The sequence below is a fragment of the Stomoxys calcitrans genome, chromosome 1 (genome assembly GCF_963082655.1).
Source record: "Stomoxys calcitrans chromosome 1, idStoCalc2.1, whole genome shotgun sequence".
NCBI lineage: Eukaryota > Metazoa > Arthropoda > Insecta > Diptera > Muscidae > Stomoxys > Stomoxys calcitrans.
The window spans coordinates 15,232,319-15,376,497 of NC_081552.1; the positions used below are offsets into that span (position 1 = coordinate 15,232,319).

Genomic DNA, 144,179 nt, shown 5'->3' on the forward strand with positions numbered 1-144,179 from the left:
GGGTACAAATTTCAGCGAAATCGGGTTATAAATAAAGCTTTTATGGGCTTCAGTCCCCTTACCGGGAGATCGGTCTATATGGTAACTATATCTAAATATAGTCCGATTTAAACCATATTAAAATAAAGTTTTTAAGGGCATTAGACCCTTTATCGGAAAATCGGTCTATATGGCAGCTATATCCAAATATGGTCCGATTTGGTCCGTTTAAGAACTTAACCAGCGTGTATCAAAATGTCGTATCTGTGCAAAATTTCAGCTCAATATCTCAATTTTTGAAGGCTCTAGAGTGATAGCAACAGATGGACGGACAGACACACTGTCATCGTTAAATCGTCTTAGAATTTTACGACGATCGGAAATATGCATACTTTGCAGGGTCGGGAAGTTGATATTTCGATGTGTTGCAACGGAATGACTAAATGAATATACTCCCTATCCTATCAAAATAAAATAATAAAAAATATTGAGCTTAAACTTTGCACAGATTCTTTTTTTGTCTATAAGCAGATTAAGTTCGAAGATGGGCTATACCGGACTATATCTTGATCCGATCCGCCGATTTAGGGTCTTAGGCCCATAAAAGCCACATTTATTATCAGATTTTGATGAAATTTGGTACAATGATTTGTATTATGCCAGTAGTCTTTCTTCTTCAATTTGGCCCAGATTTGGATATAGATGCCATATAAACCGATCTCTCGATTAAAGGTTTTGGGCCCAAAAAGGCGCATTTATTGTACGATGTCGCTGAAATTTTGGGACAGTGAGTTGTGTTCGGCCCATCGACATCTTTCTGCAATATGGCATAGATCGGTCCAGATTTGGATATAGCTGCCATATAAACCGATCTCTCGATTTAAGGTCTTGGGCCCATTAAAGGCGCATTTATTGTCCGATTTCGCCCTTCGTCAGCCCTCTTCAATTTGATCTGACCCAGATCGGTTCAGATTTTGATATATCTGCTATATAAACCGATCTCTCGATTTAAAATCTTGGCCCCATAAAAGCCACATTTATAATCCGATTTCGCTGAAATTTGACACAGTGATTTATGTTAGGCTTCTCGACATCTGTGTCGTATATGGTTCAGATCGGTCTATATTTAGATATGGCTACCAAAAAGACCAATATTTTGTTTTACAAAATTGAACAATGACTTGTACTTAATAGACCACTCAATATCCGTGTCGAATTTGGTCCAAATCGGACCTTATTTTGATAAAGCTGCTATGGGGATATAAATGCATTGCATTTTTCACCGGATTAAGACGAAAGGTGGTTTACTTATGTACCCGAGGTGGTGGGTATCGGGCCGGCCGAACTTAACGCCTTTTTACTTGTTTCTTGATATTTTTTGTCTACCCACGCCACCATGTGTCTGTCTATAATAGAAACTAAACATATATTTGGCTCATTCGCACTCCTTCGCATTACATATGTGTGAAAGAGGACACAACAGAACGCAGAAATATATGCCCACAATTTGTATTGTTAAATAACAATTTAATTCGTACAATTAAAATTATGTTCTACGTATGCCTCCTTTACCAATCACTTGACATGATGGCAATTAACACCTTGTTTGAAAAGTTGTTTTTTTGTGGTTTTCCCCTCCCAGTGCTGGAAACATTTGTGGGGTACTATGCCATGTAAAATAGGCATACGTTGTAAAACTTCTCTCCCAAGAGGTGTCGCACTGCGGCACGCTGTTCGGACTCGGCTATAAAAAGGAGGCCCCTTATCATTGAGCTTAAAACTTGAATCGGAATAGAGATCGTATCATATGCGGACGATTGTACGATCATGCCATCAGGCCCCCCACCCATTGTTGATATCTGCGATAAGTTGAACGTCTACGTCAACGAACTTGTCTCATATTTCGCTGCAAGCAATCTGAAGATATCTGCCACCAAATCTTCAGCCACATTGTTCACTACAAATACGCGTGAAGTGAATACTGAGCTGACTGTGGTAGTTGATGGAGAAATGATTCCGACCATCAAGTGTCCCAAAATACAATACTTGGCGTCACATTTGACGGCTCTTACACATTCTACCCACATGCCACAGCAATTTGCGATAAAGTCAAAAGTAGAAACAAGGTCCTCAAGTCACTTGCTGTCAGCACTTGGGGTGCAGACAAAGAAACTTTGTTGACCACGTACAAAGCAATTGGCCGGTCTGTGGTAAGTTATGCAGGGCCAGTGTGGTCTCGTCAACTTTGTGACACACAGTGGAATAATATTCGGATTTATCAGAATGTCGCCCTCCGGGCTATCTCCTCAGTTTTCATGTGGACCACCTCCATCAGGAGACAAAGATCCTACCAGTGCGAAGACAGAACTACATGCTGTCTAAGCAATACCTTTTGGGCTGTTATCGCCGAGACCATCCAAATCATCATCTTGTGGATAGATATCCACCGCCCAGAAGGCTTAAGGTAGATCCACATGATCTAAAGCGTAAGGTTCAGCGCTACAAGAGAGAACCTCTAGATCAAGCAGGTCTAGACAACATTCATGCAGACACGGAAGCAGATGCGGTAAATGGCCACCGGGTGAATGGAGAACGTCCGCCTCCCATTGCACCTGAGAAAATTGACCTCCCCCGGCAAACCCGAGAAGTTCTGCCTCAATTACGTTCCGACAGATGCAACCGCCTCAACTCCTACAGAGCAAGGATTGATGCCGACGTGCAAGATGTATGTCCCGATTGTAACCGGAGACCGCCAGACCCACTCGGCTCAGACCCAATCCCTGTGGACGCACCCGATCTTAGTCACAGAGTTCCTGGGACTTGACACTCAACAGAATCAAGCAGACGAAAGATAGAACACAATAAACTGCTACAACAACTGACTTTTACCTTTCCTTACAGGTTTTCAAAATAATTCATGAATAAACTGCATTTTTAGCAAAATTCATGGCGGTGTTTACCCAAGATTCAGCCGGACCAAACTATATTGTGTTATTTACCAAATTAATACAACACTATTTTAATATTTAAAATAATTACGTGTTCTTTTTATTTATTTTTTTTTATAATATTTGCTTATTGTTGTGTTTTTTTAACTAATAATTATAATGCTTTGTTCACTTAGTAATTACATCAGTTTCTAGATTTTTACTTTTTTTTTTGTTTTATTTTATAAAAAATTGGGAAAATGTATAATTAAAGTTTATGAATGTAGTGTTTTGCTGTTTACTTGTTGTTTTTTTTTTTCTAAGAAAAGGGGGAAAGTATGGGGGAAGTCGGGGTCTCAGATATAATAAACATTTTTTTTATTTCTAATATGTTTTTGAGATTTTACAATTTTTTTTTAATATTTTCTTTTTACATTTTTTGTTTATGTGTTTTTATTAGAGTTATAAAACTATTGCATGGTTTAAAAATGGTTCACTTATTGACAACTCTCAAAATTTCAATTATGCAAAAATGTATAAATATTGTTGTTGTGTGTAAATATTGATTGGGGTGAAGGGGAGTTATCGATTTAACTTTTGTTCTTATTCTCCTGGCATTGACAAAACTCTTCCACACTTGTTGGTTTGGTTAGTTATTTTGTAGTTGTTGTGTTTTTTTGTAAAAGAATTTGTTCTTTTATTTTTCCTCTTCCATCCGCGGCTTATTTTGTATTAATTGCAAAAATATTTTGCGTTTTCTCCTCAATTATGAATCACGTCGCATTGGTGTTTTCGCCATTACTTTCGTGGAAATTAGCGCCATTGACTATGAACGAGGTTCCCAAACCATACAAATGTCCACAGTATTTGGCATTGTCAATATTATCCTCAAAGAACATCTGTGAAAAGAAATTATTAAACATTTTAAACACTATAGAAAATTTTTACAATTTTTATTTAAAATTTTTAAGGCCAAATTTTTTTAAAGGAATAAAGCATCAACTTTTTTTTCTAAAGAATATTTTGCCAAAATTGTTATTTCTATAAAAAAAAATATAGACCGCTTGGTCTATACCCCACTAATAGAACACGCCCCTCAAGCACATTGCCTGATCTATTTCTTTTTAATAACCTGAATAACGTTCTTCTTTATGAAAAGGTTTCTGCTACTTGCTTCTCCCAGCATGATTTGATATTCTTGGTTTACGATTTCAACCTGCATATAGATGAAGGAACGTATTCCATTCGGGATTTCCGAAGTTTAAATTGACAAATTTGGACGAATCGATTGGGGTGAATTATATTCATTAGTCTCTGTGGTTCGGCAACTTGATTTCCTACACAGTAATAAAAGATTTTTGTACAATGTGAGGAAATGCGCCGACATTGCGAATCTATTAGGAATGCCTTAAGAGATAGGGACAAGGCGTATTCCAGTTGAAGGAGGTTCAAAACTCTGGCGCTACAAGATGAATATTATTCCAATAAATTTAGTTCAGCCTTAGACTCCAGAGGTAAATGGAGAATTATTAAGGAAATTGGAATTGGGAAGACTAATGAGATTGGTATTTGTCACCAAGACCTTGAGAAACTGAACTAATGACATACTTGGCGAAGATAGTTTTGAGTTTCGGTGTGTCTCGTGTAAGGAGGTTTTGGAATGTTTTGCGGCAGTCAAATCTAACGCTATAGGTCCCGATGGAGGCAACCTTAGGTTTATACGCATTCTCGTTCCTCGTCTAATTCCATGATATCCTCACTTCTAGCATTTATCCATTTAATTGGAAGCTTGCAAAAATTATCCCAGTTCCCAAAACGGATAAAGGACATGGGTCAATTGCCATTCTATGCTATCTTTCGAAAATTTTTGAGAAAATCATTCAGAAACAAACCAGAGGGTATCTCAGCTTGGGACTTCTACTAAATGATGTGCAGTCTGGTTTTACTGTACCTAACCACAGTTGCTTAACAGCTATGTTAGCAGTTTCTGAATCTATTAGAGCGGATATTGACGACAACGTCAATATCCGCACTCGAAAGCATTCGATACCGTTAACCATCGGATTTTTTTTGTCAAACTTCGCCATTTTTTTCTTTTTCTCCAGTACGTCAGCTAGACTTCTAACCTCACTAATAGATCACAATCGATGTACGGTGTACAACGATATCGCAACCATTTGCAGTAGCAAAATGGAGTACCCCAAGGATCGAACATCCGAATGATATGAATCAGTCCATCGTGAACCTCAATAGTGATCTTCGCAATGTGTGTTGATGTGCCCGGGCGAATGGTCTCCTTCGGATAGTCCCCACTGCGAAGAATTTGGGGGTAATATTTACTTAAGGCTCTATTACACGGCACGCAGTTGTCTTATGACATGTGAAATTTAGCACATGTTGAGTTGTACATATCGTGTGATACAAACGAACCTAACATATGAAAATCACTTTTCAAAATAGCACATGAAAATTTTTTCGATTAGAGCGTGCTCTAATCCTTTTGAAAAAAAAAAACAAAAAAAATTAGCTGTTTTTGTTGTCAGTCAGAATGAAAGTAAACCCAAATTATAGGCGCTATTACACGGCATGTATATGTCTTATGACGACATGTCACGTTTTGTATTCACATGTAATTGAAAATGTTTGTCAAAATTATCAATTTACATATGATTGATCATTTTTGCTTTTTTGCTATCACACCTGTATGTTATTTTCGATATAACTTAAAAATATGAGCAAAAGCTGATTCACATGTAATGTATAATACCCTAAACCTACACTATAAGTGCAATGTAGGACCTATATCCAATTCTGAACCAATTTTGTTGGACCTCGGCGAGCAAATATGTTCAAACTGTAAAAACGACGGTTGACAAATGACAACATTTTGGAGAATTACCCCAAATCTGACGAACATATATATGAGAGCTTTACCTAAATCTGAACTGATTTCGAGCAAACTCCTCAGATATTGTGGCAGTCGTCGAGGAAAGCGTTTTGCAAAATTTTGGCAAGATGGGTCAATAAATGCGCTGGCTGTGACTCTAAAAGTTAAAATCGGGCGATATATATGTATGACAACTATATCTAAATCTGAACCGATTTCCATTAAATTTTCCAGTAATATTGAGAGTCAAGAGAAAATCCCTCCTGCCAAATTTCGAGAGAATCTGTTAACAAACGACCATTTTATTGCAATATTACTGAAAATTGAAAATCGGAATAGGGGAGCTATATCTAAATCTGAACCGATTTTGACCAAACTCTATGTATATTGCGGTAGTCGTCGAGGAAAGCGTTGTGCAATATTTTGGCAAGATTGGTCTATAAATATGCTTGCTGCGGCTCTAGGAGTGAAAAATGGGCGATATATGTATATATATATATGAGATCTATATGTAAATCTGAACCGATTTCCATGAAATTCCCCAGTAATGTCGAAAGTCGTAAAAAAATCCTTCCTGTAAAATTTCGAGAGAATCGGTTAACCAATGACCATTTTATTGCATTATTACTGACAATCGGACGAACATATATATGGGAGCTATATCCAGATCTGAACGGAATTTTTCCTATTTCAATAGGCTTCGTCTCTAGGCCGAAAACATACCGATCGAATCAGAAAGTGATTTTGAGTCGATCGGTATACTTATCAATGGGTCTATCTCTCTTCCTTTTGGGTGTTAAAAACAAATTCACTAAGTTATAATACCCTGTACCACAGTAGTGGTGTAGGGTATAAAAATCACAATAATATTTACGAAAAATGTACATTTAATTGATGTATTACATGTGCTAAGAAGTGGTGGTCTTTGTTCTCTTCTTCAGTTTGGTCTATAACTTAGTCATGAATCGTCTTACAAACGAACAACGCTTGCAAATTATTGAATTTTATTATCAAAATGCGTTCATCGCACCCTTCTCGTTTTCATTCTCTCATTCTCATTTTTCCCTCAACGGGTACGTAAATAAGCAGAATTGTCGATTTTGGAGTGAAGATCACCCAGAAGCATTGCAAAAGCTACCAATGCATCCAGAAAAAGTCACAGTTTGTAGCGGTTTATGGGCTGGTGGCATCATTGGAAGGCACTTCTTCAAAGATGATGGGAATGGTAACTGTGAATAGTGGTTTGGTGGACTGCTATGGAGAAAAAGTGCAACATAAGGACCATACAACAGGTACAGAGAACATGTTGTCTTGGCATAGGCAGAACGATGAGGACCACGGCCACTAGGGCACTGGAGACTATTTTAGATATCCGGCCCATTGACATACAGATTAAGTGTGAGGCAGCCACCACGTCGGCTATTAGACTTAAGCCGATGGGAGAATGGATTGAGGATGGGTGCAGCTCATACCATCGCAGTATAATCGAGGCGACGATAGGAAACCTGGAAGGAAGGGAAGAGGTTTCCGATCGGATACCAGAGATGAACCTTGAAGTCGACTACAAGGCACTGCTGCCATCGGCACAGTCTTGGATTGACTGAACCCTAGTATTGCCCTCTGGAAGATCATGTTGCATGGATGGATCAAAGCTAAAGGACAGAGTGGGCCTGGGGGTTTACATTGAGTATCCAGGGACTGAGATCCGTTTAAGACTGTCTGACCATAATACGGTCCCGCAGGCGGAGATCCGGGCGATCACGGAATGCGTGAAGTGGTGTGGTGCTAACGCGAGGACATCGAGTTTGAACATCTTTACCGACAGTAAAATTGCCAAAGGGCAATAACAACTAGGACGGTAAGGTCACGAACAGTTTTGCAGTGTAAGAAGGAGATTAACGCCTTCTCTGAGGATGGTAAAATCCGCATCGTTATGGGACATATAGGACTACGAGTTCACCTATGTAAAATCGGTGCGGCAAGTGATAGCATGTGTAGGGCATGCGGGGAAGATGATGAGATGTTGGAGCATTTCCTTTGTCATTGCCCGGCTTTCGCCTCTAACAGATACCGGCACTTAGGTGGAGACACAATACCTGACATGAACCAACTTAGGGCAGTAGTATTGAAAACAACTAAGGATTTTGTAAGTAGCACGGAATTCCTAAATTAAAATTTTCTTTTTCATAGTGGCATAGGACAGATTAATATATGCACCCTCTTTTCGACCTAACCTAACCTAACTGTGAATGGTGAGATGATATCCAAAATTTGTTTGCCCAAAATGCAAGAGCTTGACCGGCATGACATGTGGTTTCAACAAGACGGTGTCACATGCCACACCCCACGCGGAATAATGGATTCTTATTGAGAGGCGAGTTTGGTGAACATTTTATTTCACGTTCGGGGCCGGTCAATTGGCCGCCTAGATCGTGCAGTTTAACGTCTTCAGATTATTATTTGTGGGGCTATGTTAAAGCTCATGTCTATACAGACAAGCTCGCTTCAATTCACGCATTGGAGGACTATATTGAAACATTTATTCGTGAGAGACCGGCCGAAATGTTGGAAAGAGTATGACAAAATGTGAAAATAATGACAATGACGAAATTAAAAACTCGACTTTCCTCCAAAACTAACCACTTTAACAAAAAACATCACTTGCTGATTTGGACCGTTCTTGGCAAAGATGTTGGAAGTCATACCAAAACACTACAAGTGAAATTTCAGACAAATAGGACAAAACTTGTGGCTTCTAAGGGCTCAAGAAGTCAAATCGGGCGATCGGTTTATATGGAAGCTATTTCTGGTTATATACCGATTTGGACCGTACTTGTTAAAAGTCATAACGGAACAACACGTGCAAAAGTTCAGCCAAATTGCACAAAAATTGCGGCTTCCAGGGGCTCAAGAAGTAAAATCGGGAGATAGGTTTATATGGGAGCTATACCAGGTTATAGGACGATTCGGAACGTAATTGGCACAGTTGTTGGAAGTCATAACGGAACACTATGCCAAATCGGACGCAATTTGTGGCTTCCAGGGGCTCAAGAAGTCAAATCGGGAGATCGGTTTATATGGGAGCTATATCCAAATCTGAACCGATATGGCCCAGTTGCAATCCCCGACGACCTACATTAATATAAAGTATCTGTGTAAAATTTCAAGCGGCTAGCTTGAAATTTCGACAGACGGACGAACGGAGATGGCTAGTTCGACTTAGAATGTCGAGACGATCAATAATATATATACTTTATGGTGTTATATGTATATACTTTCGAGGTATTACAAACTGAATGACTAGATTAGTATACCCTCATCCAATTGTGGTGGGTATCTCTAACCATGTCCGTCCGTCCGCCCGTCTGTCTGTCGAAAGGAGTAAAGCTAGGCGCTTGATATTTTGCACAAATACTTCTTATTAGTGTAGGTCGGTTGGGATTGTAAATGAGCTATATCGGTCCATGTTTTGATATAGCTGCCATATAAACCGATCTTGGATCTTGACTTCTTCAGCCTCTAGAGGGAGCAATTCTAATCCGATTTGGCAGAAGCTTTGTACAACGATATGATCTGAATCGATCTGTAGTTCGAAACAGCTCCCATATAAACCGATCTCCCATATAAACCGATCTTCCGATTTTGATTCTTGAGTCCCTACAAGGCGCAATTCTTATCCGAATGAACTGAAATATTACACAATGACTAATTGTTCAGCATTCAATTCATTTATGGTACGAATCGGCCTATAACTTGATATAGCTCCAATACCATAACAGTTTTTATTAATTATTCTTTGTTTGCCTAAAAAGAGATACCGCACAATGAACTCGACAAATGCTATCAATGGTGGAGGGTATAAAAGATTCGGCCCGGCCGAACTTAGCACGCTCTTAATTGTTATATATTTTTATCTATGGCAAAGATTGGCTTTTAAATTACCTAAAAACCTATTACTGGCTATTTTCAATTGGATCAACTGATCCATCTAGTAGCCAGTAGATTACGCTAAGTTAAATGTTAGTGCTACTTGCTTGGAGTGGCTTAACGCCTATAACATTGATCATCATGTGGTAGTTGTCTCTAAATGACTATATGACTTCCTATTAAATGGTCACTACTTAGTCTTTTTATACCCACAACCGAAGGATGGGGGTATATTCATTTTGTCATTTTGTTTGCAACACATCGAAATATCCATTTCCGACCCTATAAAGTATATATATTCTTGATCAGTGTAAAAATTTAAGACGATCTAGACATGTCCGTCTGAAATTTTGCACAGATTCTTTTTTTGTCCATAAGCAGGTTAAGTTCGAAGATGGGCTATATCAGACTATATCTTCATATAGCTCCCATATAGACCGATCGGCCGATTTAGGGTCTTAGGCCCATAAAAGCCACATTTATTATCCGATTTTGCTGAAATTTGAGACAGTGAGTTGTGTTAAGCCTTCCAACATCCTCCGTCAATTTGGCTTGGATCGGTCCAGATTTGGATATAGCTGCCATATAGACCGATCCTCCGATTTAGGGTCTTGGGCCCATAAAAGCCACATTTATTATCCGATTTTGCTGAAATTTTGGACAGTGAGTTGCGTTGAGCCCTTCGACATCCTTCGTCTATTTGGCCGAGATCGGTCCAAATTTGGATGTAGCTGCCATATAGACCGATCCTCCGATTTAGGGTCTTGGGCCCATAAAAGCCACATTTATTATCCGATTTTGCTGAAATTTGGGACAGTGAGTTGCCTTAGGCCCTTTGACACCTTTCATCTATTTGGCCCTGATCGGTTCAGATTTGGATATAGCTGCCATATGGACCGAACTCTCGATTTAAGGTTTTGGGCCCATAAAAAGCGCATTTATTGTCCGATGTCGCCGAAATTTGGGACAGTGAGTTGTGTTGGGCCCTTCGATATTTTTCTTCAGTTTGCCTCAGATCGGTCCAGATTTGGATATAGCTGCCATATAGACCGATCTCTCGGTTGAACAATGACTTGTACTTATAAGCATTTGGTCTAAATCGAATGTTATGTCTATATAGCTGTTATGGGGCATAAGGTATGCATTTTTCAATGGATTTTGACGAAAGGTGGTTCGCATATATACCCGAGGTGGTGGGTATCCAAAGTTCGGCCCGGCCGAACTTAACGCCTTTTTACTTGTTTATACTGACTATGCACCGCATTTAGGACATATGTTGTCAGTGTTCTTATTATTACCCTGCGAGAAATGGGAGAGTTCCCAAACTTGTCACGGAATAGGTCCTCTGGCTATAGGGACCGGTCCCAGTTCTCGTCCCCTTACATGGAAAAAACCTATCACTTTTATAAGGGTTTGGCGCTCGAGATGATGAATTGCCACCATTCTAACACCGTAGGATAGATTCTGGGACAGTTCGAAAAGGATGAGTATATTTTGCAAGTATTTTTAAGAGATATACCATTAGTAAACAAATCTATTTAGTGGATACGCAATTTTTAACAATAATTAAGCGACTTTCATTTCCTGTATGATATGTCCTGTGACAGGCAACTAATTCTCCAGTTTAGGACCGATATATTTGGGGCAATTGACTACACATTTCCCGTAGGGCAGGTATTGATGCGAATTGTGTGCTCCATTCGTAATCGGTAGAAGTTTTTATTTTTCTCTTATCAATTTTTTTTAGGATATACTGCAACCTGACTGTGAGTTCATTTCGCTGGAGTACTTTACTTTAATTGGCTATAACAGAACATTTGTTCCATTAGCTGAACGTAAATAGAATAGCGCTCCATTCGCCTCGATATCCAGCGCTCATTTCATAATCTCTGACACCAAGTTCTGACATTCTGACAACATGACCGAACCATGTAACTATGCCATCGTCGTCATACAGCTCGTGGTTAATACGAACGACGCCTATATTGTCCATTAACGCTAACTGGTTCATATATTTTACGAAGAATCTTTCTCTCAAACACTCCAAGCACTGCCTCGTCTGCTTTCACAAGTACTCAGAACCATATAACAACAACCAGTGTTTTTTATTGTGTAATCTTCGTCTATCGAGAGGTGGCCTTGTTTCTAAACTGCTTGCCAGTATTATTCTCGCTTTATCTCAAAACTGGTGTCATAGGTTTCCGTTAAGGCGGTGCCGAGGAAGATAAAGTTGCTGACTATTTCAAAGTTGTGGTTCCCAACTTTCTCCATTTTCTTTATCTGATCGGTTGTACAGGGCGTTTTGGGACTTGATACCATCCATATCGTTTTATCTTCATTTACTGTCAGACCTAGACTCAAAAGATGCAGTTAGTACTTCCGGTGACCGACCTATGATGTCGATGTCGTCGGTATAGGCGACTAGCATGTGTTCTCTAGTGATTAGTGTGCCATTTCTATTCACATCTGCATCTCGTATAATCTTCTCCAGCAGGATATTAAAGAGATCACGCGCTAAACTGTCTCTTTGTCTGAAAACTCGTTTGGTATTGAATGGTCCGGAGAGATTCTTTCCTATTCTTACTGAAGAACGTGTATCAGCAAATGTCATCCTGCAGAATCGTATTAATTTTGTAGGATTACCAAACTCATACATGGCTTGAAAAACTTTTGAACTTATAGGGCTGTCGAAAGCGGCTTTGTAGTCAACAAAGAGATGGTAGGTGTTGATTTATCCTTTTCGGGTCTTTTCCAGGATTTGGCGCAGTGTGAATATCTATGGAGGATTTACCGTCTTAAATAGTTCAGCGGGCAACCCATCGGCTCCTGCTGCCTTGTTGTTCTTCAGTCGGGTCACAGCTACTTGGATCTCATTCTGACATTCTATGCCATCATCAGGGATTGGTTCTGTGGTATCCTCTTCGCTACCATCGTCCGACACTAGCAGCTTGGCAAAATATTCTTTCCACACTATCTGTATCATTTAACAGATTTCCTTCTTTGTTTCTGCAGGAGGATGTGCCTGTAAAAAGCCATCGGTTTGCTGTAGTGGTAATGCTTAAAGTTGCTCAAGTGTTGTTTGCGAAGGTGATCTAATAGGTGCGTTTGTGATGAAGACTTTCAATGATGGTGTCTACAAATAGTGGTGCGTTGCAGGCATATTTAGCGGCAGCATCTGCAAACAAATTGCCAGGGATCCATTTTACTTTTATTGCATATTAGTAGATCTATTTTTTTATTAATGCCTGTCCAGTTAAGATTGCACTTCATTGTCGATTGTCTATCATTTATATAAGGATTTCCCCTTTATTTTCTTAACAACGCATATCGCTTCCAATATGCCTGCAGAAGTTGCCAGTGAAAATAGAGGAATAGTTTAATTAAAATTGATGCTAACAACCTTCCAGGGTTATCGACGAAGCTATTCTTCAATATATCCGTAAAAAGAATTGTTCAATTGGTATGTTGGGCAACATAATGAAAGAGAGAGTAGATGTGTTATCCTTTATAAAGTTGGATAAAGATATATCGCAGCAACTCTCCGAATACATCGAAACGGGATAGTTTGGAACAAAATTAGTTATTTTGACCGTAAAATTTAGAATATTTTTACGTACACACTCGCAAATCAGTGAAGACACTGTAGGTATTCTTTTTGATGTGGTTATTTTTTTAACCCTTCATCTATTATAGACGAGTTTATGGACAACATTTTGGGTAGTAATCTGTTTTTAATCTCTGAATATCCTTCCTCTATCGGTGGCAATTGCGATTAAATAAAAAGCATTATTAACCCTCTCATGCACGAATTAATTTCTTTTGAGTTGACATATGATATAGAGTTAAATTCAATATCAACTGAAAAAAGTTGCAGGTGCCTAGGTGCCCTTGTTCAAGAGCTGCAGGATGTTGCGTATATGCAACATTGGGCACCGTTGCCCAATTTAAATAAAGAAGATTTTTTTTCAATTGCCCATTATTTATTTAATTATTTCAATTTATGTGTGGTAGGATACAAAACAATTTTTTGAGTATTGGAGCACAAGTGCATATTGCATTTGCAGCTTGGAAATTCAGTGTTGCATACCACATCTGCCCCTTTTTCCCTATTTCTGTCAAAGATTATTACCTTAAAGTCGCACGGATTTTGCAGGCTCTTCACCAGTACACTATGGGAGGCCACCGTAGCACAGAGGTTAGCATGTCCGCCTATTACGCTGAACGCCTGGGCTCGAATCACGCATACGTTATCGAGCGAGTTTTTGTTCGAAGATTAATTCCGTTCCGTAAGTACAAATTGGATCATGGCTTTCGATCGTAATTTGTTAAAAAGTTATCGATTTCGGAGAATAAAAAAAAAATTTTACTGTTTTTACACGATAAATTGTGGTTTTATGCGAACGAGGACTAACAAGTAAAAAGGCGTTAAGTTCGGCCGGACCGAACTTTGGATACCCACCACCTCGGGTATATATGTAAACCACCTTTCGCCAAAATTCGTTGAAAAATGCATACCTTATGCCCCATGGAAGCTATATCGATATGCGTTCCGATTTGAAATACTAGGAAGTACAAATCATTGTTCAATAAACCGATCTGAACCATATACGACACGGATGTCGAAAAGCATAACATAACAAGTCACAGTGTAAAATTTCAGTGAAATCGGATTATAAATGCGCCTTTTATGTGGCCAAGACTTTATGGCAGCTAAATCCAAATCTGCACCGCTTCGGGCCAAGTTGCAAAAAAAAACTCGAAGAGCCTAACACAACTCACCGTCCCAAATTTCGATGAAATCGGATTATAAATGCGCCTTTTTTGGCCCCAAAACCTTGAATCAAGAGATTGATCTATATGACAGCTATATCCAAGTCTGGACCGATCTAAGCCAAATTGAAGAAGAACGTCGAAAGGCCCAACACAACTCTCTGTCCGAAATTTTGGCGACATCGGACAATCAATGCGCCTTTTATTGAACCAAAACCTTAAATCTAGAGATCGGTCTATATGGCAGCTATATCCAAATCTGAACTGATCTGGGCAAAATTGAAGAAGGATGTCGAAGGGTTTAACACAATTCACTGTCTCAAATTTCAGCAAAATCAGATAATAAATGTGATTTTTATTGGCCTAAGACCCTAAATCGGTCGATCGGTCTTATGGGGGCTATATCAAGATATAGTCCGATATAGCCCATCTTCGAACTTAACTTGCTTATGGAGAAAAAAAGATTCTGTGCAAAGTTTCAGCTCAATTTCTCAATTTTTGAAGACTGTAGCGTGATTTCAACAGACCGACGGACAGACGGACGGACATGTTTAGATCGTCTTAGATTTTTACGCTGATCAATAATATATATACTTTATAGGGTCGGAAATGGATATTTCGATGTGTTGCAAACGGAATGACAAAATGAATATACCCCCATCCTTCGGTGGAGGGTATAAAAATATGTGGATTACGTAGCCTCTGGCACAGCCAATGGTGCTTGTTTGATGTTTCTTTTTTTCGAGCAGGCGTAAGGAGAACAACAACCAGTACAATTGGATAAAGTCAGAACACTTTCCTTGAAAAAATATCCTGCCGCCTTAAATTAAGTGGTTAAACTTTTGGTTTGGTCTTGTTTATAGATAATTTTCTTTGCCGAAATTGGCTTATGCACGAAGTTAATTTTTGACCAATTTAAAGGCATGTACTATATTCGCTTTTCGCGATATTTTTCGCCGATTACCTTTTTTTTTCATAAAAGATTTTAATTCTTGATTGTTTCTCTTTCGAGACGAGCTCAATGATCGGAGATGCAAATGGAAAAAGAAAGCCAAAGATAGCAACACACAACAACCACTATGGGACGCGTTTCGTATTTGGTTAGAAGACTTTTCAATCATATTAGGTGTGATGGCATCAAGGGTCGTGCGTTGGTATGTTGTATTTGAATCGTATTAATGGCCATCAATACAACGTCCAACAGATGCACAAAATCATGTGTAGTACGGAAGAAGTGTAATTTGTCAGAGAAAGAATGTCTGTCATTACACAAAAATACATGCATTGGGAAAAGTACAACTAATAGATAGGGTTGTCGAGCATTGTTAATGTGGTAATTGTATCAAAGATGCGTTTTCGTTATTAATACGATTCAAATACAACATACCAACGCACGACCCTTGAAGCCATCACACCTAATATGATTGAAAAGTCTTCTAACGAAACGCATCCCATAGTGGTTGGTGTGTGTTGCTATCTTTGCCTTTCTTTTTCCATTTGCATCTCCGCCCTAACTGGCAAAAAACTTGAAAAATTTAATAGATTTTAAAGCAAAAAAATTATCTGATTTTATTCAGGACATTCTCCCATTATTTATGGTACCTTTTAATAACATTTTTATTTTATCATTGTTATTTGTGCAGTGTTTCAAAAAAGTAATCGCGAAAAAATTGGCCTTCCAACGGTGAAAAACGAACATAGTACCACCCATAAGGGATCAAAAATGTGAAAATATTACAAATATTGTTTAATTTGATGAAATTAATACTACGATGTCCTAATTTAATTAGTTTTAGATTCATTGCTGCGGCAAAAACCCGCACATTTCTTTTCAAAGTTTCGAATGAATCGAATCGATATCGGATGCCATAATAAGTCGCTTGCGGATACGAGAATTAGGCCCCAGAAAACAAGTAAAAGCAAGTTAAGTTCGGCCGGGCGAATCCTATATATCCTCCACCTCGGATCACATTTGACATTCTTCGAATCAATTTTCACAATATAGAGGAGATATATCTAATGCATTTTTAATAAAACTTAGAATGAACTTTAATCAAATATATAATTGCCATTTTGTTCGATAACCTTTTGCCATCTTCCTGGCAAATTTAGTATTCCACGCTCATAGAACTTCTGGCCTTTATCTGCAAAAAACTGAATCAAGTGCGATTTTATAGCCTCATCATTGCCGAAAGTTTTACCATTTAAGGAGTTCTGCAAAGATCGAAATAAATGGTAGTCTGATGATGCAAGGTCAGGGCTATATGGTGGATGCTTCAAAAGTTCCCAGCCAAGCTCACTCAGTTTTTGGCGAGTGACCAAAGATGTGTGCGGTCTAGCGTTGTCCTGGTGGAATATGACACCTTTACGATTGACCAATTCTGGTCGCTTCTCCTTGATGGCTGTATTCAATTTGTCCAATTGTTGACAGTAAACACCCGAATTAATCGTTTGGTTCCTTGGAAGCTGCTCAAAATATACCACACCCCTCCAATCCCACCAAACAGACAGCATAACGTTCATTTGGTGCAGCCTTTGAAGTGGTGGTTTGAGCTGGTTCACCATGCTTGGACCATGATCGTTTTCGACTAACGTTGTTGTAAACAATCCATTTTTCATCTCCAGTTATGATTCGTTTTAAAACCCGATCGAATTCTTTGCGTTAAAGGTGCATATCACAAGCGTTGATTCGGTTTGTTAAATGAATTTCTTTCAATACATGTGGTACCCAAATATCAAGCTTTTTCACCAGACTTTTTATGTGATAATGAACGGTTGATTTTGGTATATTTAACTTCTCTCCTATCTTACGCTCAGTTACATGACGATCCAATTCGATTAACGCTTTGATTTGGTCATCATCAACTTCATTTGGCCGACCTGAACGTGGCTCATCTTTAAGTGAAAAATCTCCAGAACGGAATTTGCGAAACCAATGTTGACACTGTCTTCCTTTTAAGGCTTTATCACCATACACATCTCGTAACTTTTTAGCAACCTGCTCTGCGTTTTTTCCTTTACGGAAATAATAAAGTAAAATATGAGAAAATGCTCCTTTGTGGGATCCATATTAAAATTGACGCCAAACAAACAAATGTAAACAAAATTTCGCGCACTTTTTTTCTAAAGCAAGCTAAAAGTAACAGCTGATAACTGACAGAAGAAAGAATGCAATTACAGAGTCACAAGCCGTTGAAAAAATTTGTCAACGCCGACTATATGAAAAATCCGCAATTACTTTTTGGGCAACCTAGTACCCGATGTTTGGAAGATGGACAGTCCGATCCCGCTACTGAAACCTGAAAAGGACACGAGCACGGGTGAGTCGTACAGACCGATCACCCTTCTATCATCAGTAGCCAAGACGCATGAGAGACTACTTCTCCCGCTCTTCTCGTTGGACAATTTCCATTCGCCGAGGATCAGCATGCATTCCGAAGGCTGCATAGGACTACAACTGCTTTACATGCCATCACCGTATACAAAAGTACACTTGTTGTGCTAACAAAGATACCTTGGACTAACCATCTAATGCTTTTGGATATTGTGGCTAGAAAAATTGCTACGACCACTGATGGGAGGCTAAGGAGCTTCTATTTCATTGAAGATATCTGTATCCGTTCACAATTGTTAGACTAATTTGCACTACTTTTTTTCAAATCCCACTGTGCGTCACTTGTTTAACTGCCCAGAGCCAGACCCACTGAATCCCATGGCAGCCTTTTCCCTCCTTAACAAATTCAAAGGAACAGTGTTGCTTTCATCGTAGCTCTCCGATGAGGATGTTTGCATCAAAATACTTAAGAAACCGATATATGCTCTTTTCTTGGTGTCTGGAAGGATACAATGTTTTAATTTTTCAAGATTTTCAAAATAATTCCACAATTTTTGCACTTACCTTCTAATGTAGAACAACCGACTTGAGGTAAAATTTGTCGAGTTTTCTTCTTCTGGACACTAGCTGCTGCCATGAATCTTCATTAAAAGTAAATAAAAATAAAACAAATTTAATAATTACTAATAAACAATATTTATATTTTTTACTTACCTCTGCCTTTTTGATCCATTTTGGCGTTAGCTTTTGAATTTTCATGTAATGGCTGCTTTTCATAAAACAGCTGACCTTTGCAAAAAATCTGTTCAAAGTTGCAAAATACTGCTGGCAGAAAAAATCCCAGTAGAAATTTGCAGGTTCTCTATTTTCTTACTGTCAAAATTTGCTCTCTCGCGCTCTCTTCTGCTGGCAAATAAAGTACGTGAACGGCTTCCAGTAAAAATGTGTGCAAATTTGCACAAATTTTTGAGTTTGAACAGATGTTTTGTAAAGGTCAGCTGTTTTATGAAAGCAGCCGTTACATGAAAAAAAAGATAACGGCAAAATGTATCAAAAAGTCTGAGGTAATTAAAAAATAAAAATATTGTTTATTGGTAATTATTAAATATGTTTCATTTTTATTTACTTTTAATGAAGATTCATGGCAGCAGCTAGTGTTCAGGCACAGAAAACTCGACAAATGAAGTTGTAATTTTAGTCCATGTCGGTTGTTCTACATTAGAAGGTAAGAGAAAAATGTATCCTTCTAGACACCAAGAAAAGAGCAATTATCGGTTTTTTAAGTGTTTTGATGGAATCATCCTCATGGGAGAGCTGCGATGAAACTAACACTGTTCCTTTGAATTTGTTAGGGAGGGACGATGCTGCCATGGGATTGAGTTGGGCTAGTTGGGCAGTTAAACAAATGACGCACAGTGGGATTAGAAAAAATTAGTGCAAATAAGTCAGCCAATTGTGAACGGATTCCACCACATGACCAAATAGAAAGCTCCCTAGGTGGTTAGTCCAAGGTTTCTTTGTCAACACACCAAGTGCTGTCGACAAGGGACTTGAGAACGTTGTTTCTACTTGAAAATCAGTTGTGGTCCTATACAGCCTTCGAAATGCATGCTGATGCTCGGCGAATGGAAAATGTCCAACGGGAAGATCGGGAGAAGTAGTTCATCATGCGTCTTGGCTACTGATGAGAGAAGTAAGATCGGTCTGTCGTCGGGCTTCCCCTTGATCGTGTCTGTTCCAGGTTTCAGTGGCGGGATCATACTGCCCATCTTCCAAACATCGGGTACTATTGGGTTGCCCAAAAAGTAATTGCGGATTTTTTAAAAGAAAGTAAATGCATTTTTAATAAAACTTAGAATGAACTTTAATCAAATATACTTTTTTTACACTTTTTTTTAAAGCAAGCTAAAAGTAACAGCTGATAACTGACAGAAGAAAAAATGCAATTACAGAGTCACAAGCTGTGAAAATTTGTCAACGCCGACTATATGAAAAATCCGCAATTACTTTTTAGGCAACCCAATATAATAGTGTTCAGATAGACTGAGGACAGTTGTAAGGTAATCGACTACAGGTAGATCCAGATTCTTCAGCATCAGTGTAGGGAGTCTGTCTGGAACCAGCGCTTTGCTCGACTTGGCCCCACGGATGACATTTGTAGCTTTGTGCTTTGTGGTTGTTGTTGTAGTACACGGAAATACTTCATCGGACCAATGCGGTACGTACAACCGGCTGCCATATGATTGCACGGTAATTTGTGTCAGCTGTCCAGCGGCACGGAGATCGCGGATATACAGCGGTCAAAAAAAGTATTCATCATTAGCAAAATTGATAATAAATTCACTTATTTTGGGTAATTGAAGAAAATTTAAAGTAAACAAATAATGCAGTTTTATGCAATAGTTTATTTTTCGTAATATGTTTTAAAATAAATTCAAAAAATAAATTTAATTAGCGCAAAAAATGCAATTTTATATAATAACACCAAAAACAGAACAAAAAAAGTATTCATCATTGATGTGCTATCATCAAAGTCAAATTCAAATATTATTTGGGAATCCCCCTTTTCTGTTTTATTTAGTAAAGGAGGCTTTGCCCTTGACAGCAAATATTTAATTTCATTGAAAATATAGTTTTTGTCAAAATGGGTCGTAAGCAAAACGAGGTTTCTGATGAGGTAAAAGTTTTGATAATAAAACACCACAGGAATGGTTTAACTCAAAAAACTATCAGTGAAATATTAAATAGACCACGATCTACTATACAATCCATCATCAGAAAGTGGACAGAAACGAAAACTGTTGACAATAAACCAAGATCTGGTCGACCAAAAGCACTTTCAGTTGGAGATGTGCGTTGGCTAGTGCGGCAAGTTCAGAAAACTCCGAAGACAAATGCGACCATTCTTCGTAAAAACACTATGGAATATTTAGGGAAGGAAGTTACTACACAAACAATTCGAAATACACTCAAAAGGCATAGTTACAGAGGAAGAACTGCACGTAAGAAGCCCTTTATAAATAAAATAAACCGAGTGAAAAGGCTAAACTTCGCAAAAATGTATGTAAAACAGCCCGAATCATTTTGGAAAACAGTCATTTTTGCAGACGAGAGCAAGTTTAATCTTTTTGGGTGCGATGGAAAGGTCATAGTGTACAGAAAACCAAATACAGAGCTTGAAGAACGAAACACAGTTGCTACTGTAAAACATGGTGGAGGTGGTTTAATGGTTTGGGGGTGTATGGCGGCTTCAGGAGCGGGAAATCTTGAAATTATTAATGGAGTAATGGATCATAAGTATTACATTGACATTTTAAAGAGGAATTTAAAAGATAGTGCTGTAAAACTTGGGCTTGGTAATAACTTTCAATATTATCAAGATAATGACCCCAAACATTCTGCTTTAAATACCAAGATGTGGATGCTGTATAACTGCCCCAAAGTCATTAAAACTCCTCCTCAAAGTCCCGACTTGAACCCAATTGAACATCTTTGGGAACATCTCGAACGCAAATTGAGAACGCGCAATTTTTCGAGCAAGAGTCAAATGCAACAGGTGATAATGGAGGAATGGACTAATATAGACCAAAATATAACCGCTAAATTAGTCCAATCGATGTCAAACCGTTTAAAAGAAGTTATAAGACGCGGTGGTCGAATAACAAAGTATTAATTTTTTTAAATTATGTTATTTATTTTTTTGTTTTTTTGCAATGATGAATACTTTTTTTGTTTAATTTTTTGTGTTCAGCTGTAAAATGGCCCTTTTTGTTCCAATAAATACTATTTTTTTCTTTAAAAATAATGAAATTGTGTACATATACAGGGTGGCTGATGAAAGCCGCTACCAAAAAAAAATGTAATAACTTTTTTTCTATTTAATAATAATAATTTAATAATTAATTTAATTAATTAATTAATTAATTTAATTAATAATAATTTAATAATTAATTTAATAATTTAATTTAACATGAATAAAAGAAAAATGTATTCCATACACCGAAAAAAAAATGTAGCAATATTCATCATTGTAGCAATATTCATCAGCCACCCTGTATATCACACAAGCACTACTGCATCATTAGTTTAATATGTTTTTATTCCAATTGTCTTTTGTAGACTTATTAAAAAAAAAACATTGAATGATGAATACTTTTTTTGACCGCTGTACAAATGGCTCCCCTTCTTGCCTTTTCACTCTCGGGTCAACAAATTGACGTTTATATAAGGAAAATACCTCACAAGTATCGCCAGCTTTTTTATTTAAAAAATTGTTTTCCCAGCAAGCAAATAAAAAACCAACCCAGAAAAATTCAGCTGTTTTTCTGCAAATTTTCACTGGAAGTCGTTCGCGTACTTTTGTGTGCAAATTTTTTAAAGAGAGTAAAATGGCTCTTACTCTTTAGCAAATTTTTACTGGAAAAGTACGCGAACAGACCTATTATAGGCATTCAGTATTTGTGCAATAGCCGGTGCCGCCGGCCTCTCACTGAGACTCTCCGCTCGATGCCGCTGATTATCCGCGACTGTTGTTGCAGCCACTATCCACAATCTGTGGTAGCTCGCTGCTACGCTTCTCGTGATAGCAATTAACAACACACAGATCGGACCTCAATGTTCTAGCCTGTGTGGTGCTCACAGCTATCCCGTGCCGGACATAGTCAATTTTGCTTTACTCAACCGTTTCAACTACATATAAAGGGTGATTTTTTTGAGGTTAGGATTTTCATGCATTAGTATTTGACAGATCACGTGGGATTTCAGACATGGTGTCAAAGAGAAAGATGCTCAGTATGCTTTGACATTTCATCATGAATAGACTTACTAACGAGCAACGCTTGCAAATCATTGAATTTTATTACCAAAATCAGTGTTCGGTTCGAAATGTGTTCATTCACCGTAACGTTACGTCCAACAGCATCTTTGAAAAAATACGGTCCAATGATTCCACCAGCGTACAAACCATACCAAACAGTGCATTTTTCGGGATGCATGGGCAGTTCTTGAACGGCTTCTGGTTGCTCTTCACTCCAAATGCGGCAATTTTGCTTATTTACGTAGCCATTCAACCAGAAATGAGCCTCATCGCTGAACGGTGAATGAACACATTTCGAACCGAACACTGATTTTGGTAATAAAATTCAATGATTTGCAAGCGTTGCTCGTTAGTAAGTCTATTCATGATGAAATGTCAAAGCATACTGAGCATCTTTCTCTTTGACACCATGTCTGAAATCCCACGTGATCTGTCAAATACTAATGCATGAAAATCCTAACCTCAAAAAAATCACCCTTTATGAGCATGTTGGAGGCCATCGTAGCGCATGTCCGCCTATGACGCTGAACGCCTGGGTTCGAATCCTGGCGAAAACATCAGAAACATCTTTCAGCGGTGGTTATACCCTTTTAAAGCTGCCGACATTTGTGAGGTACAATGCTACGTAAAAACTTCTCCTTAAAAGAGGTGTGGCACTGCGGCACGCCGTTCGAACTCGGCTATAAAAAGGAGGCCCCTTTTCATTGAACTTAACTTCGATCGGACTGCACTCATTGATATGTGAGAAGTTTGTCCGTGTTTTTTAATGGAATGTTCATGGGCAAAATTTGCAATTTGACATGAGCATGTTAAATGGTGGGTCTAACATTTTCTTCAGTTTAAGTAAATGGTTTTCCATCGGCAACCTTTGTCAAGTACATGCTACTTGGTTTGGAGTAATTAGTTTTTTGGCCTTTAAGAACTATGCGAACCAAACGTTCCAATTTGGATAAGTAGGGCAATAATGATATAGGTGTATATCCAGAAAATTTGTTTTTACTTCTATTGGGTTGCCCAAAAAGTAATTGCGGATTTTTTAAAAGAAAGTAAATGCATTTTTAATAAAACTTAGAATGAACTTTAATCAAATATACTTTTTTACACTTTTTTTCTAAAGCAAGCTAAAAGTAACAGCTGATAACTGACAGAAGAAAGAATGCAATTACAGAGTCACAAGCTGTGAAAAAATTTGTCAACGCCAACTATATGAAAAATCCGCAATTACTTTTTGGGCAACCCAATATTAGGTTTGGGTATTGCGACGACTATAACGGTATGACTCCTGAGTCGAAAATAAGGTTGCACAAGGTAAGAAGATTATTTTTACTGCCACTGGAAAGGTTTTGTACCATCTGTGAATGTTATTTTGTCTAATCGGCACGATTAAAGAAATTTTTGGGTTACTTATATTTTGTTGTGCAAAATTCTGGTAAAATGTTGTCATCTGCTGATTCAGTAGACCATTGTTGACCAAAAAAATTAGCAATATCGATGGGATCAGTCACTATGCAATTATTGGTCTCAATAGCTGTACATTTGTGCGAAGTGTTATGGTTGGTCATTCTGTTTACCTTATACCATATGCTGGACAGAGGGGAATCTTTGCTGATTGTGGTGGTAAACTGTATAAAACCGATAAGTTTTGACTTCTTACATTCATACCTAAACTTTGCATTAGTTTTTTTGTAAAGGATTAAGCTGTCTATTGTTGGAGTTTTACGGAAAGAACGATACCTACTAATTTTATGTTTCCGGAACGCATTCAAGTTGGGGTTCCACCATGGAACATAGTGTTTATTGTTACATATGTTCTTTGGTATGCTGCTTAATCTGTGTTCTACTATTAAGTCACTCTCGCATCCCGGTAGAAGGGATGATAGGATCTCTGTCACTTTTGGCGACGTAACTGTGACTGGTCCTAAGAGATGCGCCAGGTAGTTCAATCATCAATTTAATATATATCCCGAGAATGACAAGGCATCCCGAGAATGACATTTGTCGTATCCGTGATCACCGAGCCGATGCACAGCCCTCACAATTTATCGTGGACAAAATTACGAATGTCATCCGTCGAACCAAGTCATCCAAGGCGTTGGGCACCGACAGAATCTCTACACTGATGCTGAAGAATCTAGATCCATCTGGAGTCGAGTATCTTACAACTGTCCCCAACCTGTCTTTTACCACTATCATAGTACCCCATGCCTGGAAGGTGAGCAGACTGATCCTGGTATTGAAGCCTGGAAAGGACCCGAGTTTAGGGGAGTCGTACAGACCGATCTGCCTTCTCTCACTTGAGGAACCACTCCTCCCGGTCCTCGTTGAAGAATTTTTATTCGACGAGCATCAGCATGGATTTCGAAGACTGCATAGCACAACAACTGCTTTGCATTACATCACCGCACACTTTCTCCGTGGCTTCAATCCGCCCAGGCCAGGCATTCGACACAGTCAGCCATGCCAAACTATTTAGGAACATCGCCAATACGTCCCTCCAGCCAGGTCTGAAACGCTGGATCGCGAATTATCTGTGTGGTCGCCAGTCATTTGTGGAATTTAGGAATAAGAAGTCGAAAAACCGTAGAGTGAAACAGGGTTTTTCCCAAGGCGGGGGTGATATCCCCCACACTGTTTAACCTCTACCAATCCTTCATTGTGCCCCCTCCAGACAATATAGAGATAATATCATATGCGGACGGATTGTACGATCATGGCATCAGGCCGCCAACCCATTGATGCCATCTGCTATAGGTAAAACGTCTACCTCAACTAACTAGGGATAAATAATGAGCTGAATGTGATAGTCGATGGAGGAACGATTCCGGCCATCAAGTGTACCAAAATACTTGGTGTCCATATGACAGCTCTTACACATTCTCCCCACATGCTACAGCAATTTGCCATAAAGTAAAAGAAGAAGAATCGAGAAGATTTATTAGTTTGACAATATAAATTCTCACTATCAACTTTTCGATCTTTGTCGCGGCTCTGGCCCACAGTGCATTGGGCAGGTTTAAATAGTTGAAAGGCAAATATTTTGATGAACATTGATGGTTTAGCCCAATACAAGGGGAATCAAGTCTTCATAGAAAACATCTATTTGAAGAGTGTCGCCAGCAATGGTGAGATGCTTATTACCAGGATTGGAACGTATGTGCCATGGTCATTTAAGTGAAAACACAGTGACACAGAGGAGTCAAAAAGTAGCCCAAAAATCTAAAATGTACGGTATTTAGTGGCGCATTAAAAAAGTGGTACAGTAGTATCATCGTCGAAAAAATATTGTATTTGGTGATAAAGTAGCACAACGGTAACGCTGTCACTGAATATTACACGATCCACAATATTTGGGTACCCGGCCTTACTCCGATAATAAGGGGGAATGAAAGAGGAGATGATTTGGCCATGAAGGCCAGAGGAGTGCCACCAGTAAACTTGGTTATTCCGAAGGCTTTCGAGGCGACGCAGTCCGAGTTGAGTGTGTGGGAGACGAACGCACTGTGGAACAGTGAAACGATCGGTAGGACGACGAAAATCTTATTGGGAGATCCGGATCGTGAGAAGACGAGTCTATTCCTCAAAGGAAGTAAGAAGGAGATCGATATAGCTTGCGGTATCAAAACAGGACATGTAGGACAGCGAGCGCACTTATGCAGAATAGGTCAGAGAACTGCATGAGACCCCATATTTGCCACTCAATCGCCACTTATGCTAAAGCAAGTGTGTGTGACATGCCACCAAAATGTAACGAGGCTAAAAACACATGCTTATAAGACAATAGTATGAGGGTTGCCCGATCGTTTTGTTCAATCGTTTAGTCTTCGTGTCTTACGATTTGGTCTCCGGCTATCGTGTGTTGCACTACTCAGCTGGCAAACCACCTCTGCTAGCTTAAAGTTCTATTACGCGGCATGCAGTTGTCTTATGACGTGCCACTTTTTGTATTCACATCTAATTTAAAATGTTTGTCAAAATTGTCAATTTACATACGATTCATCACACCGGTAGTTATTTTCGTATGACATAACCTAAGAATGAGAGCAAATCAATTTTTTTTCTCTTTAAAAATTTATAAAGCCTGGAGAAAGGTGGTTAAAACATAAATTTGTGAAAACAATTTTGGGTTGCTTTCATTCGACTGACAACAAAAAAAAAACAACTGATTTCTTTTTGTTTTTGTCAGAAGGAATAGAGCACGCTCTGATTCTATGTTCAGACCAAAGCTGTTTTGAACAAACGACTTGTTTTCCCTTTATAATTAATGCTCTGAAAACGACTCGTTTTTCCTTTACAATATATAAGTGCAAAACGACTCGTTTGCAACAAAAACGAGTCATTCGAAGCGTTTGAGCCCTAATAAATGCCTAAACACAGCCCTGAATAATGTAAAAAAATACAAATTAAATTTTTCCAAAATATATGGTTTGAACAAAATTTTACAGTGAAACCAAGAAAAAATAAATCTTACAAATACTGCACCGTAACATTAATGTTAGAGTGTGGAAAAATGCAATTTCCAAAACATCTCAACTGGTGTGAACTGTTGAGATGTTTTTCAAAACGACATAGGCAACACGATTCAGTGTAGACATAGCAAAAACCAAAAATTTTATTGTTTCACACGACATTTACAATATCCTGATGATTTTTATACCCTCCACCATAGGATGGAGGTATATTACTACTTCGTTTTTATTAACAATAAAGTGAAGGTAGCTCTTTTGAAATCATCTTTGGAAGACCCATTGACGACTTTTGATGATTCTCAGATTTTAAGAAAACAAGAAAAAGTGTGCTAAATTCAGCCGAGCCGAATCTTATATACCCTTCATCATGGATCGGATTTGTTGAGTTATTTTCCCGGTATCTCTTTTTAGGCAAACAAAGGATAAAAAAAGAATTGCTATGCTATTGGAGCTATATCAAAATATGGAGACCATAGTAGAAGTCATTGTGTAAAATTTAAGCCAAATTGACTAGAATTGCGCACTTTGGGGCTCAAGAAGTAAGCTAGGTAGATTGGTTTATAGGAGAGCTGTATCAGGCTAAAGTATTTGTGCAAAATTTCAAGCGGTGAGCTTTACTCCTTCGGAAGTTAGCCTGCTTTCGACAGACAGACGGACGAACATGGCTAGATCGACTTAAAATGTCATTACGATCAAGAATATATATACTTTATAGGGTCTTAGACGAATATTTCGAGGAGTTACAAACAGAATGACGACATTAGTATAACCCATCCTATGGTGGAGGGTAAAATAAGTGAGGAGCTAAAGGTTACGTAATTTTTATGATTGTGGTTGGAAACTAATAAACTCTCATAAATTTATGCTGAATTGTCCTTTGGGTTTGTTTACATTCAATTTATTGATATGTGTTTTTCCGTTGTCTACCTGTTAGGGTTGATTTTGTTACAGAAATCACATACAGCGGTCAAAAAAAGTATTCATCATTAGCAAAATTGATAATAAATTCACTTATTTTGGGTAATTGAAGAAAATTTAAAGTAAACAAATAATGCAGTTTTATGCAATAGTTTATTTTTCGTAATATGTTTTAAAATAAATTCAAAAAATAAATTTAATTAGCGCAAAAAATGCAATTTTATATAATAACACCAAAAACAGAACAAAAAAAGTATTCATCATTGATGTGCTATCATCAAAGTCAAATTCAAATATTATTTGGGAATCCCCCTTTAATGTTTTATTTAGTAAAGGAGGCTTTGCCCTTGACAGCAAATATTTAATTTCATTGAAAATATAGTTTTTGTCAAAATGGGTCGTAAGCAAAACGAGGTTTCTGATGAGGTAAAAGTTTTGATAATAAAACACCACAGGAATGGTTTAACTCCAAAAACTATCAGTGAAATATTAAATAGACCACGATCTACTATACAATCCATCATCAGAAAGTGGACAGAAACGAAAACTGTTGACAATAAACCAAGATCTGGTCGACCAAAAGCACTTTCAGTTGGAGATGTGCGTTGGCTAGTGCGGCAAGTTCAGAAAACTCCGAAGACAAATGCGACCATTCTTCGTAAAAACACTATGGAATATTTAGGGAAGGAAGTTACTACGCAAACAATTCGAAATACACTCAAAAGGCATAGTTACAGAGGAAGAACTGCACGTAAGAAGCCCTTTATAAATAAAATAAACCGAGTGAAAAGGCTAAACTTCGCAAAAATGTATGTAAAACAGCCCGAATCATTTTGGAAAACAGTCATTTTTGCAGACGAGAGCAAGTTTAATCTTTTTGGGTGCGATGGAAAGGTCATAGTGTACAGAAAACCAAATACAGAGCTTGAAGAACGAAACACAGTTGCTACTGTAAAACATGGTGGAGGTGGTTTAATGGTTTGGGGGTGTATGGCGGCTTCAGGAGCGGGAAATCTTGAAATTATTAATGGAGTAATGGATCATAAGTATTACATTGACATTTTAAAGAGGAATTTAAAAGATAGTGCTGTAAAACTTGGGCTTGGTAATAACTTTTAATATTATCAAGATAATGACCCCAAACATTCTGCTTTAAATACCAAGATGTGGATGCTGTATAACTGCCCCAAAGTCATTAAAACTCCTCCTCAAAGTCCCGACTTGAACCCAATTGAACATCTTTGGGAACATCTCGAACGCAAATTGAGAACGCGCAATTTTTCGAGCAAGAGTCAAATGCAACAGGTGATAATGGAGGAATGGACTAATATAGACCAAAATATAACCGCTAAATTAGTCCAATCGATGTCAAACCGTTTAAAAGAAGTTATAAGACGCGGTGGTCGAATAACAAAGTATTAATTTTTTTAAATTATGTTATTTATTTTTTTGTTTTTTTGCAATGATGAATACTTTTTTTGTTTAATTTTTTGTGTTCAGCTGTAAAATGGCCCTTTTTGTTCCAATAAATACTATTTTTTTCTTTAAAAACAATGAAATTGTGTACATATATATCACACAAGCACTACTGCATCATTAGTTTAATATGTTTTTATTCCAATTGTCTTTTGTAGACTTATTAAAAAAAAAAACATTGAATGATGAATACTTTTTTTGACCGCTGTATATGAAGGATCATTAATTTGGAAGTTTTGAAAAATGTACAGCGTACACGTGCTAACTTAGGTTTATAGCCACCGTTAAATCTGATGCGCCAATTCATAAATACCTTTTAGAAAAGACATAGTATAAATAGGTGTTCATTGGTCGATTAGTGTCATTCAACAAGTTCAGACAAATGGCAAGACATTTTCCATTCAAGTTATTGAATACGATACAACATGTCGTTCAAGGAGAGCTCTTTTAACACGGAAGGCAATCTTGACATAGAATCTAGCCCAGTTTCAAGCAACTTGGCAATTGTTGATGGACCAAAAAGTGAACGAAGTCGCATCTCCTGAAAAACCACGTCATCGGACGCATCAAATTTCTTCAGTTCACTACCAAGGAACGGTTTAATTGCCATAGAGCTTAAGTCCCTATGGAGCAAAACATTGAAGTTCTGGCATATATCTGATCAAGCCTCTTGTGCAAAGCTAACAAAAATTTTGAAAGACAACGAGCGTTGCTGAAAAAGCAAAATTTTGATTTATTGAAATTTTGATTTATCTTGACATGACCAAGTTAAAAGGCAAATGGATGTGCAAGAAAGATGAGGACCTCTACAAACTACAAGTTGAGAGCAAAGGCTATTACAGCGGCAAGCATGCTGGTCCCAATAACATTCATCCATCCAGCATCCAGCGAAAGAGGGCAATGGAAGCGAATTTTTCCACACTTACCAACTCAGCGATAGTTCATTGTTCCACAAGTAGCACAGACTCATTCGACAACAGTACAGATAGTCCAAGGGAGGGTTACAATGCAAAAATCAACGAGAAAAAGGAAGCATAACCCAGCAGGAATTGGAAAATGCGAACGGTCCTTTGAACCGGAATGAGCTTCCTCACCTACAGGAGCTTGACAAGGATCGCCACCTCCACATGAAAATGTGGCTACAACAACAACAACAAAACTAGTCCCCCGGCACGGGATGACTATTAACACCACACCGGTTGGAATTCTCAGTTCCGATATGTGTGCTAATCATCGTCATTGCGAGAAAGTCAGCTAAGATCTACAGGTTGCAGATAGTGGGCTGCTCCATAAACGGAGTAGCTGCAACTACAGTCGCGGACAATCAGCGGCATCGAGTGGAGTCTCAGTGAAAGCCCGGGCGGAACCGGCTCTTGCTTAAATACTGAGTGACGGTAAATCTAGATATGACAAGACGAGTTATTAGCGCCTTTAAAGAACCCATTGCCCTATGGACCGGAACAAGCTTGCTCACCTATGGAGCTTGACGAGTATCGCTGCCTCCACACATGAGGTCTGTTCGCGTACTTTTCCAGTCAAAATTTGCTGGAGAGTAAGAGCAGTCGTTACTCTATTTTGTTATTTATTTGGATTAAACAGCTGGTTTTGCAGCATTAAACAGTTGTTCAATGCTGCAAATTTCTGCTGGGAAAAAAAGTCCAGTAGAAATTTGCAAGCCCTCAATTATCAAACTCTCAAAATTTTGCTCGCTCTCACACACTCTCCCGCTCTCTTCTGCTGGCAAATAAAGTACGCGAACGACTTACAGTAACAATTTGTGCAAATTTGCACAACTTTTTGAGTACACGAACAAACTTATAGTTATGTCCTTCAACATTTAAAATATAGGATTTTTTTCAAACTTCTTTATAAGTAAATTGGCGAACGAATAGAATAAGAATATGTTAACGAATTTAACGTTGAAACGTAAAAGACTTCATTCACTATGTCGTTACGAGGCAAAAGTCTAAACAAAGAAGAAGTAAAGTAAACAAGTAAAAGCGAGTTCGGCCAGGCCGAATGTTATATGCCCTCCACCATAGATCGCATTTGTCAAGTTCTTTGCCTAGTCTCTCTTTTTAGGCAAGCAAATGATAATGGATAAGAATTGCTATGCTATTGGAGCTTAATCAAGTTATCGCCCGATTGAATTGAATGTTGGAGACCATAGTAGAAGTCACTGTGTAAAATTTCAGCGGATATAAATTGCTCTGTTTAGGGGCTCAAGAAGTGAAATCGAGAGAACGGTGTATATGGGAGCTTTATCATGCTATAGACCGATTCAGCCCATATTTGGCACGTATGTTGAAGGTCATGGGAGAAGCCGCATAATAAAATTACACCCAAATCGCATAAGAGTGGCATCCTCTAGAGGCTCAAGAAGTCAAAATCTCCGATCGATTTATATGGCAGCTATAACGTGTTATAGATCGATTTGATCTACAACACGTTATAGCTATAACACGTTATAGCTGCAAAATTTCAGCCAAATTTCAAGAAGTCAAGATCCAAGTAAATGGTAGCTATTTCAAACCATGGATTGATATGGCCCATTTACAATCCCAACCGACTTTAAGAAGTATGTTTACAATATTTCAAGCGCCTAGCTTTGTTTCTTCGAAAGTTTGCGTGCTTTCGACAGACCGACGGACGAACAGACCAGGTCTTAGACGAATATTTCGAGGTGTTACAAACAGAATGACGATATTAGTATACCCCCATCCTATGGTGGAGGCTATAAAAAGGGTTAGAAGAGGGTATTGATTAAAAAGGGTCAAGGCTTCAAAAAAGGGCTCAAAATGACCCAACAGTAACGCTGTGTATATCCCGTGTGGTTTGGGCGGATAAATCTCACACCCTCTTTTCAATCTTACATAACCTACATATTTTGACATACTTTTATGCTGATAAGGAAGAAGATATTAAAATTGAGCATTATTATGAACAAAATGTAAATCCATTTCGTGACACAAAGTAGTGTCAAATTGTTAGTTTTCATTCAGTAAAGTCAAAATAAATCTTAAATGCTTACTGTGTCACCGTGCAATACTATGGCAAACTTAAAATTTCACTTTGGATATGTCAAAATGTAATGAAACTTTTAAACTATTTTTTTTTTTTAAATAAAGCTTTAGAAAATAAAATTGTTTTTGCCCGGTTTTCCCCAAAAACTCGTTATTTTTTCAAAAAAGAAAAATATGGATTTTGAATGGAAGTACTCTGTAAAGTAAAAACCTTCAGACTTGCCACAGTAGTGCTTGAGCTTTTTTTCATTCTTTGGCTAAACAAACAAAAAGAAAGAACCGCCTCAGCAATAAGTTGAAAACCTAGAAATGTGTTTCAGTGCCCTGTAGAACACATTTCAAATATTTTTTTAATATGAACTTGTTCATTAATGCCAAGAAATGAATTAAAAAAAATAAATGATCATATTAAATACCAAAAAAATTTAAGAAAGTTTTAACAAATGTACAAAAAGATAACTAAAACAGAATTTGTTAATGAAGTTTCATTGGCTTTTGGACATGAACAAGTTCATATTAAAAAATTTGGAAAAAAGGGAAAAAAAAATTTCGAAAAAAGATTTTGAAATAAAAATACCAATGAAGATAGTTTTTTTGTTTTAACAAAAACATTCTTTTAATTAACAAATTCGTAGTTAACAACAAATTTATAAAACGAAAAATTAAAATCAAAACTATAAAATAACTTCATTAACAATTCATGAAATAACAATTAAAAGTTTCTGTTTTCAATTTTTATATAAAAAAAAAATTAATGGTGTGGCAAGAAAAAAGTATTTCAAAATTCAAAAATGTTAAAAATCCTCCTAATGGAGGTTATTGTTAATGCTAAGTTTGGGGAGATCAATATCAATTTAGAGATTCTACTAGAAATAGGTTATAAACTTCTTTTAAAATTTAAACCCAAGTCTTGCAAGAATTGGAACAAAAAACTAGTTCGAGAATATGTAAGAAAGGAATTTGATTGAAAAATAAAACTTAAATATAATTCAAGAAATAAAATTAAAAAAAAAAAAAAATAACTCAGGGATATTAAACCAAAAACTTTTCCCAAAAGTCAACATTTCATAAGGCCAAGTTCTGTTGAAGGAATTTTTACAAAGCTTAGCACCACTAAGGTGATAAGCACTAAAAGCTTGACTGTGCAGCTCAAACCAATGACATTCCCTTTGTGATTTCAAATCTAGATTTTTTGAGATACAGAACCCGTACCCTAAAATACTATTTCGTATCGAAATTCATAGTGAAAATGATTTAAGCAGTTTTCAAAGAAAACAATATTTGCCTTGAAATTTCAAGGATAAACTTAAAAATATTAGAAACAACAAATTTAGAAATATATGAAAAAATGAGCAGTGGGCCATAGAAAGTCTATCGCTATCTTAAAACTTTGTTAAATTCTAAGACTGATGACAAGAGGTGATGACTTTCGGCTGATGACAAATTAATGCATGAATATGATATGCAACTAAAAACCTAAATATTGTTGTTATTACATTCCAAAGCATAATCTAAAAATGTTGATGTGGGCTCTATTGGAAAGTTATTATTTTCATTATATACCTCACGCATTTTAAAGAATGCCATTCCCGTGAGCAGAGCATCGGAACCGGCCTGATGTTGTGGTCCCACACGACGTAATTCCAGTTGATCGGCCACCTCTTGGAGGCCACCTTTGAGATTTTTACATGATTTCATCAAATACTTAATGTCATAGATGTTGGGAAAGTAAATGTGTAGCAAATCGAAAAATTCACTTTCATCTGCGGGTAGATTTTGATCTGTTAACAATTTCAGTAAATAGCCAAAATCATAGCCCGAATGGAAACATAGCCATTTGATGTTGTCAACCAAAACTATGCCCGAAGACATTAAGAGTTCGGCGAAATCCAAAGGATCGATGCCATCCTCCTCATGCTTTTTAAATTGTATGCCCGAATTTTGCAATAGATCTATGGAATCCTGGGCATACATATCCTCGCTGAAATAGAAATGAAATTAGGCGTAAATATATCTACATATATGAATTGCATATTAGGGTGGTTCAATTCTTTGGCGGTTGTCATAATCATAATCTACGACAAACTGGGCAAAGGAGTTTTGCCCAAAAACTATGGGTATCAAAATCAAAACGGCTGTCGCGTTTTTTAGAGATTTGCTTTAAAAAATACCCAAGAATAGAGCTGTCTTAGAAAAATTCTAGCTCGGGTTACTAATTAAAAAAAAAAATGCTCGTCATATAAAGTCATGTTTTGTGGGAAAATTGGCTTGTCGGCATTTTTTTTTTTGTATTCTGGAAACCGTTTTAGTGTCTTGTTGAATTTGGTGGTTTGATAAGCCTACTAATTTTGACAGCAGGTGCGATTTTATGTCAAAGTCAATAAACTCCTCTTTATAAAATATTAAGAAAAGGATTTTTGTTGTTGTAAAAATATGGTGGCTCTGGAAATACAACGGTTTCGGTTTTTTAGTTCGGGAAAAACACAAGTAGTTTTGATGGTTTTCAATTTATATCCAATATTTTGGCTGACTCCGTTTAACCGTTTACGAGGCTGATTGTTGAAAAATTACAAAGAGAAAAAAAACTCAATATTATTTACACTTAATTGATGGGTTACACTGAAAGGAGGCGGTCTTCGCTTCACTTTCTGCTGTCAACTGTTAGTACGTTTCTATACTTATTGACAATATGGCGTTATACTTAAGCCCAATTGTCTAGGTGTCTTTTGTAGTTAATTCTCTCATTAGAAGGGATATTAATGAAGTGCAGCATCTCGAGCGTAAATCTGCGTCTGTAGTGGTTTTCTTGTGTGAGAATCTGCATGTTGTTGCAGTTAGGCTTAGACCAGTCAATGCAGTGGGCAGCAATTGTTGTTTTTTGTTCAAGTGGTTTGTTCGTAGCTTACTGGTCTGACATATGCAAGGAAAGATGAGTTTTTAATTTCGTCATCGTAGTGTTGGTCTTGTCACCACATTTGATTTGTCTTCCTTCTTAGATTTGGTTCTACTGAACAAGACATTAACCGTCCTATTTGTCTTCATGGTCAGCTGGTACTTTTCCTTGTTGTATATATATTCGACTGGTCCAACCCTTCCGAAAAACCTTCTATACACGTTACGGTTTTGTAGATTTTTGTACCGCTGTTCCCAATTCTGTCAGAGTTGTTGGCAGTTTTTGTTTGCCTTTGTGTATTAGTCTATTAATGGTGTGCGAAGGAAAATCGTTGTTGTGTAAAATGGTTTTGATTCTTGCTTCATTGTGCGCGTGGAAATCTGGGTCACTAATATTTAAGAATCTTTTGATGAATTTTGTTGTGGTATTTATTATAATCCGTTTATGGTGTTTTGAAAAAACAAAATTGATTAAACGTCCCGAGGCAGTAGATTTCTTATACCAACCCGTTTTCAATACATTTTCACAACTGTGAATCATACTGTCAAGATATAACAATTTTCCTTCTTGTTGTTGTTGGTGTAGCAGTTTGTTGTGTTCTATCTTTCGTCTGCTTGATTCTGTTGAGTGTCAAGACTCAGGAACTCTGCGACTAAGATGGGGTGCGTCCACAGGGATATGTGTCTGAGTCGAGTGGGTGTGGCCGGGCAGTTAAACAGGTGACGTGTATCGTGCGGTCCCTGGTTACAATCGGGACATACATCTTGCACGTCGGCATTAATCCTTGCTCTGTATGAGTTGAGGCGGCTGCATCTGCCGGAACGTAATTGAGCCAGAACTACTTTGGTTTGCGGCGGAGGTCAATTTCTTCAGGTGCAATGGGAGGCGGTCGTTCTCCAAGGACTACATTCACCCGGTAGCCATTTACCGCATCTGCTACCGTGTCTCATGAATGTTATCTAGACCTGCTTGATATGCCGCTTGATCTAGAGGTTCTCTCTTGGAGCGCTGAACCTCACGCTCTATATCATGTAGATCTACCTTAAGGCTTCTGGACGGTGGATATCTATCCACAAGATGATGGTTTGGATGGTCTCAAAGGTATTGCTTAGACAGCATGTAGTTCGCTTCGCACTGGTAGTATCTTTGTCTCCTGATGGAGGTGGTCCACATAAGAACTGAGGAGACAGTCCGTCGCAGTTCGATTCCACTGCGTGTCATAAAGTTGGCGCTACATAACTTACCACGGACCGGCCAATTGCTTTGTACGTGGTCAACAAAGTTTCTTTGTCTGCACCCCCAAGTGCTGACAGCAAGTGATTTGAGGACCTTGTTTCTACTTTTGACTTTATCGCAAGTTACTGTGGCATGTGGGGAGAATGTGTAAGAGCTGTCAAATGTGACGCCAAGTATTTTGGGACACTTGATGGTCGGATTCATTTCTCTATCGACTATCACAGTCAGCTCAGTATTCACCTCACGCGTATTTGTAGTGAACAATGTGGCTGAAGATTTGGTGGCATATATCTTCAGATTTCTTGCAGCGAAAATGAGGCAAGTTCGTTGAGGTAGACGTTCAACCTATCGCAGAGGTCAACAATGGGTGGGAGGTCTGATGCCATGATGTCCTCAGTGTCGAATGGCTTCGATAGGTCCAGTGCCACGAGAATCGTCCTATCACATGGCCTGGCAAATGTGTGCGATGATGACATGCAAAGCTGTTGTTGTGCTATGCAGTCTTCAAAATTCATGTTGATGTTCGGCGAATGGAAATTCTCCTACGAGGCTCGGAAGGAGTGATGACTCAAGCATCTTTGCTACTAGTGAGAGAAGCCCTTTCCAGGCTTCAGTAGCGGAATCACTCTGCCCATTTGCCAGACAATCCCATGGTAGCCGGTTATACGTACCGGATTGACCCGATGGAGTTCTTCATCGGCAAGGGCTGCCGCCTCAGTGCCACAACAACAACATCGGGAACTATAAAAGTGTTCAAAGGCAGGTTGAGGACAGTAGTAAGGTACTCAACTCCAGGTGAATCCAGATTCTTCAACATCAATGTAGAGATTCCGTCGGGGCCCAACGCCTTAGATGATTTGGCGCCACGGATGACATTCATAACTTCGCCCACGGTAAATTGTGATGGCTGTTCATCGGCTCGGAGACCACGAATACGGCGAATGGCTCTCCTCCTTGCCCTGTCACTCTCGGATGCACAATAAATTGACGGTTGAACAACCTGGCGCATCCCTTCGGATCAGTCACGGTTATTTTGCCAAAAGTGTCTGAGGTCCTGTCATACCGTCTACCGGGGTTCGAAAGCGACTTAACATTAGACCACAGCTTGCCTAAACCGATGCCTAAGTTACATTGCTCCAAGTGTTCGTGCCACAAATTCCGTTTATGTGCGTTGACTACCCTGTTTATTTGCAGATTCAGCTCGCTGATTCTGGGGTTAGTGGGGTTGATAACACGAATCCAACCCGCTCGTCTGCGAGTACCACTACCTGCGCCGAGAAATTGAGCCGCACTTTGGGTATTCGACCGGCTGAAATAAAGCGAGCGGCTGCTGCGTTAATGATGTCTCGAATTTCCTCTCAGCCACTAGCACATTTGAGGGGGGTGGCAGTTCACTGAAGCGGCGATTGGTATACTCTCTGAAGCCAGCCCAATCGGCCTTCTTCTGATTGATAAATGTCCGGCGCTCAGAGGTTATGAAGTCGGGTGGTCGCTCGATGGTAAGAATTTATGGGGGAGGTGGTCTGACCCCAAAGAGATGACGGCTTGCCAGAATTCGTCACTTAGGAGATCAGGGGATGCAATGAAAATGTCTGACCTCCTCGTAATCCTAGTGGGGCATCCTCATTCACCTTGCAGAACGTGGAGCTTCAATCTGTTCTGCCAAAGCTATGCCACGCAGGTCGTTACCTAGGAGAGAATGCCATGAAGTGTGATGCGCATTAAAGTCCCCTAGAACCAGACGATTATGGCCAGATAGTAATCCACTTTTGTCGGGGTTAAAAGCTTGGCCATTAATCGGGACACAGCTACCAACCGGCGGTATGTACACGTTGTTTAGCTCCATCTCGGCAGTACCGTATCTGCATGTTCTTCTTCCTTTGTGAACTGTATCTGGGGATTGTAGGAGTGTAAAGCTTGTAGAGTTCTGTTCACTTCCGTTCTTCTTATGATAGCGAAGAAAGTGTAGGCTACAAATATGCTTACATTGAAAACCTACACTTATGGTAATCAACGATTGCTTAGAGTAGCAGTTGGGCAAGCGTGTTTGTTTGTAATAGTTGGATGTCTTCATTTGGTAGAAACATATGAAGTAGAGTATTTTTCTTTCTTGCTGCGCTACAAATGAAAATACTCTTAAGAGCATAGTTTTAACCTAGAAGACATATCTTTTTGACAAATCCTACCGACGTGGTTCCAAACGAAATCGCGATCTAGGAAACTAGTCAAACGCTATTACAAAGCAAAAAACGGGTTTTTGTGTTCTATTTATAATAGAAACAGATTACCTACCCTATGGTCTGCAGCCGGACAATATCCGATTGTATGAATTATATCAAAACCAAATAAATTTAGTGCAGAACTTGTTTCTAATTTTTGCTTTAAAATCTAAGGCGTCTTTCACATTGTACTTAGGGACCATAGTTATATGTTTTACAAAATTTATTATGTACTTGCATAAGTTATAAGATGGCGAATTAATTGATAAGCAAATTGGTTTTAATGGTGTACCCTCTTTATGGATTTTTGTTAGTCCATAGATCCTAGGGGCCAACGCAGCTCTGCTCGTCAATTTGCTTTTCTCCTGAATATTAATCAGACAAGTTTATTATTTTTCGTTTGAAATCTTGAGAAAGCATCTATTTTTAATCGTATAGAATTCCCTTCAACTTTGTATCGTCATCGTTTTGTTCATGGCGACCGTTTTGCCCCCTTTATCTGCACTTTGAATAAGTAAGCCTTAAATATGTTTCGTCTGTACCACTGTGTCCGCTACATATTTGTCTTTGCTGCTCATTCGAGTCTTTCGCCAATGATCGTCTATTAGTGTTGTCAGCTTCGTTCGCGCCATCTCTTGATCTTCTCTGCTATCGGTTAGACGGAGTTAACCGAAATATTGAAAATAAATTGAATAAAACCATCAAAATTACTTCTGTTTTTCCTGACCTAAAAAAGCCGAAACTACCTAAAAAGCCATATAAAAAAGTCAACTATAACCTCAACAAATCGAAAATTAAAATAAAAATCGAAATAAGAGCGTGCTTAAATCGGCCGGGCCGAATCCTTTATACCCTCCACCATGGATAGCATGTGTCGAGTTCTTTGCGCGGTATCTCTTTTTAGGCAAACAAAGAATAATGAGTAAGGAATGTTATGCTATTGGAGCTAAATCAAGTTGTAGTCCGATTCAGACCATAAATAAATTGAATGCTAAACATTGTAGAAGTCATTGTGTAATATTTCAGTCCATTCGGGTAAGAATTGCATTTTGTAGGGGCTCAAGAAGCAAAATAGGAAGATCGGTTTATATGGGACCTGTATCGAGCTGTAGATCGATTCAGACCATATTTCACATGTATGTTTAAGTTCATGGGAGATAATAACTGCGCCTTCTAGAGGCTGAAGAAGTCAAGATCCCAGATCGGTTAATATGGCAGCTATATTAGGTTATGAAGCGATTTGAACCATACATAGCACAGTTGTTGGTTGTGGTGACTACATCTCCACAATATTTGTACTGTATTTTACTTTGTTAGTTTTTAAAATAATATAGTCTAAGGAGCCTTTGGATTTATTGTAAAAAATACTTTTTATGTATTGAAATAAAATTTCCAGTTTTGTTTGAATTGTTAAGATTGAAACACGAAGTTCGGAGAATATTCTTTTAATTTGAATTGTGGCAGTCCTACAAAGTGATATCAAAACATTTCGTGGAAAATTTCAGTCAAATCGGACGAGAATTGCGCTTTCTTGAGGCTCAAGAAGCTAAGACCCAAGATCGGCTCTTATGGCAGCTATAGCAAAACATGGAGCGATTTGGCCCATTTACAATCCCAACCGAGCTACTCTAATAAAAAGTATTTGTGCAAAATCTCAAGCGCCGAGCTTTACTTCTTCGAATGTTAGCGTGCTTTCGACAGACAGACGGACGGCCATTACAAGATCGACTTATAATGTCATTAAGATCAAGAATATATATACTTTATGGGGTATATATATTCTTCGAGGTGTTACAAACAGAATGACGAAATTAGTATAACCCCATCCTATGGTGGAGGGCATAAAAAAAAAATTGTTAAACAAATTTGAGAAAATACTACGCCAACAGAAATACTCTAAATAATGAATATATGAAATTTCGTCAAAATCGGACATTTGGGAATCGAGGGTCAGACGTTAATGGGTTAAAAACAGAAAGTTTAATTTTAGAGTTATGATAACTTAAGAAATTTTTTTAGAATTTGTCATACAAGACGATTTACCAACCGCTTTGTTCTTGACCCACCCTATTGTATATATTTACCTCAAATTAAATTTGAAATTAAATTGCCATGTACTATAGCCAGGTGGTGTTTTGCCCTCATCATCCATAAATGTCAATCCCAATTGTATGATGCGCAGCAAATCAACATTACAGCGCAATAATTGATAGTGGTAGTCTGAGGTTGAACGAAATTCACCCACTGGACGTGCTACCACACCGGGAAATTCCGTGTCCATGGCAACATAGTGATACTTTTGCACCACTTTGCGTATGGTACGAAATTCCTCCTCTAGATTATGTTTCCAAACATCCCGTATGCCGCATTCCTCGTTGCTGGGTATATTGGAATTATGACCACCCGACCCATGTCCACCGGCACCACCTACAGCAGAAGGCATCGCCTGTGAAAATAAAAAAAAAAAAAAATGTATAAACTTTGTTTTAAAAAATTAATTAAAACAAATAATTTGATTAAGAAAATAAGTTTACTTTCAGTATAAAAATGTATGAAGGCCAATGGAGTAAATTTTGTATAAAAACTAATGTGATTAAAAATACAAAATGATGCAACTGATGCATTTGCGCATCAAGAATACAAAATTGCCTATTGTGATTTAGGCAGTAGCAAGTCTTACAAGCAAAAACATATGTATAACACTATTCTAAAAACCACGTTAACTGTTATACATAATTATTTTGATCAATGCAATTTTGTCTTGGATACAAGGGTAAGTTCTAATGGTTGTGATTGTAGTTATTATAGTCGCTAATAAGTGGGGGGAGCAGTTCTAGGTCGGGAATGTTGCTTAGTCGATCCCTGTGTATTTTAGCTGAACTTGGGAATTTGTACATCAAATAATTTTTAAGTTAAAGATAGTGAACAGGCGTGAGTAGACAAGCGCGATAGTCATTTTATAATAATGAAAGCAAATGCAAATGCAAATTTTGCCCATGAGCATTCCACTAATGAACAGTGGAATGTTTTGACCCTACTTTTTCGTAAAAGTAGGGTCAAAACAAATTGGCGTTGAATCAATATTCTAAAATAAAACATGTAAAGGAAAGCTGAAAGTCGGACGGTGCCGAGTATATAATACCCAATACTTACCCTATCAATGGAAATTGGGAGCAATATCTAATTTTGAACCGAAATTTCACCTAATTTCCACCGAAGTCGGAAGCTTTCAGATTGGTTATAAAACAAACCGTATGAAATTTCGAGGAAATGTGTTTAAAATTGTAATGACTACGGCTTTATATGTGCAAATAGGGCGATGTATGTATGTATATGGAAACTAAATATAAGTTTGAACCGATTTTGATAAAATTTAATAAAAATATCAACAGTAATTCCGTATGAAGTATTCCATAATCCGCAAACTGTGGACGCGCCCGGTAGCTCCCAGCTAAACTTCACGTAATAACGAAGAACACCACACAGATTGTAGCTCAAAGTTCTAGCCTGTGTGATGCTCATACTTATCCCGTGATCGGGAACCAAACGCAGTCACATGTTATAGTAGCGGGGTAGTAGTCAAGTCCGGAACTACCGAGATAGAGCTTTATAACGTGTATATACTGCAGCTTGATAGTTGTGCCCCATGTTATATGACTACAAAAGTCGCCCGTAGTCCAGCTACAATCGCTTAGTACTAGGAGACATTAATATTGTTGTTGTAGCCACACTTTTATGTGGAGGTAGCGATCCTCCTCAATAGTTGAGCAAGCTCGTTCTTGCCTTACCGTATTGAGTATCATTGGCATTCCGTATTTACTGCTACTTGACGAGCTTGATGAAGATTGCTACATCCACATGAAAATGTGGCTACAACAACAACAACTGCTACCCCGTCTGGAGCTTTCCACCATCTGCAACCTGTGGTAGCGCCAAACTGCTCTCAGCTAAGCTCTCGTATTAACGAGTAACCATAACAAAGATCAGAGCTTAAGGTGGGTACTTGTGAAAGCAGATGAGACAGTGCATGGAGTATTTGAGAGAAAGATTCTTCGTAAAATATATGGACCAGTTTGCGTTAACGGAGAATATAGGCGAATGGATGAAGAAGCTCCAGCAAAGAAGTCTTTTGAAGGCAAACACGGTGGTACACGCAAACCGGGAAGACCAAAAGCCCGATGGAAAGATCAAGTTGTGGGAGACACCTCGAAACTTGGTGCCAGAGATTTTAGAATGAGCGCAGAAGATCGAGGCGCTTGGAACGCTATTCTACGTTCGGCTAGTGGAACAAATATTCTGTCATAGCCAATTAAAGTAAAGTAAGTAAGTATTACTGAATGGAAGTAAGAAAGAGGTCAGTATAGCTTTCGATATCAAAACGGGACACATAGGACTACGATCTCACTTATGCAAGTGCGGCAAGTGATAGCATGTGGAGGGCAAGCGGGGAAGATGATGAGATGTTGGAGCATTTCCTATGTCATTGTCCGGCTTTCGCGGCTTACATACACTGGCACTTAGGTGGGGACACAATACCAAACATCAACTTAGGGGCGTGGTAGCGAAAACAGTTAGGGATTTTTTAAGCAGCACGGAATTCCGGGGCGGATTAATATCCTCACCCGCTTTTCAACCTTACCTAATTTAACGAGTCTTAACCTTACATAACGCTTTTGCATCAAAATTGTCATCAAAATCAAAATTCTCGATATCTCCGTCCGGCATGGGATAGGTATGAGCTCCAGGCTGTGTGGTGTTCTTCGTTATCGCGAGAGGCTTAGCTGGGAGCTACCGGGCGTGTCCACAGGTTGCGGATAGTGGAATGCTCTATACGGAGCAGCTGCAACTGCAGTCGCGGACAATCAGCGGCACCGAGTGGAGAGTCTAAATGAGTGGCTATTCGGGTGGAACCGGCTCTTGTTTAAATACTAAGTGTCTATGATGTTAGATACGACAAGGCGATTCAAATACTATCTGGCTGCAGCAGCAGCCGCATCAGTTTCAATTAGGCAGATTTTATTGACAAAGTATAAGATGTGCGTGTCCCCGCTAAACAGGGACCACATAAAAGGCAACACTGAAGAGGTGTCAAAGTCGAGATTATATTAGAGCTGGCAAACTATCGATATTTTCCATATTTTTTATAATGTCGATAAATATCGATGCTATCGTTAATTTCAGTAACTTTAAAGCAAAAAAAAAAAACATAAATTTTAGTCTCAAGTTCCTAGTTTCTGCTAAATAAAAAAGGAAGAAAATAAAAAGAGTTCGAATAAATATAGACAAGTTGACCGAACCATCAAGCAAGCGTCTTAGGAAAAGTTAAAAGTGGCCTGTCTGCCTGAAGGAACTTAGAGGCACAAGTTCAAACATACTGCTTCCAAGCAGTGATTTTTGCGGTAACTTCTATCCCCAGAAAGTTAACCTAAAGTACCACATAACATCGGCCCAAAAGAGGATCAATGAATTAGCTTGCAATGAGTGTCCAAAACCCTTGCCCTCAAGGAAAATCTTCGGTTACATGCAAGTCCAAGCGAGTACACGAGTCCGCAATAGTATTTTAATGCCTTTTGCAATTGCAGTTGAACCAGCACATAATGAGTAATCATCAGGACGCCTCCAAGCAGTTCAAATGTGAAAAATGTTCGTCGCGTTTTTGTGAAATATGCAGAGAGTTGTACATATGAGTTTGCATACTAGCGAAATGCAATTCCAGTGCTAGGTTAGAAAAGCGAAATTATAAAACATTCTTTCAGGGACTAAGTACGAGTATATTCCCCTTTTTTCTTTTCACATTTGTTGCCAGGCACTTGCTTACCAGAGTGTTTATTGCTGTTCAAAGATGAGCATTTGGCTCATCTAAAGACGCCTTGGATTATTCCGGAATGTTGGGTGAGACCTTTTTAGATGGTCATACAGATTTGATGTATTGCCCCTAGTTTTATATATATCTTTGAACACATACGGCAATTAGCGCTTTTTCCATCCTTGGTTTTTAGAAAAAAAGACCAAACTCCTGATGGCTTCTTTCTTGCCCTTACACTTTTGTTGGGAGTCATAACAAAACACTTCATACACAATTTCAGCCAAATCGGATAAGAATTACGCCTTCTAGTGAATCGGACTGCACTCATTGATATGTGAGAAGTTTGCCCCTGTTCCTAAGTGGAATGTGCATGGGCATAATTTGCATTTGAAGACGTAAAGATGACCACAACTCACTGCTACAACAACAACGCTAGAAGCACCTGTTGGTCTTTGTATCCCACGTGGTTTTGTTATTAGTAGTTGATGAGTAGAAAAATCACTAAATTCATAACAATTAATGTTAATTTGGTATGGACACAAAGCTAATAATGTATTGAATATCTGAATATATTTTCAAAAAGACATTTTAAGGAGTAGCGAAGCGCACCTCGCCAGATAGTATGAAATATGAACACTTGCATATTTCCAAAAAATTCTCTGTTAGAATTTCAATTTTCAATTAAAATTTTTTTTTTTTTTAAAGTCTTTTAATTGAAATTAATTTAATTTTGCAAATGACGGAACTTTGTCAAAATCCCGAAAAAAAATAACAATCTAAATATCGAAAAAAAAAAAAAAATTAAATATCGATAGTACCATCGATATTTTGCCAGCTCTAAATAATGTGTCCGTGTCGGACCTACATATGCACCATATCTATAACTAAATCTGACCCCATTTCTATGAAATTCACCAGTAATACTAAGAGTCATAGAAAAAACCTTCCTGCCAAATTTCGAGAGCATCGGTTAGCAAATGAGCACTTTTTGCAATATTTCTCAAAATCGGATGAACATATATATAGAAGCTTTATCTAAATCTGAACCGATTTCGAAAAAAACTTCTTAGATATTTTTGTAGTCGGTCGAGGTCGTCGAGGAAAGTGTTGTATAAAGTAATGTCGAGAGTCAAGAGAAAGTCATATCTGCCAAATTTCGATAGAATCGGTTAAGATATGACCACATTATTGCAATATTAGTCCAAATTTAACGAACATATACAGTGTCGTGTAAAACAAAAGCAACGCGTTTTCATATTGGTAAAAACAGTCATAAAATTCTATTAATGCATTATGCGAATGCAAAGTTTCATAACTATTTTACTTGACCTACTATAAGCGTTAAAAGCCCTATATTTAATCGGGGTTTAAGACCTATATTTTTATATAAATGAAGGTTTGTTCAATAATGGTCAATTTTCAGGTGTGCAAAACAAAAGCAACTAATTGAGTTGCACCATTTTGACTATTGTAATACATCTAAGATACATAGATTGTATTAAGAGGATAATTACTGACACAGACTTATCATTTCCGTTCGGTTTTATCGCTTTAAAAACTATTTATGTTAGAGCAATTCAGATTTAAAGTATTTCTCTTAAAAAAAAAAAAAAAAGATTAGCAAAAACTGCAGTAAAAAAAATCTAATTTTAAAAAATTTCAATATGACATCGATCTTATGCTTTGTGTAAATTGACTTGCTTTTGCTTATGTCGCTTTAAGAACATCTCAACAGTTAACACTAGTTGAGATTTTTTGGTAATTGGAATTTTTCATACTCCAACACAAATGTTATGTTGTTGTTGTTCTTGTAACTACATTTTCATGTGGAGGTGGCGATCTTCGTCATGTTCGTGTACGTGAGCACCGAACCGAACACTGATTTTGGTAATAAAATTCAATGATTTGCAAGCGTTGCTCGTTAGTAAGTCTATTCATGATAAAATGTCAAAGCATACTGAGCATCTTTCTCTTTGACACCATGTCTGAAATCCCACGTGATCTGTCAAATACTAATGCATGAAAATCCTAACCTCAAAAAAATCACCCTTTAGTACAATATTGTTAAGTTTTATTTTTTCTTGCTTTCGGTACAAAAATTTTTTACTTTATAAATTTTTTTGAAAAAAATTTGATTCTATGACCCATCAAAAAAAATTTTAAAAATGTTTTTTTTTTTTTGCTTTGCTAAAATATTCTTATACTTATGTTGTAAAAATTAAATAAATGGGGGTTTAATCACATTAAAGGTCGCGTTTCGCAAAAACCGCCGAAGTCGGTTCTAAACAAACGTCCAATTGGTGTCAGATTAAAAATTCAGGTTTCTAGGTTATTTAGTATACTCGGCTAAGACTTCGTTAGGATGGCATATTTAATACCATTTCCCTGTTTTTTTATTTGAAAAAATATACCAAAATGTCATTTTGTATTAGAATAAACATTTTATTGAAGTAAAATCGGATTATGGTTTGCTTGGCTGAGTTTTATAAAACTTCCATCAAGGATTGGATTTGTTATATTCTTTGTACTAATATATTTTAAACTGAAATTTAAAGCTCATTGGATGTTCTCAGCAAGTCAAATCTAGGCATCTAGTTTTTTAAGTTGGAAGTCATAACAGAAGCCTTTGTATAGTTAAATCGGATATGATATTAAGCTTAGCTAAATCGGGTAAGATATGCGCCTTCTAGGTGCTGAAGAAGTCTAATGGGCAAATCTTTTCGGATTTGACTCATTTGCAATTCCAACAGACCCACTCCAATAAGAAGTATTTGAGAAAAATTTGAAGCTGCTAGTTTTACTCGATAGAAAGTTTATGTGATTTTAACAGGCACACGGAAACTAAAAATGTGAAGACGATCGAGAATTCATTTCAAAAGTGGAGGGTCCACTTGCTCCAATTTTCAAAAAACCAGATCTCGGAGATTGGTGCACTGAGTTAAGCGAAACTTCAAATATAAGTAGTGTACAAATGTGGCATACATTAATGCCAATTAAAAGTAGAGTAAGAATCTTACATAAACATTTATTCCTTGGTGTCTTAAGGGGCCCCTTCCCCTAAAACCCCTCAGCAGGGCATATTTACCAATTGGAGCAAAATGGGCATCAAATGAAAGCTATTTAAAAGTACAGTAAGAATCTGACATAAAAATTTTTGCCTTGGTGTCTGAGGGGCCTACCCACCTCCCAAAACCCCTCAACAGCACATATTTACCGATTGGAACAATATGGGTATTGAATGAAAGGTATTTGGTTGAGTACACATCTGTTAAAATTCCCAAAACGGACATGAATGTCCAATCTCACAAAATGGGTACCAAATGAAAGTTCTTTGGGGGTTGACTACGAATCTGGTATACAGTGTCTGGAACCGGCCCATCCACTAAATATCCTTCAATTAGACGTGTAGTTCGATCGGGATAATACGGAAATTAAAAGAAAGGTCTTAGACAGTAGAGTTCGAATCTAATGGTGATATATCTGGGTCACGTCCTGCCGTTCAGTAGGACATATATATCGCGACAATAAAGGACTCAAATAAAAGGTATTTTAGGTCTTAGCGTCGAGGGACCAAAACTGTCATGTAGGACGACTGAGAACATATTGTACACAAATTAAAGCAATTATCAGAGGGAAATCCCCCTCCCCCATACTACCAAAAACAAAAAGGAATTACAAGTAATATATGAAGGCCGATCAGGATAGAATAGCACAGCAATAAAAGGTCTTTGGTAGTACCCTTACCCCAAAACACCCCCCAAACTGGACTTATTTACTGAACATGGGAATATGGGGCTTAAATAAAATGTATTTTAGTGTAGAATTCGAATATGATTTCCAAATATGGGTCCAAGTGTTGAGGGGGCTGCCTCTCCCCAAAAACATCCCCCAAAGGGGCCAAATTTACGACCATAGCAATATGGGGCTCAAATTAAAGGTATTTGGGAGTAAAGCACGAATCCGATATCAATATTCCGGAAAAGTGTCTATAGGGCCACCCCACCCCCACAACACCACCCAAATAGGAAGTATTTGCTGACTATTGCTATATGAGGTTCAAATAGGAGGATTTTTAGAGTAGAACACGAATCCGATATATATTTTCAAGGCCAACTCAGAGTGGCCGCCCATCCCCCAAAACACCCCAAAACCGGCCATGTTTGCCGACTATGGAAACATGGGGCTCAAAGCAAAACAACACCCAATAGGACGTATTTGCACACCAAGACAATTTGGGTCTTAAAGAGAGTGGAACTAAATATTTATAGTTTTTAGGGCCAATACCCCAAACCAAACATATATGCTGACTTTTGCGACAAGGAGTTTAAATGCGATTAGAAAAAGAATTTTATATCCAATTTTAAGGCCAATGGCCAATTGAACCCCATATTGATATCAGATTCGTGCTTTACTCCCAAAGACCTTTAATTTGAGCCCCATATTGCTATGGTCGTAAATTTGTCCGACTAACACTTGGTTCGGCAATTGGATATCAGACAAGTTTTCTAATCTTAATTACCTTTTATTTGAGTCCGACATTGTCGTGATTGGTCTAAATATATGTTTGGTAGGTTTTAGGGTGGGGTAGCCCCCTAGGTACACCGTCCGAAATTTGGATACCAAATTTTAATTTTTAGGGTACTATATGAGAGCACACAAAATTTCGCTTAAATCGCACCACCCATCTCCGAGATCTGGTGTTTCTGAAAATTAGGGTAAGGGGGAGGGTCGGCCCATACAATACGGCTTTCCATCTCAAAATTAACGAAAAAGGGATACCAGGTGCACTTCGATAAAAATGAAGCATTTGTAATGGACGGTAATAATGAAGTTTGCAGAGCAACTCGTGAGGAGAATCTTTACTTTATAAACTCGATTGACTCAGTAAATTCGGCCGAAGAGAAATTAAGGTCATCTTGATGAGCATGATTTGAAATTGCTTGCCGACACCAAGGGCGCACACGGAATTGAAATTAAGAAGGGCCAACGTTTATCAACATGTACAGCATGCTTAAGCGAGAAACAGACACGAAAAAGTATCAGCAGTCGAAGTGATAATCGTTCCAGTGAATTATTGGAGGTGGTTCGTAGTGATGTCTGTGGCCCCATGAGAGTTTATTCACACTCGAACGCACTTTCATCGACGACTATTCTCGATACTGCGAAGTTTATTTCTTGGAGCAGATATCTGATGACCTGAGTGCTTTTTAGAAATTTGAGAGTTTATCGGAACTATTAACTGGCAAGAAAATTAAATTTCTACAATCGGACAACGGCACCGTTCTTTTATATAAAGAATTCAATGATTACCTGAAAAAAAATGGCATAAGACGGAGGTTGTCGGCACCTCAACAAAATGGCGTGTCGGAGAGGAAAAACCGAACGTTACTAGAAATGGGTAGGTGCATGTTGACATAGGCAGGAGTACCTCAATACCGCCAATTACTTAAGAAATCAATGCTTCACTGGATCATTAAATGGAAAATTGCTAATAAAACTTTGAACAGGTAAACCTCCATTGATTAAACACTTGAAAACATTTGGCATCCGGGCATACGTTTTGACCAAGGATAAGACAAATGAAAAATTGGATTCACGCTCTGATGAATGTATTTTGGTGGGTTACTCTCAAGAGTAGGAGGCATATCATTTATGGCCGCCAACGAAACGTCATATAATCGTTAGCCGTGACGTGCAGACTACTTTTATGGATAGGCATTTGAGCCGATGGTCAGAGAAGACTTGGAACCACAATACGAGTGTGAAATGCCAATAGGAGAACAAGAGATCACCCAAAACGAGATTGATACACTTCATGGGCGATTTTGAGGATTGCGAATTTATTAATGCGGTTTTTACCGATGAACCTACAACTTATTACGAAGCGATGAATTCCCCAGATGGTGTCAAATGGCGACCAGCAATTGAAGACGAATTTTTAGCGCAGATATTAAATGGTACCAGATGACAAGAAAGTGATTGCCAATAGATTCGTTTTTCGCATTACAATGGACAACAGGAAGAAAGCTCGGCTTGTCGTAAAGGGTGCTCCCAACGGCCAGGGGAGGATTTTCGGACACCTACTCACCCGTCGTTCGATCGTCAACCATTCGACTGATGTCGGCTTTATCAATCGAGCATGACCTAGAAATCCATCAAATGGATTTTGTGACAGTATACCTAAATGGAGATCCAAATCCGCATCGTTTCGGTGCCAGGCCATAATGGAATAAGGGGAAATTAAAGGGCAGACGATTTGGCGGTGAGGGCCAGAGGACTGCCGTCAATAAACTTGGTTAACTCGAAGCCTTTCGGATGGACGCAGTCCGAGTTAAGGGAGTGGGCGACGAATGCGCATGCAACATTGTGGAACAGTGAAACGGTCGGTAGGACGGCGAAAATCCTATGGGGGGATCCAGATCGTGAAAAGACAAGGCTAGAGGTTGTTCTTTTTAGAGGATACTTTATAGTTTTTAGAGCGTACAACAAGCCGATTACTGGCTTAGGTGTATGTCCATAGAGGCATGGGGCGGATTAATATCTGCATCCTCTTCTCAACCTAACCTATCACATTGTACTCAAATTCAAATTTACCAGTCTGCCTGGAATAAACCACAAGTAAATTAACAACACAATGTATTTTAATTTTTTTAAATTAGTCATAGAAGACAATACCAAAAACAATTTTAGAATGAGTATTTTAAAGTATACAGAGTATCTCAATAATTATCTAATTATACTTTTGCAAAAGTTCATTAACTCCTACTGTACCTAAAAATGAATTCAACAAATGTATTGAAAACAAGTATGACATATGTGTACGCGTATATTTGGTATGGGCAGACACTTTATATTGCTTCAAATATTGGCAAGTATGGCATATGTGTACGCGTATATTTGGTATGGGCAGACACTTTATATTGCTTCAAATATTGGCGATACGTTAAAACACACATTCTGGCACGTTGCTAAAAACGGGTGGGTGAGTTAAAAACGAAATAAAATAAAACAAGTAAAAACGTGCTAAGTTCGGCCGGGCCGAATCTTGAGTACCCACCACCATGGATACCGTTAAAAATTTGCCTTTATTAACTCAGTTCGTATTTGAGTTATTTACAAGTTCTGTTCCAAATTTCAGCCATATCGGATGAAAAATGAGGTCTCTAGGGGCTCAAGAAGTCAAAACTGGAGATAGGTTTACATGGGGGCTACATTCAAATCTGAACCGATATGGCCCATTTGCAATCCCCAAACACTTACATCGCTAAGAACTATCTGCAAAATATCAAGCGTTCGAACGCTATCGTATTCGTGTTTTCGACAGACGGAGGGACATGGATAGATTGGCTCAGACAATCAACAATATATATACTTTATAGGGTCTCAGGTCAATATTTCGAGGTGTTACTATGGTGGTGGGTATGAAGGAAATTGGCGCCAATACAAATGTAAAGCATTTTTGGTTTGTTTTGCAATAAGAATACCAATGCAACAGCAATAAGAACGAAATAAAAAATGTGTTCGATTTCCTTGACCGCAGGAAAATCAAACAAAAAGAAGATTCTGTTCTACTTACATCAATTGGTGTAGATAACTTTGTTGCTGTGTCAGCCACGATTTGTTTTCAGGGAATTCTTGAGACAATTTACTTGTGGATTGCAGAGTCAGTTAGTTTTGAAAATGGATATTGTGGATATTCTTACAATCTTCGATTCAACATAAAAAACATTGGCCTTGATTAAAGAAGTACCGCGTTCTTCAACTCCACCACCACAAAAATTAAATTAATAATATTTACAATTTGAATTTGAATTGAATCCCCTCTTTTCATATGACGATTGCTAAATTTTTTAAAAAAAGTTGTTATAATATATTCGTTTACACTGAACCATTAGATTGTTGCAATGCGGTATAAAAAATGCCTGTAAGATATACAAATAGAATGGGAAAAAGAGTAAAGAGATTATAAAAAAGAGCATGAGTTGCAAGAGATTTTTCTAAGATTTCAACAGTGCAATGAATAATTATTGACAATAAAAGATTTTGTTATTTATATAAATGTGAGTTTTCAACATGTAATGTGATGTTTTGATAGAATTGACGAACACGCGTCTCGCATACTTTATTGCTAGACGTTCCAAATTTAGATGTTTTATTTTAGGATTTGTTGAGATCCAGATTTATTTGCGCCATTGGTTATACAAGCGTAAAAGAAGAAAGCAAGGAGTAAAAAAAAGAAACAATGGATTCGAAGGAAGTGCCAATCTGAAGTACGCGGTTATGAATTAGTTGGTTAGCAATATACCCCCCTAGTAAGTGGTTTTTAGATGTTGGTGCTGCAAAAGGAGCATAAATCATATAAAATTTTACATTGAAAATGAAATATTAATTCGGGAGGGGATATCAATGACTGATAGTCCAATACTTTTAGATTTGAGGTTATTTCACTCGACTCAGACCCAGATTCCTCTGGACGCACCCCATCTTAGTCGCAGATTTCCTGAATCTGGACACTCAACAGAATCAAGCAGACGAAAGATATAACACAACAAACTGCTACAACAACAATCAAAAAAGTTACCCTTTCTCGTATACAAGGCAGGTAGGTGCAAACATTTTCTATCGCGCAAGTCACTAAATTGGCACACAAGTAAGTTAAAAACGATATCGGTTTCTAGTCTAGTGTCCCCGTACAGGAGAAAATGTGCCTTTTGGGGATATAGTCCCGCGATATACTACCACGGTGAATGAGAAGCTTGCCACAATCTATATTTGAGAAGCTAGCCACATATGTGCCCAAGCCTCGACGGAAGAGAAGGACATGCAGGCCAACGAAAATTCTAAGAGCGTCTAGAGAGAGAATACGACCTCTGCCCCGCCCATTATATTAAAATCGTTCTGGAAGATTTTAATGCGAATATAGGGAAGGAAAATATCTTTGGTCCAACAGCCTGATATAACGTCCGGTGATGGATTGAAGCTAATAGATTTCCCCGCGGCAAAAACATAGTAGTTAGCAGTACTAGATTTCAACATAAACAAATTGCAAAGGCCGGGCCGAAATTATAGTGGTGGATATCTATATATTAAAAATCTTTCGTCATAATACAGTGCATAATTTATGAACCCATAGCAGCTATATTTAAATATAGTCCGATCTACACCATATACAAGTGGGCTATGTATGGATCTATCTAACACAACTCATTGTACGACATTCATCGGTTAAAAAATGTACCTTTTATGGGTCTAAGAGCTTAAATCGGGACATCGGTATATGTATATGACAGCTATATCAAAATATAGACCGATCAGAACCATATTGACCACGAATGTCGAGAAGCCTAACACAGCCCAATGTGTCAAATTTGTCCAATGAACTTAAAACGGGATAACGGTATAGCAGCTATATCCAAATATAGCCCGATCTTGACCATACTCGATACGAATGTCGAGGGGATTAACGCAACGCATTGTACCTAATTTCAGCAAAATCGGTTATAAATTCACCTTTTATAGGTCTAAAACCTAATATTTGGAGATTGGTATATATGTATGGGCCGTATTGAACAGAAATGTCCAGGAGCCTAACACAACTCGCTATACCAAATTTCTGCGAAATCGGACAATAAATGCGCCTATTATGGGTCCAAGACCTTAAATCGAGAGATCGATAAATATGACAGCTATATCCAAACCTGGACCGATCTGGGCCAAATTAAATAGGAAGGCGAGAGGCCTAACACAACTCACTCACCTAAATCTCAGCGAAATTGGATAATAAATGTAGCTTTAATGGGTCTAAGACCTTAAATCGGCAGACCGGTCTACATGGGGGCTATATCAAGATATAGTCCGACATAGCCCATCTTCGAAGTTAACCTGCCTATGAACAAAAAATATTTGCAAAATTCAGCTCAATTTTTTTTTAAGACTGTAGCGTGATTTCAAAAGCAGACGGACGGATATGGCTAGATCGGCTTATATTTTTCGACGATTCCGATGTGTTGCACACGAAATGACCCCTAACCTTCTGAAGTGGCTATAAACACATTAGCACGAATGGGGACCTGGACTTTGAAATTTGAGAACTCAAAAGAACAAACTTCAACTAGACAATGAAGTTTACGAATTGATGAGCAATGGCAAAGAAGGGGTATAAGAGGGATATGCAATATGTGTTATGTGGGCACCACTCGTCCACAAATGAAGATACGAATGGCAGAACACGAAGCAGACATCTAGAAAGGCAGAGAAAGCACACCATAATCACAACACATTAAAGAGACGGGACACAACATTGACTTTAATGCTGCTAGAATTCTTGACAGAGAGAGAAATGAAAATAAGAGGTATACTCTTAATAGTTTACGTTTACAACAGAGGACGTCGATGAACACGAAAGAGTACAAAGAAAATACAAAGCTACAGTATTGCGTTGCAATAGTTTAGAGAGTTCTGTGATATTAGCTTTTAATTTTTCGCTGCATTATTTTACATTTTATTTATTATAAATGTGTCGTGATGTCCAAAACAGAAAAAAATTCACTTTTTTCACATTTTTGTAAAATTTGTCACAAATCCAAATCAAGCTTAAAAATGGAAATCGAACCACAAATGCCTTCATAAATTGCACGTCTCGGTTAATATTGTACAAAAAAAAGTCGAATATCCTTGAAACTAGTGGATATATAGTAGACTTCAAGTGGTACCCCCAATATATTGTCGAAATACCGAGGCGACCAACGTTTGGGGCCTGCCAAAAGGCACCTAGCTTGAGATTTTGCACACGATCTCGCTAACACCTCAAAACATTTCAAATTTCAAAGAGATACCCGTTCTCACACGGCATATTTTTTACTAGCATTTTCGATTTTCTTCCACGGTACGATGGCGCATTCACATCTTCTTGCAGAGACAAAGAACATAATCTGGTAACTGATACAGATAATGTGCTTGGAATATGGAAATAATTTTTTCTCAGCTGCCAGCGTCCGACAATGGCGCCAAAGACGAAACCGCAGTACCAAACCCTGACTAGAAGGTAAACATACATTGTATGTTAGGTTCAAGTAGCAGTGACCCGAATGAAGAACAACAAGGCAGCAGGAGTCGATCGGTTGCCGTTAAACTATTTAAAACCGACATTAACTTGACTGCGCGATCTAGCTAGAAGAATGAATACCCGAAAGTGGATCCAAAGCATACTATGTCCCGTACACAAGAAAGGAGACAAGACGGAATGTGCCAATTGCAAATTTGCCCATGGAAATTCCACTAAGGCACAGGGCAAACTTTTTCATCATATCAATGAGAGCTGTCCGATTCCTCAATTAATCTCAATGTTAAGGGGCCTCCTTTTTATAGCCGAGTACGAACGGCGTGATGCAGTGCGACACCTCTTTGAGGAGTAGTTTTAACATGGCTGCCATACCAAATGGTACAGTACCTCACAAATGTCGCCAGTATTAGGATGGTATAACCACCGCCGAACATTTTTCCGATGTTCTCGCCAGGATTCGAACCCAGGCGTTGAGTCATAGGCGGACGCGCTAACCTCTGCGCTACGGTGGCCTCCAGGAATGTGCTAACTACAGAAGAATAAGTCTCGTCCCCATCGCATACATTATACTCTCGAGTGTACTGTGTAAAAATCAAAAGTCAATGAGATAATTGGGACCTATCAATGCGGCTTTAGGACTGGTAAATTGACCATATTCCAATAAATAATGACACTACACATACTACGTCAAATCCTGGAAACATATCATTATACAACGGTTGCATTAGCTAGGTCATGTTATGAGAATGAATGCAAAAGCTCCAGCGAAGAAGTCTTTTAAAGGCAAATACTGTGGTATACATAAGTGGTGAAAGACATCTCGAAACTAGGTGTCAGAGATGGGAAAATTAACGCAGACAATTTAAGCTAATGGGACAAATTTTCTGTCACAACCAATTAAAGTCAAAGATCTTTATAAGTCATTCATGTGATTAAGTTTTTTCGCCATTTGCAAATGCAAATGCCACCGTGTCGCAGAGGTTAGCATGTCCGCCTATGACGCTGAACGCCTGGGTTCAAATCCTAGCGTGAACATCGGAAGAATTTTCAGTGGTGGTTATCCCCTCACTATTGCTGGCTACATTTATGAGGTATCCTGTCATATTAAAACTTCTTTTTTAAGAGTTGCCGCTATGCGGCACACCGTTCGGACTTGGCATAATAAAGGAGGCCCCTTACCATTGAGCATAAACTTTAACCCATTAGTGCATAAAGCTCCCAGCACAGTCTATTCAAAAAATTTATTTTTTTTTAATTAAATGGTGACCAATAAGCGCTTTAAAATTTTTTTATTTTTTATATAGAAGCGAACTTAATTTTTAGATAGCTTCCCCTATAAAGAAAATATGAGGGGTGTGCGCCTAATATACATAAGTCAATCTGCTTTATTTTCACCAATTTGAAAGCGCATATTGTTAGGATTTGTCTCCACAAACTGTGAAAGTAAAAATATTGATCCCGTTAAAGTACCATTAATTTTAAGTTAGTTTTCCTTGCTTTTATTTACCTGCCGCACTTCCTTTTTTAGACGTTTGTTAAATTTTTCCATTTTTGTTAGTTGTTGATATTAATGTAGCAGTGTGTTGTTGTTGTTGTAGTCACATGTCTATATGGGGAGGTGGCTATCCTCATCTTGCTCATATACGTGAGCAAGCTCGTTCCTGTCCAAAGGACCGATCGCCGCACGAACATTATGGCCATTGGTTACTTAAAGGCGCCGACTATTCGCCTTGTCATTTCAAGCATTATAGGCACTCACTGTTTATGCAAGAGCCGGCGCCACGCGGACTCTCACTAAGACTCTCCGCTCCATACCGCTGATTGTCCTCGACTGCAATTGCAGCTACTCCGTATTGCAACGCTAAGAAGTTAGCTCGATAAATGTACCGATCGGATTAGATTCACTTCTTGAATCGATTTTGCTATGTCCGTCTGTCTGTCCATGTATTCTTGTAATCAAGGTACAGGTCGCATTATATATATATCTTTCAACCGATATGGCCGTAGTTGCTACAATTTTGGTCTGAGCTTGACAAAATTTTACGTGACATGTTTTATTTGACATCCCAATGCGTGTGCAAAATTTTATAAAAATCGGTTCAGATTTAGATATTGCTCCCATGTTTCTACGACCACTGAAAATTGTTGTACATGCCACCATAGGATGGGGGTATACTAATCAAGTAATTTCGTTTGTAATACCTCGAAATATTGATTTGCGACCCTATAAAGTATAGATATTTTGAATCGTTTGACATTCTGTGTCAATCTAGCCCTATCCGTCTTTTCGTTTGTCCGTCTGTAAAAATCACGATAGCATTCGAACGTTTGAAGGATATCCACCTGAAATTTGGCGCCGATACTACTTATTGATGTAGGTCGTCGGCCATTGCAAATAGGCCATATAGAAACTGTAATTTATATCTTAATTGGCTCGAATTTTGCACGCATTGTTATTTTACCACATTCAACAACCGTGCCAAGTACGTTCTAAATCGATCTATAACCTGATATAACTACCATATCATACCCTTACAAGCCCCAATTTTTGTCCAATTTAGCTGAAATTTTGCACATAGTATTCTCTTATGACTTCTAACATCCGAGAAAAGTATAATCTAAATCGGTCTGTAGCCTGATATAGCTCCTATATACATCGATAGCCCGATAAGTCTTCTACGGCCCAAAGAAGATTAAATTTTTGGCTGAATTAGCAGAAAATTTGTACATAATGTACACATGGGTTCTTCAAACCTATGGTGGTGGTTTCCCAAGATTCGGCCCTGCTGTTTTTCTTTATTGTTTACTAGCATACCCCCGGTCCGCATCGATACCCCATCCACTTTTAGTAGTACCTCCGTTTCAGTGTAGAATTTCAAAAAATCCCATAAATACTGTCAAGCTGTATATGTATCCCAATATTGAGAGAAAGAGGGTACCTTTTGTACGATTAAGTACCTAAATGCACATTTTTCAAAAAATCTTTTAGTCGCCCGATAAATATTGTCAAGGTGTACCTGTATCCCAATTTTGAAAGCGTTAACTTAATCCGTAATGAAGGTACTATTTTGTACGTTTAAGTGCCTAAATGAATGAATTTCAAAAAAATCTTTTTATCGCCCAATATACTGTGAAGGTTTGCCTGTATCCCAAATTTCGGAGTTTCAGCTAAATCCGCAAAGACTGTACCAAATGCGGTACTAAACGTACGTTTTCTGCCATCTCGAGAGCTATTTTCCAGAATTTCTTCCTACCTCCACTTTACGCAATATCATGTTTTAAGCAAAACTTAAAAATTCTAGCTTGGTAAATTTTTGGTACCTTAATGTACAAGTTTCCCAAAACTCATATAGTCATAAAAAATCTAGTTTGCCATAATGTACCTAAGTACCAAAATTCAGAGCTCTACCTCTATACGTAAAGGAGGTACCAAATAGTACCAATTGGGGCACTAATCGTACTATTTCTCCCACTTCCGGAACTATTTTGGAAAAAAAATTTCAACAAATCTTATTTTTTCAAGACACGATTATTTTTAGTTATTTGGGTAATTTTTTCAAGTTTTTGCCTAAAATTCGATAGTTAGACAATTATTTGGAAAATGTGGGCATATGTATAAGAAACTAGGCTTCCCTAGCTGTCGTTTGATGCCGGTCTCATCGCCTTACTATTTTCCATTTTCACACAGTGGTTCACGCAAGTTTTTGCCTTAAATTCGATAGTTAGACGATTATTTGGAAAATGTGGGCATATGTATAAAAAACTAGGCTTCCCTAGATGTCGTTTGAGACCGGTCTCATCGCCTTACTATTTTCCATTTTTGCACAGTGGATCAATCAATTTTACAATCTTCTTTATCTTGTTAGTACACCTTGTGGTTATTGAGGGAACTAAATTTTAATGTTGGATCAACTTATTATTTTCTAGAACTTTTTGGTTTTTTTGTATTGTTTGCAATTAACTTTTTGTGAACAAATACTTTTTTTTGAAATTTATTAATTGCCTACAAAGTTCCTAAACAGTGTTCTGCTAATGCCAGTAACAGAGGACTGTTAAGTCAGTGGTTTGTGTCTCCACTAGTTAAATTCGGAATTTATCTTCACTCACATAGAATGGAGCCCCGAGGAACTCCGATTCTTACTGGTAAAATATTCGACCGATCCCCATGGAGCAAAAAAATTTACAGGCATCTAGACCGAGCCCAAAAAACCGTTGAAGTTTTTTGACCAAGAAAAAATGGTCAACGCGATCGAAAACCTTTTCCAAATTCAACGATAGCGGAAGGCATATTTTATCTTGAGAAAAATGACATGGTAAATCCAAACTGGACCAGATATTCACACTGCGCCAAATCCTGGAAAAGTCCCAAGAAAAAAATCAACACTTGCCATCTTTTTGTTGACTACAAAGCCGCTTTCGATATCCCTTTACGTTTAAAGGTACTTGAACCCAAAATTTCCTCAGTAAGAATAGGAAGGAATCTCTTTGGACCATTTAATACCAAACGAGGTTTCAGACAAGGAGATAGCCTATCGTGTGATCTCTTTAATATCCTGCTGGAGAAGATTATATGATATACAGATGTGAATAGATATGGCACACTAATCACAAGAGAACACATGCTATTCGCCCATGCCGACGACATCGACATCATAGGTCGGTTACCGGAAGTAGTAACTGCAGCCTTTGAAAGAATCGAAAGAGAGTCAGTGTTAATGGGTCTGGCAGTAAATGGAGATAAGACGAAATGGATGGTTTCAACTCCCAAAACGCCTTGTACCGAGCAGATGAAGAAAATGGAGAAAGTTGGGAACCACAACTTTGAGATAGTCAGTAATTTTATCTACCTCGGCACCGCCGTTACCGAAACGAATTACGCTAGTTTTGAGATAAAGCAAAGAATAATACTGGCAAACAGATGCTACTTTGAACTAAGTAAGCAGTTTAGAAACAAGGCCACCTCTCGGCTGACGAATATTACACTATACAAGACACTGATACTACCCGTGTTGGTATATGGTTCTGAAAGATGGGTACTTGTGAAAGCAGATGATGCTGTGCTTGGAGTGTTTGAGAGAAAGATTCTTCATAAAATATATGGAGCAGAAAATATAGGCGACGTTTGAACCACGAGCTGTATGACGATAATAGCATAGTTAAACTTTACACGCATCAAAATACCACGGCTTCGTTGGCTAGGTCATGTTGTCAGAATGGATGAAGAAACTCCAACAAAGAAGTCTTTTGAAGGCAAACATGGTGGTACACGCAAACCGGGAAGACCAAAAGCCCGATGGAAAGATCAAGTGGTGGGAGACGCTTCAAAACTTGGTGTCAGAGATTTAAGAATGAGCGCAAAAAGTCGAGGCGCTTGGAACGCTATTCTACGGTCGGCTAGTGAAACAAATGTTCTGTCATAGCCAATTAAAGTAAAGTAAGTAAAAGCGTTCTCTAATGGAGTCGTTAATCCTAACAGTAGCATAGATGTGCTCCTCTGACTCCTGAAACCACATTGAGTCAGAAAGCAATCTGCAACGATCCAGGTAATCAACGAGCTGTTTCTTTGAACATTTCAACCACCTTGGACAAAATAGGAAGAAGGGCAATATCTATATTCGTCGTGATTCGACTTTTTCTTTATATGATTAATCCTTGCAGTTTTCCACTCCTTGGGGAAGCTGAATGTCTTAATGAGAGTGAGAAAGTGCTCGGAAATGAAGGGTAATACAATCCCGTAGAATTTAAGAGGAAAACCATCGTTTCCAGGGGCATTTGATTTTATGAACGAAAATGCAGAAAATTGGTACTCAATGGTTATACAAGTAAAGGAAACCCCTTCATTCGCCGGTAACGAAGAAAGAAAAGAACTCATGTCACCTATAACATCCAGTTGGTTATTTATAAATCTGTCATTTCATTCATCAACACTACTGACAGAAGTTATGTCAATATTAAACAAGCTATTGGGTTGCCCAAAAAGTAATTGCGGATTTTTTAAAAGAAAGTAAATGCATTTTTAATAAAACTTAGAATGAACTTTAATCAAATATACTTTTTTACACTTTTTTTCTAAAGCAAACTAAAAGTAACAGCTGATAACTGACAGAAGAAAGAATGCAATTACAGAGTCACAAGCTGTGAAAAAATTTGTCAACGCCGACTATATGAAAAATCCGCAATTACTTTTTGGGCAACCCAATACTTCTAATAATTCCGTTGTTTCTAACAATATTCCAAGGGCCTTTGGATTCTCACATTTTTCAAACATAGCAGAGGGGCATATACCGACCAATTCTGTTGACTCTTGTCACAAAGATAAGCTTTATAGGCTATATCAGCTAATGACTGATGATAACGAACAGCTGATAACTGACAGAAGAAAGAATGCAATTACAGAGTCACAAGCCGTTGAAAAAATTTGTCAACGCCGACTATATTACTACTATATTACCGACAATTACTTTTTGGGCAACCCAATACTTCTCTTAAAAATGCATGTCCTACGTGTTGAAATTCGACATTTACAATGCTAACATCTATTCTAGACATTGTTAAAATTTTGACGGAGGCGGAAGAGACCCATAGACTTATACATACAAATATATCTTTAATTCAGACTTCAATCAAAATACTCGAAGGGTTGTAGTTCATCGTCTCTTTGTTTTATATTGCATTCCATTTCAAAACTTAAAAAATGTGTGCACCTGATTCAGAAGATTTTCCAGAAATATCAAAATTAAAACTGAGAATCACTGACAATGTAAATGATATATGGGAAAATAACTTCAGCATCTGGCACAATGCAGCCTTATTTTTTATCCTCCCGCTGCACGCATCCAGCAAGAAAAACAAAGACAAAGAATACGCACGATAAAAAAAAACAATCCGTAAGACTATATAACGTAGTTAAAGTTGTTGAGTTGTTTGACACAAAAATCAGAAGCGCTAAAAGTGTAGACGAAGACGATTTGATAAATATCTTTTTGATAAACTGTAATTTTTTATATCCGCAGGCAACGAGTTGTACAAACGTGAAAGTCTTACAAAATTAGTTCTGGTAGAATGACAAAAAAATATAACTCATTAACAAGAAAAATAGGAGACCGACATTTCAATAACTTAAAAAGAAACAACAGCGATAATTAACATTCGACGGAAAAAAACAACCGAGAAAACTACACACATAGGGCGTTATATGAACACGACGATCTACAACGTAAACAAAACGAATCATATTATGGAAAGCGACCTGAAGACGATGCATTCTCCCTTGCGACGCACTGGAGTACACCTCCAGACAATATAAAATGGCCGGCAAAAGTAATGCATAAGCCAAACGCTTCCTCACAAAGAGCGGTAAATATAAACTCGCGGCTTCTTAAAGAAAAGTTAACCTTAGACACTACGGAACTAACGTTAGATGAACTCGAAAATTATTGTATGGAAAGAATAGTTTTAAACGACAATTTTAATGCAATTGAGCGGTGAAAACACAAAAATACCCCAGTTTCTCCAAGCTACCCTTGTCCATTCTGTCAATACCTAGAAGCAGGACGAATATAATTTCCGAAAAAATAAATAGATTGGGCCCCCAAATTGTCGACATAAACTTTAAACTTTAAGCCGTGTGGTGCTGCCGTGTCGGTTTGAATCAATTAATTGGTTCTCATCATATGAAGTCTTCCTGCTCGAGAGATGTTGACATCATAATTTTATTTTTAGCACCACGAGCCAAAGTTAGAGCAACTCTACCGTTAATTTTATAAATCTTTAAATTGGTGGTCCGGGCTCGAAAAGGGGTCCACTCTTTGTAAAATCTAAGTCTGAATTGACAGCTTGAAAATTGGCTGAAATTTGGAGCGTAGAGTACACTAATAGAAATAAAAAATAAAAATAGTCCCCATGTATAGTTCTTAAAATTTGGTACGTACAACACACGAGTAGATAGACCCATTAGTAGAAAAAGCTATGGCGGTGAGTTACCTAGATTTGGCCTGACCGAACTAAGTGCGATTTGGAACGTAGAGTACACTAATGTTCTGAAACAACCACATCAAGCTCCGTACAGATATGGCTCTCTAAAAAATAAAAAATAGTCGCCATATATACTTCCGATATGTCCGATTTGGAGCGTAGAGTACACTAATGTTCTGAAACAACCACATCAAGCTCCGTACAGATATGGCTCCATAAAAATAAAAAATAGTCGCCATATATACTTCTTAAAATTTGGTACGTACAACACACGAGTAGATAGACCCATTAGTAGAAAAAGCTATGGCGGTGAGTTACCTAGATTTGGCCTGACCGAACTAAGTGCGATTTTACTTTTTTCTTAGTTATTCATAGGGTAAGTGTATCAGTAGTCAGCAGTTTAAGGAATTTACATTTTTCAATCCACCGTAGCGCAGAGGTTAGCATGTCCGCCTATGACGCTGATCGCCTGGGTTCGAACCCTGGCAAGACCATCAGAAAATATATATTCAGCGGTGTTTTTCCCCTCCTAATGCTGGCAACTTTTGTGAGGTACTATGCCATGTAAAACTTCTCTCCAAAGGGGTGTCGCACTGCTGCACGCCGTTCGGATTCGACTATAAAAAGGAGGCCCCTTATCATTGAGTTTAAACTTGAGTCGGACTGCACTGATTGTTATGTGAGAAGTTTGCCCCTGTTCTTTAGAGCATTTGCATTTTTCAATCCATTCTCCTTCCTAGTTCAAATGTTCACTTCACTTCACTTCCCCAGTAGTCGGCACCATTTTCCAATACTCGGCATGACATGTCCCTATAGTATGCATAAAGTATCTTAGTAAAGAAAATAATAATTATAGAAGAAAATTATTGATGTAATTATTTTAAAACACAATTTTTACATTATTAACCTACATAGTAAAAAGTTCAATCGAGAGATTCATCTATATAGAAGGTATATCTAAATATGACCAGATATGTATCATATTCGATGTGAATGTAGCTGATACCATACCCTCTCTCGCCTTCCCTCTCTCTCTACAACGCATTGATTAAAGTTTCAGTGAAATTGGGTAAAAAAAATTGGACTTTTATAAGCTCAAAATCTTAAATCCGGAGATACGTGTATATGGAAGCTTTATCCCAATATGATCCAATCTGGACCTTTTTCCATCGGAGGAAGGGGATATAAGACATAGTTGCAAATATCGCACAAATTGGTTAAAAATATTCGGTTTAAGAGCTGAAAACGGTAAATCGGGTGATCTGTTATACAGAGGCTATATATAGATGTAGTTTGAAAATGGTCCTATTTTAACGAACTAAACCTCACTATGGATGGGAATGTAATCTGTACCAAGTTTCTGCTAAATTTCTTAATTTTAAAGGATTAGAATCCTGGCGTTGAGAAACATAGGAGAACAAATTAACTTCTGAGCCAAGGAGGCCTCCAACGTATTACAGACTTTTTTTTATCTATAGACAGGTTAATTTGGAAAATAGGATATACCGGACAATATTTTGATATATCTTCCTTATAAACCGATTTGCAAATTCGATTTCTGAAGAGCGCAGAAGAATCATTTTCCACCCGGTACTCAAATGCGGGCTACTGGAAAATCCAATTTTTTATGGTCCCTAAAGACGGCATCAAATAAAAAAATATGAAGAAATATTTCTTTTAATAATTTTTATGACTAAAGTGTTCTTTTGATTGCCCTTTGCATTAAAAATTATTTTTGATTCAAAACTTTAAATTTTTTACGCTTCCTTAACTTAAAAAGTCGATACCTCCACTAATTCTTAAATTTGTTTACGCTTTCTTAACTTAAAAAGTCGATACCTCCGCTAATTTTTTTCTTAAGAACAGGCACTTTTGTCCTTTTTGATGGTCACGCTCTCACTAAAATCGAAATTTTGACGTAATCTGTAACTGAGCTCAAAAAATTTTGCTACAAGGAGAGCCGAGAATATTATTTACGTTTATTGATAATTTTTTTTTTAATATAAAGTTGTATATATTCGTAGTATTTAAAAAGCAAAAGTTCCGACTACTGGTACATGCCGAACTAAGGAGCACTTACCCTATAGTCTTATGCTCGTAGAATGGAGAAATGTCATCTTAATATGGTGTTAAACAAGGGTAAAGCCAATTATGACTTTTTCAAATTTAAAATTAGTTTATTAGAGGAAAATAGGCTTTCATGTGTTTGTAAATACAAAAGAGTACATTTTACCTATTTTCGGTTTATAGAGCTCTTTTAAATGTTTTTGAATAAGGCTGTAAGTTTTTACGAAATTTTTTCCAAGCACGACAATTTATTTAAAATGTTTGCCTTCTAAAGTCGGATAATTTGCCGGCTTGTAAAATTTGTTATTCAATAGTTTTGATCGGCCCTTCAAAGGTCTATTCCTCAAGACCCAGGTCCGTTCCCGGGAATTTTCTATATCGTGGGAATTTGCAATCTAAACTGTACAAAATATGTTGAAAGAAACTGAATGCGGCGAGGCCAAAGCATTCGAAATCCCTCAGTTAAGAATCACAAAATTTGGTTTGGAATGAGATCTTTACACGAGGTTCCAACAGCTTCCTAACTTCTGAAAAATCAGATTAAAGTATCATAGCAAAGCAAATCTGACGAAATTTGCGTGTATATTGGAAATTAATCTTCAGAAAATATACCGTGTTGTTTCTCTACATATTAGATCATTGAATATAATTGCTAAATTGAATCGTGCGGTACTTGTTAAATGTAAACGAAATGCCCGGCAAGGGATAACTATGACCACACACGCTGGAACTTTGAGCTTCAATCTGTGTGGTGTTTTTTGTTATCACGAAAAGCTTAGCTTGAATCTACCGGGCACGTCCACCGGCTGTGGATAGTGGAATGTTCCAGTCGCGGAAAATTAGCGGTAGAGTCTCAGTGGAGGAGAGAGTCTACGTGGCACCGGCTCTTGCTTAAATATTAAGAGCCTATGATGCTCGATATGACAAGGCGAGTTATTTGCGTCTTTACATAATCAATGGTCATCAGGCTGCTGTGGCGATCGGTCGTTTAGAACGGAACAAGCATGCTCACCAATAGGAGCTTGACGAAGATCGCCACCTCCACATGCAAATGTGGCTTGAACAACCTTAACAAAAATTTTTCTGCGAAACTCTTCTTTGTCGGGAAACTACACGGAAAATGTGGATATTTGTACAATATAATGTTTATGTTGCATATGTTGCCGATACAATAGCTAATGGCTAAAGAAAAAAATAGATGTATGCCTGAATTTGTTCTGCAAAACCTACATTAAAGTACAAATTGTTGATGTAATTCTTACATAAATACTTTTCTGTTAAATTGCAAGCAGGACTAAGAAGATTATACAGCTCCTTCTTGTTTCCTATTATCTTCCTAAGAATTTCGCACTGATACCATACGAATTTTTAATCTCCAGTATACGGTAAATGAAGTGCAAAAGCAGTATTACAATACTTAATGGTTGGTGTATGTACGTGCCTAATTTAGGCGACATTGAACATGTTTATATTTAACTTGGAAATGGAATTAATAAACAAATGAGAAGAAGGCCAAATATTAGAAATACATTGACTAGGTTTATATCTACGTTAAGTCATCCGATTTGGTGGCCATGATCTTTTATTTGTTTACAATGAAGGGATATTTGTTTAACTCTTCCAAGAAGGGTGCACACACTTACCCATTTCATATTTCGTTGTTGTATTTGCAATTGTTACCGCGCGTATGTGGTTATTGCGAGCACTAGTTATTGTGGTGTGTAGCACTTTGATGCCGCTTTTTTGCTTCGATCGATGACTTTATAATGAATTATTGTGGTTTTCTATGCTTGCTTTATTTTTATGTACTTTGTTCTCCACTAAAATAAACACCAACCAATGGAGCTGTGGTATAAAATAAAGACAGAAAGGAGAATTATTTCGCTTTTCTTAATGCTTATACTGCAGCTCGAAGTTTCTTTACCGATTTTGTTGGTTGCCTTTCTATGCAATATCTATGAATTTGTGGCTTCGCTTGAGTAGTTTTGGATAGTGGAATATACATTTGATGTTAAACATATAGACGGGAAATTGGAGTTTTTTCTTTAACAAATAATCTAAAAAAAGTTACAAATTCAATAATGCCAATCACAATTTGTGGTAGTATTTGATATATTTGGGTACTTGATATCTCTGAATTGAGTATTTGGTATTTATGTTGTCGAAACTAAAAGACGGAGAGAGAGAGGAAAATCTCTGCTGTTGTCTCTGTTCATCGATGACAGTTGTCAACGAAAGTGAAAGAGCAAAAAGTAACGGCTTCGAATATAATGCGAACGGCTTTGACTAAGAACTGTACTGGAATTCTGTAACTTATAACCAAGATATATTCATTTACAGGTAGTGCCTGTTGCCCAACAACATAACATTGAGTGCACTATCTGTCAAAATCAGTGATTAATAAGGAAGGATTTAATAAAAATGATACAAAACAATTTAAAAAGACACAAATTCAGCATTTATTTATAACAACAATGAGATTTTGCAGTATATTCACTGTTATAAGTTAAACAACCGCAACTTTCCAAAAGCCTTTGTCAGTATCTTCCATTTTTATCCAAGTATTGTTGTTGTGATTGCAGAGCAAAAGAACAACACATTCTTTCACAAATCTTTTTATTTCGTGCAGATTGGTTGTGTACCGTAAACAGGTGAGTAAAATTTTATCTTGAAAAAAACCCAAAAAAATCAAATGTGGTAACCTTGTCAAACCACTGAAAGAACGATTTTCAGAAAAATTTCCACAAAAAAGAACGTAGTACCAGCCTTTATACGGATAAATTGGTATTGATTGCACTTTTTCTAAATAATTGTGTACATTTTATTTTGATATGTGATGTTTTTAAATAAATAAAAGAATAATTTCGGGCTATGAGAAGAATTATCTATTGTTTTTGTCGATTCCTCTATGCGTTTTGTTTTTTTTTTTTTTGGTAGAGTTGCCAGAGAAATAACGATAACGATTTCTGTTCACGTGGAATTAGAAAATAACATAATCGTTAGTGCAAACGTTTTTTTTTTGTCGTTATATTTAAATATACGATGTTTGTTACAAGTTACAGAATTGCGGTGCAGACGAACAAACAACAATCGCTCGAAATCGAATCTTTTTCGGTTTGTTTATGACGAATTCGCCTGCACATACGCAAGGCGGATGTAAAAAGGTGGTCTCACGCAAGCAGCTGTTAACAGCCGGCCAGGTTTGACGGTATTAAGATGCCTGATTTGTGTTTGCATTCTCTTCGTCGTTATCTTCTTTCTCGCATATTCTCTGCTCATGTACGCACACGTATACACACACGTACACAAATTTCTTTGTGTGTGTCGGCAAAACGTCGATCAGCTTGATGGCAAGATGGCGATTGCACCATATGATTTGTAGTTTTTGTACAATACAAACGAGGCCATATTTAATTGTTTCGCCATGCTAAAGACTAAAAAAACAGCGGCAGCGTTTTTCTTGAAAATTTGGATAGTTTTCATACGCCATTCAAAATGTAATTAACTTGTAAACTCGTCAAACGTTGCTGACTATCTCAAAATTTCCACCTATGGTTAATCTCCATTTACTGGCAGATCCACTTTTTTTCTGTATACGTGTGTAAATTATATAAAAATTACATTTTCTTATTTCAGAACATGTTTCCATGTTTCATCCAATTCGAATGAAATGAGTGCTGCGATTGAAACCCGTATCGCGAACAGCATACAGCACAGGCACACAAACTTGCTTGCGCGTGTTGGCAAAACGTCGATCAGCTTGATGACAATATGGCGGATTGCACCATATGATTTGTGGTTGTTGAACTAATGAGATCACCTACAATTGTTTCGCCATGTCACATACGTAAGAAAATGTTTTCATTTTCACATGCTTACGAAATTGGAATTTTTCGATTTCTCCTGATCTACTAGCAATATGTATATACGACTGTGCAACTTTATTGTGATTTTTTTATATCAATCGCATACATAAGCTTAAAATAATCTGCGTGAAGTTACCGACTTCGGTAACTTTGGATAATTTTCGATAGCTGACACACGTTCTTGTGACGTTCTGGAATACAAAAATTGCTAGTAGGGCAGGATGCACCTCTAGCGGTATTTTCGTTACTATAAGAAATGCATTGACATATCCTAAACAAAATTTTCGTTACTGGTACCGTTACTGAAAATTGAATTGAAAATCGCTTGCAGGAACGCAGCTCAAGTAGTAGTAAATGCTTTATTGAGTCTTATTTTTTCATTTTACATCACATTATAAATGCTTAAGGCTCTAAAACACTACATGTTCTTGTTTTATGGCATGCCACTTTTTATGTATCATTGGTATTTCATTGTGTGTGTCAAAATTGTTATTTTATATACGATTCAACATTTTTGCTATTATACGAGTATGTTATTTATGTATGACATAACCTAAAAATGTGAGCAAAAACCGATTGTTTATGGCTAAAAATTGTTAAAGTTGTGAACACAATTTAATTTAGGGTTGCTTTCATTCAACTTACAACAAAAATAGCAAATTTTTTTATATTTTTGTCAGAAGGAATAGAGCACCGCTCGAAAAAATAACGGTGCTATTTTGAAAAGTCGTTCAAAAAAGCGCGTGTGCCAAATTAAAAGGGAGATCAACACCTTAGAAACTTGAGGGCAAGACAAATGCGGTTTGTGGTAACATTCAAGATATATTCATATATTCAATAAATGCCCTTATTATGGGCCCAAGACCTTATATCGAGAGATCGGTCTGACAGCTATATCAAAATATGGGCAACATTAAATAGGGATGTCGAAAGGCCAAAGATACTGTCCCAAAGTTCAGCGAAATCGTACAATAAATATACCAAAATTCTAAATAGAGAGATCGGTCCATGTGGCAGCTATATCTAAATCTGGACCCATCTGGGCCGCATTGAATAAGGATAACGAGAGGGTTACACAACTCACTGTTCCAAATTTAAGCGAAATCGGATAATAAATGTAGCTTTAATGGCCCTAAGACCTTAAATCGGCCGATCGGTCTATATGGGGGATATATCAAGATATAGTTCGATATAGACCATCTTCGAACTTAACCTGCTTATGGACAAAAAAAGAATCTGTGCAAACTTTCAGCTCAATATCTCTATTTTTAAAGACTGTAGCGTGATTTCAACAGACAGACGGACGGACAACGGGCTAGAGCGTCTTATATTTTTACGACGATCAAAATATTTTTTTCACGTAACCGACACACAGGGGATGTCCCCTATATATGCAGTGCATTGCGTTGGCAATTAGGAATGTAAGGGTTGGATGGAGGAAAGAGGGAGTATTGTTTATTGATATTCGTCTTAAATTTCTGAACATCAATGTCGGTGGGAAAGACATTAGTCGGATGTCGATTCCACATACGAATTGTTCGGGCGAAAAATGAATTTTATCGGTATAGTTCATGCATGGTTCGGTCGACTGGCCAATCAATTACAAACGAGTGTGAGTTCTGGCAAGTCTTGTATTCCTGGTGAACATCCTAACGTCAGGGATAAGAAGACGAATATCCCATATATGAGAGTTATATTCAATCCTCGGCCTGATGTAGGTAGTATAGATATTGAGAAGATCAGAAGAGGTGAAATATTTCTTGCACCGCTTAAGAAAGTCCAAACACTTGAATGCTTCCTTCGACATTTCGAATACGTGTTTTGACCAACGGACATCACATTGTATCTTCATGCCCAGAACATCAAGAGCATCTGACTGTTCAATATCTATACCCTTGATAGATATCGACGATTGTAGTGGGTCAGTGAATCGCTTGTGAGACAAGAAACAGCATTGCGTCTTCTGTGCGTTAAAGTCTACTCTGTTCATTCTACCTCACTCGGAAATGGCCAACAAATCGTGGGAGAGCGTCCCATCCATAATGCGCCTCCTGTCCACAATTTCTTGAGGACTGCGCCTATGATCGAATGAATATGAATGACACAGACTACTGTCGTCGGCAAATGAGTAGACTGGATTCGAAGTCTGACCCAATAGATCGTCAATGAAAATAAGAAAAAGGGAAGGGGAAAGGACAGAGCCTTGTGGCACACCTGCGGTCAATGTATACTCATCTGATGAGAACCCATCTACAACAACTCGTATAGTGCGATCTCTGAGAAAGCTCGATATAAATCGAACTAAGTTATTACCGACTCCAAAAGCGACAAGCTTTGATAAAAGAGCACCGTGCCAGACCCTATCAAATGCCTTGGAGATATCGAGAGCCACGACCTTACTCTCACCAAACTGGTGGAAAGAGCGACTCCATCGTTCCGATAAAAATGCCATTAGGTCTCCCGTAGAGCGATTTCTGCGGAACCCATACTGTCTGTCGCTAAGAAGGCCATTGGACTCTATGTATCTGACAAAATGATGGTTAACCATACTCTCCCTAACCTTGGAGAGCGCGGAGCATATCGAAATTGGCCGGTAATTCGCAGGGTTATTTGCCCCACTTTTTTTTTGTTATTTGCCCCACTTTTTTTTGGGGATGGGCTGAACGTTCGCAACCTTCCAACGCGCCCGCAAAATTCCCGCACGGTAAGCAAGGTTTAAAAGGTTGCGTAGTGGACGAGCAAGCGTCGAAGAACACTTACAAAGGACAAGTGGTGATATACCGTACGGGCCCGGAGATTTATTAACGTCGAGATCCGCATGGACGCTTTTAACTCCAAGTGTTCGAAAGAATATCTGAAGCATCGAACTAGGTACACTATCAATCACGGGGAGTGGTTGATTGCTAAACGGCAAGGACAGCTTCGGGGCTGGGGAAGAGGTGGCGCGGAAAGCAGAATACGAAAAGGACGCAGAAATGGTGCAGTGATCGGAATTACCAAGAGGCGCAAGGACATTAACTTCATACTTCTCAGGGTGCGAAGTTAAGAATAGGTCAAGAGCGTTAGGTTGGTGCTCTTCGACACATGAAATGTGTGTCGGTTCATTTACCAGTTGCATCAGGCCATTCTGCGTGGCGAATAGCTCTGCGTATTGAACCTCCGGAGTCGTATGTCTCAAATGGGAAAGCCAAGGGAAGTTGTGGATATATAAATCGCCATCAACAACGCTTTCACTGTCCGGAAAATCCTCTAAGATTGGAAGGAACCCTCCCTTTCCGAGTTTGGGCTTCTATATATAAACCCGAAGTAAAGTATGTGTGTTCCAATCCTAAATTTATCCCAAATGGAATTAAATTCTGGATCTTGTGAAATCAAGTGTTGCTGCCTATGGAACACTATATCATTACGTACATATAGCACAAGGCCTCTGTGGGGGATGAGAAGAGGTAGAGTGTAATACCCTGGAATATGAAAATCCTGTGGATCAGAATTCTCACCCAACTGGGTTTCACATATAGGGTCGGAAATGGATATTTCGATGTGTTGCAAACGGAATGACAAAATGAAAATACCCCCATCCTTCGGTGGTAGGTATAACAAGTTTGCTATGTTCGGCCGGGCCGAATCATGGGTACCCACCACCATTGATTCCGCAAAAAATTTATTTTTATTTACTGAGCTTGTGTTTGAATTTTTTTGGCCTCAAGAAGTCATATCGGGATATCGGTTCTTAGCCGAGCCTATATCTCCATATTGATCGATTCGGATAAAACTTAGCACTGATGTTGTAAGTCACAAGATAAGGTTTTGGGCAAAATTTCAGCCGAATCAGGTGAAAATTTAGGCTTCTAAGGGCTGAAGAAGTCAGATCTGGGGATCGGTTTCTTTGGAGCTTTATCTGTTTAAAGGCCGATTCGGATCATACTTGCCATGGATGTTGGAAGTCCTAATTCAAGTCTTTGTTCCAAATCAGTGGATCGGTTTATATGGGGGCTATATCCAACTCTTAACCGATATGACCCATTTGCAACCTCCAACGACATACATCAATAAGAAATATCTGTGCAAAATTTAAAGCGGCCAGCCTGACGCATTAGACCACCATTGTGATTTCGACATACGTACGGATGGATGGGCATGGCTAGTTCGACTCAGAATGTCGAGACGATCTAGAATATATACACTTCATTGGGTCGCAAACCAATTTTTCGAGGTGTTACAAACGGAATGACTAGATTAGTATACCCCCATCCTATGGTGATAGGTATAGAAAGCATAGTTAAAAAATTCTCTAAACTCCGTTTACACTGTTCTTTAATTCCGGATTCAATGACTCGATCATCTGTTTTTCCTTCATAAAATCAGCTGACGAGAGCCTTAACGCCGAATTTAATGAGCAGTGTAAACGGGGTTTAACTTTGATGCTTAAAACACTACTTCACGTAAGGCAACCAGTGCTGCTAGTCAAGAAAATTATTTCCTACCAAATTCGACCAAATGTTCTACAAGCCAAAAATTGGGTATATGTTTATATACCCACCACCGAAGAGTTGGCCATTTGGCAATCTATTTGGAACACATCAAATTATACATTTTCAAGCCTACAAAGTACTAGATCGTCGTTATTCATATAGGATCCAGACGTGTCCGTTTCTCTGTTGGTTGAAATCACTCTAAAGTCTATATCTTGATATAGCACCCTTTATACCGATCTCCCGATAAGAAAAATTTAGTTTTTTGCACCGAAATCAATGAACACCCGTGCCGAAAAGCGATCTACCGATTTAAGTGTTTGAGCCCAGAAATGCGCTTTAACTTCCCATTTTCGCCGTTAAGCCTATTACTGACTTCATTCACAGCGAAAATGACGATTTAATTATTGGGAAATCCGTCGGACTATTTTCTTTGACAGAACGCAAACAAAAGTTAAACAACAACACATAACAAAGACAACAGTATTGAAGCAGAGTTGATTCGGCCCATTTCCTGAGCATTTAATTACATTTAAAAATGAAAATTGTGCAAAATGTATCCACTATATGCGCCACTATTTTGCCTCATAGAACTCAGTGCAACTTGTATGGAATGTGTTCGCATTATATTCTTCACCATTTCTTTATAGTGCGTTTTGACAGTTGTACGCATGAAAGGTCGAACTCAGTATTAGACTTTACAGCGAGATGCATGTACACAACATCCAGATATATTCATTTACAGGTAGTGGAAGTTGCCCAACAACAAAATATTGAGTGCACTAACTGTAAAAATCTGTGATTAGTGCAACTCTGGTTTTGAGTATGTTACTAGTTCGCTCAATTTTTCGTTGTTTTGGTGCTTAACTAAAATACACACACACACAACTAAAACTCGTTGACAGATAGTGAACTTCGCGAGAAAAATTGTACTCAGCTGTTTACGGTACACTACCTGGTAATTATATCATGCCCAAGATATCATGACATAATTAACAGGTAGTGTACCATAAACAGCTGAGTAACATTTTTTCTCGCGAGTTTATTTGTGTGTGTGTGTATAATAGTTAAGAACCTTAACACACAAACAACAAAAAATGGCGCGAACTAGTAACATACACACAATCAGAGCTGCACTAATCACTGATTTTGACAGATAGTGCACCCAACATTTTGTTGTTGGGCAATTGCCACTACCTGCAAATGAATATATCTTGCAAGATATATTCATGTCAACATGTTTTCGACAAATAAGTTGTGCACATCGTCTTCACAGGTGGACAACCTATTTAAATTGCTTTCTACGACTAAGTTTGACATCACTTTGTGGATTGGTTGTTGTCTAGGGTATATAACAATATTGCCAGATAAAATTGAAATTAGCGGAAATAATTGGATCCGTTGAATTTGAAATCATGTAAGCAAAATAAATTCTAACAGCCGCATTCACAAAATGAAGCATTGAAGTGCACTACTAATGTGCAATTACTAGTGAAGCATTAAAGTTCACAATAGTTATTAAACGATTGTTGCACAATAAGCATTTTGTGTTCAAAAACCTACAATAGCAGCGCAATTACTAAAATATGATTCTTTATTTGCTCTATTTTATGTGCTTTGGCAACCCTATGCCATTTTAGTGCCAGTGCGCAAAAACAGATATATCATACCTAATTGTTTCACAATTACTAAAAAAATTAAGCAAATCAGTAAGAACAAATGCCGATCTCCGGGATTTACTTCTTTATTAGTGGCTTTACAAGTGGCAATTTTTGTCCGATTTGGCTGAAATTTTGCATGTAGTTGTTGTTGTAGCAGTTTGTTGTGCTCTATCTTTCGTCTGTTTGTTTCTGTTGAGTGTCCAGATCCAGGAACCAGGATATAGAGAGATCTGGGTTTGGGTCGAGTGGTTCTGGCTGGACAGTTAAACAGGTGACGTGTACCGTGTGGTCCCTGGTCACAATCGGGACATACATCTTGCACGTCGGCATCAATCCTCTCTCTGTGGGACTTGAGGCGGCTGCATCTGCCGGAACGTAATTGAGCCAGAACCACTCTGGTTTCAATTTCTTCTGGTGCACTGGGAGGCGGTCGTTCACCAAGGACTACATTCACCCGGCAGCTGTTCACCGCATCTGCATGAATGTTGTCTAGACCCGCTTGATATGCCGCATGATCTAGAGATTCTCTCTTGTAGCGTAGAACCTCACGCTCTAGATCATGAAGGTTTACCTTAAGGCTTCTGGGCGGTGGATATCTATCCACAAGATGGTGAATTGGATGGTCTCTGAGATAACAGCCCAAAAGGTATTGCCAAGGCAGCATGTAGTTATGTTTTCGCACTGGTAGGATCTTTGTCTCCTGATGGAGGTGGTCCACTTGAGAACTGAAGAGATAGCCCGTTGCAGATCGGAGGGCGGCATTCTGACAGATCTGAATATAATTCCATTGCGTGTCACAGAGCTGACGAGACCACGTTGGCGCCGCATAGCTTACCACAGACCGGCTAGTTACTTTGTAGGTGGTCAACAAGGTTTCTTTGTCTGCACCCCAAGTGCTGCCGGCAAGTGACTTGATGATCTTGTTTCTATTTTTGGCCTTATCGCAAATTGCTGTGACATGTGGGGGAGAATGTGTATGAGCTGTCAAATGTGACGCCAAGTATTTTGGGACAGTTTGGCATGGCTGATCGTGTCGAATGCCTTCGATAGGTCCAGTGCCACGAGGACCGTCCTATCACATGGCCTGGGCTGATTGAAGCCACGGCAAATGTGTGCGGTGATGGCATGCAAAGCAGCTGTTGTGCAATGTCTTCCAAATCCATGTTAATGTTCGGCGAATGGAAATTCTCCAACGAGGCTCGGGAGGAGTGGTTCCACAAGTGAGAGAAGTGAGATGGGTCTGTACATTGGGCCGCACTTGGGGTGTTCGACCGGCTGGTATAAAGCGAGCGGCTGCTGCGTTAATGATGTCTCGGAATTTCCTTTTGGCCATTAGCACATCCGAGGGGGGGTAGTAGTTCACTGAAGCGGCGATTGGTTTTCTCTCTGATTGATAAACGTTGGGTGGTCCATGATGAGAATTATGGGGAGGTGGTCTGACCCCAAAGAGATGACGGCTTGCCAGGATACGTCACTCAGGAGATCAGGGGATGAAATGGAAATGTCGTGCATCCTCATTCACCGTGCAAAACGTGGAGCCTTCAATCTACTCTGCCAAAACTATGCCCCGCTGGTCGTTACCCAGGGGAGAATGCTATGAAATGTGATGCGCATTAAAGTCCCCTAGAACCAGACGATAATGGCCACATAGTAACCCACTTATGTCGGGTTTGTAAGCTTGGCCATTAATTGGGACACAGTACCAACCGGCGGTATGTACTTGTTGTATAGCTCTATATCGGCAATACCGGATCTGACTGCTATCCCCATGCATTCCATGCTTTGACTTTAATACAACTACAAAAATCATATGATTAACGAACTCCTCTTAAGATTTATTAAAAATTTATTTAATAATTAAATCATTTGTTTAATGACTTATACAAGAAGGTACTTCTTAATGACTATTGAGTATTATTTATTAATACATGTAATATTTGGGATAATTCAGGAATAAATATTAAACAACTTTGGTAATTTTGTTATAATAAACAAAGGAAAAAATATATTGAAATTAAAAAAAAAAAATTATCAGGGTATATACAACATGTGAAATTTTATTTTTGTATTATATTTTATTTTATTAATTGAACTTCGATTTTTTTTTTTAATTTTTGTATAATTATAACTATGCAGAGATATGTTTTGTTTGTTTATTATTTTGGTTTTTGCTTTAAATTTATTTGTGTCTTGTTAATAATAATTATAATAACCATTATTATTATTGTTTATCAATTTATAAATATGTCCTAATTTATAAAAAATGTTATTTAATACCTAATATCACAAGGAGATCAATAAAACAATTTTATTTTTATTTTTAAACACAACTTAAGTTAATTTACTTAATATGCTTAACATGCATCTTTTTGCAAATAATTCATATAAACTAAAACGAAACTTGTATTAATTTCAAACGAAGAAAGGCACTTTGTTTTGTGGAAAATAAATTATAAAAAATTTGTTTTTGGTTTTAATTTTTTCAAATTATTAAAATTTAAAAATATTTAAAATTAGTAATTTATAATCTCATTTATATAAAAATGATTAAAAAAAATGTTAAAACTATATTGGCACCAAGAATTCACACTTGATAAAGAAATTTAAACACCTTATAAAAGAAAATTTACAATTTCAAATTTAATGTCATTTGTTTTATATTAAAAAAATAAAAAAATAACAGGGTGGCAGCATTGGTTTTGGTTTTTTGTTTTGGATGAAGACAAGACCAAGACAATTTAGTTTTTCCCGAAGGGAAGAAATTCAGGTTTAGGAGAGAAAATCATTGTATAGTTAAGTCCGCGAGAGATTTTTTTGCTCTAAACACTAAATGGAGAAAAATATGTGAAATATGACCATGACATGTAAGATTAGATTTTAAGTTATATCTAAATTTTGCAAAATGTCACGATGAGAGAGCAAAAATTCTAAAATAAATCAGAAAAAAGTTGGTGAGAATTAGTTTTTCTAGAGTGGCATTATTAGAGGGAAATGTCTCAGAGAAGGTTGCATGAGAAAGCTGGGTGGAAAGAGAGAAAAGGGGAAAGAATGGGACAGGGAGAGTGAAGGTGTGGGAGGGAGGCAGGGAGACGGGAGAGAGATAACGAGAAATAAAGAAAGGGAGCGGGAGAGAGAATATGTCTGTTGATTAGAGCTGGCAAATTATCTATATTCGCAATATTCGATATTTGTAATGATAAATATCGATACTATCGTTTGTTTCCCACCACCTATATTTAAAACAAAAATGAGAAGTAAAGATTAGGATAGCGGTTTATATAGAAGCAATATCAATGCATGGACGGATTAAAACCAAAACAAGTAAAAAGGCATTAAGTTCGGCCCGGCCCACCACCCACCCACCTCGGGTTTCGTTACAATCCGACAAAAATTTTATAACTTATGCACCCAAATTCGGCACGGACATTGAGTGGTCTTATAAATATAAGTCACTGTTTAATGCTGTATTTAAAATTTCAACAAAATCGGGTAATAAATAAAGCTTTTATGAGCTTCAGACCCTTAACCGGCATATCGGTCTATATGACAGATATATCTAAACACAGTCCAATTTTTACCATATTTGGGTCGGATGGCGGGTGGCCTAAAGCTAATCACCTTTTTAATTTTCAGCGAAATCGGATAAAAAATAAAACTTTTATGGGCTTCAGATCCTTTATCGGCAGATCGGTCTATATGGCAGCTATATCTAAATATAGCCCGATCTGAACCATATTTGGGTCAAATGTTGGTAGGCCTAAAACTACTCTCTGTTTTAAATTTCAGATAAAATCGGCAAAAAAATAAAACTTTTAAGGGCTTCAGATCCTTTATCGGCAGATCGGTCTATATGGCAGCTATATCTAAATATAGTCCGATCTGAACCATATATGGGTCCTATATTGGTAGGCCCAAAGCTACTCACCGTTTTAAATTTTAGCAAAATCGGTTAAAAAATAAAGCTTTTTTTGGGCTTCAGACCCTTTATCGGGAGAATGGTGTATATGGCAGCTATATCTAAATATAGTCCGATCTGAACCATATATGGGTCCTATATTGGTAGGCCCAAAGCTACTCACCGTTTTAAATTTTAGCAAAATCGGTTAAAAAATAAAGCTTTTTTTGGGCTTCAGATCCTTTATCGGGAGATCGGTCTATATAGCAGCTATATCTAAATATAGTCCGATCTGAACCATACTTGGGTCAGATGTCGGGAGGCTTAAAATAGACCAAAAATAAAATATCGATAGTGCCATGGATATTTTGCCAACTCTACTGTAGATATGTATGTGAGCACTATACAAAGTTTTAGGTTGTGCATAATGCTTTAAATATGTTCTAAAGATAGCGAACAATTATTGAGAGAAAACTCATTCGTAAGAACTGCGAAAGGACTTCCCTCACATAAAACCTTCGCATGGCAAAGGAACATGGAAGACTGGGTCAAAATGGTTCTGAAAAAGTTCTAACCATGTTACAATTCGAGATGGGGACATAGGCCTGGAACAAGGGGTTGGATGACCTTCGCCGAATAATTGATGGGGTACCGCTACAAAGCTGATCTCCAGCGCAATGAGAAGAAGGGTGTAACGTTAAAAATCCTGAAGATGATTAATTTGTCCAAGTAACGGTTGCCCGAACGAACTTACTCGATATACATACGTAAACTGTTAGGCTGCGTTAGGGCTATGATGTCGGGCGAGAAATCCAAGACGATTTCTGGTTGGGAGATGCAAAGAAAATTTTCTAATCATGAAAAAGGCTGTCAGGCTTTGCTAGGACCGGCCCAACAAGAAATTGGCGGGGATGAAGTAGCTGACGAGCTTAGTTTGGGACTTAGGAAGCATGTTGATAGTACGTCTTTGGGCCATATCAATTCAGATTTAGATCTAGCTCCCATATCTCCCGATTTGATTTCTTGAGCCCCTGGAAGCCGCATTTTTGGTCGGATTTGGCTGAAATTTCGCACGTAGTATTCTGTTATGACTTTTAACAACTGTGCCCAGTACGGTCCAAATCGGTCTAAAACCTGAAATAGCCCCCATATAAACCGATCTCCCGATTTGACTTTTTAAGTCCTTACAAGCCGCAATTTTCGTCCGATTTGGCAGAAATTTTGCATGCAGTGTTCTGTTACGAATTCCAATAACTGTGCCATATAAGTCTATATCCTGATATATCTCCCATATAAACCGATCTGCCGATTTGAATTCTTCAGCCCCTGGAAGCCGCAGGTTTTGTCTAATTTGGTTGAAATTTTGCATGTAGTGTTCTGTTATGACTTTTATCAACTGTGCCAAGTACAGTCTAAATCGGTCTATAACCTGATATAGTCCCCGATCTCTCGATTTGACTTATTGAGTCCTTGCAAGCCGCACTTTTTGTCCGATTTGGCCGAAATTTTGCATGCAGTGTTCTGTTACGAATTCCAATAACTGTGGAAAATTCGGTTGTTTTAACAACTGATATAGCTCCCACATAAACCGATCTCCCAATTTGACTTCTTGAGTCTTTACAAGCAATTTTTGTCCGATTTGGCTGCAGTGTTCTATTCCGGTCCAAATCAGTCTATGACCTGATATTGCTTCCATGTAAACCAGTCTCTCGATCAACCTTGTTCTGTTCTTAGAAGCTTTTATTTTTGCTGGTTTGACAGAAGTTTGGTATGCAGAAAAAAATTATGCCCTTCAAGGCTCTAAGAAGGTTTTTGAGATAAAAAGATATTGAAAAGAGGTGTATAGGACTAAGAGGATGATGCCAAGGGGAATAACTGAATTGTCTTTAGTTTTCTCATTCATCCAAAAAGCTTTGCTACCTTCTTCTCCACTCTGTGGGGGTTAAGAAACCCTCAATTTTTTAAATAGTTCCCTCTAGCGAACATTTTTTACGAAACCATTTTTAGTTTCCCAACTTTTCATCACAATTTTCTAAGACTATGTTATCAAATATTTTCTCAGTGTAACACAAAGTGCCACACAAATTAGCATGATATTTGAACTCATAGTCCCAAAACTAAAAGCAGAATTTTCAATACTTGGATCCAACATAGTGGACATTGTCAAGCCAGAGAGTATCAAATTTGTGGTGATTTTATGTGATTGTGCTGTTATTAGAGCGGATAGTTTCTCCGCTTCTCGGATGCAAGCTTCAATTTGCATGCGTGTGGGTGTTGAGGCTCTAGGCACTATGGCCACAAATATACCCACCTCCATGGTGAGGAAACCAGTTAGCTGGCATTCGGTTACTTGTATCAAGCTATCCAATTCATGCAAGACACTGTGTAGAGTTAACAAATCCTTATGTTGACCCCTTAGGGCATAGAGAGCTCGATCAATTTGTTTGCGTGAGTACATTATGCGAAAGGCTGAGGCACATAGGGGACAACAGGCTCCGGGTGGAGTTATGGCCTGACAATAGGGCGAAGGAAGGTCAGGACATTTTACAGAACGGCAACGTTTGCGTTCAAGGTCGTGACTTAAAAGGCCCACCTCACGACAACGACCCTTGTAATCCACCAAGATATAGTTCGACCAGGCAGCACACTCATGAGGATAGTTGACTCCATTAATGCCACAGACAGGACCTTTCCAAGAGCAGCCACGATTACAGGAACCCCAATGGGAGAAACTGGATTTTGTATTCAGGAGATCACAGGCTGAATTAAAGGTATGGCCTTTGGTATCGCAAACGGCATGCTCTGAACCTTCACAAGGCAGTGTTTGGTTAACTAAAAAGAAAAGGTTGAAGTCGTGAATGTGAGCTGAAAATGTGTAGAAAAAAAAAATATTTAAGGGGAGGAAGGATGTCGGCACTCCCACACTAAGTTGTCAAAATCGACAACAGGTATTTTTACTTAAACATTTTGAGCATATTTCGTATACGGCCTGCTAACATCATTATGATACTGTACGAAAGTGTTCTTGAGATGAAAATATGAAGGGATATTTACACTGAGCTAACAAGAAATTATGAACGCGTGGTGTCGAAATCGACAATAGTTGTGTTTTCAAAATATTATGAAAATACATTAACAATTTGAGCACATTTCGTTAATGGCCGTATAACATGTTTGATTAATTTGGGTTTTTCTGAAGCTTAAGTCGTGAATGAGTGGTGAAAATGTGTTGCGAGATTAACAAAGAGCTTACAAGAAATTGTGAACGTGTGGTGTCGAAACCGACAACAGTTGTGTTTTCAAAATATTATGAAAATACGTTAACAATGTGAACATATTTCGTGGACGGCATGTTTGATTTTGTAACTCTTATTTGGGTTTTTCTTAAGTCTATACTTACCACATTTGTACTGTAAACAGGGCCTATGCATAGATGATAGGCATATTTGTCTATGCTCCAAACATTGCATGCCCGCCGGGCAATGGAAAGCTCCTGGAGCGCAAGGATTCCATACTGAACATGCACCATATTCCAAATCACTATCCTGAAGGCCCAAACAACGTGCGATGCATAAAGAGGGATAGGTACGACCATTGCTGCCACAGACCGGCACATAATGAGTGGGGCAATTACAAGGCAGACTGGTATAGGAGACGTCGGTGTAACCTAATAACAAAAAAAAAAAAAAAAAAAAATTAAAGAAAAGTCTTGATGTTTTATTTCAGATATTACCTGGCATTTTGCATTGCTTCTTGGTGCAGGTGATCTCCTCGGCATAGCAAGTGCAGAGATTACACTCCAAATAGAAGGAGGAGCCATGTTTTATTTTCCTGCCCCCAGGAAGCACACAATTCTCATATGAAACACTGGGTAAGGGCTGACAGTGTTCTATGCGTCCTTGTATACCACAGCGGCATACCTTGAAACCTCCTCTACTGGCTGTCAACTGCACCGGTATACGAACATAGGCCCCAAAGGGCACCAAATAATTGGAAGTCTCTCCCAGAGCACAACCTGGTATGCATTCATACGAAGAGGAGCCATTACGTGCGGCCAAGCATACTTCACTGGCATTACAGGGATGACCTTTGCAAGGGGAAGTTATTCGGTGATGTCCACCCGTGTCCTTGGGTGCATCACTTTCTTCCAGATAAGGCCTTAGGGAAATGCAGGGCACACCCTCTCCCTCGGGATGTAGCCGAGCACATATGGCATCTGCATTCAGAGAAGTATTCATGCGAGTCCAGTCCATGCATTCACTTAAAATTTCATAGCAATTCTCGCGACATATGTGGTTGTAATGACCCTGCCTGGAACAAGGCTTAGTTTGTAGGACACAGGCTATGGCTTTCCATTTTTCTGGCGAACAACGAGTCATATTCTTAATGGGCAAATTTACCCCAGGCAGGCTGACGTAACCCCTCTGCTGCCACATTAACAAATCCGATTTGGCAGCCATATCAGCCTCCACGGTGCAACTGCGAAAAAGTTCAGTGGGTCGATTATTGAAGTTGGTGCAAAAACTAAGACCATCACAGCCCAGTTCACAGGGTTCGTCTACTTCATCAATGCACTGGCGCAGTTCCAATTCATTGGGTTGCATTAAACAGGCTGATTCAAAATTGTTCATGGTATTGGTCCAGTCCGTGGTGTAGGTCTGCAAACACAAACGACGACATTTGGCTGTCAGTGATTTCTCACAGCAATGCAATTTGGCGCCATCTATACCCAAGCGATTGATTTGTGATACCTCCGTCTCGTGATTAGTGCTGATGACAGCGGGTACAAACATTTTGCGCTCTGCAGTAAAAAAGCATTGCCACAAAGGCAGATGAGGCAAGACGGTGCCACATCCTCCCGTCTCCAGCTCTCCTATAATGATGTCGGTGCTTTCGGTGGTATTCAAAACCGTGCGGCAGGTAATGCGACAATTTTCACTATCGGAAAAATCGCAACAGGGTAAATCTGTAAAGGGGAAATGTCCGGAGTATAGAAATCTATATTTGAAGTATTTTGACCTTTGCTACTTACATTTGTGAGAATTGGTTACGGGTGACATATCGGTCACATTCTTGACACATTGCAAAACATCCGCGTTCTTCTCACCACACATTTCATGTAGATGTCTGCGATTATTGCGTTTGTGCGTTGGATGAGGCTCGAAAATTTCACGGCAGGCCTGCAAGAAAGTGAAACAGAATTTTAGAAGTGTTTGGTCACTGGGAAAAGGATAGGTGAGATTATAGTAAAATATAGAGGGTAAGCCTTCGGTAGCTGCTTAAGACGAAGAAGGTGATGTGTCTCTAGAAACTTCTGAAATTTTGCCACTAAAATGATTAATGATACTTCTATGACGAGCTCCTATAATCAAGAACTGACAGTAAGAATCTAATGTTGTTGTTGTAGCAGTGCGTTGTACACTGAGGCGACAGCTCTTGCCGATGAAGGACTTCATCGGGTCAATCCGGTACGTACAACCGACTGCCATGGAATTGTAAGAATCTAATGTCAAGATATTCTCAAAATGCCAAATAATTTCCAGAATAAGCTGTCTTGATAAGAGAGAGAATAAGACGTATGACCATGTCCACCCATTCAAGTTTAACCAAAACATGAGGCTTGAGAAGCATTTTAAGTTATTGAATTGATTTTTGGTGTCGGGAAAGATAACCTGAGACTGATTTTGAAGCAAACACAATGCACCTATGTTAAGGTCTCCAAGTGAAGTAGGCTAGTTATCGTGGTTGCTAGACGCATGTCCTTCAACATAACATTTACCTAACCTTGAAATATGACATACGTTATACCACGAAAAGATGACATACGTTAGACTAATTAATCTAAGAAGAAAAGATAACTTCACCGTTTCTGTCATGAGAGCTAATTGTTTGATTGGAAAACAGTATGTTGCATGCACCGCTTTCCGCAGAAACTTTGAGAACGTTGAGGAAGAGGACGATGTAGAAGATCGTCTGTGTGCAGTTGTCGTATAAGCAATCCAAAGGAGTTTCTCATTCTATGAAGAACCGGCTGAATTAACGAATGTGAAGATTCTCTTTTTAAAGTGATGCTATGATTGGTTCAACGGTAGGGAGCGAAGAAGGAAATGCGGCTGCCCCCTTTAACCTAATCGAACCTATCCATCCCATGTCCTTAGCCATACATCAAGGCTCTGCCGCCCTTTGTGCGCTCCCTGTTTCCTCTTTCTCTCCTCTTGTTATTGATAACATATCCTTCAATCGTTTCTAATACACCTTGGATAAGCGAAGGGGCGAAGGAAAGGAATTTACCTCTCAAGTCTTCGTATAAGTAACCTGATTGATGTGATCGAAGTTGAAAAGGTTTCTATTGGCAACAAAGTACTTTGGGGAAAAAGTGCCGACCGCAGGCACCATCTACTTGAGAATCGTGGCGAATTGGCATATCTATCTATGTATGTAAAAATGAATTTGTGTTTGTTTTTATGTTTCTATGTTTGTTTGTTCCGTATAGACTCAAGAACCGCTGAACCGATTTCTTTAAAATTTTCACAGATTGTGGGGAGTGGTCCGGAAGGAGCAATAGGCTATATAATTTTTTGATATCTCAAGGGGGCGAACCCTCCCTCTTACCCCAAAAGTACCACCCAAAAATAAAACTGGACCTTTCGGGGCAATATGAGACTCAAATGAAAGGTCTTCGGGAGTAGTTGATAGACAAATTTGATATCAAAATTTGGGTCTAAGAAACTAGGGGGCTGCCCCGACCCCAACACCCCTTCAAATAGGCATATTGGACGATAATGACAACATGGTGCCCATCGTTATCACGGGAAGCTTCGCTGAAAGCTATCGGGCGCGTCCACAGGTTGCGGATGGTGGAAAGCTCCGTTTCTATGCGGAGTAGTTGCAAATGCGGCCGCGTGCAATCCCACAAAACCCATGCGGTTGGGGCGCTGGGCCAGTAACCCACCACCAGAAAACTGAGAACTACTATGAGAAACAAAGGAATAGTAAAAACGGACCCCCAACGTTGACGACCCACGCAAACGAAAAAGGGATCACGATTTGCGGATCTGCACCTGGAATGTCCGCACTCTTTAGAGATAAGGTGCAGTACACGCACTGGCGGATGTATTAGAGAAGTACAAGGTAGATATTACCGCCTTACAGGAAGTGCGATGGACTGGGAATGACGTCACTACAACACCAAACGGTGACGAACTATACTATAGCTGCCATAACACGAGGCATGAATTTGGCTGTGGATTTGTGGTTACTCTGAGACTGAAACACCTCTTCTCCAGCTTTACCCCGTGGATGAGAGGCCAGCCACAATCCGCATAAAAGCCAAATTCTTCAACATCAGCCTTATTTGTTCCCATGCCCCGACGGAAGACAAAGACGAGCAGACCAAGGATATTTTCTACGAGCGCCTAGAGAGAGAATATGAATAGCCGTTCAGCGTGATAATAGGAGTTGCAAATCTTAACGTTAAGGTTGCAACCATTTTTAGCTCATCGATGGACAAGACCAAACGACGTGTTGCTGGGCAACACTTCTTTGTTAAAAAGATTTACATGGTTTAATAGTAAGAACTATCGCCACCGCACCAAATATATAGACTGGCAAATTAGTTCTTTACCACAGAAAATCGTTTAATATGGCAATTTGATTTGATTAAAAAGAAGGCCAAATGATGACTATTTAATAGGTAGTCATATGGTATGGTGGTTGTCTATGAATGACTATTCATAAACAACCACCACATGAGGGTCCCCTCTAAGGAAATAGCACTAACATTTGCATTAGCGCCATCTGGCTCTCTTCAATTAGATTTATTTGATCCAATTAGATTTAGTTGATCTAATTGAAAACAACCAGTAGATGGCAATAATTTGCAGAAGCCAAAATGAACCGAGAGAGGGCAGAGTGGTAAAAATTAATCATCCAGCATGTATCAACCAATCGGTCCTTTGAATAAAGAAAAATAAAATATAGGAATTTCGTTGCGGTATTTTTTAACTTTTCCACCCAAAACGGTGTATAAGGTAGCTTAATTGCCAATCTTTGTCATGGAAAAAATCGATATAAATACAAAAAATTTCTATAAAAAAAAAATTGCAGACAAATCTTATTAGTTAAAATGTTGTCAAAATTTTAGAGTAAGAATAAGAAACATATTTTTCGCGTGGTGAAAATGAAATTACAGCGATGTGGGCCGGGCTCAGCCATTTATATATATATTTATAAGTGAGCTTTTGTTTGTTTGTCGATTTCTTTGTTTGTGTGTTCCATATAGGCTCAAAAACGTCTGAACAGATTTTCATGAAATTTTTACAAAAGGTGCATTATGGACCCGTGGTTAAAATATGGTACTTCATTTTGTGATATGTGACGATGCAGGTACACTCCCCCTTACGTGAAAGGGCGATTTAAGCTAAATTTTGTTGGCACTCCAACAGCGACCTAAAAATAAAAAAATTGGTATCAAAATCGGGGTTGGGGTGCCTAGGAGCGCCGCCCACCCCCAAACCCCGGCAAACAGATTAATAGACCAATCACTACAACATGGGACTCAAATGAAAGATATTTGAGAGTAGAAAACGAAACTGATATCCAATTGTGGAACTAAGTGTTTCGTCGGTCACCCCACCCTCATAAAACCCCCTAAATAGAACATATTTATGGGCCATGGCAATATGTATTTTAAATGGAAGGTCTTTGGGAATCACCCGGCTCGCTCTGCTGCGCCCGATTATGCTATGTTGGCGAGGAGTAATCTAAATTTAAACATTCCACCACACCCCAAAAAAGACTTTTACTGACCATTGCAATGTGAGATTTAAATAAGAGGTACTTGAGTGTAGAAAAATCCATAGGAAAATTGGAATACTTTTTCAACTACAATTACGCAGAAATGTTTAAATTTAGAGTACTCCTCGCCATCATACAATAGCATAATCGGGCGCAGCAGAGCGGGCCGGGCTCAGCTAGTATTTACATAACTTTGTGAATGCTAACAAGTAAAAAGGCGTTAAGTCCGGCCGGGCCGAACTTTGGATACCCACCACCTCGGGTATATATGTAAACCACCTTTCATCAAAATTCGGTGAAAATTTCATACCTTATGTCCCATATCAGTTATATCAAAATATGTTCCGATTTGGACCAAATACTAATAAGTACACTAGCTATATCTAAAAATAAACCGATCTGAACTATACACGACACGGATGTCGAAAAGCCTATCATAAGTCACTGTCCCAAATTTCGGCGAAATCGGACAATAAATGCCTCTTTTATGGGCCGTAAACCTTAAATCCAGAGATCGGTCTATATGGCAGCTATATTCAAATCTGGACCGATCTGGGCAAAATTGAAGAAGGACGTCGAAGAGCCTAACCAAACTCACTGTCTCAAATTTCAAAGAGATCGGACAATAAATGCGTCTTTTATGGCCCCAAAACCTAAAACCTAGATATCGGTCTATATGGCAGCTATATCCAAATCTGGACCGATCTGCGCGATATTGCAGAAGTATGTCAAGGGGCTTAACTTAACTCACTGTTCCAAATTTCGGCGACATCGGGCAATAAATGAGCATTTTATGGGCCCAAAACCATAAATCAAGAAGTCGGTCTATATGGCAGCTATATCCAAATTTGAACCGATCTGGACCAAATTGAAGAAATATGTCAAGGGACCTAACACAACTCACTGTCCCAAATTTCAGTAAAATCGGATAATGAATGTGGCTATTATGGGTCTTACACCATAAATCGGAGGATCGATCTATATGGCAGCTATATCCAAATCTTGACTGATCTGAGCCAAATTAACGAGGGATGTCGACGGGCCTTACACAATTCACTGTCCCGAATTTCATCAAAATCGGATAATAAATGTGGCTTTTATGGGCCTAAGACCCTAAATCGGCGGATCGGTCTATATGGGGGCTATATCAAGATATAGTCCGATATAGCCCATCTTCGAACTTAACCTGCTTATGGACAAAAAAAGAATCTGTGCAAAATTTCAGCTCAATATCTCTATTTTTAAAGACTGTAGCGTGATTTCAACAGACAGACGGACAGACGGACGGACATGGCTAGATCGTCTTAGATTTTTACGCTGACCAAGAATATATATACTTTATAGGGTCGGAAATGGATATTTCGATGTGTTGCAAACGGAATGACAAAATGAATATACCCCCATCCTTCGGTGGTGGGTATAAAAAGAGTAATTGATAAGGATGTTATAATTCATATGGCGTAAAAGGAAACGCAGCGAAGCGGGCCGGGTTCAGCTAGTCTATATCTTATATATAAAAATCAATTTGTGTTTGTTTGTAGATTTGTTTGTATGTTTGTGTGTTCCTTATAGACTCAGAAACGGCTGAACCGATTTTCTTGAAATTTTCACAGATGGTGCATAATGACCCCGTGGTGAAAATAGGGTACTACATTTTTTGATATCTGAAGGGGGGCGGACCCTCCCCCTTACCCTAATTTTCAGAAACGTCAGATCTCGAATATAGGTGGTGCGATTTAAGCGAAATTTTGTGTGCTCTCATAAAAATAAAAATAAAAATTTAGTATCCAAATTTCGGATGGGGTATCTGGGGGCTGCCACACACTAAAACCTACCAAACATATATTTAGTCCAATCACGACAATATGGGACACAAATGAAAGGTATTTAGGATAAGAAAACGTATCTGATATCAAATTATCGGACCAAGTGTTAGGGGAACCACCCCAACCCCCTAAATCGGACATATTTACCGACCATAGCAATATGGGACTCAAATGAAAGGTATTTGCGAGTAGAATACGAATTTGATATACAAATGTGGGACCAAGTTTCTGGGGGGCCGTCTCTCACCAAAAACATTTCCCAAAGGGGACGAATTTACCACCATAGTAATATGGGGCTCAAATGAATGGTCTTCGGGAGTAAAGCACGAATTTGACATCAATATTCGGGAAAAGTGTCAATGGGACTCCCACAACACCACCCAAATGGGAAGTATTTGCTGACTATTGGAATATGAGGTTCAAATAAGAGGGTTTTTAAAGTGGAACACAAATCCGATATATTTTTTCAAAGCTCACTGAGTGACCGCTCATCCCTCAAAACACTCTCAAGCCGGTCATGTTTGCCGACTATGGAAATATGGGGCTCAAATTAAAGGTATGTGGGAGTAGACCACGTATCTGATATCAACCTTAGGGACCAACTGTTTCGCGGACGTCCCACCACCATAACAACCCCCAATAGGACCTATTTGCACACCAAGACAATTTGGGTCATAAAGAGAGTGGAACTAAATATTCATAGCTTTTAGGGCCAATACCCCAAACCGAACATATTTGCTGACTTTTGCAATAAATGAAATTTGAAGAAGAATTTGATATCCAATTTTGAGGCCAATGGCAATATGGGGCTCAAAAAATCATATATAGATATATGAGAATAGAGCACGTTGCTGATAACACCCCTAAATGGGGCATATTTACCGACCATGTCAATGTGGAGCTTAAATGAAAGGAATTGGCGGGTAGAGCAAGAATTGATACCCATTTTCGGGACCAATTTTCTGGGGGTCTACCCCTTTCCCAAAATACCACACAAACAGCAATTTTTTAGTGACCATCGCAATATGGGGCTAAAATAAAGGTTTTTGGGAGTATAATACGTATTTGATATCCAAATTTATGACCATGCATTAAGGGCATCACTCCTTTTCCAAAACATCCCCAAAGGAAAAAAATTTTCTACCATGGCAATATGTGGCTCAAATGAAAGGTATTTAAGGTTAGAAAACGAATTTGAGAAGCTATTTTGGGGCCATGTGTTTTTTGGGGACGCCTTATCCTGTAAACTCATCTTAAGCCAATGGCAATATCGAATTTTTTCAGGACCAAGTATCTAGGGGACCACCTTTCCCCCGAAAACACCACTAAATCAGACATCATGAGAATATCGGGCTGAAATGAAGTATTTTAAGAATGGAGTACGCCTTACATCCTAACTAAAATTCATAGACCAATAAAGATCATGTGGGATTCAGATAAAGGCACTTATATTGTTAAACTGTTAGACCAGCGATATACTATTTTCGTAGCATGGTATTTCAATAAAAGCTCTTTAATTGTCGAAAATACATATTCCAAAGAAACTTTTGTTCCATATAAAGTGAAAGAAGGCGCAGCGGAGCGGGCTTGGGTCAGCTAGTCATTTTATATAAAAATGAATTTGTGTTTGTTTGTTTGTATGTATGTACATACATACATTTGATTGTTTATTTGTTTGTTTGTTTGTGTGTTTGTAAATTTGTTTATTCCGTATAGACACCAAAACGGCTGAACCAATTCCTTTCAATGATTCGGAAGGAGCAATAGGCAATATAATTTATTGATATCGGTAGGGGGGCGGACCCTCCCCCTTATCCTAAAAGAACGACCCCAAAATAAAAGTGAACCGATTGGGACAATATGGGATTCAAATGAAAGGTATTCAGGAGAATACTACGAATTTCATATTAATAATGGGATACAAGTAACTGGGGAGCCGCCACGACCACAAAACCCCCTAAAATAGGTTTATTAGACGATAATGACAATATGGGACTCGAATGAAAGGTATTCGGGAGTAGATTACGAAAATGGTCAGGAAAGAGGAAAAGGCTTTTTAGTTTGTCGATATTGCAAGGGGGCGGACTCTCCCCCGTTACTCCAAAAACACCACTTAAAACAAGTGGACCGATAGGGACAATTTGGGTACCAAATGAAATGTATTGGGGAGTACAATACGAATATGGTATTAAAAATTCGGATCAAGTATGCGAGGAGCCGTCCATCCCCAAAAACTCCGCCAAACAAACATATTGGACGTAAATATCAATATGGGACTCAAATGAAATGTATTCGGGACTAGACTACGAATGTAACAAAAAAATGAGGTCCATGAAATTGGGGATCGCTCCACCTCCAAATGAGAATATAATTCGATCATAGCTAGTTGACCCTCGAATTAAATGTATTTGATAGCAGGTGACGAATATGACGAATATTAAACTTTTTGTCCAAGAATCTAGGTGGTGCTTTACTTCCTAAAGTAGCCTCTAATAGTTTATTTGACTTATTAAAACAATGGGGCATCAAGTGATAGATATTTTTAAGTGGAGTGCCAATATGACCCATACACTAATAGGAAGTATTTGTGCAAAATTTCATGCGCCTAGCTTTATCCCTTCGAAAGTTAGCATGCTTTTGACAGATGGACGGACCGACATGGCTAAATCCACTTAGAATGTCAAGACGATCAAAAATATACGTATATACTTTTTTGGGTCTCAGATGAATATTTCGATGGTTTACAAAAAAAAACTAATTTTGTGGTTTAGGCCGTCAGTTTTTGTACTGAATTCTTAAATGGATAATGATTATTGTCGCAGCTATTAGTGAAGAAAATGCTCAAATTTTTTTCTGATATTTTTGGCAAGGGTAAGTCTACGATGCTTACCCTTGCGCAACGGTAACAATATATAGGCCGACAAAAGTGGAAATTCGATTGAATTCAAAAATAGACAAAATGATGGCAATGTGATGGGAATCAACAGTGAGCATCACCAACAACAAATTCAGCGCCATCTATTGGGAGACAGAAATTATTTGAATAGCCACCCAAACCGGACAAAGAAAAAGAGAGCGAGAGGTACAGGAGAGTGTGTTCAAAGTTGATCATATTTTTTTCACTACTGTTTTGACATGTTGTATGTCCTTCAAATAAATAAAATATAGGAACTAACCTTTGACGGTTTTCGGTATTATTTTTTAACCTTCCTACCCTGGGACAAGCTTCCACAATAGTCTAAAAATTCTATAAAACATGGCCGCCAAAATATAAACGTAACTTAGCGAATGCAAAGACGAAGCGGGCCGGGTTCAGCTAGTATATAAAAATTAATTTGTTTTTGTTGTTGTAATTTATTGATATCGGAAGGGAGGCGGACCCTCCCGCTTACCCTAAAATTACTACCCAAAAATTAAAGTGAACCGATCGGAACAATATGGGATTCAAATGAAAGATATTCAGGAGTAGAATACAAATTTCATATTGAAAATTGAATTTGGGCCGCCACGACCCCAAAACCCCCTAAAATGGGTTTATTGGACGATAATGACAATATGGGACTCGAACGAAAGGTATTCGGGAGTTGACAAAGAAAATGGTCAGGAAGAAGGAACAGGCTTTTTAGTTAGTTGATATTGGAAGGGGGCGGACCCACCTCCGTTATCCCAAAAACACCACTTAAAATAAAGAATGGACCGATAGGGAAAATATGGGTATCAAATGAAAGGTATTGGGGAGTAGAATACCAATATGGTATTAGAAATTGGAATCAAGTATGCGAGAGGTCTTCCATCCCCAAAAACTCCCCCAAACAAACATATTGGACGTAAATATCAATATGGGACTCAAATGAAATGTATTCGGGACTAGACTACGGATATGACATGGTTAGGTTGAAAAGAGGGTGCAGATATTAATCCGCCCCATGCCACTATGGGTAAACACCTAAGCCAGTAACCGGCTTGTTGTGCGCTCTAAAAACTATAAAGTAACCTCTAAAAAGAAAATTTTAAGTTAGGGATTCCGTGGATTCCGTGCTACTTACAAAATCCTTAATTGTTTTCAATGCCACTCCCCTAAGTTGGTTCATGTCTGGTACTGTGTCTCCACCTAAGTACCGGTATCTGTTGGAAAGCCGGGCAATGACAAAGGAAATGCTCCGCCTGCAGGACTGTATTATGGTCAGGCAGTCTAAAACTGGTGTCAGTCCCTGGGTTTTCAATGTAAACCTCCAGGCCCACTCTGTCCTCTAGCTTTGATCCATCCGTGTAACATGATCTTCCAGATGGCAATACTAGGGTTCCGTCAATCCAAGACTGTGCCGATGGCAGCCGTGCGTCGCACTCGACTTCAAGGTTCATCTCAGGTATCCGATGGGGAACCTCTCCACTTCCTTCCAGATTTCCTATCGTCGCCTCGATTATACCGCGATGGTAGGATCTGCTCCCATCCTCAATCCATTCTCCCATCGCCTTAAGTCTCATAGCCGCTGTGGCTGCCTCACACTTAATCTGTATGTCAATCTAGAATAGTCTCCAGTATCCTAGTGGGCGTGGTCCTAATCTCTCCGCCAATTCCAAGACAACATTTTCTCTGAACCTGTTGTATGGTCATTGTGTTGCACTTTTTCTCCATAGCACTCCACCAAACTACTGAGGCGTAAATAAGCCTTCTCAGTACGCTCCTGAATGTGACACTTCCAATTCAGTTTCCTGTCCAAGATCACACCAAGTATTTGACCTTGTCAGATATCGAAATCGTCTTATTGTTCGAAACGTGGTGCGTTAAATTCGCCCACATTCATCTTCCTCGTGAACAGGCATATTTCAGTCTTCTATGGGTAAACATTGAGACATCTGGGTCTAGCCCAGTCATATGCCATATGCAAGACCCTTTCGGCCCTTCTGCATAGCTCGTTCGGATACTTACCTTCCCTTGACATAGACATGCTGTTTGTATTTGAGCAGTTCGCTTCCTTGCCACGGAAGCACAACAGAGATGAACTAAGAGGGCGGCTCCTTATCATTCTCAGCGACCATTTTCCCCTTCCGTGATGGCTGTGGCCTTTTGGAAGTCACAGTCCTCCATGAAGACTCAGGGGCCGTGCGCGCTTCCTTCGTTCCTGTTCCAACTTTGTCCACCTCCGCAGGATACAGTCTGGAGTCTCCATTGCGGATTGCTTTCTCGGTCTGCTTGTGAGCTTAGCAAAGCCATCGCTCACTTCTGCTGTCATCCCGATGCCCTCATCTCTCGATTCGGCTGCGATGACTGTTTCATTGACACAGTCGCTGTCTGAATCCGAGTCAGAAACTCCACCTTTACTTAAAGGCTGGGGACGAACTGTGCATCCCTCTGGTTTATTCGTCTCTTCCTCATTTATTAGTCTGACGACTAGTTGTGCGATTGAAGCATTACTCACGACTACAGGTGCCAAGGCATCCACACCTATAGGAGGGGAGGACAACATGCTGCGGTCTGACGCCACCACCGCAGATGTTGAGTCTTTGGAATCCATTTCTAGCCTACTCCAAAAAGCTTTACAATTTTTTTCGTAATAGGTAGTACCTATTCCGAGATACGAATATATATATTTTTTTTTCTTTGAGGAGCGAAATAAAAACACGTCCGCTTCACTCAACGACTACAATACATACCGAATACGAATATGACATAAAACATGTGGTCCAAGTAATTGGGAGTCGCCCCACCCCCAAATGGGAATATAATTCGAGCCTAGCTAGATGAGCCTCAAATGAAAGGTATTCGGGAGTAGATTACGAATATGGTCAGGTAGTAGGAATAGGGTTTATAATTTATTGATAATGGAAGGGGGTTTGGAGTAACGGTGGAAGGTCCACCGTTACTCCAAAAACACCACCCAAAATCAAAAGTTGACCGATAAGGACAATATGGGTATCAAATGAAAAGTATGCGGGAGTAGATCTGGCAAACAAATTCATGTCGAAGTATAGAGGGTCACCCAACTCCACAAAAGCGCTCAAAATGGGCACATTAGCCAATCACGGATATATGGGACTCGGTTTGTTTATTCCGTATAGACTGAAAAACAGCGGAACTGATTTTCTTGAAATTTTCGCATATTGTGTAGGTTGGTCTGGAAGGAAACATAGGCTATTTAATTTTTCGATATCGGTAAGGGGACGGGCCAAAAACACAACCCAAAATCGAAAGTGGACCGATCGGGACAAAATTTGAGCCTAAGTACCCATCGGCGACCCAACCCCAAAACTCCCCGAAACAGACATATTAGACGTTCACTTCAATATGGGGCTCAAATGAAAGGTATTCGAGAGTAGATTTCGAATCTGGCATACAAAATCAGATCGAAGTATAGGGGGTCACGCCATCCCTCAAAAACGCCATTAGACCCATTATGACTATATGATACTTGGCTGAACCGATTTTCTTAAAATTTTCGTCGATTGTGTACGTTTGTCTGGAAGGAAACATAGGTTATATAATTTTTAGATATCGGGTGGAGGCGGACCCCCCCTTCCAAACCCCAAAAACAGCACCCAAAATCAAAAGTTGGTCGATAGAGACTAGAAAAAGAATATCATACTACAATTTTGGGCCCAAGTTCCCAGTGGGCCGCCCCAACCCACAAAGTCATCTAAATATGGCATAAAACATTAGGTCCAAGTAATGGGAGGTCGCCCACCCCCAAATACTCCAAAATGGGCATATTAACCGACCATGGCTATATGGGACTCAAATGAAAGGTATTTGGGATTATATTACGAATATGACATTAAAATTTGCGTTCAAGTCTAGGTGGCGCTTTTTCTCCTATAGATACGTCAAATCCCTCCGGTTCATATTTACCGGGGGGATCTGGAAGTGCAGCACGAATTTGATATCCATATTTGAGTCGAAATGTCGGAGGTACCATCCCTCCCCTAAGAAGCACTTCTCATTAACCTAATTTTTAAAAACACCAGGAACCGAGCATCAATGATTGCTTTCCGATTCAAGTTTAAACTCAATTATAAAGGACCTTTTTGCGATGGACCGGGAATGGCAACACAACAACACAAAACGGGGTCGAACTATACTATAGCTGCCATGACACAAGGCATGAACTTGGCTGTGGATTTGTTGTAAGTCAAAGACTGAAACACCTTGTCTCCAGCTTTGCTCCGGTGGATGAGAGGCTAGCCATAATCCGCATAAAAGGCAATTTTTTCAACATCAGCCTTATTTGTACCCATGCCCCGACCAAGGATATTTTCTAGGAGTGCCTAGAGAGAGAATACGACCGTTGCCCCGCCCCTGATATTAAAATAGTTCTGTGAGATTTTAATGCGAAGATAATGAAGGAAAATATCTTTGGTCCAACAGTCGGAAAAGTTAATTTCCACGAGATTACGTCCGATAATGGGTTGAGGCTAATAGATTTCGTCGCGGCAAAAAACATGGTAGTTAGTAGCACCAGATATCAACATAAAACAAGTAAAAAGACGTAAAGTTCGGTCGGGCCGAACCGTGGATACCCACCTGCTCGGGTATATATGTAAACCATCTTTCGTAATAATCCGGTGAAAGATGCATAATTTATGTTCCCATAACAGCTATATCGAAATAGGGTCCGATTTGGACCAAATTCGGCACGGACATTGAGCAGACAATTTTTAATTTTGCAGAACAAAATATTGGTCTTTTTGGTAGCTATATCCAAATATAGACCGATTTGAAGCATATACGACACGGATGTCGAAAAGCCTAACATAAGTCATTGTGTCAAATGTCTTTTATGGGACCAAAACTCAAAATTGAGAGATCGGTCTGTATGGCAGCTATATCCAATTCTGAACCGATCGGAGCAAAATTTAAGAAGGATGTCGAGTGGCCTAACTCAGCTCACTGTACCAAATGTAAGCAAAATCTGATAATAAATGTGGCTTTTATGGGACTAAGACCTTAAATCGGCGGATCGGTCTATATGGGGTCTATTTTAAGATATAGTCCGATATAGCCCATTTTCGAACTTAACCCGCCTATGGAAAAAAAAGAATCTGTGCAAAGTTTCAGCTCAATATCTCTATTTTTAAAGACGGTAGCGTGATTCCAACAGACGGACATGGCAAGATCTTTATGGGGTCGGAAATGGATATTTCGATGTGTTGCAAACGGAATGACAAAATGTACCCCCATCCTTCGGTGGTGGGTATAACAAGTAAAAGTATGCTAATTTCCGCCAGAATGAATCTGGAGGGTATACATGGTGGAGGGTATACACCATGGATCGCTTTTGTCAAGTTCTTTGACTGTATTTCTTTATAGGCAAACAGAGGATAATATTGGGTTGCCCAAAAAGTAATTGCGGATTTTTCATATAGTCGGCGTTGACAAATTTTTTCACAGCTTGTGACTCTGTAATTGCATTCTTTCTTCCGTCGGTTATCAGCTGTTACTTTTAGCTTGCTTTAGAAAAAAAGTGTAAAAAAGTATATTTGATTAAAGTTCATTCTAAGTCTTATTAAAAATGCATTTACTTTCTTTTAAAAAATCCGCAATTACTTTTTGGGCAACCCAATAGATTCAAATTGCTATGCTTTTGGAGCTATATCAGGTTATGGACCGATTCGGACCATACTTGGTTTTGATGTTGTACCCAATAGTAGAAGTCATTGTGCAAAATTTCAGGCCAATCGAATAAAAATTCAGACCATATATGGGGTCATAAGATTAGTCGTTGTACGAAATTTTAGCCAAATCTTTGCCTAAAGAGATACCGGGAACAAAATCGACAAACGTGATCCATGGTGCAGGGTTCGGCCTTGCCGAACTTAACGGGCTTTTACTTCTTTTCTTTTTATACCCTTTGCCATAGGATGGTGGTATACTAACTTCGGGACTAACGGGGTCTACTATTGTCTTTAACATCCAATCCAAGTATGGCCCGAATTGGTTTATAAAACGACAAAGCTCCAATGGCATAGCAATTATTATCCATTATCTTTTGTTTGCCTATTAAGAGATACCGGGCAAAGAATTTGGCAAACGCGATCCATGGTGGATGGTATATATGATTCGGCCCGGCTGAACTTAGCACGCTTTAACTTGTTGTCACTCGATTCGTTAGCCAGTTCAATGAAAACAGCTGTTTTTCCGTTATAAAATCAGCTGTTTTCAATGAATTGGCGAACGAATTGAGTGACAACAAGTAAAACCGTGTTTAATTCGGCCGGGCCAAACCTTGGAACCCACCAACCATGGAATCTGCTAAAATATGGGAGCTATATCTGGTTATAGAACGAATTGGACCGTACTTGGCACAGTTCTTGAGACTCATAACAGAACACTATGTGCAAAATTTCAGCCAAATCGAGCGGTTTATATGGGAGCCCTTGTAAGGGCGGTTTATATGGGAGCTATGCCAGGTTATCGATCGATTTGAACTGTAATTTTCTGCTGCTAATTTTCAGCCAAATCAGACAAACATTGAGGCTTCCAGTGGCTCAAGACGGCAAATCGGGAGATCAGTTTATATGGCAGCTATTTCCAAATCTGAACCGATACGGCCCATTTGCAATACCCAACGACCTACATCAATATTAAGTATATCTGCAAAATTTCAAGCGAAGAATAATACTGACAAACAGATGCTACTTTGGATTTGGAAGCAGGCAGATGAGGAGCAAAGCCACCTCTCTACAGACGAAGATTGCACAATACAAGACACAACCCGTGTTGCTATATGGTTCCGAGGCATGGGTACTTGCGAAAGCAGACCAGGCAGTGCTTGGAGTGTTTGGGAGAAAGATTCTTCGTAAATTTAAGTTTGCATTGATGGAGAGTATCCACGTCGACGAACTGTATGAGTTGTATGAGCTGTATGACGACGTTGGCATAGTTAAACATACCAAAATGCAAGGGTTGCGTTGACTAGATCATGTTTTCAGAATGAATGAAGAAGCTCCAGCGAAGTAGTGTTTTGAAGGCGATCACGGTAGTACACGCAAACCGGAACGACCAAAAGGCTGATGAAAAGATCAAGCGGTGAATGACATCTCGAAACTTGGTGACAGAGATTTTGGAAGAAGCACAGAAGATCGAGGCGTATGAATCGCTATTCTAAGTTCGTCTAATGGAACAGATGTTCTGTTATAGCCGGTTAAAGTAATGTAAAATGTATAGATAAGGATCCAAGAGGCTTCTCACATTTCATTTCACTTAGAAGTAGATCTTAGATTAGTCTAAAAAAAACGTTTTCTACACCATCTATAGTTTGCGCGTCTTTTCATTGCTGTTAAAAATTTTAATGTTTGCCTTTAATACACATTTAAAGCAACACAATTTTTTACTCACCTGCAAACATTCAGAGGTTCGTGCATTTCCACAACACCGATCGCCAGATTCTTGACGTTCGAAACATGCGAACATATGCTGCTCATCACTTTGGCGACATGCGTTTATTAGTTCACCCGTCGAGGACATGGTGGCACACGCATTACTGCAGCGTGGGGAAACTCCTAAGGCACAGCAGCGACGTCCAGACCATTGAGAACCGCGTGCAATTGCTACACATATCGAAAGAAAAAATCGGAGAAAGAGAAGAAAGTATGGTAATTAAAATGTCTTTTAGTTGTCAGAACATTATGAGAAGGGAAAAGTAGAAAAATTGAGAAGGGAGAATATCTATTAGTTTTGCTAACTTTAACACCAGCATTTTTATTGTAATTGATGAGTGACAATTTAATTATCCATCACATGTTGAACAAGGATGCCAATTAACCAATAAATTCAGAGCCTAAAAAATGCAAACTAAACTTCCACAAAAGTTGCTAAAAATACCATTTTGGGGGAATTCTATATAAGTAAAATATATACAAAATTCTGAGTATATATTTTATATATATAGATTAATTGACAAAATGTTCTAAAAAAAATACCCTTAGGACAATAAGTGCTCTAAAAATATAATTTTAACATTACTTAGCACTTGTCTCTCTATCAATAAAAATTTCGGTCATGCATAAGTTCATTGAATGTGCTAAAACCTATAGTTTAACCTATATATAGTTAAACTTTCAATTTGAAGCGTGTAATCTTTCTGTAAGCGTAACAAGAAAAATAATAACTTACTTTCAGCATTCCCTATCCATATAGCCAATGAATGCTAATCAAGGGCACACAATGTCAATTTCTTTTTTGGCGATTAACAATCGCTGGTGAAGTAGTTTTATTTGTATGTGTGTTGTAGCATAATCACCGAACCATTTCATGCGTTATGAGTTTTTTGCTCTCACTTAACATATTCTCGCTTTGGTGATAACACAAGAAAAAGAGAAGCAAACATTTCTTCTAGTTCCTACCCCTGGAATAAGCGAAGCGCTGCGTTATAATATGCAGAGAAGTATTCAAAGGAATGATAACCTAAAATAGAATTCCCTCTGCTTGCTGGTGCTGGAAAAGCACACAGCTTGCATGTCGCTAGAGGCATACTCACTATGCTGGTTGCTCAGAAATGTTTAACGTGGTTTCTAGTATTTCAAGCTCGTTTATGATTGAAACTACAATTTGAACAAAAACGAAATTTTGACAAAAAAAAAAAATTATAAAAAAAATCAATTTTTTGGAATAAAAAAATGATGAAAAAACAAAACAAAAAATTTTGCTTTAATGTTTAAAAAAAATCTACAAAAGTCGTTTTTTGACAAGGCATTTAAAAATTAGATTTAAAAAATTTTTTCGACTAAACAAATATTTAAATTTTTTTCTATAGAAATAAAATGTAGACAAATTTTCGATAGAATAAAATTTTTCTAACAAAATTTTCCAAAGAAAAAATTTTGACAAAATTCAATTCTGACAATATTTTCTATAGGAACAAAATTTTGACACATTATAAAAAAAAATTAAAAAATATATAAAGAAAAAAAAACCTTGCAGGATTTTCTAAAACAAGTAAAAGCGTGCTAAGTTAGGCCGGTCCGAATCTTGGGAACCTTACATGGATTCTGCTAAAAATTTATATAAATTAAATTTAGTTTAAGGGGATAATTTTATTCTACATACCAAACTTCTGTCAAACCAGCAAAAATTAAAGCTTCTACGAACCGAATAAGGATGATCGAGAGACCGGTTTACATGGGAGTTATATCAGGTTATAGACTGATATGGACCATATGCAAACATATGACAGCCAAATCGGACAAAAATTGATGGTTAAACCACACTTGACAACCATGGAAGTAGTGTAATTGAAGCAGACAAAAAATCTGTCACTGCACGAAAACACATGTATTGGGAAAAGTACTGCTAATAGACAGGGTTGTCGAGCTTGGTTAATGTGGTATTTGTATCATAGAGGTATTTGCGCAATAAATACGATTCAAATACAACATACCAACGTTCGGCCCTTGAAGCCATCACACCTAATATGGTTGAAAAGTCTTCTAACCAATGACGAAACGCGTTCCATAGTGGTTGGTGTGTGTTGCTATCTCTGGCTTTCCTTTCCATTTGCAAGGGAAAAAAATCTCCGATCATTGAGCTCGTCTCGAAAGAGAAACAAACAAAAATTTTAGTCTAATTTGTTTAAATTTTGACTAAAAACAAGAAAAAAGGCAAATTTTTAGTAAGTTTTATCCATCTGTTATAGTGGCAAATAGTTCACTAACTTGGGTTTGGGAATTCAGTTTACTTAACCCAGTTTCTTCTCAACAGCTTAATTAATCCTATAGCAAACGTTTTTATTTACCCAATATAAACATGTTGTTGTGTTGAGTTCAACGCTTCTATATTCTTCAATTTGAATAAATATTCGTACAAAATAGTTTACGAATTTCTTAAACTTAAGTATAGTTGAATAAATTTTATTCAATTACATGTTTTAACTTAAAATTTTGTTTCAAATAAACTCAGATCGATAGATTTTGTAACAGAGATGATTAAATCCATTCTTCTCAGTTATACCAAACATAGCTATAATGCAATTATAAAGGTGCTTTTGAAACACATTGTTTGTGAGTCATACAATAATCACATGATTAGAAACTTAGAATATCATAATACGAGAACGTTCGATTTGTTACTTCACTTTGTATAGGATAAAAAGATCCATCTTAGAAACTCTAAATAAAATGTCCTTAGAAAAAGGATATTCCGCATTTTACATATTCCTCTATTTACCTGAGGGTAACAGCTAAAAATCATGCAAACCATTCCCGTGACACACATGAGCCGCCGACAAAAAGGCATCCGCAACACATTGCCAAGGTAAACTTGGTGAGTCACGATGTCGACATTTCTATCTGTTCAAATAATATTTTCCATTCTTGTCTCAGAATATAACAGCAATGGAATATTTTAACGCACGTACAAATATTGTACGGACGTACAACTGATGGTAAATATTAGAATGAAAATAAAACTACGTATCTATACTCAACACTTTCATTTCTTTTTTAACAGTCTATAAAATTTTTTGTATATGGCGTAACGGAATTTTTGGGAAAATATGGTGCTTACTACTATGCGACTTATTTGGACATTTTTCCAAGGCCATTAAATATGTGAACGTGTTTATTTGAAGCTACATATATATATATATATATATATATATATATATATATATATGTATATATATATATATATATATATATGTATATATATATATATATATATATATATATATATATATATATATATATATATATATATATATATATATATATATATATATATATAAGTGAATTTGTGTTTGTTTGTTCCGTATAGACTCAAAAACGGCTGAACCGATTACCTTGAAATTTTCACAGATTGTGTAGGTTGGTCTACAAGGAAACCTAGGCTATATAATTTTTTGATACCGGAAGGGGACGGACACCCTCCCCCAAAAGTACTACCCAAAAATATAAGTGTACCGATTGGGACAATATAGGACTCAAATTAAAGTTATTCAGGAGGAGAGTTCGAATTTCATATTAAAAATTGGGTCAAAGTAACTAAGGGGCCGCCCCAACCCCAAAACACCCTAAAATAGGTTTTTTGAACGATCAGCGAATATAGTGTTAAAAATTCGTTCCAAGTACCCAGGAAGTCGCCCTTACCCCAAAACTCCAACTGGGGCTCCAACTAAAGGGATTTGGGAGTGAAGCACGAATTTAATATCGATATTTGAGTCGAAATGTCAGAGGTACCATCACTCCCCTAAAAAGCATTTCGCATTACCCTAATTTTCAAAAAAAAAAAGATATCATGGATTTGTAATGCGATTCGTTCGAAATTTTTTTTTGCACTCTTACAGTGACTTAAAACAAAACATGGTTTCTATTGTTTGGGGTCAGTGCCTCGGGGGCCACCCAACACCCGGTACATCGATATACAGACCAATTACCACAATATACGGCTCAAACGAAAGGTGCTTGAGAGAAAAACGAATTTGATATCCAATTGAAGAGCCATGTGTTTGGGGGTCGCCCCACCCTAAAATACCTATTTACTATTTATTGATTTATGTGATTTATATAAAAGCTATTTGGGAGTATAGTACGAAATTGATATCCACTTCACCCTTTTTTTCAGAGTCATAGGCGGATATGGGCTACAGGGGCACGAATTCAATATTCACGTTAAAGTTAAAGAGTTAGTAGTTAATATATACGAAATTTATATTCGCAATGTATAAATTTGAAATATATTAATAAAATAAAACAAAGGATTAATATGAGAGTAAATACAACATCTACAATTAAATGAATTATTTCATGCGCATTGGTTAAATCTGAACGAAATAGAAGCCCAGATTTTGCCAAAATTTTGTTCAGATGTATAAACACACAGTAAATATTTTGGGTTTTTTTTTATTCTATCAATTGTGTTGATTTCAGTTCAAAATATCTTTCACGATTGGTCATCATATGCACTGAGCTAAGAATAATTTAGTTCCATTTATTAAACGTTGAACCATAACGAAGTAATTATATTTTAGATCAACATTAACTAAAAACGAATAAAAATGTATTTAGCGCTATATGAAGTTCAACTTTATTCGAAATTAGTTTATTCTAACTGAACCATTGGGTCACGTTTTTTTGAGTATTTCTTATAGATTTAAAAACAGCTGAACCGATTTTATTGAAATTGTTATAGATGGTGCATAATGATCACGTGGTGCGATTTAAGCGAAATTTTGTGTACTCTCTTAAAGTATCAAAATTTGGGTGAGCTTGGCCTCCTCACCCCCAAAACCTAAATATATATAAAGAAAAGTCACGACAATATGGAACTCAAATCAAAGGTATTTAAGAGTAGAAAACGTATCTGATATCCAATTGTGGGACCAAGAGTTTGGTGGACCACCCTAACCCCAAAACAACTCTAAATCGGACATATTTACCCACCATGATAGGTATTTACGAGTAGATTAGGAATTTTATATACAAATGTAGGGAAAACACCTCACAAACAGGGCTTATTTACAGATCATGGCAATATAGGGTTCAAATAAAGAGAATTTGAGTGTACAATACGGATCTGATATCCAAATGTGGCACCAAATGTTTGAGGGGCCGTTCTTTCCCAAAAACACCCCCAAAGAGGACAAATTTGCTATCATAGATATATGGGGCTTAAATGAAAAGTCATTGGGAGTAAAGCACGAATCTGATATCAATATTCGAGACAAAGTGTCTATGGGGCCACCCCACCCCCATAACACTACCTAAATAGGACGTATTTGCTGACCATTGCAATATGAGGCTCAAAAAATAGGTATTTTAGAGAAGAACACGAATCTGATATATACAATATTTTCAGGGCCAAGTCACTGAGTTTCCGCCCCATTCACCAAAACACCCCCCAAACCGGACATGTTGGTGACGTTGGAGATATGGGACTCAAATGATTTGAGCGTAGACCACGAATGTGATATTAACAATCGGGACCAACTGTCCAAGAGACGTCCCACTCCTATAGCAACCCCCAAATAGGACGTAGTTGCTCACCATGACAATTTAGGTCTTCAAGACAGCTCGATAGTGATAGTTTTTAGGGCCCATATCCCAAACCGGACATATTTGCAGACTTTTGCAATAAGGGGTTTAGATGAAAGGCATTTCAGATTAGCAAACGTATTTCATATCCAATTTTGAGGCCAATGACAGTATGGGGTTGAAATAAATGATATTTGTGAGTAGAGCAAGATGCTGATGTGCTTCAGTGTTTTCGAAGTGTTTGGGCGACCATCTCACTCCCCAAAACAACCCTAAATTGGACATATTTACTGACCATGTCAATGTGAGGCTCAAATGAAAGGTAATGGGGAGTGGAGCACTAAATTGATACCCACTTTCGGGACCAATTTTCTGAGGGTCTACCCCTTCCCCAAAACAACCCCCACACATGGTAACTATTTACTGACTGACTGGTATTTGAGAGTAGAGCATGACAAAAATAAATCTTATATATAAAAATTAATTTGTGTGTGTTTTGTTTGTTGTCGGTTAGTTTGTTTGTTCAAATTTTCACAGATGGTGCATAATGATCCCGTGGTGAAAAAAGGGTACTACGTTTTTTGATATCTGGGGGGTCCCTCCCCCTTTCCCTAATTTTCAGAAACGCCAGATCTCGGAGATGGGTGGTGCGAAATTTTGTGTGCTCTCTTATGGTAACCTAAAAACAAAAATTTGCTATCCAAATTTTGGTTGGGGTACCTAGGGGGGGCCGCCCCACCCCCAAAACCTACCAAATATATATATGTACCAATCACGACAATATGGGACTCAAATGAAAGGTGTTTAACATAAGAAAACGCATCTGATATCCAATTGTCCGACCAAGTGTTTAGGGGAACACCCCAATCCCGAAAACACCCCAAAATCGGACATATATACCGACCATGGCAATATAAGGCTCAAATGAAAGGTATTTGCGAGTAGAATACGAATCTGATATTTTAATGTTGATCCAAGTGTATGGGGGACTTATTTGCTGAACATGGCAATATGGGGCTCAAATAAAAGGTACTTGAGAGTAGAATACGCATCTGATATCCAAATGTGATACCAAGTGTTTGGGGGTCCGCCCCTCCCCAAATGCTGAATGGCCGCCAAATCCCCAAACCGAACATGTTTGCCGTTTATTGAAATATAGGGCTCATATGAAAGGTATTTCGGAGTAGACTACGAATGTGATTTCAACATTCGGGACCAACTGTCTATGGGACGTCCCATCCCCATAACAATCCCAAAATAGTACGCATTTGCTCACCATAGTTTTTAGGGGCCATATCCCAAACCGAACATATTTGAAGACTTTTCCAACAAGGGATTTAAATGAAAGGTATTTGAGATTAGAAAACGAATTTAATATCCGATTTTGAGGCCAATGGTAATATGGGGTTCAAATAGTTCATATTTGAAATTAGAGCACTAGGCTGATTTATTTTCAGGGCTAAGTGTTCGGTGAATCACACCGCTCCCTAAATCTTACATATTTACCTACCATGTCAATGTGGCGATTAAATAAAAGCTATTAGGGAGTAGAACACAAAATTAATACTCACTTTCGTGACCAATTTTCTGGGGGTCTACCCCTTTTCCAAAACAGCCACAAACAGCAGTTATTTACTATGGGGCTCAAACAAATGTATTTGGGAGTAGAATACGGATCTGATATCCAAATGTGGGACCATAAATTTGGGGCACCGCCTCTTCCCCAAAACACCCCCCAAAAAGTACAAATTTGGCGACCATGACCATATGTGGCTCAAATGAAAGGTACTAGAGATTCGAAAACGAATAAAATAACCAAATTTTCAAGTGTTTGGGGACTCCTCATCACATAAAATTTCCTTAATCCAATGGGGACCACCTCACTCCCGAAAACAATGCTAAATCGGACATTAATCGGATTTTAAAAATTGAGTACATCTAACATCCAAACTAAAACATATGGGATTAGATAAAGTCATTTATAATGTTCTACTGTTATTTAAGCGATATACATTTACTATTTTCGTAGCATGATTTCACTAAAAGCTCTTGAATTGTCGAAAGTAAATATTCAAAGGATAATTTTGTTCCATAATTTTGCTGGTTTGACAAAAGTTTGTTATGTAGAATAAAATTATACCCAACTAAATTTGTTTTGTATAAATTTGTAGCAGAATCCATGGCGGTGGGTTCCCAAGATTCGGCCCGGCCGAACTTAGCACGTTTTTATTTATTGCAATATTCCATGACAACATTTCCAGAAGGAAAAATTTTAATTTTTTTTTTTCAGAAATAAAATTTTGAAATTTTCTATAGAAATAAAATTTTGATTTTTCGAAAATATTTTAGTTCGAGATCATTTAAATTCTATGCTCTCTGTTAAAAGAATAGCATAGAAAAAGGCTTATAAAAGTTTAGCTAGTGTGTGCTGTTGTTTAAACATCATGAACATCTTTGTCAAATTGATTAAGGTGCTCTACATACCCAACGACCATTGAGTACGGTGGAGAGTTCGTTTTTGTTCTGAAACAGGGTTCAATACGCTCCCTTTTTCATTCCGAAGTGCAGTTGTTCTAAGCATTGATTTTTAGTTTATGTTGGAATAGCGGAAAATAAGTCTTTGTGCTCTCTTACTACGCTTGCTAGGGTACTCATTGAGCACTGTTTCAGAACAAAAGCGAGCTCTACACCATGCTCGATAGTCGTTGGGCAACTTAATCAATTTGAACAAGTAAAAGCGTGCTAAGTTCGGCCGGGCCGGATCTTACATACCCTCCACCATGGATCGCATTTGTCGAGTTCTTTTCCCGGCATCTCTTCTTAGGCAAAAAAAAGTAAAAGCGTGCTAAGTTCGGCCGGGCCGAATCTTATATACCCTCCACCATGGATCGCATTTGTCGAGTTCTTTTCCCGGCATCTCTTCATAGGCAAAAAAGGATATAAGAAAAGAGTTGCTCTGCTATTAAAACGACATCAAGATATGGTCCGGTTCGGATCACAATTAAATTATATGTTGGAGACCTGTGTAAAATTTCAGCCAATTCGTATAAGAATTGCGCCCATTGGGGCTCACGAAATAAAATAGAGAGAACGATTTATATGGGATCTGTATCGGGCTATAGACCGATTCAGACCATAATAAACACGTTTGTTGATGGTCATGAGAGGATCCGTCGTAAAAAAATTCAGGCATATCGGATAATAATTGCGACTTCTAGGGGTCAAGAAGTCATGATCCCAGATCGGTTTATATGGCAGCTATATCAGGTTATGAACCGATTTGAACCTTATTTGACACAGTTGTTGAAAGTAAAAATAAAATACGTCATGCAAAATTTCAGCCAAATCGGATAGGAATTGCGCCCTCTAGAAGCTCAAGAAGTCCATCCCCAGATCTGTTTATATGACGGCTATATTAGGTTATGGACCGATTTAAACCATACTTGGCACATTTGTTGGGTATCATAACAAAACACGTCGTGCGAAATTCCATTCCATTCGGATAAGAATTGCGCCCTCTAGAGGCTCAAGAAGTCAAGACCCAAGATCGGTTTGTATGGCAGCTATGTCAGGTTATGGACCGATTTAAACCATACTTGGCACAGTTGTTGGGTATCATAACAAAACACGTCGTGCGAATTTCCATTCCATTCGGATAAGAATTGCGCCCTCTAGAGGCTCAAGAAGTCAAGACCCAAGATCGGTTTGTATGGCAGCTATATCAAAACATGGACCGATTTAAACTATACTTGGCACAGTTGTTGGATATCATAACAAAACACGTCATGCAAAATTTCATTCCAATCAGATAAGAATTGCGCACTCTAGAGGCTCAAGAAGTCACGACCCAAGATCGGTTTATATGGCAGCTATATCAAAACATGGACCGATATGGCCCATTTACAATACCAACCGACCTACACTAATAGGAAGTATTTGTGCAAAATTTCAAGCGGCTAGCTTTACTCCTTCGGATGTAAGCGTGCTTTCGACAGACAGACGGACAGACGGACGGACAGACGGACGGACATGGCTAGATCGACATAAAATTTCACGACGATCAATAATATATATACTTTATGGGGTCTCAGACGAATATTTCGAGTAGTTACAATCAGAATGACGAAATTAGTATACCCCCCATCTTATGGTGGAGGGTATAATTAGTGAAGGGTACAATTTTATTCTACATATCAAACTTCTGTCAAACCAGCAAAAATTAAAGCTTCTAGGAACCGAACAAGAATGATCGAGAGTCAGGTTTACATGGGAGCTATATCAGGTTATAGACTGATTTGGATCGTATTTGATACAGTTGTTGGACGTCACAGAATACCACATGGACGTAACAGAACACCACATGCAAAATTTCAGCCAAATCGGACAAAATTGCGGCTTGTAAGGACCCAAGAAGTAAAATCGGGAGATCGATTTATATGGGAGCTATATCAGGTTACACACCGATTCGGACCGTACTTAGAATAGCTGTTTGAAGTCTTAGCGGAACACCACCAATTTCAGCCAAATTGGACAAAAATCGCGGCTTGTAAGGGCTCAAGAAGTCAAATCTGGAAATACATTTATATGGGAGCTATAACTAAATCTGAACCGGTACAGTCCATTTGCAATTCCCAACGACCTACATCAGTATTAAGTCTCAGTGTACAACATCAAGCGGCTGGCTCTACGCGTTCGAGCGCGTAGAAACGGATCGGCTAGATCGATTCAGAACGTCGAGACGATCAAGAATATATATACTTTATGGGGTCTTAGACGAATATTTCGAGGTGTTATAAACGGAATGACTAGATTAGTATACCCCCATCCTATGGTGGTGAGTGTAAAAACCAAAGGATCTTCAAGGTCAAAATAAAAGAACACATAAAAAAGACGAAATAAAACTAACAAAATTTTCAATTGAAAATATTCTAATGGAAAAAAATTTTTTTTTTTGAATTCTTCTTAGAAAAATTTTTTTATAAAAACTTAATTTTGAAACTTTTCGATAAAAAATTAATAATTAAAATTTTCTCGAAACATCTTTTTTTTAAATTTTCTTGTTTTTAAATACATTTAATATTTTGACTAGCAGTTGAATACAAAATCTTTGATTAAAATATTTTTTTAATTTCTGATAAGTACTGAGAATTTCCCATAGTTTTCATGCTTGCCCACAACATTCAATAATATTTGATTATATGGCAACCCTTCTCAATATCTTAATAATTGATTCAATATTATAGGGTTAGTTTATTATTATTACCATTTGCTACCTTTTAATTACTAAGTGCTACATCGCACGCGCGATATTACAAATAAATCACATATGCAATTAAATTTGCATCGATTTTATTCAAATCCGTTAAGGGGATATGGAACAACACTCGGCTAAAGGCTAACAAGTGTAGCAAAGTGGGCGTATTTTTCGCTCTTTCAGTATTGTCGCATTAGTTTGGGAAGACTACCATGTGTGATTGGATAATGGCAAATATCTATGATTGGCCTATGGGGTTAAAAAGCTAGAGAAGAAGATGAATAAGAGGAAGAAGAAGAAGACTTATTTTATATGGTTATAATTTTAAAGGGGATATTAAATTAATTATTTGCAACAATAATCGTAAATACCCTAGGAACTAGTTTAGCGCTCATGATAAAAAGAGAATTTTTAATGAACTAGAATGTAAATTAAGCTTAATACTTTGTTTAGTTTAACTAAGAATTCAACTTCCTGAAACCTTTAATATCAACACGAAAAAAGAGACGTGATATCTGGTTCGGTTCGAAATGTGTTCGGTGTTTGGTTCGGTTCGAAATGTGTTCAAATTTTGACAAATTTTGTTCAGCGATGAGGCTCATTTCTGGTTGAATGGCTACGTAAATAAGCAAAATTGCCGCATTTGGAGTGAAGAGCAACCAGAAGCCGTTCAAGAACTGCCCATGCATCCCGAAAAATGCACTGTTTGGTGTGGTTTGTACGCTGGTGGAATCATTGGACCGTATTTTTTCAAAGATGCTGTTGGACGCAACGTTACGGTGAATGAACACATTTCGAACCGAACACTGATTTTGGTAATAAAATTCAATGATTTGCAAGCGTTGCTCGTTAGTAAGTCTATTCATGATGAAATGTCAAAGCATACTGAGCATCTTTCTCTTTGACACCATGTCTGAAATCCCACGTGATCTGTCAAATACTAATGCATGAAAATCCTAACCTCAAAAAAATCACCCTTTACTTTCAAAACATGAAACCTATGTTGAAATCTAGTCAGACTTTAATTTCGCCTGCCTATTGAAAACCTGCATAGAACCTTGCAAGAATTTTTTCGATACGACTTAAATGGTCGTTACTACAGACTTTAAGGGCCATATTGGTTAATATATCTAAATCTGGCCGGACTTTAATAAAATTTAGCATACGTGCTAGGACGTTAAATAAACATCTCATGCTAAATTTTATAAAGATCGAACCAAAATTGTGGCGACTGCAGCTAAAAAGGCCATGAAAGATATATATGGAAGCTACATCTAAATCTGAACCGATTTTCATAAAAAAAGATGTATTAAGACGTCAAATAAAACCTTGCAAAATTGTGTAAAGATCGGACCAAAATTGTGACTACTACAGCCCTAATAGCCCAATCAGCTGAAGATATATATGAAAGCTATATTTAAATCTGATCCGATTTAATGAAATTTTGCAAATATATTGGGATGACAAATAGAAAATCTCGTGCTAAATTTTGTAAGGATCGAACCAAAATGTGGCTACTACAGCCTTAAAAGACCATATCTGATGAATGATATTTATGGGAGCTATATCGAAATCTGATCCGATTCTGAAGAAATATTACACACCAATTGGGACGTCACAAAAAAAGCACTTCATTTGGTAAATTTAGTAAATATCGGACTAAAGTGTTGGCTTCTACAGCCTTAATAGCTCAAATCGGAAGAAATATATAAATATATGGGAGCTATATATCGGATCCGATTTTTATGAAATTCGGAAAAAACTTGTGGCTTCTACAGCCTTAATAGATCAAATCGGCTGAAAAATATATATGTGAGCTAAATCTAAATCTGAACCGATTTTTATGAAATAGCGGTCGAACGCGTAAAGCTAGACGATTGAATTTTTTTCTTGATGTGGTCATTGGGGACTGCAAATGGGCCATATCGGTTCAGATTTAGATATGGCTCCCATAAAAACCGATCTCCCGATTTGACTTCTTTAGCCCCTAGAAGCCGTAATTTTTGTCCGATTCGTAAAGTTTCGTTACAACTTCCAACAGTTGTTGGAAAATTGCATGCAACTTTTGTCAGATATAGCTGAAGTTTGTTATGTAGAATAAAATTATGATCTTGAGCTTAATTTATCTTCTTCTGAAAATGCAAATTTATAAATATTGCACTTTGTGCTCAAATTAATATGGGCAGACAGACGGACATAACGAAAACTAAACACAAATCTGAGTCGATCCGAATATATATTGGTTGCCCTAAAAGTAATTGCGGATTTTTCATATAGTCGGCGTTGACAAATTTGTTCACAGTTTGTGACTCTGTAATTGCATTCTTTCTTCTGTCAGTTATCAGCTGTTACTTTTAGCTTGCTTTAGAAAAAAAGTGTAAAAAAGTATATTTGATTAAAGTTCATTCTAAGTTTTATTAAAAATGCATTTTCTTTCTTTTAAAAAATCCGCAATTACTTTTTGGGCAACCCAATATATATAAAAAAAAACAATTTGTGTTTGTTTGTCGGTTTGTTTATTTGTTTGTGAGTTCCTTATAGACACCAAAAACGGCTGAACCAATTTCCATGACATTTTCACTGATTGTGCATAATGATCCCGTGGTGAAAATAGGGTACTGAATTTTTGATATCTGAAGGGGGCGGACCCTCCCCCTTATTCTAATTTTCAGAAAAGCCATATCTCGGTGATGGGTGGTGCGTTTGTAACGAAATGTTGTGTGCTCTTTTATAGTACCAAAAATAAAAATTTGGTATCCAAAAAATTTCGGATGGTGTATCTAGGGGGGCCGGTTCACCCTAAAACCTACCAAATATATATATTAAGACCAATTACAACAATATGGGACCCCCCAAAACACCCCTAAATCGGACATATTTACCGACCATGGCAATATGGTACTCAAATGAATGGTATCTCTGAGTGGAATTCGAATCTGATATCCAAATGTGGAATCAAGTTTCTGGGGGTCCCATCTTCCCATAAACAATCACTTCACTCCCATAACACCACCCATATAGGACGTATTTGCCGACCATTTCAATATGAGGCTGTAGTAAGAGGTATTTTAGAGTAGATTTTTATGTTCTTAAATTGTTAGTCAAGCAATATACTATTTTCGGAGCATAGTATTACACTAAAGGCTCTTTAATTGTCGAAAATACACATTCAAAGCATAATTTTGTTCCTTATAAAGTAAAAGAAGGCGCAGCGGAGCGGGCCGGTTCAGCTAGTCGTGTACAAATTTTTTAGCAGAATGGGTTCCCAATAATCGGCCGAACTTAGCACGCTTTTACTTGTTGTTTATATAAGGAACACACAAATTGATTTTTATAACCACCATCATAGGAGGGGTGTATACTTATCTAGTCATTCCGTTTGTAACACCTCGAAATATTGATATGCGACCCCATAAAGTAGATTTATTCTGGATCGTCTCGACATTCTGAGTCGAACTAGCCATGTCCGTCCGTCTGTCGAAATCACGATAGCGGTCGAACGCGTAAAAGCTAGCCGCTTGAAATTTTGTACAAATACTTTTTGTTGATGTAGGTCATTGGGGATTGCAAATGGGCCATATCGGTTTAGATTTGGATATAGTCCCCATATAAACCGATCCCCGGATTTGACTTCTTGAGCCCTTAGAAACCTCAATTTTCATACGATTTGGCTGAAATTTGGAACAAGGACTTGAGTTACCAAATTTAATCCTATTTGGCGGAAATTTGGAATATGAACTTAAGTTATGGCCTCCAATATCCATGCTGAGTATGATGCGAATCGGTCTAAAAACAGATATAGCCCCATATAAACCGAACCTCGGATTTTACTTCTTGAGCCTTTAGAAGCCCCAATTTTCATCCGATTTGGCTGAAATTTGGGACCTAAGTTATGGCCTCCAATATCCATGCTAAGTATGATCCGAATCGGTCTTTAAACAGATATAGCCCCCATATAAACCGATCCGACTTCTTCAGCATAAATTTTCACCTGATTTAACTGAAATTTTAGCCCAAAAATTCTATGTTATGACTTATAACATCAGCGTCAAATTTTATCCGAATCGGTCAATAGGGTGATGTAGGCCCCCCTAAGTATCGATATCCCAATATGATTTTTTGAGACCAAAATACAATAATTCAAATACAAACTCAGTTAATAAGGTACATTTTTAGCGGAATCCATGGTGGTGGGCATCCAAGATTTAGCCCGGTCGAACTTAGCACGCTTTTAATTGTTAAATATAAGATTTGGTCAAAATTGTAATTCAAAAGAAAATTGTGCTAAAATTTTAATTTAAACGAGAATTTTGTGAAAATTTCATTTCTATAGGAAATTTGGTCAAAATTGTAATTCAATAGAAAATTTTGTTAAAATACAATTTCTTTAGGAAATTTTGTCAACATTTCAAATTTCATTTTGTCAAAATTTCATTTCTATACGAAATGTTGTTAAAATTTCATTTCTATAAAAATGTTGTTAAAACTTCATTTCTATAGAAAATTTTATCAAAATTTAACATCTATTTACATGAAATTTTGTCAAAATTTCATTTCTACAGGAAATTTGGTCAAAATTTTAATTTAATACACAATTGTGTCAAAATTGTAATTCAAAAGAAAAAATTTCTCAAAACTTCATTTCTATAGGAAATGTTGCCAACATTTTATTACTATAGGAAATTTGGTCAAAATTTAGTTTCTATAGGAAATTTGGGAAAATTTTTAATTCAACAGAAAATTTTGGCATAATTTTATTTCTATAGGAATTTTGGTCAACTTTGTAATTCAATTGATACATAAAATTTTGACAAAACTTCATTTCTAGAGGAAATTTTGTTAATATTTCATTTCTATAACAATTTTCTGAAAATTTTATTTTTATAAAATTTTTCTATTTTTTTAAAAAACTAGCTGAACCGGGTCCGCTCCGCTGAGCATTCTTTTACAACATATGAGAAATATGTATACTTTGAATACTTATTTTCGACAATTACGAAGATTGTCTTTTATATTTCGGGATTAGAGAACACAAAAACGAATATTAAACACCGAAAATCGCTTTATTGGTTTTCAAAAAATTCCTCCTTAAGTACTATACACTTTTGCATGCCTTTGAACCAATTGTCGAAGCACTGTTGCCACTCTGATTGAGGTGTCTCCAAAACATGCATTCTGAACGCATCAACCGCTTCTTCAGGTGTCGAAAAACGTTGACCTCTCATTTTATTTTTTGACGTACGGGAATTAAAAGAAGTCCTTCGGTGGCAAGTCAGGACTATACGGCGGATGACTCATCAAATAGTCGTTTTGAGTGCTCAAAAATGCAGTTGTTTCGTATTTTTGGAGCATTTCTTTCGACCAATCGACACGAGCCTTTTGTTAAGCGATTGACAAATTGTATGGTATTCGACGCGAACAAATTTGTTTGCAGTCAAATGTTAGTGCAATATTAATTGTATGCTGGTCCCACTAATGTCTAAGGTTGTCTCAAACTCACGATAGGTCACATGACGATCTTGCAATATCAGTTGGCACACAGCATCAATGGTTTTTGAAACAACAACTGATTTTGCACGACCTTCACGAGATTCGTCTTGGAGTGAACTACGACCTTGGTTGAATTCACCATGCCATGGATACACACCGGTCCTTGATGGAGCTTCATCGCCAAAAATTTAATTTAGCTCATCGATGCACTGTTGTTGTTTTTGGCCGAGATGAATCTTTTAAGTTACTGTAAACAACACAAATAGCACTCGAATGTCAATTCTGAGTACGTATAACCTCAAAAATGTGAAGCTTTACGATAGAGGTGTTAGTTAGCAGATTACAACACAAGGGTTATCCAATCACGAAATATAAAAAGCAACCCTCGTAAAAAGCTTTTAAGGAAAAACCATAGTAAGAAAATGGTATATGTACAATATGTCGCTTGACTAACAGTATTACAATATAAATGCCTTTATTGGAATCCTGAGGGTTTAGGGTAGGGATCCCAAAGTCGACTTTCGGCTAATTGATTAGTCGAATTTTTTTATACAAAGTCGAATAATAGATTTTGAAGTCAAATAGTCAAATTGTTTCCAATTATTCTGAGATGCATTTTGGTTCTTTATTCTCAAGTGCTACGATTCCTACATTGCTTTTTGATTTATTCTTGCCATAAATATATTTTTTAAATTGAATAGTTTTTTAAACGTTTCAACGGAAGGGTCATATGGTAAAAAAAGGGATTAGTGATTGTATTCAAATATCCTATTACTAAGATCATCTCGAAAAAGTAATAGTTTTACTTTTATGGAAGCTGAATTTTGACACATATGTATTTTTTCGAGAGGAGAGTCTCAGTGAGGAGTCAGGTGGCACTGGCTCGTAATTTAATACTGAGTGCCAATGATACTCGAGATGACAAGGCGAGTTATTGGCGCCTGCAAATAACCAATGGTCAACATCAGCGCCTGTTCCTAGGTTAGGTGCGGCTGGAGGCGAGCGTCGGATCTTGGAGGAAGCGGCTCGCGACGACGAGAGATACATGTGCGATCCCACAAAACCCATGCGGTTGGGTCGATGGGCCAGTAACCCGCCCCCGGAAAACAATAAGAATCACTATTAGAAACAAAGGAATAGTAACAAGAAAAAAGGCATTAAGTTTGGGCGGACCGAAATTTGGATACCCACCACCTCGGGTATATATGTAAACCCCCATTCGTCACAATCCGGTGAAAATTAGATAACTTATACACGTACATTGAGTGGTCTAATAAATATAAGTCACTGTTCAATTTTGTAGAACAAAATATTGGTCTTTTTGGCAGCTATATCCAAAAGCCTAACATAAGTAACTGCGTCAAATTTCGAAATCGAACGAAATCAGATCATAAATGCAATTTTTATAGGGCCAAGACTTTAAATCTGGATCAATCTGGACCAAAATAAACAATGACATAATTATCATCCTATTTTATATCCGCAGTTATATCTGCTATATCCGTAGTTATATCTTAATAGCGGCTGGTCTCGATCATATTTTATTCAGGTCCTGAGAACTCATTTACAAGTAACATTTCAATAAATCTGCTTTTTATGGGATTAAGACCCTAAATTGGAAGATCGGTCTATATGACAGCTATATCCATAGTCTGATCTGACTCATAATTGGGTCGGATGTCGGGAGGCTTTAAACAACTCACTATTTCAAATTTCAACGAAATTGGGTAATAAAATAAAGTTTTTATGAGCGTCAGACCCTTAATCGGCATATCGGTCTATATGACAGCTATATCTAAATATAGACGATCTTTACCATATCTGGGTCAGATGGCGGGTGGCTTAAAACAACTCACTGGTTAAAATTTCAGCGAAATCGGTTAATAAATGCAGCTTTTATGGTTTCCAGAGCCTTAAACGGCAGATCTGCCTATATGGCAGCTATATCTAAATAAAGTCCGATCTGAACCATATTTGGGGCGGATATTGGGAGGCTTAAATGAACTTACTGTTTCAAATTTCAACGAAATTTGATAACAAATAAAGCTTTTATGGACTTTAGACCCTTTATCGGCAGATCGGTCTATATGGCAGCTATATCTGAATATAGTTCGATCCGAACCATATTAAGGTCGGATATTGGGAGGCTCAAAACAACTCACTGTTTCAAATTTCAGCGAAATCGGATGAAAAATAGAACTTTTATGGCCTTAGACCCTTTATCGGGAGATCGGTCTATATGGCAGCTATATCTAAATAAAGTCTGATCTGAACCATATTTTGGTCGAATGTCGGGAGACTTAAAATAATTCATTGTTTCAAATTTCAGCAAATCTGATATTTAATAAAGTTTTTATGGGCTTCAGACCCTTTATCCGGTCTATATTACAGCTATATCTATACAGTCTGATCTGATTCATATGTGGGTCGGATGGCGGTAGGTTTTAACCTACTCACTGTTTCAAATTTCAGTGAAACAGGGTAATAAATAAAGCATTTATGGGCTTGAGACCCTTTATCGGCAGATCGGTCTATATGGCAGCTATATCCAAATATAGTCCGATCTGAACCATATTTGGGTTAGATGTCGAGAGGCCTAAAACTACTCACTACTCCAAATTTTAGCGTAATCAGATAAAAAATAAAGCTGTATGGGCATTAGACCCTTCATCGGCCGATCGGTCTATATAGCAGCTATACCAAAATATGGTCTGATTTGGCCCGTTCAAGAACTTAATCAGCGTCCATCAAAGCGACGTATCTGTGCCATATTTCAGCTCAATATCTCTGTTTTTGAAGGCTGTAGAGTGTTTACAACAGATTGACGGGCAGACTAACGAACATTGCTAAATCGTCTTAGAATTTTACGATGATCCGAAATATATATACTTTGTAGGGTCGGAAATTCATATTACTATGGTTGTGGGTATAAAACGGACCCCCTTAACGTTGACGACCCACACAAACGAAAAAGGACCACGATTTGGGGATCTGCACCTGCAATGTCCGCACTCTCTATGGAGAAGGTGCAGTACACGCGCCGGTATTGGAGAAGTACAAGGCAGATATTACCTTCTTACAGGAAGTGCGATGTGTCGCCATGTCCTAGCCTTATATGAGGTTGTGGCAGCCACAATATTAAACAAGTAAAACCGTGCTAAGTTCGGTCAGGTCGAGTCTTGGGAACCCACCACTATGGGTTCTGCTACAAATTTATAAAAAAAAATTAATTTAGTTGTAGGGCATAATATTATTCTCCATATCAAACTTCTGTCAAACCAGCAAAAATTTAAACTTCTAGGAACCGAACCAGGATGGTCGAGAGACCGATTTACATGTGAGCTGTATCAGGTTATAAACAGATTTTGGCCGTATTTGGCACAGCTGTTGGAAGTCATAACAAAACATCGCATGCAAAATTTCAGCCTAATCGGACAAAAGTTTTGGCTTGTAAGGGCTCAAGAAGTCAAATCGGGCGATCGGTTTATATGGGAGCTATATCAGTTTATTGACCGATTTGGACCGTACTTGGCGCAGTTATTAGAAGTCATAACGGAACACTGCATTCAGCCAAATCGGACAAAAATTGCAGCTTCCAGGGCCTCAAGAATTGGGAGATCGGTTTACATGGGAGCTATATCAGGTTGTAGACCGATTGGGACCGTATTTGACACAGTTGTTGGAAGTTGTAACGGAACTTTACATGCAAATTTGAGCCAAATTTGATAAAAATTACGGCTTCCAGGGGCTCAAGAAGTCAAATCGGGTGATTGGTTTATATGACAGCTATATCCAAATCTGAACCGATATGACCCATTTGCAATCCCCAACGACCTACGTTGATACTTAGTATCTGTGCAAAATTTCAAGTGGCTAGTTTTACGCGTTCAACATCTATCGTGATTTCGACAGACGGCCGGACGGACGGACATGGATAAATCGACTCAGAACTTCGATACGATCAAAAATATATATACTTTATGGGGATTTTGACGAATATTTCGTGGAGCTACAAACTGAATGACTAGATTAGTATACCCCGATCCTATGGTGGTGGATATAAAAATTAGATTTAGTTTTCCAGAAAAATCTAACTTAATGTCTTTTAGTTAGTTAGTTTAGTTTCGTCTATTGCTATACCACATGAACAAGAGAAGGAAGATTGCTTTTAGTTTCTACCGTTGACCCATCCAGATCGGTTAAAAATCCCAACAACTTGGGAATATTCATATCCGTTAAGGCAAACGAGATACTGCACAGATATTTACTATTGATGTAGGTCGTTCGGACATGGCTAAATCGTATCAGAAAGTGAGTCTGAGTCGATCAGTATATAAATGCACAAACTTATATTACCCAGTACCACAGTGGTGGTGTAAGGTATAAGAAAGAGTTTATTCCCACCTGTTTTGATTTTTCACAGTAATTCATTTCAATTGGCATCCCTATTTCGTCATTCTCTCTTCTCATGCAATAAATGCATCTTCACCGTTCACAGTTAACTCACCTTCTAAGGTCCTATTCATGCATGACCAAAATTCCAATTGCATTGAAGGACAATATTTTTTCAACTCTAAGCGCATGCTGCGACCATTCACATCTGATGGCGTTAGTTGCACCAAAGATAGCTGCAATGAAAAAAAAATACAAAAACAGGCATCATAAAACATGTGTTAAGAGAAGAAATATATTTTAAGTATTTTGTTGTAACAGCTGTTTGCCTTCCAGGCGAATACAAAGATACTGAGAAGAAGACGTTTTATATTATTTTTTGTTTTCCAATTATGAGAGAGAACATGTTTGGCACCAGTCAGGAATGTAGTTGAATGAAAACAAATCTTACCCTCTCTCTCTCTTTCGCACGCACTCTTTTCTTGTATGCTCATTGCAATTTTCCATTTCTCATTTCGTTCCTTATCAGCTACAACATGTTTGTTGACATTTGAATGGAACAGGGATGATAAATGGGGTTGCCGACAGCAAAGAGTATATTAAACTAAAAACATGTAAAAAATGTACTTTTTTGAACCAAAAGGTACCATATTTTTTGCTTTTATCTGTCATGAAGGTAGTATGCACCTCCGCCAAAATTTTTGTAACCATAAAAAATGTATTGACATATTCTTAACAAAATTTTACCGATACCGCTACCGAAATTTCGCCAGAAGGTATGTAGCTCAAATGAAATTGTCCTTGCGCAACACGGTGACATAAGAGGTATAAATGTCTTGGCTGCAATCGAAAATTTCGTTTGAGGTTCGTATTCCACTGTAACGCGCGTGTATAATGTACGTATTGGTTACGAAAATTACTTTAAAAAACACTGTGGATACTTTTCTCATGTCTGTGAATGGAATGTAATTCAAGTTCTTAGTTCTTTGATACAGGACCTCCTTGTTGTAGCTGAGTTTGAACTCGGATTGTATCTTAAGATAGCTCTCATATCTATCGGTCTCCTAAGTTTACCACTTGCTTTAAAATAAGGCATATGAGATTCATTAGCTCCTTCCATACATTTTCCAAATATAAATTTTACATTTAAGGGACTTATTTTTTGATCCGATTTCTATATAATAATGAGTTATATCAGCCACTCGTAAGCGTAGGATATAAGGTATACTCATTTAGTCATTCCGTTTGCAACTCATCGAAATATCAATTTCCGACCCTACAAAGTATATATATTTCGGATCGTCGTAAAATTCTGAGACGATTTAACGATGTCCGTGTGTCTGTCCGTCCGTCTGTTGTAATCACTCTGCAGCTTTCAAAAATTAAGATATTGAGCTGAAATTTGGCTCAGATACGTCTTTTTGATGCAAGCTGGTTGAGTTCTTGAACGGACCAAATCGGACCATGTTTGGATAAAGATGCTCTATAGACCGTTTTTCCGATAAAGGGTCTAATGCCCATAAATGCTTTACTTTTCATCTGATTTCGCTGAAATTTGAAACGGTGAGTAGTTTTAGACCTCCCGACATCTGACCAAAATATGGGTCAGATCGGACTATATTTAGATATAGCTGCCATATAGGCCGGTCCGCCGATAAAGGGTCTGAAGCCCATAAAAGCTTTATTTATTACCCGATTTCGTTGAAATTTGCAACAGTGGGTTAATTTAAGTCTCCCGACATCTGACTATATTTAGATAAAGCTGCCATATAGACCGAACTGCCGATAAATTGAATAATTTAAGCGTCCTGACATCTCACCTAAATATAGATCAAATAGGGCTATATTGAGGTATAGCTGCCCTATATACTGATCTCCAGATAAAGGGCTAAAGCCCATAAAAGCTTAGTTTTTTATCCTATTTCGCTGAAATTTGAAACAGTAAGTAGCTTTAGGCCCTTGCCATCCGACTCAAATATGGTAAAAATCGGACTGTATTTAGATATAGCTGTCATATAGACCGATGTGCCGATTAAGGGTCTGAAGTTCATAAAAGCTTTATTTAATACCCGATTTTGTTGAAGTTTGAAATACAAATTGCATAAGTTATCCAATTTTCACCGGAGGGGGTTTACATATATACCCGAGTTGGTGGGTATCCAAAGTTCGGCCCGGCCGAACTTAATGCCTTTACCCTTGTTTACACTACGCTATAGCCGCCATATAGACACATTTCATAATTTAACTTTTCTACTGACGAAAGTCTCATCCGTTGGATTTCGATGAATATGCTGAGTATGGTTAGAAGAGGTCGTTAATATGGAGTCAGTATAAATAAGGCTTGCCAAAAGTTCATAATTGTGGGTATACAAAAGTTTGTGATTGGCAAGTGCCGTGACTGCAAGTAACTTCTTCATTTCATTTACCCTCTGATGGAATTCCTAGGTTTATGTTTATATCTTTAATGATGTTTGGGAAATACTTAATGAATGAGGGATGGATTTTCGCAAACGCATATAGAGACATCATAGCTCAGAGAATAGGATATCCGCCTTTGAACAAATTTCATAAGTGGTTATCCCCTCCTAGTTATGACGACACTTGTCATGTTTTTACCAAAGGTAATCAGCTGTGTAAACTTATCTAATAAAGTGGTGTTGCTCTGCACCAAGCCATTCGAACTCGGCAATAAAAACGAGGTCCCTCTCGTTTAGCTTAAACTTGCATTGGACAGCACTCATTGATATGAGAGAGGTATTCCCGCTGTTCCTTAATGGAATTTTCATGGGTACATTTGTAATATTGAGATAGGAAATACCAATGTCAATCATACAATTAAAACTCTCCTTTCTTGAGTTTTCTTTCATAAAATACGGTAATTGTCGAAAAAGTACCAAATCGCTCGTGGGGATACCGGGTACTTTCGATGTTTAAAAAGTATTAAAAAAAGTACCAAAGTATCAAAATTATCATCCCTGGAGTAGACTTAATCACAAATATGATGATGAGATGATTAGAAAGATGCAAAGATAACACAACTCGTTTGTATGAGTGTGTCTTTGTGTGTGTGTGTGTTGCTGGGATGTTGTGGTTTATGGAGTTTTCTTTTCATACCTCCTCATCACCCAATGAATGAATGCAGCCATCCATTCACATTTCCTAGAATTCTAACCATATTATGAAGTTCTATTCTTATTGATTGTGGCCACAAGTGATGGCACATACAAATGAGTACACTGAGTAAGTGTGGTGCAAGTGGTAGCCAGAAAATTTCTTTTCTTCTTTCTTTGAGCTGTGTTTGTTGTGATGTTCCTCGATGTGTGCGGAATTATTAATTAAGTTAAGCAAACGCCACAAGCGTTCATCGTTCATTCCTATATGAAAGAAATATTTTCTCCCTTTTTCTGAGTTTTATGCATTTAATTAAAAATCACTTAAATTCTAAGGAAAGACTTTGAAAGACTTATCTGATACGGGGAACATTTTTAAATAAATCTTTTTTTTTTGAGTAATATATGATTAGTATTTCATTCATAATTCTAAAGTCTTTGTTTTAATGGGTAATTCGAAATTTTGTGTAAGTGTGGTCAGTCTTGCAGGCCGTTAGGCGGAAGTGTACATTTTCTATGACTGGCACACACGTCTGCCAAAATGATGGTTCATTATGTCATATGTGTAATGGAACAGGAAAATGTTGTCGCCTTCGAAGAACAGAATTTTAATGAAAATTTCTCTAAACACAACATTTCAATGAAGAAGTCCGGTCCAATGATGCCACCAGCCCATAAACCGCACCAAACTGTGACTTTTTCTGGATGCATTGGTAGCTCTTGCAATGCTTCTGGCCGATCTTCACTGCAAAATCGACAATTCTGCTTGTTTAAGTACCCATTGAGCCAAAAATGAGCTTTGCCGCTCAATGGATGAAGCGAGCGATGAACTTAACAGAGCACGCATTTTGATAACAAAATTCAATAATTTGCAAGCGTTGTTCATTTGTAAGACGACTCATGGTTAAATTATAGACCAATCTGAAGACGTTTGACGGTGAAACAAAACACGAAACGTGCGTGAGCTGTTTAAACCAGTGTTGCTAAAAAGATAATAACTAAAAAATATATATTCTTGATCGTCGTAAAAATCTAAGACGATCTAGACATAGATGTCTGTCTTTAAAAATAGAGATATCGAGCTGAAACTTTGCACAGATTCGTTTTTTGTCCATAGGCAGGTTAAGTTCAAAGATTGGCTATATCGGACTATATCTTAATATAGCCCCCTTATAGACCGATCCGCCGATTTGAGGTCTTAGGCCCATGAAAGCCACATTTGTTATTCGAATTGGCTGAAATTTGAGATAGTGAGTTGTGTTAGGCTACTCGACATTTCTCTTCAGTTTGGCCAAGATCGGTCCAGATTTGGATATAGCTGTCATAAAGACAGATCTCTCGATTTAAGGTCTTGGCCCCATAAAAGGCGCTCTTATTATCCGATTTCGCTGAAATTCTAAACAGTGACTTATTTTAAATTTTTGGACATCCGTGTCATATATGGTTTAGTTCGGTCTATATTTGGATATAGCTGCCCAAAAGCCAATATTGAACCAAAATTGAACAGTGACCTGTATTTATTAGACCACTCAGTGTCCGTGCCGAATTTGGTCCAAATTGTACCATAATTGGATATAGCTGCTATGGGTGCATAAATGATGCATTTTTCATCGGATTATGAAGAAAGATGGTTTACATATATATTCCAGGAGGTGGGTATCCAACGTTCGGTCTGGCCGAACTTAATGCCTTTTTACTTGTTTTTTTTTTTTTTGAAATGAGCAACATTTTCTAAATCACCTAACAATATCTCCTGCTGATACTGCAGCTTAATGCCATTCTATCTGTTGTTTGGGATTTGCATACACAAATACATTTTAAATTTTAACATGAAATTGAAATGACTTTCAACAATAACAATAATTGGCCATAATTCATTCCTAATGCCTAAGATATTATGGCCATGTCTGTCATGGACATGTGACATTTTCAATCAAATGTTGTGACAACAAAGCAGCTACTTAAGCTGGTTAAGCCTTTAAATGCTTGCGACAGTTTTAAATGTAAATTAAAACGATTTAATTTTTAATGGAACAGCAGCAGCACACACGTCATCAGAGTGCGAGCCATTTTTAATAGTAGGGTAGGGTTAGTGAACAGGATAGAATAAAGGTTTCATAGAAACATTTATTTCAAAGTTTTCTATAGAAATAAAATTTTTCAAAATCTTTTCAGGAAATGCAATTTTGGTAAAATTGCATTTCCTAAAAAAAATAATTAAAACAATTTTCTGTTGACATTGGATTTTGACAAACTTAATTATAAAAATTTAAATTCAAAAAAATTCGATCAAAAAGTTTGCAGCTAAAGGTTTTATAAAAATTATATTTTGCTAAGATTTTCTTGCAAAAATTAAAAGATGACAAAATTTTCTATTGTAATAAAATTTTGACAAAAAATTTCTATAGAAATAAGATTTTAAAATTTGAAATTTGACAAGATTTTCTCTAAGTAAAATTTACAAATAATTGTATAGAAATAAAATTTTCATTAACTTTTCTATAGAAACAATATTTTTCCATTATTTTCTATAGAAATAAAAAGCTAGAAAATTTTTTTTACAAAGAATAAGAAAATTTTCTGTAGATAAAAAATTTTCTATAGCAATAAACTTTTGACAAAATGTTTTATACAAATGAAATTTAATAAATGTTTTCTATAGAAAAAATCTTAAGCAAAATTAAAAAAAAAAAAAACAAGTAAAAGCGTGCTAAGTTCGGCCGTGTCGAATCTTGGGACCCACCACCATGGATTCTGCTAAAATATGGGAGCTATATCTGGTTATAGACCGATTAGAACCGTACTTGGCACAGTTGTTGAGAGTCATAACATAAAATTTCAGTTAAATCGGATAAAACTCGCGGTTGGTAAGGGCTCAAGAAGTCAAATCGGGCGATCGGTTTATATGGGAGCTATTTCATGTTCTTGACCGACTTGGACCGTACTTGGCACAGTTGTTGGAAGTCATAACGGAAGACCACATGCTAAATCTCAGCCATTCGGACGGAAATTGAGGCTTATAGGGGCTCAAGAAGTCAAATATGGAGATCGGTTTATATGGGAGCTATATCAGGTTATAGACCAGGCCATAAGAAATTTCAGCCAAATCGGACAAAAATTAAGGCCTCCAGGTGCTCAAGAAATCAATTCGGGAGATCGGTTTATATGGGAGCTATATCTAAATCTAAACCGATATGACCCATTTGCAATCCCCAATGAACCATATCAATATTAAGTATCTGTGCAAAATTTCAAGCGACTAGCTTTACGCGTTCGCCCGCTATCGTAATTTTGACAAAAGGACGTTCGATTTGGTTCGAAATAGTGTTCTGTTATGACTTCCAAAAGCTATGCTAAGTAAGTTCCAAATTGGTCTAAAACCCTATATATTGGATAAAAAAAGTAATTGCGGATTTTTTAAAAGAAAGTAAATGCATTTTTAATAAAACTTAGAATGAACTTTAATCAAATATACTTTTTTTACACTTTTTTTCTAAAGCAAGCTAAAAGTAACAGCTGATAACTGACAGAAGAAAGAATGCAATTATACATATAGTCACAAGCTGTGAAAAAATTTGTCAACGCCGACTATATGAAAAATCCGCAATTACTTTTTGGGCAACCCAGTAGCTCCCATATAAACCGATCTCCCGATTTGGCTTCATTAACCCCTCATGAAGCCACAATTTTTGTCCGATTTGGCGGAAATTTTGCATGTGGTGTTCCTTTACGGCTTTCAATAACTGTGCCAAATACTGTTAAAATCGGTCTATAATCTGATATAATGCCCATATGAACCCATCTCCCGATTTGACTTCTTGAGCCCTTATAAACCTAAATTTTTTCCAATTTAGCTAAAATTTTGCACATAATTTTCTGTTATGACTTCCAACAACTGTGCCGAATACGGTTCAAATCGGTCTGTAACCTGATGTAACTCCCATAAAACCGTTCTGCCGATTTGAATTTTTGAGTCCTTACAAGCCGGAATTTTTGCCTGATTTAGCCGAAATTTTGCATGTGGTGTTTTGTTACGACTTCCAACAACTGTGCCAAATACGGTCCAAATCAGTAGCTTCCATGTATACCGGTCTCTCCATCATCCTTGTTCGATTCCTAGAAGCTTTAATTTTTGATGGTTTGACGGAAGTTTTGTATGTAGAATATAATTATGCCCTTCAACTAAACTTATTTTGTATACATTTTTAGCAGATGCCATGGTGGTCAGTCAGTCAGATTCGGCCCGGCCGAACTTAGCACTTAAAATTAAAAAAAAAATGGCAACATTTTTTTTAGAAATCAAATTTTGACCAAATTTTTTGCTGATATAAAATGTTCTTAAAAATTTCTACAGAAATAAATAAAAGCATAGATTTTTAGTTTGTATCGGAATGGTGGAAAGTAAGGTTTTCTTCTCTCTTACTACGCTAAGTAGAGGACTTACTGAGCCCTGTTTCAAAACAAAAGTGTGCCCTATACCATACTCAATAGTATAGTGTTGATGAAGTTGCATGGCGTATCGGAAGTCCCGATCCACCATGCCAGTCAACCTGTCTTAAATAATAACAGACACTTGCGAAACTTTTATAAGTTCTTTGCTATGGTATTCTTTGAATGGAAAGCATTGATTACGATCTCGAGCTAGATGATGTTCGAAAAATCACGGAAAGATTTTTAAGATCAAAATAAAAAAGCGCAAACAGACAAAACAAAAGTTTTGTTAAAATTTTCTATGGCAATGAAATCTGTACAGAACTTTGTTAGAAAACAATTTTCTATAGAAATACAATATTAACAAAATATTCAATAGAAAAAAATTTTTTGTCATTTTTTAGAAATAACATTTTATCCAAATTAATATGATATTTTTTTAAACATTAAATTTTGGCAAAAAATTTCAATAGAAATAAAATATTGAAAAAAAAAAATAATTTTTTACAATAAATTTATAAACAATTTCTATTCAAATAAATTTTTAAAAATTTTTTTTTAGAAAACTAAAATTAATAAAATAAAATATAGAACAAAATTTTACAAAAACCAAATGTTAACAACGTTTGTTTAGAGATACAATTCTGATAAAATTTTCTATAGAAATAAAATTTTTGACAAAATTTTCTATTGAAAAACTTTTGGCATTTGCCCTCAGAAATCTAAAGTTTTTTAGATTTCTGACATATATGCATGTGTGTCTACCACAGTGAATGTGGCATTTTTGTTAAATGGTTACAATTCTCAATTTCACACAACACGTTAAACGGCGCCTGGGTTACAGAAAAATATGAAGTGATGTCGGCCAAGACAACAAAGCCACAAACAAACGATCTATTTTAATGTACATACAAGAAAACATACACACACATATGTACACCCAAACACAAACATACGAAAATGAAATGAATTGATTCTTAGCCAAGCGGTTGTTGGTTACGCATGCGCCGTAGAGCAAAGCCTTTACTTTATACCAAAACACAAGGCAACAAAAGGCATACCAACTCCAAGTACCTGTCTGCGCTGAAGAGTCTTGGTGGTTTTGTGTTGGTCTTAAAAGAGTTCCAAAGCCAAAGAGGAGCTTGGACCATTGATTGGTGCGTTGACTTTGAAGACGACTTTAGGCTTGATAATATTTATGCTAATTGAGTAATTTGTTTTTATGACAACGGAGGGGAAAATATTAAATTTTTAATAGATATTTCTTAAGATTTTTCCACTTGAAAGTGTCTTCAAGTGGGTTTATGTTGTGATTGTCGATGTCATTATGAACGTCAATATTGTTGAAGATTTGTGGTCTTTTATATATTAAAGAAGAAGGTAGGTAGGGTAAAAAACGGAGTGAAGTGTGAAGAGATAGAGAGGGGGTGAGAGTGAGAGATGGAAAGGGGATGAGAGTCAGAGGTAGAGAGAGAGAGAGAGAGTGACAAGGGAGAGAGAGAGAGAGAGTGACAAGGGAGAGAGAGGGGGAGAGTGGAAACACAATTGACAGATTAGCCGATTTTTCATCATTTTGCTGATTTTAGGCTTCAACAAGTAATAGCGCGCTAAGGTCGGCCGGGTCGAATTTATACAAAATAATTTTAGATGAAGGGCATAATTTTATTCTAAAGGGTGATTTTTTTGAGGTTAGGATTTTCATGCATTAGTATTTGACAGATCACGTGGGATTTCAGACATGGTGTCAAAGAGAAAGATGCTCAGTATGCTTTGACATTTCATCATGAATAGACTTACTAACGAGCAACGCTTGCAAATCATTGAATTTTATTACCAAAATCAGTGTTCGGTTCGAAATGTGTTCATTCACCGTAACGTTGCGTCCAACAGCATCTTTGAAAAAATACGGTCCAATGATTCCACCGTTAGTAAGTCTATTCATGATGAAATGTCAAAGCATACTGAGCATCTTTCTCTTTGACACCATGTCTGAAATCCCACGTGATCTGTCAAATACTAATGCATGAAAATCCTAACCTCAAAAAAATCACCCTCATATTGACATGGTTGAAAATTGTTTTCCCTTTGCGGGTGTTTTGGGAAAGGGGTGATGCCCTAAATACATGGTCCTACATTTGGATATCAAATTCGTATTCTAATCCCAAATACCTTTCATTTGAGCATCATATTGCGATGGTCAAAAATTGGTCCCGCAAATCGGTATCAATTGTTGCTCTATCCCCCAATACCTTTCATTTAAGCTCCACATTGACATGATTGGTAAATATGCTCGATTTAGGGGTGTTTTGGGGATGGGAGTGGTCCCCCAAACATAAGCCCGGAAAATATATTACCAATGTGCTCTATTCTCATATAACTATATATCATTTATTTGAACCCCATATTGACATTGCCCTCAAAATTGGATAACTTATTCGTTTTCTAGTCTCATTTAAACTCCTTATTGCAAAAATCAGCAAATATGTCTGGTTTGGGGTATTGACCCTAATAACTATAAATATTTAGTTCCACTCTCTTTAAGACCCAAACTGTCTTGGTGAGCAAATACGTCCTATTTGGGTGATGTTATGGTGGTGGGACGTCCCCTAGATAGTTGGTCCCTAATACGTGGTCTACTCGCAAATACCTTTTATTTGAGCCCCATATTTCCATAGTCGGCAAACATGACCGGCTTGGGGGATGTTTTGGGGGATGGGCGGCCACTCAGCGAGTTGGCCTTGAAAATTTATATCGGATTCGTGTTCTACTCTTAAAACCCTCTTATTTGAGCGTCATATTACAATAGTCAGCAAATACTTCCTATTTGGGTGGTGTTGTGGGAGTGGGGCGGTCCCATAGCCACTTTTCCCGAATATTGATATCAAATTCGTGCTTTACTCCCGAAGACCTTTCATTTGAGCCCCATGTTGCAATGGTCGTAAATTTGTCCCTGTGGGGGATGTTTTGGTGAGAGGCGGGCCCCCAAACACTTGGTCCCATATTTGAATATCAGAATCGAATTCTACACTTAAATACCTTTTATTTAAGCCTCATATTCCCATGGTCGGTAAATAAGTCCTGTTTGGGGGTGTTTTGTGGAAGGGGTGGACCCCAAAAAACGAAGTCCCACATTTGGATATTAGATTCGTTTTCTACTCGCAAATATCTTTCATTTGAGTCCCATATTGTCCCATAGGGTGGGACAGACCCCCTAGGTACCCCATCCGAAATTTGGAAACCGATTTTTTATTATTAGTGTGCTATATGAGAGAACACAAAATTTCGCTTAAATTGCACCACCTATCTCCGAGATCTAGCGTTTCTGAAAATTAGGGTGAGGGGGAGGGTCCGAAACTGAACGAAAGATTTGACAGTATTGGGCAGACCTAATGCTTAGTAAATAAGCCCATAGTTAGAGACCACATAAGGTGTATTTTTTACCCGTCTTAAAATATATATTCATTATGGTGGGTTCATATCCAACTTCAGCCAAACTTAAGACGTTTTTAAATTTTTTTTTTATTGTTAGAACACATTTTTGGATTTTTTCCTATTTTTCCATCCTATGATGGAAGGTATAAAAATAGTCTTAAACCCCATAAACCATATATATTCTTGATCGTCATGACATTTTAAGTCGATCTAACTTTCACGCTAACTTTCGAAGGAGTAAAGCTATCCACTTGAAATTTTGCACAAATACTTCTTATTAGTGTAGGTCGGTAGAAATTGTTAATGGCCATATCGATCCATGATTTGATATAGCGGCCATATTAACCAATCTTGGGTCTTGACTTCTTGAGCCACTAAAGGGCGCCAATCTCATCCGTGTTGGCTGAAACTTTGCATGAGGTGTTTTGTTATGATTTCCAACAACTGTGCTAGGTATGGTTAAAATCGGTCCATAACCTAATATAGCTGTCATATAAACCGATTTGGGATCTTGACTTCTTGCGCCTCTAGAGGGCGCAATTCTCATCCGATTTGGCTGAAATTTGGCATGGCGTGTTTTGCTATGACTTCCGACAACTGTGTTTAGTATGGTTCAAATAGGTCCATAACCTGATATAGCTGTCATATAAACCATAACTTGATATAGCTCCAATAGCATAGCAATTCATATCATTTATCTTTGTTTGCCTAAAAAGAGATACCGGGAAAATAGCTCGACAAATGCGATCCATGGTGGAGGGTATATAAGATTCGGTCCGGCCGAACTTAGCACGCTTTTAATTTTTTTGTACTTAAATAAATGCACACTGAAATGGTTAATTTTCTTCCAATTAGTAGTTGGGGACAGTAGGAAATTAAGAGATATGAGATATCTCACATAAAAGTTTAAAGTGCCTCGCAATGCCACTATAAATAATTTTTCTAATAAATTTAATAGATATATTAATTTTTTATTGGATTTTACAGAAATTCTTAACCTATTTTCTTTGAATGATAAATTCTCCATTTGCCATTCGTTTAACCAAAAGCTAATATAGAATTGTATTTGAATATTTCCATGTATTCAATTACTAAGCCTGTCAGTCATATTACAACATGCAATTTGTTGCGAAAAATGAACAAATGCAAACTATGAACACAAATATCAGGTCAGTGTTTTTATTTTTTGCAAAAAATCTTGTTAAATTCAAAGCTGACTCTTGACTGCGACTCATTGCAATTGGAAACCGTTTTTTTTGGAATTCTCAGATTAACTGATAATAAATAATTTCCACTTGAGTGGATTTGTTATACTTTAATGAACTTAAAATGTCTTTATTGATTAGTGTAAATGCCAAATGGAGAACAACACATGGAAACGTACACTTCTCAGCGGTCCAGTTGAGCTGAAGGCAACGAGCGAACGACTGATGCTGGGGCTGGCGATGTGGCTATGGCTGTGTGACTTGTATGAAACAAGTTTCTATCATTTTGTCAATGATATTAAAACTTTTGCCTGGACCATTCTACAGATTGTAGGATTGTTGGCATAAAAAAAAAAAAAAAAAAATGGCCAACAAACTAAAAATCCAGCTTAAAAACTGAAAATCATTTAAGCACTTAATGGATGACAATAAACAAACTAAAAAATTAAGCTGGTTATTAAGAGATAAGAAAGATATGTGTATGGATGTTTGCATAAAGATAAAACCATTTTCTTTGAGGCTTTCAAGCAGAAATTCAAAATGTTAGTCAAAGAAAAATTCAAATTTTGCTTTTTTTTTTTGGGCCTGCTAGAGGAGTTTCTTAATCACAATTTCTTGATGGCAGAGACAACGATGTTGTTGAAGATTACTACAACTTGAGTTTTTAGTTTTCACCTTCATTAGGTTGTGAAATCCTCAAAGGAAACTTTCTTAGTTCGTTTTTGTGTGTGCGTGTGTGTGCAGTGGACTCCAAAAGTGATATCCAACCCATATTTTGTTTTCCAATTTTCTCCATTGGAGCCATCATCTGTTGCCTAAAGTTATCAACAGTCAGCAAGTATCCGACCGTCTTCTGTCTTCCCAGATCAGCAGAAGATAGCAATCTACACCTATCTATTTATGTGACATAAAAAAATCCTGGCGTTTGCCCGTTTCTTAACTTTGAAGCAATTTCCACAATGCCATGAGATGTTAATAAATTACAAAACCATGTAATTTTTCCATATGAGAAGGCGTTGCAATTTATAATTGTATTTTAAGTTAGATGTGTATCAATATAAAACAAGTAAAAGCGTGCTAAGTTCGGCCGGGCCGAATCTTGGGAACCCACCACAATGGATTCTGGTAAAATATGGAAGCTATATCTGGTTATAGACCGATTTGGACCGTACTTAACACGGTTGTTGGAAGTCATAATAGAACACTATATGCAAAATTTCAGCCAAATCGGATACAAATCGTGGCTGGTCAAATCGGTAGATCGGTTTTTAGAGATGTTACATCATGTTCTGAATCGATTTAGACCGTACCTGGCACAGTTATTAAGAGTTTTAACAGAACAACTTAACAACACAATTTCAGCCAAATCGGATGAAAATTGAGGCTTCCAGGGACTCAAGAATTCAAATCGGGAGATTGGTTTATATGGGAGCTGCATCAGGTTCTTTACCGATTTGAACCGTACTTGGCACAGTCGTTGGAAGTAATAGCGGAACACCATGTTCCAGCCAAATCGGATGAAAATTGAGGCTTCCAGGGGCTCAAGAAGTCAAATCGGCAAATCGGTTTATATGGGAGCTATATTAGGTTATAGACCGATTTCAAACATACTTTGCCCAGTTGTTGGAAATTATAACAAAACATCTCTAGCCAAATCGGACAAGAATTGCGCCCTCTAGAGGCTCAAGAAGTCAAGATCCCAAATTGGTTTATATGGCAGCTATATCAGGATATGGACCATATTTGGCACAGTTGTTAAAAGTCATAACAAAACACGACTTGAAATAATTTCAGCCAAATGGGATAAGAATTGCGCCCGCTAGAGGCTCAAGAAATCAAGACCCCATATCGGTTTATATGATAGCTATATCAGGTTGTAGACCGAACTTCAAGACTATCAAGAATATATATACATTATGAGGAGTTACAAACAGAATGACCAAATTAGTATACCCATACTATATGATGGATGGTATAAAAACGGGAAAAGCCATTAGAAATAGCAGAACTAAGGGGCCAAGAGACAAATAGCAATTCTTGTCTAACAAGCATTTTGTCTGCAACAAACCATAACTTAATATGTAGTAAAATACCCTAAACTTTGGAATATAAAATATTAAGTAATTTTTTATACCCACCACCATAGGGTAGGGGTATATTCATTAAGTCATTCCGCTAGTATCACATCGAAATACCCATTTCCGACCCTACAAAGTATAAATATTTCGGATCGTTGAAAAATTCTAAGACGATGTCCGTGTGTCTGTCCGTCATTTGTAATCACTATACAGTCTTTAAAAATTGAGTTGAATTTTTGCACATACTCGTATTTCTTCTATACGCAGGTTAAGTTCTTGAATGGGCCACATCGAGCTATATTTGGATATAGCTGCCTTCTGGATCGATCTGGCGATTTAGTGTCTTAGGTCTATTACAGGCGTACTTATTGTGCGATTTCGCTGAAATTTGGCACAGTGAGTTTTATTAGGCCCGCCAATATCCGAACCCAAAATGGTCCAGATCGGATCATATTTGGATATAGACCGATCTACCGATAAAGGGTCTGAAGCCCATAAAAGCTTTATTTAATACCCAATTTTGCTAAAATTTGAAACAGTGAGTTGTTGTGAGCTTTTCGATCCAATTATGGTTCAGATGGGACTTTATTTAGATATAGCTGCCATATGGACCGATCTGGCCATAAAGGGTCTGAAACCCATAAATGATTTTTTTATTACCCGATTTCGCTGAAATTTGAAACAGTGACTTTTTTAAGTTTACCCATGGTCGATCCAAATATGGTTCAGATAGGATTATATTTAGATATAGGTGCCATATAGACTAATCTGTTGGTAAAGGGTCTAAATTTTAAATATAAACCGATCTCCCGATTTGACTTCTTGAGCCTTTACAAGCCGCAACTTTTGTCCGATTTGGCTGAAATTTTCCATGTTATGTTCTGTGACGACTTCTAACAACTGTGTCAAGTACGGTCCAAATAAGTATTGAACCTGATATAGCTCCCATATAAACCGGTCTTTCGATTATCCTTGTTCTGTTCCTAGAAACTTAAACTTTGCTAGTTTGACAGAAGTTTGATATGTAGAATAAAACTATGCGATTCAATTATGGTGGAGGGTTCCTAAAAATCTACCCGGCCGAACTTAATACGTTTTTACTTGTTTCTTATACACCATGTGCTTATATCCATTATATACGTAGCTGCCATATAGACCGATCTTCTAATTTGGGGTCTTAATCCCAAAAAAAGCGGATTTATTGCCTAAATTCGCTTAAACCGTGACTAGTGCAAGAGTTCTGGGGACCTGAATCAAATATGATCCAGACTAGACCCCATTTGCATAATACTATGGATATGGTAGTGGAGTTTTAATTAATTAGAATGATAAATATGGTATCCAAAGTTCCGCCGAACTTATCACGTTTTAACTACTTTTTCTCATCTAAAAGTATCACAAAGGACTAAACTGGCCTTCAAGTGAACTAACTCACCACACATATCTTTCAATCGAAAAATTGCCATAAATTGTTCTTTTAATGTGAATTTGGTAAAGATACCTCAACATTTTTTATTCAAAATTGTGTTCGCTACTGGGTGCAACGGACCCATCGCCGTTGACATTTGGCCATAAAGTCAGTGCTAAATTTTGTACTGCATGCCAACGCACTGTTTATGGGCCTATCCTAGTCATTCAAATCTTCCAAAATGTGTGAGTATTTTTGCCCACCACTAATCTATACGCTCAAATACTCAACCTTTCTCTCTAGTAGCATAGACACAAGAGAAAATTATTGATCAGGTACACGAATAATTGTTTGCGGTTAAAGAGTTTTTGGTATCGCAACTAAAGTATGGTCCACTTACCGTAGACAAAGCTGCGGTACTTTTTGTGAGTTAGGAGTTATTTATTCCTCAAAGTTAACAAGATCATAACGTATAAAAGGAGATTTAGGATGTCTACTAGTAAGGGGAGGATTTTTAAGTCTCTGTAGCGTTCTTTGGTTTTTACAATTTGCAAGACATTTGATAGCCCAGCATAAGTTGCAATTTTTTGCATAGAAATTTAGGCCAGCATTTAACAGCAAATTTGTGTGTTCCTTATCATTTCAAGGATCATATTCCAAATTTTTGCTGTGGTTTCCAAAAAAAGAGCTCAAAAACAATTAACAAAACATTGCTGATATCCTGGATTTCACACGAAGCAGCAGCATGATCATCATGAAGATTCATTCATTTGTATTTTACCTTCTTTGGAGTATTTCAAGCGTTTGTGGCTGATCTCCTTAAAGATCTTTTAATTGTTCATTCAAACACCTAAAGTGTTTTTTTGTGATGATGGTGATGGTGGACCGCCCGAGTGGGTAACCTTATCCTGTACTTGAATTGTCATTGCTTGTGTTTCTTGTTGCGAATGGTGCTGGTGCTGTTGATGTACATCAATGTTAAGATCATTTTGGGTAGATAAAGACCACAACGTATGAAAGTGGCAAGGCCTAAGATACTATGGAATGGGGATATTTGTATGCAGGCGATCTTCAATGCTTTGCTGGCTGGTTTCGAGTAGGCGTTTATAAAATAAAACATTTTAGAGACACAAAATAAACATCATTTCATATGTTGTTCGTTATAGCTTTCCTTTTTGTCTTGTAGTGAATAAGTGTGAATCGCTACAAGCCCCTATTATCAGCATTGATCGATCACAAGATGTCAAATTGTGCTGAAGTGTGAAATTCGATCAAACTTAAAACCAAAAGAGTCTGAACTATGATAAAGGGGATGGAGATATTTCATGGCAAACACAATCACTAGGAGATTGTAGTTTTAAGACCAGTTTCAATGAATTTGCCACAGTATGAAGATGATAAAAATTTTATTTAAATTAATAATAAGGAATGGGACTTTGCGAACCCAATAGTACATTTTCCAGACTCTAGAAAACTCCACCTTAAACTCCATTCTAATTTCTTCTGTTCAAAAGCTTAAAATGATTTATGATCAACTAAAATTGCAAGACTACCTGCAGCGCAAGCGCCTACACACAAAAAATAAAACGTTTGGGAAATTTTTAGGACAAGCAAAATACTTTATCACAAGCTTTGGCTTTAATTGTAACCGTGTACGTTTCGCTTCAACATAATGTAACTTTATTTATTGAAAACCCCTAAGCAGCTTTGTCTACGGTAAATTTGCCTTCTTTTTGTTGTGTAACCAAAAACTCTTTAATTGCAAATGTGCTCCGATAGCCGCAAAAGATTATTCATGTACCGGACCAATAGTTATTATCTTGTGCCTCTCCTTATAGAGAGAAAGGATAAGTATATGAGTGTATAGACCAGTGGTTAAAATTCTCACACTATTGCATATTATTTTGTACGTACACAGGAAAATAACCCCAAGCAGACCCATAGGTATGCAAATAATTGCAATTGTGTGCTTGTCACTGGTATAGACACATTCTCATCCAATTTTTTTCCTTTTTTTGTTTTGACTGACCAAAGATCATTCAGTATATTGAGCAGCTCAGACGAGTGCGGATGGTAAAATCGGAAAATGTAAATTTTTTAAGATTCGGTACAAAAATGCTGGTATGTCCAATGATAAAAATCATTGGAGCAAGACATAAATGACTGCCAGGTACAAGAAAACACCAAAAGAATTTCTGTGGCATATACATTGTTTGGTAATATTTACGCGATAAAGAAATATGCATCACAAAGTAGGTATTTAAATGCAGGCAATTGCTGTTTGTACATAATTTGTGTGCAACAACAATTTTACGCAGTGCAAAGGAAGCAGAATGTGAAACAGTGAAGAAGACAATGCAAATTGCTTCGAGTAATAAAAGGCGACATACAGGGTCCCCAAACATAGTCCAGCCAAAACGACTTCACCATGTTGAAGTTTTAACCAATCAATTTGATATATTCAACGCTGAAGAAGGCGAAGTAGAAGTAATAAACAAGACTTTAAATCAAGATATCGGTCTATATGGCAGCTATATCCAAATCTGGACCGATCTGAGCCAAATGGAAGAAGAATGTCAAAGGGCCTAACACAACCCACTGTCCCAAATTTCGGCGAAATCGGACAATAAATGCACCTTTTATGGCCCCAAAACCTTAAATCGAGAGATCGGTCTATATGGCAGCTATATTCAAATCTGGACCGATCTGGGCCAAGGATGTCGAAGGGCCTAACGCAACTCACTGTCCTAAATTTCGGCGAAATCGAACAATTAATGCACCTTTCATGGCCCCAAAACCTTCAATCGAAAGATCGGTCTATATGGCAGCTATATCCAAATCTAAACCGACCTGAGCCAAATTGAAGAAGAAAGTGGAAGGGCCTAACACAACTCACTGTCCCAAATCTCGGTGACATCGGACAATAAATGCGCCTTTTATGGCCAAAAAACCTTAAATCGAAAGATCGGTCTATAAGGCAGCTATATCCAAATCCAGATTTTAGCAAAATCGGATAATAAATGCGGTTTTTGTGGGCCTAAGACCCTAAATCGGCGGATCGGTCTATATGGCAGCTATATCAAGATAAAGTCCGATATAGCCCATCTTCGAACTTAACCTGCTTATGGCCAAAAAAAGAATCTGTGCAAAGTTTAAGCTCAATATCTCCATTTTTTAAGACTGTGGCGTAATTTCAACTGACAGACGGACATGGCTAGATCGTCTTAGATTTTTACGCTGATGAAGAATATATATACTTTATCGGGTCGGAAATAGATATTTCGATGTGTTGCAAATGGAATGACAAAATGAATACACCCCCATCGTTCGGTGGTGGGTATAAAAATATGTGCGAAGGGTTAGGTAAGGTTTAAGCAGCAGTCTGCCATTACACTCACTTAGATGTTTTCGTCCATTGTGATACCACACGAACGGGAGAAGGAAAATGCATTCTAGTTCCTACCATTGAACCATCCAGATCGTTCAAAAAGTCCAACAATTTGCGAATGATCACACTCGCTTAATCAGACAAGTTCTCAAAGAAATGGAAATGCAGTCAGAAGAAGTGGTACTTCTTCTGACTGCGAGTGCGGGACACACACACAGAAGGTGTTCCATAGTCTTTTCTTCTTTGATGTCCTCACAGCTTCTGCAAAAATCGTTATTGGCAACATTCAGTTGTCAGCATGTTTTCTGATAAGACATGCCATGCCTGCCATGATGAACAGTAAACGAACAGTAAAGCGGTAGACCTCTTCAAGTCATGATTAGGCCACTTAGTTTTGGAATGCTCACAGCCCACTCTTTGAGACCATCTATCATTCGTTGTCTTTCGGGTCGGTCCTGAAAACTTAGCTTACATGTCGTTAGAGTTTCCATTTTCCTGGAATGTTTAAGGTAGTTCCTAGTCTCATCCAAGTTACAAGCTCGCCCGCTACACAATTCCCTTAGATGTCTCTGGGGTCCGTCACCCAGAACTGGTGCGGATTTTGATTTCGGAAATACATTCTTCAGGGATTTAATGTCTGTCTGAGAAGATATTTATACCAATCGTCGCTTTGGCATTACATCTTAACCATTCCAACACTTCTTTAATTGCCAAAATCTCCGCTTGATACACACTGTAGTGATCAGGTAACCTTCTTGTTATGACCTGTTCTAGTTCTTCAGAGTACACCCCAAAGCCCACCTGGCTGTCCAGTTTTGAATTATCCGTGTAGAAGTCTACGTAACTTCTGTTACCAGGGATATCGTAGTTCCAATCGGTTCTATCAGGAATATTGGCACTGTACTTTTTATCCAAAAGCGACTCAGGTAGGGTGTAATCCACACTGCCGGGAACATCGGACATTGTATCAAGGATAACACAGTGCGCGGAGCCGCCACATGACCAAAGAGAACACTCCATTAGCTTCACGGCCTCAGTCACAATGTCCAGAGGCATAAGATGTAGCATTAAATGCAGTGCATTAGATGGTGTCGTCCGCAGTGCGGCAGTGGTGCACAAACAAGCCATTCTTTGGATCCATGACGCGCGGTCTAAACCCCCAACTTTTGCAAATGGCTTTCTTGCAGGTGTATAGGGCAAGAATTGCCTTTCGTGACCTTTCCAAAATGTTAGATTTGAAGTTCAATTTCCTGTACAGCAAAGCACCCAGGTATTTTGCGTTTTCCAAGGAGACTGGTGCCACTGTAGGCAACTTGTTTCTCCTGCTGAATAGAACTACTCCTGATTAGCAAGGATTTACACTTAGACAACTTTCGGTAGCCCCCTTCTCTGTTGCACATAGAGCTTCCTGAAGAATATCTCTTAGAGTGCTGGGAAACACTCCCCTGACCGAAATTACTACGTCATCAGCATACGCGACCACTTTTACACTTTTTTCTTCCAGAGACAATAATATATTTTTAATGGCTGTATTCAAAAGTTGAGGAAACAGTATACCTCCTTAAGGCGTTCCTCTGCTGACCTATTTTTTAGATCCACAGATCCCAAGCCTGCCGTAATGAATCTTTTAGTAAGTAAGTTATTTATAAACTTTTTGCGGTAGAGTTTATGGCTAAAAACTCCATCTCATAATAGACGTTGGTTTTACATTGTAGAAATCACCTTCAATGTCAAGATATGCTACCATATATATAGCTGACTAGGTCATGAAGGGCTGTTTCAGTGGAATTGCCTTTATTATATGCATGCTGCTGCCGCGACGGGCGATCTACAGGGAGCTATGCCTTAAGATATGTTTCTATCAGCCTCTCAAGGGTCTTCAGCATAAAGAATGAAAGACGAATAGGACGAAAATCTTTCGCCATCGTGTGGTAAGGTTTTCCTGCTTTTGAAATGAAAATGACGTTCGTGTCCCTCCATCCCACAGGTATATAAGACTGAATGTTAGAGACCACAGTAGAAGTCATTGTAAAAATTTCAGCCAAATCGAATTAGGGTTTCGCCCTTTAGGAGCTCAAAAAGTAAAATAGGGAGATCGTTTTATAGGGGAGCTGTATTAGATTATAAACCGATCCAGACTCATGAGAGAAGTCGTTGTACAAAATTTCAGCCGAATTGGATAAAAATTGCGACCTATAGATGCTCAAGAAGTCAAGACCCCAGATCGGTTTATATGACAGCTAAATCAGGTTATGCATCGATTTCACCCGTACTTGGGACAGTTGTTGAAAGTCATAACAAAACACTTCTTGCGAAATTTCAGCCAAATCGGATAAAAATTGCGCTCTCTAGTGGCTCAAGAAGTCAAGTTGAACCCCATATTGCCATTGGCCTCAAAATTGGATATCAAATTCGTTTTCTAATCTCAAATACCATTCACTTAAACCCCTTATTGAAAAAGCCAGCAAATATGTCGGGTTTGGGTTATGGGCCCTAAAAACTTAAAATATCGAGCTCCATTGTCTTGAAGACCCAAATAGTCTTGGTGAGCAAATACGTCCTTCTTGGGGGTTGTTATGGTGGTGGGACGTCCCCTATACAGTTGGACCCGAATGTTGATGTCAGATTCATGGCCTATTGCCATAAACCTTTCCATTTTTCCATAGTCGGCAAACATGACCGGTTTTGGGGGGATGGGGCGGCCACACAGTGACTTGGCTTTGAAAATATATATCTGATATGTGTTCTACTCTAAAATACCTATTATTTAATGGTCAGCGAATACTTCCTATTTGGGTGGTGTTATGGGGGTGGGGTGGCCCCATAGACACTTTTCCCATACATTGATATCAGATTCGTACTTTACTTCCAAAGACCTATCATTTGTCTTCTTTGGAGTATATTCTCGGGGATGGGTGGCCCCCCAAATTCTTGGTGCCACATCTGGATATCAGATTCGTATTCCAGACTCAAATACCTTTTATTTAATCTCCATATTGCCATGGTCAGTAAATAAGTCCTGTTTGGAGGGTGTTTTAGGGAAGGAGTGGACCTCCAGAAACTTTGTGCCAAATTTGGATATCAGATTCGTATTTTACTCGCAAATACCTTTCATTTGAGTTCCATATTGCCATGGTCGGTAAATATATCCGATTTAGGGGTGTTGGCAGTTGGTTTTTTTTTAAGAGTCGTTTTTTTTGTGCATATGCGAAATTCCTTGCTCAAATTTACTCGCTCTAAAAGTAGTGTGATTATTTCCTATCGTAGCAACCATTTTTTACCTGTTCAACTGTAATACGTGTTCAATATTTTAGCAAATTTTTCAGTTGGAACAGCTTTTTTGTTAGCTGAAATAACAGACGGAAATGTGTGCAAAAACAGCAGCCCTTCATTTGCTCAAAAAGCTGTCATGTCTGCTTTCCCATTTTCAGCAGATAAAAACTGTTGTTTTAACTAAACTTTTTGCTATAACTATACCCACCATAGGATGGGGGTATACTAATCTAGTCATTCCGTTTGTAAAATTGCAAATTTTGCCCATGAACATTCCACTAAGGAACATGGGCAAATTTCTCACATATGAATGAATGCAGTCCGATTCAAGTTTAAAGCTCAATGATAAGGGGCCTTCTTTTTATAGCCGAGTCCGAACGGCGTGCCGCAGTGCGACACCTCTTTGGAGAGAAGTTTTACATGACATAGTACCTCACAAATGTTGCCAACATTAGGAGG

At 37.9% G+C, this 144,179-nt stretch overlaps 2 protein-coding genes across 5 annotated transcripts in view; both read right to left on the reverse strand.

Moving 5' to 3' along the window:
* Positions 1 to 3,578: 3,578 nt before the first annotated feature.
* LOC106093004 (CCR4-NOT transcription complex subunit 7) lies at positions 3,579 to 67,974 on the reverse strand. 4 transcript variants are annotated; one of them, XM_059370972.1, is made up of 6 exons: positions 67,905 to 67,974; positions 67,705 to 67,837; positions 67,424 to 67,625; positions 40,956 to 41,317; positions 34,087 to 34,504; positions 3,579 to 3,805 (listed from the first exon to the last, which is right to left on the reverse strand). In XM_059370972.1, the coding sequence occupies exons 3-6, from the start codon at positions 67,430 to 67,432 to the stop codon at positions 3,680 to 3,682; spliced, it is 915 nt and encodes a 304-aa protein (XP_059226955.1). In that variant the 5' UTR covers positions 67,433 to 67,625; positions 67,705 to 67,837; positions 67,905 to 67,974; the 3' UTR covers positions 3,579 to 3,679. The 4 variants fall into 4 exon arrangements, with proteins under 4 accessions (XP_059226955.1, XP_059226956.1, XP_059226954.1 ...); XM_059370973.1 differs by lacking the exon at positions 67,905 to 67,974 and adding an exon at positions 52,254 to 52,599 and having other exon boundaries at positions 67,705 to 67,898; XM_059370971.1 differs by lacking the exon at positions 67,905 to 67,974 and having other exon boundaries at positions 67,705 to 67,898.
* A 10,665-nt stretch (positions 67,975 to 78,639) lies between these two features.
* LOC106093005 (reversion-inducing cysteine-rich protein with Kazal motifs) overlaps positions 78,640 to 144,179 on the reverse strand; it is a 235,544-nt gene continuing 170,004 nt past the window's right edge. Inside the window, exons 4-9 of the mRNA XM_059370770.1 lie at positions 121,511 to 121,631; positions 100,630 to 100,841; positions 84,707 to 84,854; positions 83,408 to 84,640; positions 83,075 to 83,341; positions 78,640 to 82,506 (exon numbers count right to left, since the gene is read on the reverse strand). Of these exons, the coding sequence (XP_059226753.1) occupies positions 81,713 to 82,506; positions 83,075 to 83,341; positions 83,408 to 84,640; positions 84,707 to 84,854; positions 100,630 to 100,841; positions 121,511 to 121,631 (2,775 nt within the window). The 3' untranslated portion in view covers positions 78,640 to 81,712. The remainder of the gene's footprint in view (positions 82,507 to 83,074; positions 83,342 to 83,407; positions 84,641 to 84,706; positions 84,855 to 100,629; positions 100,842 to 121,510; positions 121,632 to 144,179) is intronic.

Excerpts from the sequence above, each read along its gene's own strand:
- LOC106093004 (XM_059370970.1), bottom strand. Across the intron at positions 34,505-40,955 it reads AATTTCAAATTTAATTTGAG|CGAGGATATGTATGCCCAGG; the intron begins GTAAATATATAC and ends TTTCTATTTCAG. Across the intron at positions 3,806-34,086 it reads CATTCTTTAAAATGCGTGAG|ATGTTCTTTGAGGATAATAT; the intron begins GTATATAATGAA and ends TTCTTTTCACAG.